At 41.9% G+C, this 144,179-nt stretch overlaps 1 protein-coding gene and 2 long non-coding RNA genes across 3 annotated transcripts; 2 read left to right on the plus strand and 1 right to left on the minus strand.

The window, feature by feature from the left end:
* Positions 1-3,040: 3,040 nt before the first annotated feature.
* On the plus strand, positions 3,041-6,857 carry LOC109022594. Its single transcript, XR_002001610.2, has 4 exons — positions 3,041-3,137; positions 3,295-3,340; positions 4,888-4,974; positions 6,049-6,857. It is a non-coding gene; the product is annotated as an uncharacterized LOC109022594 (long non-coding RNA).
* Positions 6,858-34,647: 27,790 nt separating this feature from the next.
* LOC117244260 lies at positions 34,648-36,085 on the plus strand. Its single transcript, XR_004497005.1, has 3 exons — positions 34,648-34,855; positions 34,944-35,053; positions 35,376-36,085. It is a non-coding gene; the product is annotated as an uncharacterized LOC117244260 (long non-coding RNA).
* A 3,407-nt stretch (positions 36,086-39,492) lies between these two features.
* Positions 39,493-91,533, minus strand: EMCN (endomucin). Its single transcript, XM_015625693.2, has 12 exons — positions 91,371-91,533; positions 75,525-75,584; positions 73,141-73,239; positions 72,638-72,745; positions 65,587-65,709; positions 59,667-59,699; positions 56,897-56,968; positions 55,264-55,359; positions 53,635-53,659; positions 52,573-52,634; positions 42,479-42,541; positions 39,493-41,227 (listed from the first exon to the last, which is right to left on the minus strand). The coding sequence occupies exons 1-11, from the start codon at positions 91,429-91,431 to the stop codon at positions 42,483-42,485; spliced, it is 798 nt and encodes a 265-aa protein (XP_015481179.1). The 5' UTR covers positions 91,432-91,533; the 3' UTR covers positions 39,493-41,227; positions 42,479-42,482.
* Positions 91,534-144,179: the final 52,646 nt, after the last annotated feature.

A 144,179-nucleotide genomic window follows, 5' to 3' on the forward strand; every position in this document is an offset into this window, starting at 1 on the left:
ATGGCACTGGTGCATGGTCACAGAGGTTTCCCCTGTGACCTTGCTTCTGACCATATCCTTTCCTCTTTCACCTACTGGGTCATTTGTTTGCTGTTACATGTATTGGATGTACCAGACTTGCAATAGAAACAGCTCCTCCAAAATGTTATATTTCCTACTCCTTTCCTGAGGCTTCAGGCAACTTATCATGGAGGACAAAGGAGAACACCACAGCTGTGAGCATCTTGCAGGTCACAGATCTGCACCTATAGAAGCACTGCCACTGCCTCTTGTGGTATGGTGCGCTCTGTCTCCTGCAGTCACATGAAACATTCCCTGACGTGTCCCAGCCACTGCAACAGTGACAAAATAACACAGTAACAGCCCACAGCCACTGTGTGAAACCAGATTCTTACTCATCAGCTTTTGCACTGCTTCAGAAACACTGTCCTACTCTTCACCATAGATCTGTACTCAGCTTTGCCTGAGCTGGACCTTTAACATCAGCCACATCTCCAGCAAGAAGCATTTTTTTTACCAGGCATATAATTTCCTCCTCTTAAATAAGACCAAAAGCATTCAACAATAATCAGTTTGATCTATGACTTGCATTTCTTCTTGGGCTTGCCATTGATTTACAGGGATTGACATACCCATCAGCACTTTCAAAACAGCACCACATAAGCTGAATGGGGTAATGTGTGTGTGTGTCCAAGTTTCCTACGTCCCTAAACAGTCAGAAAATCAAATGCTGAGGCATTTGCATGTCATTATTCCTCACCTATTTTATCTATTTAGCCTAATAAGATAACTAGGCTCATTTAATCCTCAGCATTCACTAATCCCAGTTAGAGATGGGCCCAAACCAGGACCTGGGTCTCAATTAGGAGCTAACAAGCTCTTGGCAGTCTGTGCCTCCAGCAATTCCTGCAGCTGATCGTGATGTGTGGGAATGCAGGAGCCCCCATGAAACAGTAAGGAATTGCAGACCCACATCACTTCTGTGCTCAAGCTCCAAAGGCAACTGAGCAGTAGATCAGGATCTAAATGCATAATTTTCTTTGCAGTGGTCAGCAGATATCTTGAGCACTACACCCCCTCCCTCTGCCCCCCTAAAAACGTGAAGGAGAGTTGGTTTTTGTATGGGTCTGTATCAGTTGCATCAAAGCATCCTGAGTGGCCAGAATAGCCCCTGACTATTAAAGCTCTTATATCTTGTTATCCTTTGCAGCTGCTTCTTGTCCCCTTGGCTCATTCTGAGCATGACATGGTGACGAATGTGCATATGTGCTGTAGCACTATGCACAAGTAGCTGAAGCAAGAAATTATGCCCTGATGAAAAAGTGAGCTTATTCTGCAACAGTTGTGGGCAGCTGGACAGACCTTGGGGCTTGCTTCTGTCTTGGCTGTTAAAAAGTCTGCTCTGCTTCCGTGTGCAGAAGGGAAGGAGGGTGGCATGCAGAGCACCCGCAGACACTTCAGCATGTCCCCATGAACATCAGCTCCAAGAGTCCATCACTGTTTCACCAAAGCTGCAGAGCTGAAGGATGAGGTATTAATGGTTTCCTGTAGATCATACACCATCTACATGGTTTCTTTCAGCACAGTCTGGCAGGGAGAGACTGATCAGCACTCACCTCCTTGATGTTTCCAAGAAGCCATGTGGTCCACTTAGGACCGTACCTGGTCAATCCTCCCCTGTAGCAGGGAAGGGTTTTACCTTCTGCAGGGCTGACACCACTAGTGAGACATGTTGCATTCCCCTTCAGGGAGGCAAAGGGCTTCTGGAAACCTGTGCAGGCAAGAGGCTCCACGTGGGCCTCCTACAGCCTTTTCCTAAGTATGTTCTTCTTCCCCCAGCCAGGAACATCTGACTCTGCCAAGATGTGGATGCATAAGTTGCCAGCTCCTCTCACTGGAAGCTAATAGCTAGCTCACTGAACAAAGAAAATCCAATTTGGCATCAAAAAAAGCAAACAGTCTAATTCTGGTCTCTCATTTTTTTTCTCTGCTGGTGCAGTTCATCAGACTTTTCACTGATTTATACCTTGGATGCAAGAAGAGTTTCAGACTCAAGGTTATTCTCCTGTCAGGTGTAGGCGTGTCCTCACTGTAACACAGAATGAAAGGGTTTATGAGCTGTGGATGTTCAAAGGGAGAGAGACATGGAGCTCCTGGAGCAGGTCCAGTGCAAGGCAGTGAGGTTAGGCTGAGGGAGCTGGGCCCATTCAGCCTCAAGAAGAGACAATTTATAAGTATCTGAAGGAAGGATGTCAAGAAGGAGCCAGGCACATCTCACTGGTGCCAAGCAATTGGCCAAAAGGCAATGGGCAGAAACTGACACACAGGAAGTTCCACCTGAATATGAGGAAGAACTTTACTGTGCAGGTGACCAAACACTGGAACAGATTGCTGTGGAGCCTCCCTCACTGGAAATATCCAAGAACTGTCTGGATGCAATCCTGTTCAATGTGCTCTAGGATGACCCTGCATGAACATGGAAGCTGGACAAGATGACACTCTGTGGTCCCTTCCAGTTTGGCCCATTTTGTGATTCTGTGAGTGTTCACTTGTGTATGGCAATTATGTGGGCAGTGGTGGGCCACAAGTCCCCAGGTACCTGGAGAATGACACTCCTTCTGGCAAGTGTCTTTAATTGTTTCTTAAAGCCTGATGGCATCTTAGGTTTTTTTTTTTCCCTTTTCTTCAAGAGGACCACTAGAAAATCAAATGATTGTAGTTTCCTTTGCCTATAGCAGAGGTTAGAGGGGAAAATAACTCAGGAGCTCATACACTGCTCTCTGAATTCAGCAGGGTCTTTTCTGCCAGATTCAGTGGAAGTTCTGGAGCCAGCTCTCTATCAAAGGTGACTTTGATTTTCTGCAGTTGTGTGGGCCTTTCCTCCCATTTCTCTGTGGGGAGTAGTTTTGGGAGACTTCAGAGTTCAGATGAAATATTTGCTGTAGCACTCAGCTTATTTTCTCCCTTGCATCGTGACTGTTCCTCTCTTTTACAGCTGGCAGCTGTAATCACTGCTGGCCTCCTCCTGCTCTACATCCCCCTGTGCTACGAGGATTTCCATTTCCATGTGGCTCGTGTGTATGCTTGCCTGGGGTACCCCAATGCCCAGCACATCCTGGGACAGAGGTATTTGCAAGGTAATGTTTCTCCAATATGTGGCTAACTTCTTGCCAGAGTGTGCATGCTTATAAGCCAGAACCACAAACGTGGCTTTGTGATACCAACACACTGCTGGATTTTCTGGACTGTATTTCATAACCTGTCTGTGACTTTGCTACCTTGTCTCACACCCAGGAGCTGGAGTGGAAAAAAATGAGGACATGGCCATGCACTGGTTCAGGTGAGGCACAGAAATCCCCCAAGCAATTCTTGCCATGGGAAATTAGCTCCTTCTGGGGAAAGGGTACTTGTGGTATGGGATGAGGAAAAAGCTGGCTGTGCTTTTTGGGGAAACCTGCACTGAGCTGTCCTGTGCTGTTGGGAATAGGTTCACAGGTGGCAGCAGGGACAGCAGGAGCTCCTGACTTCTCACTGTGGGTTGCATTATGCTTTGATCCACTTTCCCTACCTGCTATGCTTTTTTTTTTTTAATCAGTGGAAAGAAAGGAAATATCTTGAGAGCGAGAGTGCAGAGGGATGCTGGTGCTGCTGTATGGCTTTATGGGGAGGTTTGAGCTGCAGGAAGCATGCACAAGTACAGGAGGGGAGTGAGCCAGGAGCTGCTGAGGGAATGGGAAATCAATTTACAGCAGTGTATTGTTTTCCTGCTCTCAGCACACCCTCCCAAGAGGCTTCTACCACATGAGTGACACAGCCATGCCTATGTGTGCATTTGCTGTGGTACCCATAGTAGTCACACCAATGGTGGGAGCCTGGGCTGAATCCCCTGGAATCCTGCCATTCTTGGTAAGAAATGGGAAAAACTAAAGACAGGGAAATTTACTGTGCTACCCAAAAAGCAAGAGGATAGGAGTAGACATATTGGATGGTGTCTTTGCCTGCTCAAGGCATAGAACAGCATCAAGCTGCTGGACTTAGAGGGTTGAAAGAACTATGCCTGTGACAGCAGGAGATGTAATTCAAGGAGGAATCATAAAAGATATCCATACCTAGAGAAATGCTCAAGCCTTCATGCTTTTCTGAATAAGGATGTTTCCCAAACCAGGGCCTGAAATTTCAAAGGAGTCACATTTCAAAAAGTGAATTATACATAACTTTTCCCTTATTTGCTCTGTTCTAGTTTAATCTCAGCTACCAACTAAGCACCATGCAGCTGCTCACTGGTTTCTCCCCTTCTCTCCCCCTCCTGTTGGATGGGGAAGAGAACTGGGAAAAGGTAAAACTCATGGATTGAGATAAGAGCAGCGTGATAATTGAAATAAAGTAAAATATAACAATAACAGTAGTAATAAAAGAAAGGAATAAACCCCAAGAAACAGAAGTGAGCCCAGTACAATTGCTCACCACACTCTGACCAATGCCCAGCCTGTCCCTGACGAGCAGTCGGCAGCTCCTGACCAACCTCCCCAGTTTACACGCTGACCATGAGCTGCTCCATGGGATGAAATATCCCTTTGGCAAGTTTGGGTCTGCTGTCCTGGCCCTACTCCCTCCCAGCTTCTTGTGCACCTGCTTGCTGCCAGAGCATGGGAAACAGAAAAATCCTGGATTTAGGGTAAGCACTGCTCAGCAACAGCCAAAGTATCAGTGTGTTACCAACATTATTCTTGTACTGAATCCAAAGCACAGCACCGTACCAGCTGCTAGGAAGAAAAGTGACTCTCAGCCAAAACCAACTCTCACCTTGCTTGAGAACATTTAAACTCTTGGTTTTCTTCTCCTGTTCTTCTCTTACCATTTTCTGTGCTTGTCTCTTCCTGGCTGCAGGCAGGCTGCGGGGCAGGGCCATCCCCACTCCTCCTTCAACCTGGCAGTGGGGACACTCAGAAACATGACCATGGCACTTGAAGAAGGGTGAGATAATCCTCTTCCTTCCCATTACAGCTTCACTCCCAGCTCTTCTTGGGGACAGGGGGAAACCTGGTGCTGTGGGTACTCCATGCATGAAGCCACTCCAGCATTTCTAATGCCCTCTTTTTTGTATTGTCAGTAATGCAGCCCTGCCTGCAGCAGGGAAATGGGAAAACACAGTCCAATGACATTTTAAAAATAGTGTGTCACAGTACCTATAATGCCTGTGGTCTGCATATGTTTCTCCATGATGATTTCCCAATGAAAGCAAGGGACAAGACCTGTATTGGTATAGAAAGAGCTGTTGAAGTGACATGTGAATTTTTTTTCTATGAATACCTGTCTTTCTCTTATAAGGGAGAAACTCTCCCTTTTCACTCTCCTTCCATCCAGTCAATGAGAAGCTTCCTGTTGACTGCCTGAGAGTTGGGTTGAAACTGCCAGGCATGAGTTTTTCTCCCTGATGTGCACATGCACATTTCACACCAGTGTTCCCAGCAAGGCCCACAGATAAAGAAAACTTGCCTTGTGCTTTGTGCAGTCACTGTGGCAACTTGTCCTAGGGCTAAGTGAAGCTGAAGAAACTGATTCAATCACAGTGAAACCCAGCCCTTTTTTGATTTTGTGTATCATTTAATTTTAATTATTTTCATTTGCTTCAAGCCTGAAAACAAAAACTGAGGCTGGAGCAAGCAGTTATACTCTAAATGAAGCTTAAAAAGTGTTGTTTGGACAAACCTTGTGATTTGAAGCCAGTGCATTTTGTTTCAGTCTCCACTGCATATTGCATGATCAGACTCACATATTGGGTGGTATATCAAGAACTCCAAAACCATTTCTCCTTCAACTAAGATAAGAAAAAACACCAAACCCAGAACATATGTGCTCAAACCACAGGAAAAAGCAGAAGGAAAATCAGATTATTTTCTGAATAGGGGAGAGTTAATTTTACAGGTGTTTTCATATTCACATAGTAGCTGTGGTCCTCTTATAAAAGCCTGTGTAATTAAAATTTAGCTAGGAATGAATTTAGGATTTCCTCCTAGATTTTCTTGATGAAGGTTTCATGTCCTTCAGGGAAGTGGAGAAACTCCTCAGTGTGGCAGCAGCCCATGGGCTCTTAGAAGCTCAGCAACTTCTGGAAAACATCAAGAGCAGAAACCTTCCCTGAATGACTGCTGCAACACCGATGTTTGTACAACCTTGTCTTCTTCTGCACTCAGCAACCCTGCCTTCTCCTTGCTGACTGCCTGGTCTTCAGGAATTTGAATAATTCACTGGACATTACATTTGCTTTGTGATGCATCTTCATGGTCAGGTCTATAGCAGTCATGTGCTGCTGCTCCATCTCCATTTGTTTCCTGGCTTGCCACTTGTGAAGACCACTGGAAAGGTGAGATGGAGGAGATCAGTAGCCTTCAATGTTATACTGATGATAAGCATATGAATATTTTTGAAAAAAACTCCCATCACTGTTGTACCAACTCATCTGCTAATGCTAAGTTAGATCCAAATATTCATTTTGGCTTGGTGCAGTGTTGCTTGCATGTTTGTGCCACCTTTCATGCTCTGCTTAGGCATTGCGATAACTGATCACGACTAAGGCTGTAAATCAGCATGACATGCATGCATCATCCATTTGTACTGGAAATGACTGTGATTTAATAGAAAATACAAATTATGCTCTCACTTAGCAACTAGTGTTCCTTATCAGCATTACCATTGTCATGCCAGTTCTGGGGAAAAGAAATTCAATTTAATGGAAACTACCTTCATTTTCAGGGTGGTCTCAGTTTAAAACCACAGTGAGCAATTGCATTTCACAGGACGTGTGCTCAACTAAACAAAGACCTGCAGAGTTTTGCTAGCAATAAAATTGTTTCCCAGGGCTTTTGTTGGTGTGCAATGTTTTCCTTCTTCCTACCATGATTATTCAGCTCACTTGTTGCATGACACAAGGTCCTGCACTCCCCTGGATACCTGAGGCCACACTGGTGAGCTTGAGAACAAGGGGCTGCCACTGAGGGAACAAATGGGACGGCAAGCTCATGGTGGGGTTCAAGCTTTGGTTTCTGAGAATTGCTATTGTGCCATGATTCGTAGGCAAAGTTGTGAAGGATTTTATCCAGGCTCCCATTTTCCTGTCCCCTCTTGGATGTCAGCCTCAGTATCTTTCTAGGGTGATCCTGGCAACAACTGGGGGGTATCCCAGCTGGCACAACATGCCAGCCCCCTGCATAGTGGAGACTGGTGGAGGTTGTGTGATGGCCACACATTAAGGAAGGGATGGCTGAGCTTTGCTTCTTTTCCTCCTGACTGTGCCCAGGCTGGGCTCCTCAGGGCCAGCTCTATATCCTGCTCCCAACAGAGGAGGAACAGAGAGGAGACCTCTGGCCTGGTTCCCCCACTCATCTACTTTCTCTCTCCCTCCCACACAGCCCTTTGTTAAATCTGGTACCACAAACTGCACAGCAGAGCAGAGCTCCAGGTGAGTTTCTCTGTTTCCTACTTCTCATGCAGAAAAGCAAGACACTATTTGCCAACTCAAAAAAGAGCTTATTTCCATGGCCTCTTTCATGGCCCTGAGCCAGGACCCTTTGAAGGCAGGGGAATATTTCCCTTGACGTGAGGCTTGTACAGCATCACATCTCATACCCTGCCCTTTATTTCTCATATGCATGGGCATTAGCTCTTGATTTAGAAACCAGACCTATGCTTTACATCTCCTATATGGAAATATGCACCAATGAAGTGCACTAGGCATCCTTTCCAGGCCTGTGGTACCCTTCTTTCTGTGCCTGTGAGCAGGAAAACCTTGTCTTTGCCCCCACAAAACAGCATCCACCTGGCAAGTAACATGAGGAGCTGTCTCAAAACCCCACTGAAACCCAGAACCAGTGTGTGCCGCCACTCTTCTACCCCCAAAATCATCCTCCTTGTTTTCTCTATCCTCCCTAACTGCAATAGCCAGTGTCAGAGGCATATCCAAGCATGGTTGCAGAGAGACATATGCTGTTGCACACTTCTGCTAACCAGTGATGGCCAAACTCACGCACCTTTCACACCTTTCCTATTGCCACTGGGTGCAGGATGATGCTATTAGCGGCCCAGACATGACATAAGCTCACCTGGGTATGTGAGGAGCAAATATGTAACACCTACCTGAGTATGTGAGGAGCAAATACACAGAAGGCCTGGTGAGCAGGGTCATTGTATTTCACACTGTGCTGGATTGCCCCTGGCTGGATGGCAGATACCCATCAAGGCTATTCTCTCACTCCCCTCTACAACTGGGCTGGGGAGAGAATATGCAGCAAAAGGTTCATGAGTTAAAGACTGGAGGATGTCACTCATCAAATACCATCATGGGCAAAACAGAGTGAACTTGGGGATATTAATTAAATTTAGTACTGAAAAAATCAGAGCAGAATAATTAAAAAGAAAATAAATTTTAAAGCCAACCTTTTCCTCATCCCCCTCTCCTTCCGTTGCTCTACTTCCTCTTCTCCCAGCAGTGCAGAGAGATGGGGAATGGGGGTTATGGTCAGTCCACCACAGCTGTTTCTGCCTCTGCTGCCACCTCAGGGAGAAGAGTCCTTCTGCTCCAGTGTGAGGTCCCTCCCAGAGGAGACAGTTCTCCGCTAACTGCTCCAATGTCGGTCACTTTTCATGGGGTGTACCCCATGTGCTTTGGCCACAATTACATCTGTGCAGTAACTTTTTTTCCCTTCTTAAATATGTTATCACAAAGGCATTACTCTCACTCCTGACTAGGACAGCCTTAGCCAGCAGCATGTTTACCTTGGAACCAGCTGGCATTGGCTCTGTCACACATGGGGGAAGCTTCTGGCAGCTTCTCACAGAAATCATCCCATAGTCCACCTCACTATCAAAATATGGCCACACAAACCCAGTACACACAGGACTTAAGGAATCACCTTTTACAGTCCCCCAGCCAAAATGAGAGAGCAGGTTTTTGTATGCTGATCAATTTTCCCACCTGAACCCTTGCCCAACAACAAAATTGGCACTAGCAACCATAAGATCCTGCGGCCACCAGGCAACAAGTCAGCCTCAAGGTTCATGCTGCCTTCACTTCAGTAACAGGGTTTAGTAATTTTGTTTGCTTTCTCAAAAAAACCCAGCTGTTTTGGATTATAACATATCAGCTGTAATTTCCTTGCTGGTATACATACTTGTACAATGGGTGAGTGACCTATCATCCATTGCTATCCAAGCGTCCCTCTTTACTAAAAAATAGTAGTAAGAACTGGACAAAAAATCTTTGCAAACAACTTTGCACATGATTCAACAGAAAGAAAACAATTGTTGGTTTAATAAAGTCAGTTATCAAAGCAGCAGGAGGAAGCCATTGGAACTCAAGGTGATGATGAGATTTTACCAGAAAAAGATGTTCACTCTTTTCCTGCAATTTACAGGATTAGTGCTTGCATTTTTACCCTTGCACCACCTCCTCTTAAAACACAAGTGCCTCCTGCCCTAATTGCTGTCCATACAATTTTGCCCTGGATGTTCTTTCAGTTCAAGCTATTGCAGTTGATGTCTGAGAGTGCACACATTCACCTTCCTCCTGTTTTTTTTTCTTTTTCTCCCCAGACCTGCCTTGCCATGGCTGTTCTGGCCTCTGGTAGATGTGGGCACCCTATTCCCCCTTCAGGGAATGGAACAAGTGGGGGGCACTTGTCCCACACAGCAGTGTCTGGACCTCCCTGACAAGCTGCCAGCTTTCCCCTTCTTGGCACTGCCTGTACTCAGGCAATTAGAAGGATTTTCTTTCCCAAAACACAGCTCCAATTATAATCTAATTTATTTTATTTGAAGTACAGTTTGGTAGTATTTCCATTATGCAAATATCAATTTATTATCCTCACATTATGTTTTGACTACAGTTGTGCTGCTAATTAGAGGTAATTTAAGTGCTTTTAAAAACCTCATCCTTTCCTCTCCATGCACCCTTACTTCCTTGCAAACCACACAGTGCAGATATTTAGCACGGAGTCAGTGATGAAAACCTGCAGTTATCAGCTCTGTTTGCATCACTCTAATTGAATTTCATTATGTTAGAAAGCACTTAGAAAGCACGATTTTTTCTGATTTACTTGGGATTGGAGATGGAGACATGAAAGAGGAAGGTAACTTACTCTAGCTGCATTTCTAACATTTTTCTGCTCAGACTTTCAAGTACACTTGGTGTGTCTCTCCCAGTACTGACCACACTGCTGCCTTTGGCTGAGGGGGAAAATTAGAATTATATTAATGCTAATCTAGGAGAGACAGCACATTCCTGTCATAAGAGAGAGAGAAAAGCTGACCCCAGGAATTTGGCTGAAAAAATCCTAAACCTGGCTGTTGTGGAGGTATTTGTGTGTTCTGTTTAGCACCACCAGCAGAGGCCCTAGGTAACTAGGATAAACCCTGTAACAGCAATTCCCATCTACTCTGGCTGAAGGCAGTGGGAAGACTGTAGGTTTTGGTCATGGAGGCTGTCCAGCTTGGTATGGGCCTTAGAAGGTGGGCAGTGGAGATTTTTTGGGGGAAAAATGAGGCAGCCACTGGGAGATGTGTGGGAATGGGGACTAGGCAGTGGGAATTTATGGAGGGCTAAGAGTCTGTCCCTGCCATCCTTAAAATCCTCACAGGATTACTCCTCCCAGGTTAGGGTTAGGGTTAGGAAATTATGGAGGGCTAAGAGAGTCTGTCCCTGCCATCCTTAAAATCCTCACAGGATTACTCCTCCCAACTCCTTTTACATTAACCACATCTGCTATCCACTTTTCTTATGCAGACTTTTCTGTTGGGCATGTTAGGGGTGTCTGCTTCCACAGCTCAGGGCAGAGAGGGATCCTACCTGCTATGCAGGTGGAAAAAAGGTTTCTGCCTCCCAAAGCATCTTCAGGGCCATCCCAGTTTTATTTGGCTGGCATGTTTTTATGACCACTGAAATGTTGTTTTACCAAACGTTTTGAGGAACTCTCAGAGCTTCCCAAGAAGATGACTTTTAGCAGGGGAGGGGAGTGTTATTGCCTGTAATAAAAGCCCACAGAATGATCAAACCCACAGATGGCTAAAGAAGCTGTGCAGCTCTGGCTTTGAAGTGCTTGCTTCAGCAGTAGCTGAACATTAGGGGTCCCCAGTGGACTTTCAAAAGCTTTGTTAGGAAAAAAAAAAAAAAAAAAAAAAAAAAAAAAGGACTGAAGCTTTCCTGAATTTGTCTACAATATAAATCCCAATACCCCACCTACCTACCAGGCAAGCTCTGTTGATACCAGGGGCGAAAAAACAGCATTAATGGTCTGACGTAAAAAGAAGACAGCAGCCGCTGTGCTGTGCCTACAGAAACCCGGGGCTCTCAGAGAGGGCCTTTTCTTTCTGCCCAAAGTCAAGCTTCAAAGCTTCCTGCTCCGTTTTGTTCTTAATTGAAAGTGTTATTGCAGTGGGAAGGGTTGTTTTTGTTTTGCCAATCCCCTTCCCCGCTTTTAGTTTATTTTCCTCAGGAGACATTATCTTCCATTTGCAGAGTGAATTCAGCATCCTGTAATGGAGACTTAATGGTTGTGGGTGGGTTTAGGGGAAGCTCTGCTGTGGCACTGCCACACTGCACCAAACCTCCTCCAGCTGGGAAGGAGCTGGGCTCTTCCCGTAGGAGAGGAATTGGCAGTGTGGTTAAGCAGATCATTTGCACTTTTTGCATCCATCAGATGTTGACAAGGCAAGGGCCACGAGGCCTGGAAAAATTCTCTGTGTCTTGGGAAACCTGCTCAAAGCCCTTGGCTGTGGCATTGGTGTTGTTCCCATCTCTGGGAAGGGAGGAGATCTTACCTACAGTGCAGACAACTTCAAGAAAGCCATTTTTGTTAAACATTCCACCACTATATAGCAGTACTTTAAGGAGACCCCCAGAAAGGGAAGACACAATGGATTTGTCTTCCTGAGGCTAAAATAAGTATTATAATAAAAGTATCCAACAAGACCTGACAGCACTTTAAAGGGCTGTCATTTCAGTGTCCTGCAGCTGACAGCTCTGTCAATCAGCTCTCAGACATTATCACATATGATACTCCACATCGCTTTCACTTATGAATTAAAAAGGTACAAATACTGTAATACAAGTGTCCTTAGCACGCTAAGAATTTCTTAAGGTAAGACAGATGCAAGGTGAGCTTTGCATTTCTACTTGGTTCATGTTCTGCATGGGATGCTCCCTGGCAGCTGCTCAGAATGATTTAGGGCCTTTTGCAAAACCATCTCTGCCACACAGTGGGGAACTGCTGGGACAGCAGCTAGCAACATTCCCTGTCCGTTGGCAAATTCCTTTTTTGTTTATTTTGGTGAAAGTCACAACACCCTGAAACTACTCTAGGTTATTGAAAGCCTGGATGGAAAGGTGTTAATTAAAGGTGGGCCCTCAGGCCTCTCTGGGAACACACCTTGGCAGGACGCTGAGTGGTGCAGGGGATGCTGCAGCCCACAAGAGCTGGCAGTGCACTGTCAGCCCCAGCACAACTTTGCATCACAAACCCAGCCTTAGAAGCAAACACCGAGATGTGTCTGGCCTCATCCCCTGCCATGGACAGGGAAGAAGAGGAGTACAATGCAAAAATCCAGTTCATCTCTCTCTGCTCCACCAAATGCCCTGGTGCATGTCCTGTGGCTCTTTTAGACGAGCAGTATAAGATGGAGGGGCTACTGGATTGAAACCCAGAGGACACCCTGGACATGGGAGAAAAAAAAAAGACCTTCAAAGAACAAAAAAAAAAAGCAAACAAAAAAACAAAAAACCCAAAACAAAACCAAACTGTAGGTCTTTTTCTCACATTTTTACTATGCTTGCCTTCAATATGGAATTAATAAGAGGCATTGAAATATAGTCACATATATAACCCAAAACGAGTTCACAAAAGGAATTAAGTCATCCCTTAAGAAAAGACAAATGTCTGGACATTGTTTGGAAACTAAAAGCTGAAGTATCATCTATAGCTGAGGTACAGCAGCAGGTGGCTCTGACAGAAACAAGGGTATTCCCTCCCTCCCCACCTTTCATCTTGTCTGCCCAGGGAAGGATTAGTAGATTTTGGGAGAAGAGCCTCTCAGAAGTGGAAAATACTTTCTCAGAGTTCAGAGAAAATAGAAGAATCGGGATGACAACCTCTACCTGTTGCTACCACACATCCAGTACTTCTCCAATTCCCTGTAAAGCAACCATTTAATTAAGAAGTCAGTTTGACAAAATTAGAATAAACTCTGCTGGAGCTTAATGATGACCAGATCTTTTTTACTGACAGCTTTCCTCCAAAATGAATTGCAGGCTGTTGTGGACTCTGTTATAGCTGACTTTCACCTGGCTCTCCCATTTGCCACTCACATCAATATGGCCGACTGCCTTAAGAAGAGCAAAATTAGCCAAATTTCCCCCTTTCCCATATGACTCATGCAGCACAACAACGGTTGGTACTCATTTGTTTCCCAAAATGCCTGTGTGGTGGTGTCCAAGTTATCACCAACAGCATTTTTATGAAACACTTGAAGCAAAATATCAGCGGCTTTGCCCAAGCTCTAATAAATATCTGCTTAAGATGAACTGAATCCAGCAGGGACTTGACTCTTAAGTCCCAGTTCAGCAACACAATTAAGTCCACACTTAAATTATTTTATATTAAATTATTTTATAAAGTGGGATGAACAAATGAGTCAGGGCTTTGGGTCCCTGGCATGTTCAATAGTTCTCAGGCTGTTTGCCCAAAGCTTAGTCACAAAACAGCAGTAAGAACTGTAACAGAACTCAGCTTTTCAATGATGAGGGCCAAACCCAGTTGCACACATTTTCTTTCTTACATGAGGTAGGAACCAGACCAGTAAGTAGTTTCCTGTAGCCATTGAAAGATACGATTTAGGATAATTTTTCTCCTGATATATATATAATGGCTGAAAACTGTAGAATGAAAAGCCTTTTGTGGATGCTCCAACACTTAGAAAATTCTGACTAAAATGTATTCTCATCATCCAGAGGATGAGTGCTCAGCAGAGAGGTGGAGGAAAGGCTCCACTGCCACCGAGGACAGGCGCAGCATTGCCAGGACAGCTGCTGCTTTCCTGACCACCTTTACACCTGACTCTATGAGGGCAACAAGTTTTGTGAGCAAGTCTCCCTTCTTTCTGACACCCATGGGCAAGGACCATCTTCCTACCCTCTCCAGAGGATGAGGAAATTAATTCAGTGTGAGAAGGTAGTTGAAGAGCCACCCCATCCTGGTAGCCAGCTCAAACAGCAGGATTTGTTTCTCACTTCACGGCATGAGGGTGCATCATGCTGGTTTCTGCTCTCCAGTGCTGAGCAGGCTAATGTACTTCAAACTGAAGCAGGCTCCTCCAAGCTTAGCCTGGCTCTGATTGCAGAGCCTCTGCAATCTTGAGTAATTATCATTGCCAAGGGCTCCTCAGAGTTCAGCACAAGGACCTCCAAAATTGCAGTGCTGCAGACGAGTCCCCTCCCCCAAAATTCTTCCTGATGGTCTCTTCTGTTTCTGACCCTAAGTGCTGCTGGGAGAGTTGGGAAGGGAAAGTCTGTTCAAAATAAGAGGGCCAGGTAAAGAAAGGCCTCCTTTCTTCAGTTTCAAGGGTGCAGCACTAACACACCACTTTTCCTGCTGCTCACAGCACTTCTCAACACCACTGTTCATGGACCAGCTTGTAAAGGGAGGGGATGTTATTCCCACTGGCTGGGACTATGAAGCACATAGGTGACTATGAACCATAGGTGGTGAGCAGGATTTCATGCTGCAGACACCCTCTCTTGAAAACTAAAAGTGTAGTCTGGAGTGTCAACACAGACAAGTTCATTTCTTGAATTTAAGGGTAGGGCTATGCCAGCAAGCAACTGCCTTCATGAAACTAGAAAGATGAGGGTGGCAGAGGAGGCTAACAATTCATGGCAGTGCAAAGATCCAGCCCCTGCAAATGACATCCCACTTGAAGACACTGCTTGACATCAAACCCATCATGAGTGCAAAACCTGATTGCTCTGGGGGTGGGCATAGGATATTTTCCTGTAGCTTGAACCACAGCTCAGCTGTGACATTTTTGCAGCAGCACAGGAAAAAAATGGAGAATTACTGGATATTTCAAAAACTGAAGAGAGAAAAAAAAACCAAACCAGCCACCAGCCTAGGATTTGGGGGAAAAAACATTAGCTTGAGCTGCCAAGGAAGAACAGAGAAACCAGCAGGGAGGATCTGGAAAAAGCCAACAGAGGAAAGGTCAAAATACTGATGCTCTGCAGTAGAGCTAAGGGATGGATGCCCAGGGCAAAGTCACAGAAAAGCCTCAAGGCCAGAAGGTTCAGTTCCTCTGCCAAAGGAGCTGCCTTTCACTTAGTCCTGTCCCTGAGCAGTGACAGGGCAGAGTGCAGGGTCAGGAAAGCCCCTCTGCCTAAGGGCATTCCTCTGATGCTGCCCCTCCCATTCAGTGTCCCTGCACACCTGGGGAAGCAGCCCAGCAGGAGCCTGCAGAGCCCTCCCACTGCCAGCATCCTCTCCTGCCCCCTGCACGGCATGCCAGAGCCAGCTCACCTCTGAACTGTGCTTTGTTGGAATGTGCTGCAGCAGCTTAAGCTATTTATTAGTCCATGCATCATGAAGCCATGCACCACTCATGAGGTTTACCTGGAAAGCCCACAGTGTTATACTTGTAATGAGGAGTCTGTAGTCAGTGCTGAGAGCATCCCAGTGCAAGACCCAAAACTCAGGCTGTGCCGCTGCAGGAAGAGTTGCACTGTCCTGGGTACAATGCTCTGGCTCCACAAACATATTTGGGTTCTGGGTTTTTACAGGGTCCTTTTCCAAAACTCTTTAGGTAACTCGATGGTTTGTAAATCTTCTTCCACTGAGAGCCACTGGGGTGCGTGGATGGCCAGAACAGTTCCAAAAGAATAAAAAATATTAGTCCATGGCTCACTAAGTTAGCATCACTGCTCATCTGGAACACAAGAAGCTGCTTCTCCAGATCAGGAAGAGAAAGCTCATTTTAGGCACCAAAAAGTTTTCCATGGTTTCCTGCTGGAATAACTGCAGCCAGTTTACTCCATTCACTTCCAGGAGAAAACACTCAAGAGTCCACAGGGATTCACAACTGTATGGAGAAACAAGTGCCTCAAAAATGTAGAGTTTTTTTTAAAAAATAAATGTTTGTTTTACCTCCCTCTTGGAAAGAGAAAAATAAAAAAAAGGAACACTCAGGCAAACAATTCTATTGATATTTACATAGAACATAGGTGTATATTTGCCCAATAATGTGTTAGCTAGAGAACAAACCATCTGCAGTCCTCCCCCCACCAAAACAAACAAACAAACAAACAAACCTCCTAGGTGTGAGCACCAAAAAATCGTTCTAAAAATCTTCTGAGCTAGTATAGCCCCAGGCCAAAAAGAAGCAAATAAAACCACACTACTTCTACTCCCTTGGAAGTGGTTCATATTAGCACTGGCGGCTTTGCTCCTCCTTGAAGCCACATGTGGATAACTCTCATCACAGCCAGCTGGTGCAGCTCACCTAATCGTAAGGTGGGTTTGTTCCCCTTGATCTGGAGACCAGCTTTGCCATTGGCTTGATTTGGCCTAGGTGGAGCACTGTGCTCTTATTACTTATGTCATGGTTTTAAGGGCAGTCACAGTGACTGACCTGTGAATGATACTGTGAATGATAATGTTACTGTGTCCTGGTAGTCTGCCAAGGTTTATGCGCATGACCTTGGTCCTGAGAACAGAAGTCATAGGCAAAAGTGCCCAAGGAAGAGGAGCTGAGAGGTTTTCTTCTTTTTTTCAATCTCTTTTTTTGTTTGTTTTGAAATAAAGTTTCTGCTTAAGCCAAAGGAAAATCTGAGTTTGTGGCCTGCCCACTCCCTGTGTACAGCAGCAAACCTGGCCCTCTTGTGCACCACTGGGCTCAGGACATGTGGCTAGCTGCAATGAAACACAAGTTTCAGGAGACCTTGTTTATCTTCTGCCTTCCCCAAAAATTATTACTGATGTTTTGTGGAGTCTGTTGAAATATTTAAGAGGTTGAAGTCATTGACCATGATTTCTGACAGTAGATTCAAAGCAGATTATAGTCTCTCTCTGTGAGGTTCTGTACTCCTGAATTAGATGAAATGCTGATGCCTTTGGGGGCAATAAAAATAATTCCAGCTAGTGACAGAAAATGAATTATAATTCAGGATAATTCTTGGTAGAAATCATGTATTGTTTAATTACAGCCATAACAGCTATTTGATTTTGAGATAAGAAGCGGTTGCCATAGTGACCCAATTCTTAGAGATAATTTTTGCCTAACACTGTATAAAATGCTGTATGATACCTGCCTTCACAAAAAAGCAATTTATGAAGATGAGTTTTCCTAGTGTTAGGCCTGGGGTATGAACAAGCAACATAAGCTATATATGGAAAAACATTCCCTGTCTGGTTACTGCCTGAAAAGTCCTATATGCACATTTCCCTGCAAGCACACTCATAGATGTTGTCTCAGATCCAGAGCAAGCTATAAATCTTGCTCAGCTTTCAGGACCATGTAGGCTCTGTAGAGGAATTTCAAACCTCTGTGGAGTATTAGTAAAAAATGAGAGAAGGAAATCAGAGACATATTTGTTCCGCAGAACAAGCCACCCCCTGCTGCCTACCATCAGGGAGGGTAAAAAATGATTTTACTTTGAACAGTCTTTGAGGAAACATACTCTGAAATCACAACCATTTCTGGAGTCAAGCAAAAGCACATTTTGACGCATGAAGTGAAAGGCAATCCTCAGTGAGACTGATACAAATTATCATTTGTCAAGACTATCATCTTTTTGGGGCTTCTTTTGGTAATCCTTGCCTATTTCCCCACATCCCTGTGGTGGATTTAGAGGGACTGGTCTGCAGGATTGCTGTAGGGATTGCAGACCTGTCCCTGCGCCAGGCTGTGTGGGAAGCTGGGTGTCTGGCTGCCTCCCATCAATAACGTGTCCCAGGCAGCCCATGAGGATGATGCAGCCCTTTTTGGCTTGGGTTTCCCAGTAGGGAAACCAACTTGCCCATGGGCAGGATCCTGTGGGCAACCATGGCCATGGTCATGGGGCTGAAAGACAGGGCTGGTTACTGGATCTTTGCTGCCTCGTGCAATCCAGTTGTTTGTCTGCCCTCAGATCAAAATAATTTTGGTTGTTACAGAAAGTCAGAGAGAGAAAGAGGCAGCACTGACCCACCTGGGTGGAACATGGGTTTTTTCATGTCATTGTAGGTTTTCTTTTCATGAGTGATTGCAGTGCTTTGGTATACAACATCCTATACTACATTCACCCTTCTTTCACTACTTCATGGCCCTTGCTCTGATCCTCAGGGTATCCCTGATTTGGGAGAGTACAGAGCTGACAACCCCTATCCAGTGAACTCTGGGTTTCTTGCTCCTTGAGCTGTCTTCTCCTGCCAAAAATTCCTGACAAACCATAGCTAATCATATGAAAACACAAATGCTCTATCTCCAGGTGTTTAATATACCAAGCCAGCTCAATATGGGCTTAGTTTAGGCTGTTGGGTTTTATTTTTGGAAGTTAGTATATGCAAACTTCTTCCTTCCCAAAATGGAAAGGCAGTGGGTGTTTCAAAGGTCTTGCACCCTGCTACAAAGGTGATCCACACAGGAGGAGATGAAAGAGGAATGTGGCCTTTGCAGCTTCCCTGGGATGTGCAGTGACAGGCAAGAAGTTTCTCTCCCTGTCACTACTGAGTGACAAATATTTTCAAGAGCAGCTTTAATTAAAATGTGTTGGGCCTTAAAGTAAAGATCTCCCAGTCCCTGATGCCACTGTCCAGCAGGGATGAGGGAGATCAAGCCCTAGAGCCTTCAAATGTTTGACTGACTAAAATCTGCCCCTCTTCCTCAGTGCTCCCCTGTCCCTTACCCGTGATGACACATTTCTGCTAAAAGCCATCCAGTCCTGTCCCAAAATACACATAGCACTGAGTCCACTTAGACAACCTCAGCTGTACCTGGAGCATGAGTAGGCACATGCTTTAGCACATGGGATGTTTCAGACGCCTGTAAATCCACTTCATCTTAACCACTTTTGCTTTCCAAAGATGTGAGGTCCAAGGGGAAGAGGATTAGATAAGAAAAAACCTAAAAGAGATTTAACACTTCATATTAAAATGTTAAGAGGCTAAAACAATTCCAAATATGTATTTAATATATAAATAATTCAGTACCTCATACCAGCCTCAAAGCACTGAATATGAGAAATTAAGGATGTGGATGTGATGACCAGAGCCAAGACTTTGCATCATCTCCCAGAAACAGGACTCAAAATACTGCGAAAGTCATCCCCACCCACTCTTAAACACTCAGCATGTTGCCAAATATCTAAAAGCAAAAATTGTAATAACTGAAAAATTTTAAGAAATTATCTTTGTCATGTAAAGCATGAGATGAAAATATCCTTATTCAGCACTGGATCAATTGCCACCGTTCTCCCCACACCAGAGGGCACCCAAGCAAAGGGACCAGGGGCTGAGAAGCATTCCTGCATCTGGCAGGGCTGAGATGGGTTCCCTGGTGCTCTCAGGAGCCCCAGCCCATCCCTCTGAACACAGGTCCTGTGGCAGAGTGGCTAGAAGGAAAACTGATTATTAATTCTGCTTTTTTTGCTGTGTCACCTTGGAGAGCAGAGCAGGGCCTGAGGAGGAAGGTGCTGTCCCTGGGAGCAGAGCAAAGCTCCTCAGGCCTGTTGGGAAATGCTGTCAAAGGAATAGCTGAACACCTGAAAATGTCTAGTCATCCAAAACTTGAAATAATGGTTAGATAGTTTCAACAGTTTAAAAAAACCCAAAACCCAAATTCCAACAAACTTAGATTCTGTTTTAATTGCTATTTACTCGGGTTCAAGTTAGAGCAGTCCCATAAAAGTTCAAACAGCAAGAGACCAATAAAGCTGGAGGAGGAAGGTTAAGGAAGGGTTTAAATTTCTCTTTTCTTTGGGCAGGTGTGTTTTGCTGGGGGTTCTTTGGGCACAGGGAGGCTCCAGTGGTGCTCAGGTGCCTGAGGCTGAAGGTGGCGGGAGGCGCAGCTGTGCCCGTGAGGCCGCGCGTGCGGAGCTGTGTCCAGCTGGGCCCAGCAGGAGCGGGATGTGCCTGTGGAGCAGGGCTGGAGGCGGCCCTGGGGATGTGTGGAGGCCTGGGGCAGCTGTCCCGTACAGCCAGGCTGAGAGAGCCGGGGCTGTGCAGTCAGGAGAGGAGCAGGGCCGGGGAGGCCTGACTGGGGCCTTCCAGTGCCCAGAGGGGGCAGAGAGCCATTGGGGAAGGGGAAGGGTTTTAGAGGTGGAAGGGGAAGGTTGGGAGCAGATGTTTGCAAGAGCCAGGAGGGTGGTGAGCCAGTGGAACAGGCTGTGCAGAGAAGCTGTGGATGCCCTGTCCCTGGAAGGTTCCAGGCCAGGCAGGACGGGGCCCTGAGCACCCCGATGGAGCGGGTGGCAGCAGAACCAGGCCATGGCTGTGGTGCCTCCATGGCCTTCTGGAACTGCATGGGTGAGCAAAGCGGAGCCCTGTTAGCTGGGCATGAAATGTTGGCACCAGTTGCCAGGGGCACTCCTGCTCCCAAGGTTCTGTTGAAACAGAGACTGTTGAGCCAGTTGACAGATTCTCTGCTGCACAGCACACGCAGAGCATCCGTCTTCTCCATCGCGGCTGGGAATAGTCAGTCATCCGCTGACATTTGTGAGCCAAACTCTGGAGTGACTGTACAGGTGAGTGCAGACAACACTTGACAATTCTGATTGTCATGCTTGAGGGGCTGGTCTGGGCTGCAGCATGGGCTGCAGGTGGGTTCAAGTGCCAGAGTCACGGACTTCCCCTCTAGCTTTGAACAGGACCTGAAGACTTGGGAATGGGAGTCTTGGGGCATGGGGGTATTCGAGAAAATTGGCATTCCAAATAGATCATCTCCCCTGTACTTTTCTGATAGGTTTGGAACAACAGTTTTGTGTCGCTCCAAAAAATCTGCAGTGGGCTGCCCAAAGGAACAAAAAGGATTGATCAAATCCCTGACATTCCTTTTCTGGTCTTTGTCCCACCTACTTTGCCAGTGCATTTAGATCAGAAAACACCATGAGCTCAGTAAGTACATTTCTACTCAATGCTGTTCTGAATCTTGAAAGATTTTACTGGGTACTTCTAGGAAGTATTTCAAGAGTTTGTAGCAAATGAACAGGAATGGAAACCTTTGAAAACTTCACGTAATTTCATGTCCCAGGATATTGAAGGTTTTGGATCTCTGTGGGTATTAGCAGTAATTCAGAAATACTTAGAGTGTGAGCAGGAGCCTGCTAGAAATGGGAACTGGTCTCCTCATTTTCAAGGCATTGGGACAGGCTCTTTCTTGGTGAGGCAGCTTGTCAGAGATCAGGGGTGATGTCTTTTTTTCTGAGGAGATGCACTTAGGTGGGAATGGCCCATAGCACCATTGGATGCATATTGCAGCCTTTGCAAGAGTGTTTTGTGTATCCTTGTGTGCTGTCATTGGTGTGTCAAAAAGCAAGTGCCATGTTAATATGAGTGTGACAGAAAAGGATAAGGCTTTGTTCTCTCTCAGCATCAGCAAAAGCGCCCGGGAAAGGCGTGTGATTCCTGTCCACCTCGGAAACGGAGGAGGCTGCTGCCCTCCAGAGCAGGTGGAAGTTGGCAGACAGAGCCAACAGACCATGAGGAAAGTTGTTCACCTGCTCTAGAATCTGGTAAGAACAGAACCTGCTTCTGCAGGCTTGGAGTTGATTTGAACATGTGCTGTTGCCAGTTCCTAGGCCCTTTCCTGGGGAGGAAGGGAACCTTGGGGTGGAGGAAGCACCTGGTATGGCATCCCTAAACAACAAGCCCACTGGCAGCTGTTTTGGTTTGTTACTGAACTCTATACATTGGCCTCTAGTGGGAGATGAGCTGTGTAGCAAAGGCCCCAGGTGCTGCTCAAACACCTGAATGTGTGCTCTGATGAGCTGGCAGTGACTGCAGCAGCCACAGTGGAGGTGGCAGGCTGAGTTTGGGATCTGCCAAGCTGGACAAAGATGAAGAGAAGTTAGTCATTAGCTGTGGCCCATTCTTCAGGGCAGCATGGACAGCATGGTACTGTAAAATTAGCATCCCCTCTAGTTTTGGTTGTTTCTTTCTCCTGTGTGCTAAACATTCCCCTATGTGAAAGGAATGATCTGTTTGGGTGAACCTGCCGTAAGCTGTTGTCATCCAAGAGAACTTGTGAGGAGCTCAGGTGCTCTTCCTCTTGTTTTGCCCCTTCAGAGGACAGGGCTGGCAGTGCTCCCTGTGGACTGTTGAGTGCAAAGCTTGAGTGAAATGTTGAACACATTCCTGAAAAAAAGACACCTTGGGCACAGGGAATCCAAGCACAGTCTGTTCCAAAGTGGCAGCCCATTTCATTCCTCTGCAATCTCTGACCTCAGTTCTAACCTTCTCTTTTTCAACTGGTGAAGAAATCATAGATCTCACAGGTGAATCTTCTGAGCCTGAAGTCATCACCATCAATGACAAAGAATCTCCTGTGGTAAGTAGTGACTGGCACACTCCTCTTCATCTTGCATCCACATGAATTTTCTTGCCCTCTGGAATCTTGCTAAGTCCCCTGGCCTCCAAGGTTGAAAGATGGCTCTGATTTACCATATTAGACACAGTTCCCAGTCAACCCCAAACACACTCACAAACATCAGCATGCCTGAGAATCAGTTGCAGAGAGTGGATGAACAAGCTAAAAGAGGTTGTTGCTTCAGTGATTCAAAAGAGAGCACAGGAAGTCTTTGATTTGAAGAAGTGTTTTAGCTGCAGCATCAGTTTAAGGTCCCCCTGTCACTGGATGTAGAAAGCAAGTGCAGCTGACTGGGGCACACACTAATTCTGTTTCTTATTCCTCTAAGTCTTTAAAAGGGGCACATTTGGGATTTTTTCTTTTTCCCCTACTATTTTGAAAGAATATGCTTTGATCCAGCCCTGAGAGCAGTGTGTCTGCTCAAATTTGGGATGCCTCTGCTGCTGTGCAAAGCAGAAACATGCAGCAAACATTGCATGGGAGTTACATCCTGACAGGGTGGCTCCTGAACCCATGCAAAGAAAAGGCCTCCAATTTCACAACAGCCTTTGCATGACCCAGCTCCACTTACACCAAACACAAGAGCAGGTTTGGGTAGAGGGCTTTTTTTCTTTTCAGTAGCTATTCCTATAAAAAGTAGTGCTCAGGCTATCACAGGTGAACTTGCCAGTTGGAGGGAGAAAGAGGCAAAGAAACAGCTCTGGCCCAAATCCAACTGGGGAACTGAAACGGGGGAGCAGGAAGTGTAAAGTTCTGGTGGTTCCTAAGTGTGTCCATTTCTACCCCGTTCTACCCCTGCAGCAGAGCCAGCAGCAGCCACACCTTTCCAGGGCCCCAGAAAATTCAGCTGAGCCACTGGAAAGGAATGATGAAGAGGAAGCAAGAGAAGATGATGGGTATGTGAGAGAGAAAGTGTCTATTAAAACTCTGATTTCATAGATGTGGCAGAAAGAGGTTTTGGCCAAGCTGTAGCGTTCTGCAGAACTCTGTGCAGACTCTAATCAGACCTGGAATATAGTGGTCTGCCTAGAGGAGAATTAAAATAAACCCAGCAAAATCCAGTAGAAACCTTCTTTCTCTGTTTGTGAAGCCTTAGCTTCTTAGAAGCGGTCCATCTAAATTTGAATGTCAGAGAATGGCACACAAAAATGCTTGCAGTATATAAAAATTCTTGCAATGGTTGTGTTTCTGGGTGAGAATGTTTCTTATTCAGAATAGGGGATGTTTTAAGTACCAGCATTTTCTTTGTTGGTAACCCTTGGTGCCCAAGGAAATTATTGGCTCCATGTTGAAATGGCTGCATGTTCTTTCTGGTTCTGTTCCCTCTAGGGCACAGCCAGCAGATCCTGCTAGTCCTCTGAGTAGGGAGGATGACAACTCAGAGGAGCAGGACAGGGAGCAGAGTCAGCTGTATCCCCTGGATTCCAGCGAGACAGAGGATTCAGCTGAGCTTTGGCCTAGTGACAACGAAGAGGAGCCAAGAGACAACGATGAGTATGTAACAGATGATGTGTCTCCCCAAAGTGTCATTGCTGATATAGGGTAGACACAGGTTTTTGCCAAACTGTTGGAATCTGCTTGATTCTGTGAGAAGGAATCTGATTTGAACCATGCGAATGATGTGTCCTGTCAGGAAGGGAACTAATGGGAAAAAACCCCTAGAAGCCAGCAAAATCCAGGAGAAACCTTCCTTCTCCATTCAGGAAGTCATTATTGAATGTTTCTTTACATTATGGATTGTGATACACTGAAATGCTTGCAGTCCATTAAAGCTCTTGCACTGACTGTGTTTCTGGGATGGGATGCTGCTTAATCAGAATAAGGGGTTATTTCAATTTCTTCAATTTTATGTCTTGGTAGCCCTCTGTGCACTGTGAAATTAACAACTGCATGTTCTTTCAGTTCTATTAACTCTGACGAGTGGCCAGACCGTTTTGAGAGTCCTCCGACGTGGCGGGATGACATTACAGATGTGAGGATTACGTTCTTATCACATGTTCTTGTCCTTTCTGCTTTGTGGGAAGGGGAGGGGCGAGAGGGGGAGCTGCACAACTCAGTTGTCTAAGGCAGGATGCCACAGGCAGCTGGCTGGAAGCACAGCCCTTACTGGGAAGCTCCAAGTTGCCCATTCCTGCAAGTCCCTCCTTGCTGGTGTCCATAGAGAAGGGAGAAGCCCTTGCCAGGATGGCACTGGCAGATCCATGTGTTCCTTGTAGTTCTAGCATTGACTGACAGACTGCACATACTCCAAGTCCTGTTTGCCTGGTGCCAATAGAGCAGCAAACATTTTGCCCCAAATTCCTGTGGCTGTGGTTTCTGTTTCTCAGCAGCTGCTCATCCAACTCCAGGTTTAGGGCTAACGAGGGAAAGAAAAGCTTCTAGCCCAAATCCAGTTAGGGAACTGAAATGGGGAAACAGGATGGGGTGTCTTTGAGCTCTTCATAATCTGTCTCCTTTTTTACCCCATTGCAGGACTGGGAGGGGAGCCAGCAGTACCCATTGGATTCTGGATCAGCAGAGAATTCAAACCAAGTACTTTGTAGCAACCTCCAACAGGAACCAAGAGATATTGAATTGTATGTGAGAGATAAAGGGTCTCTCCAAAGTGTAATTTCTGATGTAATTTCTGCGTAGACACAGGTTTTTGCCAATCTTTTGGGAGCTACTTGATTCAGTTTGGAGAATTCTGACTTGAATCATAGAGGCCTGTCTGGAAGAGAAGTAATGGGAAAAACCCCTAAAACCAGCAAAATCCAGGAGAAATATTTCCTCTCTGTCAGGAAGTCATTATTGTAATGTTTCTTACCTTATGGACTGTGATACACTGAAATGCTTGCCGAACATAAAAGCTCTTGCACTTGATTGTGTTTCTTGGCTGGGATGTTGCTAAATTAGAATAAGGGGTTACTTCAATTTCTGCAATTATATGTTTTGGTAAGCCTGTGTGCTGTGTGAAATTGATGGCTACATGTTCTTCTGATTCTGCTCCCTCTAGTGAACCGCCAGGAGGTCTCGTTAGTCCTCCAAATTGGGAGGATGACAACGCAGAGGTGAGAACCCACATGTTGTTGTAATTTCTGATTTGTGGGAGAGGAAGGGAAAAAGAGGGGTGCTGCACAACTCAGTTGTCTTAGGCAGGATGCTACAGGCAGCTGGCTGGAAGCACAGCCCTTACTGGGCAGCTCCAAGTTGCCCATTCCTGCAAGTCCCTCCTTGCTGGTATCCATAGAGGGAGAAGCCTTTGCCAGGATGGCACTGGCAGAGCTGTGTGTTCCTTGTAATTCTAGCACTGATTGATAGAGTTCTTTATTGCCAATGCCTGTTGTGGTTTCCTTTCTTCAGCAGCTCTTTCATCTAACATGAAGTGTTTAGAGTTCAAATAGCAGAATTTTCCAGTTTTAGGGGGAGAACAAAGGAAAGAAACAGCTCCAGGCCAAATTGAATTAGGGCACAGGAACAGGGGAGGAGGGTTTTCAGGTGCTTCCTAAGCTGCCTCTCTTTGTACCCTGTTGCATCAATGTGAGCAGAATCAGCAGCAGCCACTTGGTTGTTTTCAGGGCAGCAGCTGTTTGTGCTCCTGCTTTGAATGTTCTTAAGCAAACTTGGAGGGTAATAGCCTAGCCTTCCTCATTCCTCTGCTAGAACTGCTTTCTGAGCTGAGGTTTGCATGCAGCACAGGGGGCTCACCCAATCTAATTGTATCTTCTTTTCTTTCCCTTCTCATGTGCATCAATGGAAGCTTCTTCAAGGTGAGTTGATGTTTTACAGTTGGTAATGGACTTTGATCTAGAATGTAATCATTATTTTTTTTCTTTTCCAAGCACCTCAAGCAGCAGGGGTTGAAATTGCTTTTAGTAAAAGGCAGAGGACAGGCTCAAGCTGCTAGCCAGTGTCTTAGAGAATGAATCCAATGTGTGTGTGGTGGCCTCTATCAGTCACAGTGGAAAACTGCTGCCATAAAAGTGGAGTCTGAATACTTAGGCAGGAGGAACTTGAATTTGGTGATGCTTGCTACACTTTTAATTGATTAGTGATTGATTAGTATCACATGGAGAATGGAATTGCAGAAGTCATTGATGCCTGCATTTTCTGAGAGTTAAAAAGCAAACAGCATTTCTTAACCCTCTGGCTGTTACAGACCAGGCCATTTAAAATTGATCTCTCTTGAACTTGGTCAAGATGTTGCCCGCAAAAACTGGATTGGTTACTGGGGTGCAACAGGTCAATAGTTCTACACTTGGGAGAGACATTGATTGGTTATTTCAGTGTTGCACTTTCAGTCTGGGTGCTCAGTGGTATTTCACCTATCAGACATGCTCACTATCAAAACTTCCATTATTTACAAATTTGAACAAACAAAGATATTAGTATTGATTGGTTACAAGTGACACGGTCATCTTCCTAATGAGTCTTCTGCCTTCTTTTGGTTACCGATTGTCTCACTTCTCCCTAGAATTAATCCAATCAGTCCATTGCTCAGTCTCTCTCTTCTTTTGGGCTGGTCGCAATTCCCTGCAGGAATTACTTTTTACCAGTGATTTCAGGAGAGTTGTGTATCTTAGTGGCTTCCTTATCTTGGGAGTTGTGTTGGATGTCCTTTTGGCCCCCCAATTCTGCATTCTTTGTGTCCACTCTCAGTGGGCATCCTTCTCCTGAAGCTTTATTAACCTTTCCCTGGGTCTGAGCTCCTTGAAGCCTGCAATGGCGTGAAGCTTAACAAGACAATTCTACCAACAAGGAATTTGTTTTTCTAACCCATGGGCATCACTTAGAGCTTGTTTGTTAGTTGCTGTCTATTTCATGGATTAAATCTCCCTTCCACTTGATTTGGCTTGAAAATATACAAGGATGAAATGTGTCAATACAAAGAGCATCCTTCCTTAAGGATGAAATATATCAATACAAAGAGCATCCTTTCTTAAGAAATCTTTTACATGTTCTACATTTTGCATCCCATAGAAGTCCATTTTCAAATTACCTTAAGTCAAGAGGGACATGATGACAATTTTTAAGGGGACACTGCTCCAAGTAATTTTGTAGTTTCCAGGGGCTGTCCTTGAGAATCACCTTTTTAGCTGTGTGTAGAGTGAACAATGCAAATGTTTTGTGTTGGTCCATAGCAGAGTAGTTGTCGTATTGTATTAGGAGCAATGAGAAGTACGATATGACTCTCTTAGTTGCTTTGTCCAAGAGAGCAAGATTTATTATTCCTTTCTTCTTTTATAGCTGTGTTTGAGAAGGTCTGAGGGGTAAAGCTCTCACTGGTCATGAAACTTACACATCACTATCATTGGTTAATTGGAACAGCACCCCTTGACTGTTTCTTGCAAGGAAACAACAAGGATTCTAAACAACACCTGCCAAGATTGCTGTCCTTTACCAAGGACTGTTTGGATTTTTCATTATGCTTTCTCAGGCCAGAGGGAGAAGAAGCTTGTGTGACTTAGTTTCACACAGACTGGGTGTTCCTGCTTGCTTTTTGCATTTAACATCCACAAGTAGTCACAATGTCTGGAAAGGTTCAGCCTTACTCTTTGGGAAAGTAGTTTGTTTCAGATTGTTTTTAACCCAGATGAACAGAGTCCATTTAAAATAGGAACCATTACTGACTATTTCTAGAACTCATTTGAAGGGTAGCTCCAGGGAGAGAGGGAATAATAGATCTAACTTCTGAAAATTCAATTACAGTGCATGGACAAGAAAGGAGAAGTGTGGCAGTGGACAGTCAAGAACAGGTGGATGGCTCTGCTACTGGAACAGGAGCAAATGATGCACCTGTGGCTGTTGCAGCCCCTGCAGAACAGGCATCAGCGGAGGATACTGAACGTTCAGCGTACGTATGGCTCAGGCCCTACCAAACATGGAATTTTGTGCTTTTTGTTCTTTTCTGTGTAGAACTAAGTTATACTGCTATGCCTGGTTTATCTTTGAAGCCTTCACTACTCTACTCATTTCCATACTTCTCCTGTGTTGCATGATGATCAAATGATACCATTTGCATTTAGGGAGAAAAAGGCAGCCCAAGGCAGACACCACAGAGCCTTAGAGATGAGAGTGGGGCTATGGCAAGGAAGGGTATTGGTCACAGGCCATAGCTCAGTATTACATTTGCTTTTTCTGACAAGTTCTAGTAGCCATGTTAGATATGGAAATACTTCCTCATTGTTGATACCAATGAGGCTTGGCATCATGGGGCCAGCAGGCAGCAGCTGGGCAAATTCCAGCAGAACTTGCCTGCTGGAATGGTGCCAGCTGGCTCCCTTTCTCCTGCAGCTGGAGCCATTCTTCCCAAGGTACACTTGCACACAGGCAGCTGTGCAGGTCCTGCTTTTATGGCCAGTGCTGGATGTCACAAGCCCTGACTTCTTTTCTTCTGGCATGGAGATCTTGCAGTTCAAGCTGGGTGCCTGGACAGTAAAATCCCCGTTCTGCAGAGAAACAGCAAAGTCCGGCTGTAGGGGCGCTCCAGCAGAATTAGGAAGATGCAATGCATTAGGCTGATTAAATGAAACCAGGTGTCTGTGTCACTAGGGTGGACAAAGAAGAGGAGAATGAAGATGGAAGGTTTTCTAGTGGTTTTTTGGGGTGAAAGGGAAAGGCACAGGTTTTAATAAAGCTGGTGTGCTTTGAGCCTTTTGGGAAGGGCAATGTAGGAGAGAAATCGAGTATGGAACTTTTAGGTGTCAGGTCTTAATATGCCACCTCAAGGGCTTTCACTATTCTTAACCATAATGTCATTGGCCAATGAATTTGTACATGTTTAAGTTTTGGTTGTTCTGTCTGTAGGTGAACAAATCCCACCACTTGGGATTCATATAGCAAAGGAATACTTTGTTCCTTCAGTTCTCTGTTCCAGAATGGAACTGCTTTGAAAGAACTCAGCGCTACAGCATTCAACATTGACCAAAGGCTCCTTCCTGGGGCTGGATCTTGCCAGAGCCGTGCTACTCTGTAGCGTTAGAAGTGGGTCCTGGAACGAATATTCCAGGCTGAAGAGTTCCCAGAGGACAGCAGGATGCTGTAGTTCCAAAGCTGTTCCTGATGAGCCGCTGGAAGTCCAAGTTTCCAAACAACAACTGGCCAGCGCTAAAGACTGCTCTCCTAGTGAAAGCCAGGATGCTCTTTTGCTCAAGGCAGGGAGACCCCAAATCCTCATTAAATGCAGCAAAGAGAGAGTTAAAGACAGCAGGCTTCTTCAAAGGAAATGGGCCAGGGCTAGTCAGTGCTGTTGCATGATTAGGTGAGATTTCATGTATCAATAACCATTCAAGTGTGGCGATATTAACAGCTGCACTTTCTTTCTGCTTCTGTTCCTTCTAGTGCAGAGCCGGGAGTGGTTATTAAGTGTCCAATTTGCATGGGCTTTTACTCAGAGGTAAGGATCCACCTCTTGTCATCCTTCGTGCTTTGTGGGAGGAGGAAGAAGCCAAAAGGGGAGTTGCACAAGTCAGCTGGCTGATGTGGGCAGCTGGCTGGAAGCACAGTCCTTGCTGGGAAGCTCCACAAGTCACTTCTTGTTGGTGAATGTAGAGGGAGAAGCCCTTGCCAGGACAGCACCACAGATCTGTGGGTCCCTCACTGTTCTAACTGATTCCAGATGCTCTCAAGTCTCATTTGCCTGGTGCCAATAGAGCAGCAAACTTGAATTCTTTACTCCCAATACATGTTGTTGTTTTATTTCTTCCAGATTGTGCAGAGTGGACGAGAGCTCGTGTCAACTCTATGTGGCCACTTGTTCTGCAGTGTGTGCCTCCCTAGAGCCTTGGAGACTGCTCAGATGTGCCCAATCTGCAGAGCAGAACTCGGTCCAGAACTATACCATCCAATTTATTTTTGAGTGCCTCTGCTTCTCAGGACAGACTCAGGAGGATCTTGGAGACTAGGCGGTGTACAGTCTTGTTTCTTTACATATATAGTTTTTCCTGTACATAGTTTCATGTTTTCTGAGTTCAGTTCTAAGTAAAGTTTTGATTGATTTAAGTCTAGTCTGTCTGCTCTTCTGTGTTGGACTGTACTGATTGACAGAGATGTTGTTTAACAGGTGGAAATAAGGCTCTTGGTTTGAGCAGTCAGAAGCTCGTTCTTTTCATCACACAGTGACATCACATCAGTCACTGATTTGGGGGAAATGTGCTTTGTAGTTGTGGCCAGTGTGTGTTGTAAAAAGAAACAGGCCCTTCTTGAGATGCAAGGCCTTGTACTTCTCAGGCCACAATCTGGTGGATGTTTAGGTGCAAATATCATGATTTCAGTGCTCTGGAGTCTGAAAGAACAGCAGGTTGTGCACAGATGCAAAGAAAACAGTTTTCTTTGAGAATAACTTTTAGGTATCCAAACATCTTTTTTATGGTCCAAGCTGCTCCATAGTGTTGTGGTTAAAGCATTCTATTGATGACTGCCAGCTTCTCTGAAGCTCTTTACCCTTGTAAAAAGCCTGCAAGCTTAAGGGCAGCCACAGGAATATAGATGTGTAGACTGCTGTGTTCAACACTTAGCCTACAAAACAGAAGACAGAAGCAAGTAGTCAGGTAAAGAAAGCAACTGCCACGAGCATCATCATGATCATCATCACCACCACCATTTACCTTTCCCACTGCAAAAGCTAGTTGTCTCCAGAGGGGACGAGGGTGCTGACGTGGGCTGGCAGCAAGTGGCCCCATCCGTCACAGGGACGTGGCCAGTGGGTGCCCATGGTATGTACCTGTCCGTTTGGGAGAAAGCATTGTGCTGAGGGCACAAGTCTTTAATCACCTGCAGGGCTAAGCAAGACCTACACTTCCCAAGCTCTAGTTTCTGTGCTGGTGAACATCTCCATCTGCCAGCTGGCCATGGTACTTCACAGCTCAAGGGCTGCTGAAATATCCTTCCCTGCATGGGAGCCCTGCACAAGGGCTCATCATACATTTCTCCTTGAAAAGCTCTTCTGTTTCATCAGTGGAATTTCCACTTCCTGGGGATGGAAACCCCAAGGGAAAATAAACCATCATGGACTTCACCACTGCATGTGGTGCAACCAGTGTTCATCTAAGGGCATTTGCAATCAGAACGCCAAATTTCTTGCTGCTTGAGGAGAAGGGAAAAAAAAAGAAAGGTGATTTTGTTATACTGATATTTCTAGTCCCTCTGGATTAAAATATAAGAGTTTGCTGCAAGTTGTCCAAGACAAAAAGCACTGCTTCCTTTTGCAAAGCCACATTTAACAGGTATCGTTAGAAGAGGTATTCTTTAGTTCTCTATTGCAGTTTATGTATTTCATAGGTTGCATATTTGGGAAGCTGTGCTTTTACTTCTTCCAACAGATCAAAACCACTGCTTTGATTTGTTTGCTTGTTTTACACCTGCTCCAGAAGTTTTCAGTATTTCTCTAGCAATCTGCTATGGTGTGCTGGAAATTGCAAGTCATCTTAGCTAAAACAAGACCAGTTTTGATTAATATGGGAGAAGAAAGCAAATAGCACAGGAGTAGTTGATGAGCCATTGATGCTCTGAGATGGCAAGAGGCAGTTTTGGAGGTTGATGTAACAAGTTTGCCTGCTAAATATTTCTGGTAAGGCACCTGCTGTCACATAGCTTCAGGTAAGCCACAAAACCATGGAGGGATGAACAATTAAAAATTTAAATTAAATTTAAATTAAAAAAAAAAAATAAAACAGGATGGGTTAACATTATCCCATTATTAGTCTCTAAAAAGATGGCTGGCCCTTGCAACTTTCCTTGGTTTCTATTTCATTCACAGGACTTCAGGCCTGAAATGTGTTTTCCTGGACATTAAACCTGCAGAACAAAACAGGAGTTGGATGGCTGCTGTCCCTGTCCCCACCACAGGCATGTGCCACGCCTTGGCAATGTGAAGCGCTTTTGCTCTTGTTTTTCCCCTGGGTAACATGGGAATAATGTCACTCATTTTCTCTTAGAAAACACAGACTCTAAGTATTCATGTGCTCTGCTGGAAGGAGTTCTCTGAAAGCTGTGAGATTATTTGATCCATAATAGTTACGGTTTCTTTTTCCCTGAACATGATCTCGAGTACCTGAAATTCTTTCTCCAGTACTTGTGGTCATTAACTTTTCCTTATTTTGCTCTACTAGGTATGTTATTTATACTCTACACTAATTCCTGCTGCTTCCAACACACAGGAGCAAAATAACTAATTTAATATGTCAGACACAGCTATGGAAAATAAAAACTGTATGTGTCTAATGACTGAAGCTCAGCTAAAGTTAGTGCATTGTCTTTGCACTGCCACTGAATCCTAATGATTCTGTTCCTCAAACTGGCGCAATAAACCAGCATGTTAGGTGTCCTCATTTAATGAGCAGGGAAATAAAAAAAATCTGGAATATTTTTAAACCAAACATTTCTGGATCTAGAAGTCACCTCCATTCTGCAGTCCGTGGCAAGGCTCAGAAAACTGCAGTTTTTTCAGACAAAGTTTTTTCCAAGTGCAAGAAGACAAGGCTCATTCTCTCCTCTTCAGACCCACACCTCTGCCTAGCAGTCCCTCTGAGACAGCTGTAATATTATCAGATCACCTGGTGCAGTTCAGGAAAATAGAGCAATGACATGCTTTAATTTTCTTCTCCCAGAGGATGCACAGGTACATAAATTCACACCTGCTTGCCCCAGGGATGCAGGAACCCCACTGACATTTTCAGTGTCAGGATTCTTCCTCATACTTTGGATTTAGTTTAACACCTGTATGGAGGTAGAAAACTGAGTGTGTGCACCACCACAGCTGACCCAGCCTGGCTGTGTTGAAAAGGGCAATTTTAACAAAGTCACGTGGAGAGAGGCAAGGATGTATTTTCCTGACCACAGATAGCACAGGTGCAAATTCCTTCAAGGAGTACCTGGTACACACCCTGCTAAGGGGACAATCCCCAAACAGCTGATTCCATCATTGATCTGTAGACACAGAAAAATTGTATCTTTAGAGCTTTGAAAGCCCAGAAAGCAGAAATGCAGCATATTTGCCTCCTTCATTTATCAAAAACCACCCCTTACCTTTGCTCCCAAGATACTGCGTGACTCAGCAGGCTGGCCCCTCCCCACCTGGCCAGCTCCCATTTGTGCTTCTCATTCAAACATTTCTACATTCAGGGATGAGAATTTCATCACCTTCGCTGTGTTGTGGTCCTGTGCATGCTACTGCTTCAGGCCAGCAAAGTTTCAAAGAACTGCTAAAATGCTGTTTAAAAGAAGCCTAAAAATCATGAGCTGTGAAGAACTGTTTGAAGGGGGAAGCATCACTCCAGATTGCATCTTGTAGAGGTTTTGAGGCTGGGCATTGGGAACAGGGAGTCGGGCACCAACCTTGAACACTGAGCTTAACATAGAGTTTTGAACTATATGTTTTTTAGGTACAGAGCTCGATGCTGGCTGCCTGGAGGGGGCCAGGTGCCCATCACAAAGGGCTCCTCTCAGCATGCAGACACCTTCATGGCTGTATGAGAACAGCAGGCACAGCCTGGAGAGAGAAGGATGTTTTCCCCTTTGTAACACCGTGGTTTTTTAGAGAAGGCAAAAGCAGACTGCCTGAGGGAGCAGATGAAAACAGCACATCTCAAAAGGGAAGGAGCATGGCTACAGGACAGTAACAATTTCCTCCCCTCAGTGAGACCCATCATCATCCCATGCCAAGGACCAGGAACTGAAATGTACTTAACTACTGCACAGATTCCCAGCAAACCCCTCCTTCCAGTGTTCAGCCTTCTGGCTCCTAAGCTGGCAGCCAAGCTTGACCAACTGAAGGCGACCCAAATATATCCAGGTTTCTGGAGGATGGAAGACTCCCCAAAGCTCCCATCCTTTGCTAAGAGAAGTATTTAGGAGGGTACAAAGCAGCCCCCACAATAAGAAACCTACCTGAGAAAGAGGGAGGGCGGTACATGAGGCAAAATTTCCCTGGTGATTACACAGTAGTGGCACCTGAAAGGAATTACTGGGGTGATGGGGAACACAAGTGCCTCAGGGGCAACCACTGTGTCTCCCAGCACCTCAGCTGTGCACAGTCTGGCACAGGTGCATGACAGCTTGCCATGGCTCCTAAATCATCTGGTTTGGGCAACATGAAAGCACAGTCTGATTCACATCCTGGCTCCATTTATCTCCATCTCCCAGAGGTGCAGGCCAGGCTTTTCATGAAGAGCATTTAGCAGAGCTTGAACTGTAGTGCAGGAGGATTAAGTATTTTCTGTTCCTGTCTGCAAAGAATACTCACAGATTTGTGGATGTGAGGGAGGGACCGAGGGAGAGTGTGGTAAGCAAGCCCAACATTGGGCAGATGAGGGGTTTGCACCCAGAAGGTGCTTCTCTCCCATCCTGCCTCTTGCTCCCCCTTCCATCAGCAGGGGCTCTGACTGCAAGGGGGGAGCATTCAGACATTTCCATAGCTCAACTTTGAAATTTGGCCTGAAAGTCCAATGCAAAGCCCTGATGGTCAGCAGAGCAGCTGCAGGTACCTGCAATCACTTCCTCTCTGCCCTTTCCATCAGGTGTGTGCTTCAATGAGGTCAGCTGCTAGAAATGTCAGGGGAAAAAAGTCTCCCTCCAATTGCTTTTTTTTTTCCTAGGAGCAGCTCTTTGTTGAGCTTCCTAGTACTGAGTCTTTGGAGTGTGCACATGGGATTTGTGAAGATGGGACTGGAAGAGTGAGTGTGAGCAGACTGACTGGCATGGGACATGTGTGGCCACAGCCTGACCTGCAGCACACAGCACTTACCTTACTCTGAAGGCTAAAGGTCTGATGTGGTTTTCTCCTTTATATGGTCCTTTCTTAGGTTAATGTGAGCAGCAAAGTTCATCTCTGCCTCTGAACTCCCTCAAGCTATATGGATTTTGTTTGGTATGCTCTTCTTCACCCTTCCTTCCTCACTTTGCCAGCTAAATTCAGGCAAGGTATGAGCTGTCAAAAGAATAACTTACAAGTACAGGAGCTAGAAAAGTCTTGAAGTGTAAAGCTGGCAGGCCCCAAAGACCTGCAGGGACTATCCAATCCATCTGGTGCTCCAGGGTGCAGAGCAAACAGGCTTTTGACTAGTTCATAACCGCAGCATATGCAAAAGGCTCAATTATTGCTTCTTAAAAAGCCCAAATTATCTCCTGGAGTTGGAGACTGACAGCCACACAGTCTCCACAGCGTTATGCACGACTGAATTTTTGCTGGCTTATTCTCTGCTGTTCTGTACTGCCTGTAATTGCATTGCATTTTAACTGTTTAGCATCGTCAGAACTTCAGCCCCAGGGGCAGCGGAGGTGGTGAGAGCTCAATACATCAAATTACTACCCAAAGAGCAAGCAGACAAAAAGCAGAGCAGGGAGGGAGGGAAACAGACAAATGAGCCACATTCATTAGAAAAACAGCAGCCCTGACCAGGGAAGCGTCCTACTGATGTAATGAGAAAGGTGAAAGTTGTTAATAATAATAAAGAACACAGTAACACAGTGGCTTTTCTATCAGAAAGCACCAAATCTGGAGAAAATAAATGCTCTGTGGAAAGCAGAGATGAAAACTGACAAAATGCTCCTTGCCCACATAGCACTTTCTTTCTTCCCAGTTTTATTTAGTGGGGCTTTTTGTGGTATTGAGTTCTGTAGCTGCAGGGTTTATTGCTGCTCCCTTGAGTGCTGTGATGTGGCCCCAAAAGCTGGCATTGCTGCCACAGAAGCCCTGCCATGCGAGGCACTGAGGCACCATCCCACAGGCAGGTTTGTGTTCCACCCTTGGCCAGGCAGCGGTCCTGAGTGCTGCTCCTCTCTTTGGAATTTTGCCACCTGTGAGGGCCCTGATGTGTAACAGAGCTCTTGATGGATCAGCCCTGCTGAGGCACATCAGAAGCTCTGACCTCAGTTAAATGACTCTGCAGCTTAGCACCCTGAAATTACAGGACACTGCTCCAGGGAACAGGCCCAGCACAACGCAGAGGCCACAGTGATACAGCCCAGGAATGAAGGGTTACCCATGGGTGCCTGAAGAACAGCCCCAGAGCTGCCCACCATGGCATGGGGTCCACAGGAACTAGCAGGACCTGCTGGGTGTACCCTGTAGGCCACCAGCAGGTTGCTTGTGGGTCTTCATCATGCCTACCTGCAAAGCCATGGGAGGAGAAGATCATAGAATAATTTGGGTTGGAAGTGACCTTTAAGGTGTAGTCCAACCCTCAAGATGAAGCAAAGACAGAGGGACACCAACAGGCACAGCCAGCACTGCCAGCAGTAAAGATGGCTGTGGCAGCAGAGAGGTTTCTGTCCCTGTCCCAGTGCAGCCTGATAGGGAAGTGCCTCTGCTGTGGCTCTCCACAGGGAATGTGCAAGCTGGATCTTCAGCTGTCTATGCTGAAAATGTTGAGGCTATTGATGTTTCATGTCAGCTGCATTCACCAGGGTTAATTAAAGTCTGTGTTTTATAGATTGCCCTTGGCCATAAACAGAAAAGCTGCCTCAACTGGAAATCAATAGAATAATCTTTAAGCTCTTTTATTTTATTAGATATAGGTCTCTAATTTGAAGAAATTGAAGAGCCATAATTAATGGTGCCAGAGAGGTCCTGAGATGTATGTTTAAAGCTTCCTGAGGAGAGTGCTTTGCTGTAGGCAGTGTGCTAGAGGTGCCCAGCATGCTGGGGCACACCACTGAGGCTGGGGAATGCTCTGGTGAGTGAGCTCCCAGGAGCGCTGCAGAAATCCAACAGCAAATCAATAGCCAGCACTCTGCCCAAAAATTGAAGGGAAGGCTGTGAAGGCAGTGCTGTCACCACAGAGCACAGCAGAAAAGCCAAATCCTGGGCTGCTGACAACCAAGGAGTCTCACAGATGCTGCCAATGGCCTCCCTGTCCCAAGCCAGAGAGACTGATGTGCTTTATGCCTTTCTCCAAGTCTTCTGTGCACTGATATGCAGTGAAATGATTTGCTCCTCTTCAGTGGGGCAGAGTCATTCCAAAACCACAGATGCCTTTGGGGGTTTTGGAAGGTGAAGTATCCCAACAGAGCTACTGCTTTCCCTTGCAACAGCCTTGCTGGCAGGATGCACAACTTTCCCACAACAAACAGACTGAGGAATATTTTTCATTTAAGCAGCTTTCTGAACAGTGCCTGTAAAATAGTTCTGTCCACAGACAATGAAGTGTCAAGGGCCAGAATGATTCCTGTGATCCAATAAGCAGAATAAACCCCAAAAGACTGGCCTATTCATGAGCAACCTCAGCCAAACATGCAATGATAAATATAGAAGTACTTAGAAGGCTAATAAGCTGCTTGTGCTTGAAAAGCATGTAATGCCTACCTTTTCAGCATCTACCTTTTAGAAATAATTATTGTCAACTTTTCTATGTTGTTTTTCTCATTTCTAGACCTTTTCCCTGTAAATAAAGATGAAAGCATTTTTCTTTCTGTGAGTCAAATAACTTATTTGATACAGCATCTTAGAGTAGAAAGCCAATTGTCAGTACACTGTGCCACACCTTTTTTTTTTTTGTGTTTGGTTGGCTCTTTTTCTTCAGTGCCCACTTGCCTTGTTTGGGTTTACGTCCAAAATCCCAGCATGCTGCAACTGGTTACTCCCAAAATATTGTAAATCTTTTGATTCTGGGAAGAGCTGAGGGAAATTTTCTGTGCTTGAAGACAGTGACTCGCCTTCCCAAGTTAAGCCTGAGATAAGAAATCTTGAAAACACCTTCTCCTGGCAAACCTGAGCTCTGCACACTTTCCAGGCAGTGATCAATGATACCCCAAAATCTTTGCCAGCCAAATATGTTCTATAGTCTTCGATTGTAACATATTAATCACAATCATATACTTGACCTACAAACTTGTTTAAGAAGTAACTCATGAGCTGAACTAATTTGTAAGCAGATCCAGTTTAATTACATTTCTGTGGGCATGTTCATTCCACAGTGAAGTGGATGTCATTCACTTCTTTAACAAATTAGGACACAGAAGCTGAAGAACATTAATTTTAGATGGGACTGTCCTCAGAGGATTTAGTCAAACTTTGTTGAGAAGACTTATACAAATATAGATAAATTTTCTTAGTATTTTCCTATAGACAAACTTTATATTGGAGGACCATCTTTAACTTTTGGGGTTTTTTTACATACTAGTGATTAGAAAAATTCAAGTGGCTCTTTTAGACACATATTACAGCGGAGCTGTTGAGCTAGACAACCTGAATTGATTTTTCATTTCTTTTTCATCTACCTAAGCCACTGTATGTAACTTCTTTAAATACAGAGTTCTCTCTGCAAATAGTTCATCACCTCCCATTAAAGGCAATTTCAGCACCTCCAACTCTACAGAAGAAAAGCACCCCAAATATTCTTTCAAATACTTCCTGGGCTTTACAGATATCCTTCAAGCAAATCTGTCTTCTTCATACCAACATCAGTTCCCCTGAGATTCTTAACAGGAATGGAAGTTCATGTGTCTCCTTTTACCGAAAGTTTTATCATTTCTGGGGTTAAGAGGATCTCAGGCTCTTATTTCTGCTGTCCACTAAACTCACCTTTTTACTTCATGCACACAGCACAAGTCAGTCTCTTTGAGAGATGTTTCCCAGCCTTCTGTTGAGTGCTTGGTTGTCTACCATGCCCCTCACCATGAAGAGCCCAAACACCTTCCCTGTTTTGCTGTTTTTCACTTTTCTGGTATCAGGATTTGCAGAGAGGCCTGTCCTCTCCCCATCACTGATTGTGAGGAGGAGGAGTTTCCACTTGCCACCTCTAGCATGGCTTCTTCAAGGTTTCACAGAGCCCCTGCCACCACCATGCTCAGAATATTTAATGTCTGCTCTGCAGGCTTGCCATAAAGGGTCTACTTCATTCTGTGAAACAGGCATGTGGAGCAATGGACAATAATTGTTGGCAATTGATTGCATTTCAGCAAACAGAAAAGGAGAGCTACTTAGTAAAGATAATAAATTTTAATAGGCAGTAAATTTATTTTTCTTGACACAATATGGTAGTTTCTGAACAGATTTTGCACAAAAACACAGATATTTCAAAATATTTCTCTGCTTCTCTCTACTCTCCTTTCACTATGATACAACACACTGCAAAATACCTCAGGTTCTTAATCATCATGAAAATCCAGAATGACTGCTTTTTTTTGAAGGAAACCTCATTATTCAGGAACCAGAACAGTTGCAGATGCCAACTGCAACTATTAGATGGCCTGACCTTTCCAAAGTAGGCATCCAAGACTTTTCTGCTCCTGAGGAACACAAGTGATCCAGGAATACCTGAATGAACCATGTAAGTTCAGCTGCAGCATGGACACTTGTTCCTCATCTTTTATCGAGCTTCACCAGAAGTCTCTCATGGCGCCACTAAGACAGAAGATTATCAGACCCGCCAAATTGGAAGTAAGAGCAACAGCCAAGCACAGGGAAATAAACACTTTTCAGATTTGTCTATAGACATGAATTAATAAATCTTCTCAATCTCTCACTATAATGCTAGGCGAGTTTTAATATTTCAGAGAAGGAAATTGGAGAGAAAAGTTCCTCAAATGCATTGTATCAATAGGTATCAAAACTCAGGTGACTGTCCTGGATCTTGGTCCTGGAGTCAGACCACAAGTTGTCTTCCTTCCATTTCCCAATTAAAAAAAAGGTAATTCTTTGAATGCTACAGTCAGTGGATTGAGACTGAGCAGATGCTTACAGTAATATAACTTTCAAACATTTATAGTTCTAGAAAGGTAGGGTACATACAGGTAGAAGCACTACTTGATATTTTGGAACTGTCAGCTCTGTACAAATTAAGAGTGTCTGTAATTAGCACTTGAAACACTCTTTGAACTTCCAGAGTTATTCAATAACCCTCAGGAATCCCATGCATTACTCAGAACACAGGGAAGAAAGTTCATCTGTGAAATTGCTTACCTAGCTGATTCCCACTGTGTGCCCCAGGCTATATGGAAGTCATATTTGTAGCACACATAGTGCAATTAGCCAAGGAACAGGTGAAAACCAGCTATTGCCTGCTACATTGAAAGGACTGTATTAAGTAATTTACAGAATTTCAAAGAGCCTCAGTGCAAGGTATATTCCTCCCTTCACAGAGAAGAAGCACACACTTCAGCATCTCAGCCAGGCATCCCACCCTGTAAACATTTATGACAAGAAAAGCATGTGCTACAGTGAGGAGTCTCATGCAAATCACTGAATTAATTTTCATAGTGGCTGTTTGCCCAGTCCTTTTTCAAGGCTCAGGCCCTGTTTCCATTCTGCAACATACAATTAAAATATCCCTAGCTACCATTAGTTCAACAAAATATGCTGACATATTCCTTCCTGTGTGTGCACAAAACATTTTTAGTAGCTACTATGGAAACATCACCAAATTTTTACATTATCTTCACCCTTCTTGTTTTTACATTGTCTTCAACCTTGTTTCCCTGCTTTTACTATATGTGAAAATAATAAATATACATGATATACCAGTTATGAAGCCATCAAAAAATTACATGTCATTCCAGAAGGGAAAGGAGATGCTTGAGATTTAGGAGTCAAAACCTGGTCATTAACACAAGTGTCCTGATGGTAAAAAAAGCTTCAGCTTCTCCACATTTCCCATTGAAACACAACTTTGGTGAGATGCTCCTGCATATTGTGATAAAACAGGCTGCTTCACATCTGAAATGACAGGAATATCTCAAGATTATTATTCCAGGTAAGGTTGTTGAGAAACATAAGAGTAAGCTAAAATGGAAGACACAGAACAAATTCAGTATGGGATAGACAATAAAGATTAAATTAATTGTCCAGGCCCTTGTCCTGGACCCATCCAAAATGAACCATCTCTGGGTTTTCAGTAATGTAGGCAAAACTGTGTTCTGCTGCTCTAATTCAAAGAACAAAGGAAGTAATTCTGTCCTTTTTATTAGCATCTGGAAAGCTTGATCTCTACCTAGGGGAAATGAGAATAGGTCAAAGCCATCAAAGATTGTTCTTCACATTTCTCGCCAACCAGGTATTTCTCAGTGAGGGTGATGGGACCCATTCTAGAGGGGCTTCATTTGACAGTGCTAGTGGGAGTCTGGGCTTTGCTAGAGCCTCTCTTGGGTCCATTCCACACATTCTGTGGCATCCAGTTCCTCAGGCCATCCTTGTCCCCTGCCTCCTGCTCCACCCTGGTCACACAGGTCCCTTCAACAGCTGCTTCCATCTCCCACCCTCAGCAAAGGACCACAGCTCTCCACAGTTCTCCACAAATGAGAGAAGCAGCTCCGTGGGAAGTGGATATTGTGGTGCCTGAGAAAGCTTCATACATGAAGGAAAGTGCAGCACCTAAAAAACTGGGTTTCAGAGGTGCTCTGATGTTCTCTGCCCTCTCACACATAGAAATACCATCCAGCATTTCCTATGTATGTTAAACACAGAGGATTTCAAGCCATAATAAACCACCTCAAAGGGCTGGCTTTTGCATGAAGTGAAAAAGATTCAGATTTTTTGTGGGAAAAAAAAGGAATAAAGTACTTCTGGACACCAAATTTCTTTTTTTTTGTTATAGGTATCTGCCCTTAAAAATCTATTATTTCTCACACAAACAGAAAGAAAATTCACCCAGGGGTTTACATCCAGGAAATACTGTGCAGTTAAAGTGCTCACATGCTCTTGCCTATAAAGGTCTGCTCTGTGAGCTGGCAGATTCTTCAGCCCCCCAGTTTGCCTGTGAATCTGGTCACGATGGCATGCTCCAGCTGAGCTTTGTTTAAGCCATTTTTCCTTGATGCTGCTGCCAACTAAAGTAATTCCTCTTTTTGGGATGCATTTTTAACCTTTTTTTTTTTTTTAGTTACATGGCACAATACTGAGACTAAAAGGTATTAAAGGGACTAGCAAACACTAATGTTATAGAACGGAAAACAAAGGCTATAAACTTACATATTTACTGCTGAGATGTGAAAAGTTGCCGAGTTTTATTCTTCCCATGAGATGAGTGCTCTCCTAAGAAACAGAAAATACGTTTGCATCAGATAAACATGGAAAGACAAAAGGATCAACGAGTCTAGGAGGAGCACATGACTGGCCACTGTACAAACTAGCCAGTCTCCTTGTCAGATTTAGTTAACAGCAAAAACTGCCCACACAATAGATTTTTACCAGTCATCCTATTTTATAGATTATTTCCCCTGTGCTTTGCTCATAAATGGTGGGTTACTACCATAAAGTACTTTCCAAGGCAGTTCTCAAGGGGGTTGAAGAAGAGTAAGACTTAATTAATTTATAGCTATGATAAGAACATTGAATTATAAAAATAAGAAGATGGAAATATAAAATTCATTTTTGCCAGTAACACTGACATCAGCTCACTTCCTCCAAAGCAGAAGGATGAACATTTAAGAACTTCACACAGTTCTTAATATCCCTTCCCTGGAGAAGCCAGAGCCACATGGAAACAGGCAGAAAGGTAGGAAAATCCAAATATCTCCTCCTGCCTCTTCTCACCTGCAGGAGACAATTTAATTCCTCATGCCCACATAAGAGGCAAGGAAGTGATATATTACTTTCCAGGAGAAGTGAATATGTATTAAAAAGCTACAAATGATCAATGGCCTAGGGCTGCAAATTGTAATACAAATTAGGATTATAAAAAATTCACTGATTAGGCATTTAAATAATTAGCAGCCAAATTAAACAGTTGCACTCCTGAAGAGAATGGAAAAGACTTATCAATAGTTTTCAGACAGCTTTTCTTCACAGCAAAAAAAGACACTTTAATTCAGTGCAGCTTTTTGGAGATGAGTAGAAGCCTTGGTATCTGCTGAAAACCATTCAACAATATTGTGCTGAAATTGTGTTCACTTCCCAAGTGTTCAATTAAAGAAAAAAAAAAATTTAAAATAATTTTGAAGTGTTGCTAAGATAGAGTTTCAGAAGCTCTTATCATGTCAAATTTCAGGTAGAGCAAAGGAAAGCACAAGTTTCTGCTATGGAAAAACTGGAACATCTTAACAAGACATATTTTTGGTAGGTGAAACATTTTTGTTAAATTTTTTTGTACTGAAAAGCTAAAATAAAGTGAACCAGTTGAAATATTACACAGCTTGATACTAGCAAAGGAATGAAATTTTCAAGAACTCTCACTTATTTTTTAGTTTATTTTTATTTTTTCCTTCTGCATGTTTCTTCTTTCCTTATTTATAGCAAGTCATGGCTACTCCACGCTTGCACATGTGCCTGAAGATATTTGCATCGTAAGGTCTATAATCATTAGCGCCAGCCAACAATTCAGTGATGAAGAGACAATGATTGTACACTGGAGAAGAAGTGGTCACAGGTGCTCTCTATTCAAGAGATAAAAAGGTAGTGGATGGGTCTGGATACAGGGCTGCAGTACACCTGGAGATTGCCCAGAGAGGTGTCCAGATTGATTTTAGAATTCAATGTTTCAGCACCTTGATATTCTGCTAAATACCCAGCTGCAACTCAAAGGGCAAACCAAGAATAATATTTGGGCTAGCTGCAAGTAAGAAGACATTTATACTGATCTCAAAAGAGCCTTAACTGACACAAATAGATTCCAAGATTGAAAAAACCCCGAAGTTGTCCCCAGACCATTACCTACCAAAACAAATGGACAAAGCCTTTCTTCCCATAAGGGAAATTAAAATAAATGATTGTGTTTAGTAGTTAGTTAGAACAGATGGCATTTTAATAGATTGAAGAAATTATTTCACACTGAATTTTTTGCTGAAAATACAGGTGCAGTGGAGATGCTCAACCAGTCCAGATACATTACCTGGATCCTTTGAAGGCTGTCACAGGATCATAGAATTGTTGAGTTTGGAAAAGACCTTTAAGATCATTAAGTCCAACTGAGCCCAGAAACATCTCCATGTTCACCACTGAACCATGTCCTCAACTGCCACATCCACACATTTTTTTTAACACTTCCAGAAATGATGACTCAACTGCTGCCCTAGAAAGGCTGTTCCAGTGCTTAAAAACTCTTTTTGTGAAGAAGTTTTCCCCTAATATCCAAACTCCCTTGGTGCAATCTGAGGCTATCACTGAAAGAGAAAGAGTGTATTTCCACAAAATACACCAAAAAGAGTGAAATTGCTGCACAACACCATCAGTGAAAAAAAGATTTTATTATCTCTGGATTATGCATTTAGAGAAGGATGACACACAAACTCTAGTGTTACACACCAGGAGATGGAAGATATCAGGAGAAACTTGAACCATCAGCTTCTCACTACATAGGTATTCAGTTTCTTGCCTAAGGTATTAGTTGATCTAATTTGATGTCTATTATGGCAATAACTTTCTGATAATGGGCTGAAAATTCATTGTACATTTGTCTACCTTGAAAAATAAGTGAGTGGCCTCAGAAAAATGGGAGATGAAGGGAACTGGAAGAAAGTATTTGGTGCAGTTAAAATGCTACCAACTGCACAGCTGCAGGTGTAACATGACCCCCTTTACCTGTGGTCCTGCCATGTGACACCTCACCTGATGGAGGAGGAGTTGTGGGCTCAGACAGATTGGCAGAGGGCAGAGAGAAGCCAACCTCATATGTATCACACAATTCTAAAAAAACTGAAAGAAATTATGCACAGTTTGAGAAAGAGGCCTTAGGCAGAATATTTGGGAAATGAAATCAGACACTGACATGGAAGTTTTAGCTGACGTGCAAAGCCTGCCTTTATTCTCCCTCTCATCCTCCACTGTTGCACCTGTTTGTTGATTGTTGTCTGAAATTGGATGGCAAAAACAAAGACAGAGGCATCATGAAGTCTCTATTACTGTCATATACTGATGTGTAGTTAAACTGACAGGTTTATTGCTGCAGGGGGCTGCAGATACCACAGCAAACAAATTTGTGGAATTAAAAGCCACTGAAAACTATGAAACACCAAGGATAAAAAGCCTGATTAAGGATGTCTCCAAGGCACAGGCTACTGGAAGACTATGGTGTAGGATATGTTATTGGACTCCTTTCCAGTTTGTGACACTTCCTTTCACCTCATGTAATCTACCCTCTAACAAATGCTCTGTGACTGGATTTGAGGCTGCAAAGATGCAGGTATAGCAGGCTCAGCTGACAGTTCCTTAGCCTCAATACTAAAGGAGATGTTGCTCTAGCAACTTGTACAATACAGCACTGGTCTTTCACACACACAGCCTCCACGTGGCACCCTTTGAACACTTCTGCCACAGCCTTGGTGGCTGATCCACCCAAAGAAATTGGCAGTGTAGGCACTGGGCCTGATCCAATATGCCCTGTACACTTCCTCCTCTATGACACGGTCATGGTTCAAAAGGATAAAGACAAAGAAGATGTACAAGAAAGAAAAATGTACTCATAAATCATCATCCTTCAACATATTTGTTTTAAATACATGGAAAGTAGACTTTGTACACAGCCACAGAGGGATCTTCCAAGCTGAAAGATAACCAGAAAATAAATAGTGCTGCAGTGAAAATGCAGCATTTTCTTCCTAATTAAAATTTCACTTGAGCAGTATTTGTTTTGATTTTTCACTCACAAATATACTCATTTCCAACCATTAATGTTGCATTCTGATGCCAATCTATGTGAATAAGTAATGGGTACAATCAGCTGAAATTACAGATTGTAGTAAGATCAGTTTTGAAGCTCTGGAGCAAACATTTCTTTGTCTCACCGTTGTGGAAGGATATTGTATTAATCTCACTGCAGTTCTCCCTCTCCTCCTGCCCCTCCACATTTGATTCAGAATCTGAATATATTATTCAGAATACACATACACTGCAGAACATCATGACATAAAAGAGAGTACAAACTGAGTACTATGAGTACAGAAAGTCTTTGACCTGGGTAAAACCCTCTGACATTATTGGGAAAGCTAAAAGAAAAAGAATGTAGAAACAGTTTTTCACTTAAAAAATAGGTTGTACTGCATCTCAGATTACATTGTCTGTAGGAAGAATTTCGATGTGCTGTTATTTCACTGTAATATCTGCTGCTGAGAAATTGATTGCAAGTGGCAATCAGATTTGGAGCAAAGAATTAAAGCAAGCTTTTCATAAAATCTGATTGCAGAAGCCTATCTTTTATAGAAGTATAAAACTAACTCTGCAGACACAGGAATCAAAATGTCTATTTTTACCACACTGAACTAAAAGAAAGATGCTGGAGAACAGCATTAAGTGGGAACCAGTGGCTGGGTTTGGTGCGGGCCAGTGGGTCCAGCACCTCCAACGTGCTGCAGCTCCCCTGCCACACAGTTCACATTTCCTTGCAAACTGCTCCTCACCACTGCCAGCACAACAGAAGGATCTGAACAATCCACCGAGGCAGAGAGAGGGTGTGTGGAAGCGTTCAGGTGAAGAACACAGAGGCAACTGCTGCTGAACGGGCAGCAAAGGGCACGAGGTGGCTCCCTCAGGAGGAGCATCTCAGAAAACTGCAGGCTGGAAAGTCAGCAAGTGCTTCCCAGAGGAAAACATCACCTGACCCTCTGCAGGCTGAATGTAAGAGACTGCTTAAAAAACCCTTATAGATATGCACAGCTCACAAACCAAATTAGAAACACAGAAGGAAACATATGCTATTTTGACTACAGTTTGACTATGTTTTTGACAACAGTTTTGTCAAAAAGTTTCAGCTGGAAGTGTGTGCAGTCAGAACTTTGTGGTGTGAGTAAACACAGAGTCCAGCCACAAGCTAAGAAAGTTTATTCTACAGTTCTTGTGAAGAAAGAAACACAACTTGAGGCTATTATACAATACAAGACCCAAAAAATAGAGTATCAGCAAATGAGAAAGAAAAGGAGAGGGAAGAAGGAACTTGATACCTTTCACTGTTGCAAGGAGACTCTTTCCTATAAAGCAGCTTCTAGGTGTTCTATGTGCAGGGGTATAAACATAAGACCCTGAAAGTACATCTCAGACTAGGAAACAGAAATAATCAATATCATATCCTACATTAGCAGGAGCACCTGCTGTTACCACTCCTAAGCACACAGCGTGCCAGCAGAGTGCTCTTCACTGACCTACACTGCTGATCTTGCAAATAAGTGGAAGAGGGAAGGGAATTTCCACTGACAGAGTGACTCATCTAGTGACTCAGATTCTTCACCTGCTCCTAGAGACATCCATAGAGATCCTAGACACAACGAGAAAGAGGTCAAAGTCCCAATGTATGTTAAGAAACCTCATGGCCCACTGTGGAGTCATGCCCCCTTGCACAGGTAAATTTCCCTGGGTTGGGTCCCTAGTGAGGTAAACCTCAAAGATTTCTTACCTTCTTAAATGCCACGGCCCATGCTCAGATGTACTCAGCATAACAGGAAACAAGGTCTGCACCAGCTCCTGATTAGTCACACTGTACCAAAACCACATCTATGGTTTGATGAGTGAGGCAGAACAAGTAGTCTCAGGATTTGGAGGGTTATGGAAAGCAGTGATGAAGACATCGTCATCTGACCACACTTTCAGAACACCGCAGGATTTTCCACGTCCAAGGCCTAGCACAGCAGTGGGTTGTCTTGGGGTACATTCAGCTGAAGCAGCAGGTAACAGCTCTAAGGCCATCATTACTGCTGAACAGCAGCAGCTTTGGGAAGAGATGTGGAGCATATGGAGAACACAAGTGTTCCTGCTTCCTCAGTTCATGCTGTCTCTGCACTGCACTGTCATCAGAGAGCACCTCTAGGTATTAACTGATCTTATTCTCCACTGTGATTGCAATAAGTTAAAGGGGTTTCAAGCAGAACAGGCTCCCAAATATCCATCTTTGACTGATACATTTTCCCATCTCTGTTCAGTAGCAACACCTAAGTTTTCTTTTTTTGTCCACAGTGGGTATCTCGGGAAGCCCTAATGCAGACATGGGCCACAAATCCTCCAGCCACCTTCCAGTTCAGGCGCCTCACCAAAATCTGAGCCACCTCAGCTCTGATACATTTAACATCCTTTCAGCAAATTCAGAGCAGAACAGAATATTTCTGCAAGCCAAGTAAGTCATATCCTACCCTTTCACCTCAAAACAGCTCAGTCTGGTTATAAACCATGCTTTATTGAATCAGCTTATGCTTAGGTGCCAGGATTATACCTAGAATGTCTGAAATATTATGTCACCTGCACATCCCTATGAGACTTTACATTGAATATTGAACTGGTGTGCTTCTACTAAAAAGGCCTTTCATACATTTTACCTGCTCCAGAATAGTTATTCCAGGCAATGGCCATAAAAGAAAATTCTGAAGTCAACGCTTCTATCACACATCATGCACCTGTATGGAGTAGCTTTACCCAAATTTTTATTCACCAACCTTTCTGTTACTAAGAAATTTTAATCCCTCAACATTTTTCATGAGTCCTAAAAAGGTGATCAATAACTTTGCTGGTTTTAAGCATAATGCACAAGAAACCTTACAGAAAAATTTAGGTCTGTTTTCAAGACAGGCAATACTTTAACCTCATGGTTGATGGTATTGATCTCTTAGTCATCAATTAAATACCTTCCTCTTATATTCTCAGGAAATATAACTATCATTGACAAGCTAAATGTGCAGTTCTGTGGGCTACGTTGAATGTCAAATATTTTTGGAGGTAGATTTTCTAGAATACTACATTGTAAAAGACCATTTATTCTCCCTAGGGACAGCTGCCCTAAATTTGCCTGTACCATCAATATGAAATGGCTGCTCTAAGTCCTGCATTTGTACATTAGTTTTGAGATGATTTTTATCCAAGCTGAGTTTTCAAGTAAGATGCAAGAACAGGTACTTATCTTGCATCAGGACTTGCAGTTCACTGACAAACATGCATGAAAAATTTACTGAGTCTAGTTTGGTTTTCTCTGGTTTTATACTTTACATCCATTCTACACCAGTTGTGCTGTAGAGCTCAAAGCCATTAGCAATTCCATCTTTCTAAGAAGAGTTATAAAAAATGACAATATTAAAGCTCCATTTTACCTAGTGTTCCTGATGATACTACCCCATTAAAAAACATTACTTTAATCCAGGCTTAATTGAAAACTGTTCTTTTCCTGTACTCTTTCACATTTCTTGTAAGTATTTGAAATAATACTCTTGATTAAATTTAATTCAGATGTGCCTCTGAAAAAGAAGTCTTTCCTTTTTCTTTCATTTCATATTCACAACCTAATTTTAGAAGTCCTAAAATAGGATGCTTCAGGAGTCAATGAACCGCCACAGGTCAGCCCATTCCAGCCCAAGATAGATGTCCAAGGCAGATGGGATAAACAGCCCTCTGGACACATACATCTCTTTCAACTCTGTGCAGCTGACAGAGTTTTTTTGGCAGACAAAATAAGGCAAGATCAAACTCACCATAAACTTTGATCAAGACCTATGCAATAATACTGACACAGGGTCTTCCTAGGATGCTTGCTTGAACAGTTTATAGGTCCTTATTTGTCTTGTATATATTTTGCAAACTTATACAATCTCAAAGTCTTCTGCTTGGAATAAAAAGCAAAAGTAAAACCAAAAAAAAAAACCAAAAAAACCAAAAAAACCCAAAAAAAAGAGAATGTGTGTTTCTAATAAGGCTTAACTTGAATACATATCAAAGCAGAACTTCTTTGTAGATATGCTTGACCTTAGGGAGGAGCTGCCATTTGATAGTGAGAGGATGATGTAGCCCTGCCTGTAAAGTTAAGATAGCTCTTTAGATCTTTCTAATTTTAGTCTTTCTACTCACAACGTTTTTTAGTTTTGTTGGTACGTACAAAGACAGCCAGAACACACACTTTCTAGACAGCTGGACCAAGGAAAAAGAAGAACACATGTAAAGAAGTTTTATGCAGGGCAATTGTTGTCAGTAGTTGTGAGAATGCCCACGAGTCAGACAGCTCTTTTGTCTATACCAAGAGAAACATTTGCCTTTTTGCCTGAATTTTAATGAAGCAAGCAAATCTGATTCAAATGGGGAGGCATACTAACATATCTGAAATACCTGTATGAGTGACAAAGACCTCTGGAAGAAACAGATCCCTCTGCCAGAGTGTTTTAATTTAAAAATTAAAGTGACTCTAAAAACCTAGGCAAAAGCAGGACTTCAATTTCTGTGAAAGCATGTTTAATTTTGAAACATATAACGATGTAAGAAGTCAAGAGAAAATGGCAGCTAGTTTAAATATGAATTGTATTAATGAGAAGAGGGCAAGAATCTTGTCCTCTAAGTGGTTGTGACTCAATCCTTCTAATTATAGCATGTACACATCATAGTTCAGTAAAAAAGAATATCAAACATCCTCTGGATGGAAGATGCTGAGAAATTTGGTGAACCAGTAGCTGATTAACAGGCAAGAAAGCTTATCTTGTGGGAAAAAAAAAAAAAAAAAGAAAAAAGTGAGCCAGTGCCTTTTCCCATTTACCCTGCTGTAAACCAAAACCAATTCTGTTACAGTCAGTGAAATCACTTTATCTTTGAAATGGCATGATGGGGGAAGAATCAATCAAAACCCATCCATTAATTAGTTTCTAATTTCATTCAGCTTTCAAAAGAAAGGTCCAATTTTAAGAAAGCCTATATACTACTCCATACTCAAAGCCAAAAGTCTGTTCCCAAAGACATAATCTTAAGAAAAAATAGAATAAAATATATATATATATACACATATATGCATACATATATATATATATATATCCCAAATCATGATGCTTTGAAGTGCAGCCTCTAAAGTGCCAAAGTGTAGTTAGCCTTTACCCAGCAGCTGTGGGACTGAATGATATGTCCTGTGATGGACCAGGCTCTTCCTGTCCTCCTCTAGCCCCTAACTCTTTGTCAAGAGGCCACAGGGACTGTGCATGACTCTGGTTTGCTGCAAGGACTGCCAGAGATGCCCTGTGGATCTTTAGGATTGCACAAAAGCTTCTGGGGGTTGCAGAGAAGGCTCAGGAGTCCAAACTGTGCCTCTCCAGCAAGCAGAGGATAGTTCAGATCAAGTGCTGCATTTCAGAGGACTTCCCAAGGATTTGGACAAAAGGAGAGAGCAGCTATTGGTCAGCCTCAAAAATGTCAGTAGGAGAAACAGATGGCCAAAAGGCTTAAAACCAAAAAAGAGTATTACACCTAAAAGGTAGAAAGCAAGAGACTGTCTTTCCGGGAGGACTTTTGCAGATAAGGTGGGACATGACTGAGAAAGCACTGGGTGAAGCTCTGCCATGAGAGATTTAGAGGTTTTGATTGATTAGTCAGAACTCTGTTCTGCCTCAGTCTTATTTTGTGCCACTCCATTTTTTTTTTGCAGAACCTATAACTGCATCCATCTCTTTGCTTTGTGAATTTTCTTTCTTTTGTGCTTGTTATCAGTAACCTTTGCTCCTTTACACTTTATTACCACAGATTTTGTGGTAATAGAAGAGTAAAAGAATAAAAGAAGAAAAAAGAATAAAAGAACCTGGAGCACAGGACAGAGGGATTTGCAATGAGTGTAGGATTTTGAATGCAAAGGGTGACTGAGTACGGGGCTGACTGAACACTGCTGACACCAGCTCCAACAGAATCCTGATTACAAACAGCACTGACTCCCAAACCTCTTGATCCCTGGGATATTAGCTCAGTTGGTTGGAGCACGGTAATAGTAACACCAAGGTTGTCAGTTTGATCTTTGACACTCAAGTTCACCTGAGGGTCCCTTCCAACCCAGAACATTCTGTGATTCTGATATTACCATCTTCAAACTTTGTACAGCCAGATCTAGATGATAAATACCATGATCACTGTTACTCCTGAACATTCCTAGCTATATCACTTACCATCAATGATTTAAATAAAATATTTTCCTAAACCAGTCACACTTCTCACTCCCAAATACTGGCAGCACACACAGTACAGCTGAACTGCAGCTCTACAGAATCCCAGTCTGGGGATTTGCTCTGTAGAGGAATTGTTTGCAGTGACTTTGACCTGACAGGAATTGATGATGGGTTTGCTATTGGAAATGGCATCCCAAAAACTGCTCTTCCCTGAGCTCAGACAGGGAAACAGACATACACAAAGGAAATACTCACCAGTCTCAGACGAAGTTGTCTTCACAGAAAGAAGTTTTACTCCTTCTTTATCTGACTGGGCCCTGTTGAAGTCAGAAAACATTTAAGCAGCCAGCACACATGTTGATCATCCAAACAAAACTAAGATTTGGTCCTGAGGAGGCAGCATCTACTTCAGTCTAAACTGGCAGGCTAAAAATGCGCTTTGCATGGGGTCGAGTGGTGGAAAATACCATATACCAACATTTCTGAAACTAGCTTTATCTTAAAATATGTAATAAATCAAGTTTCATGACTCTGGGTTTAGTCTAGGACTTCACAGAAGAGGTACATCTTAGGAAAAAGGAGCAATATTTTTTTGTCAATGCAAGCCTTTTAGCCATGTTGAGCTGTGAAGAAGGACCACTTCAGATGTCCAGGGAGTCAGGGCTACCAAGTAAATCAGCAACTTAAATGCTGCATTTGTTCATTCAAGCAGCCACTTCCAGTCTCAATGGTCTTTAGTTTGTATCTTCCAATGGATCTTTCTCAGTTTCCCTCTCCTTATACTTCTTATGTCACTAATATTTCAACTGAGCCTGTGCAAATGGTGCAGTGGAAACAAGATGGGAGAGAGGAATGTCATATAATGGGGAACAAGAGAAATATATAAAAAAATAATCCAGAATAAAAAGGAAACACATTAAAAAGAGAGGAAACATGAACAAAATAAGGGGAGTGGGAAAAGAGGCAGGGGTAGAGGAGAGGAATCAATGGGGCAAAAAAGTGGGGAAAAAAAAGAAAAAAAAAGGAAAAGAGACTGGGCCAATGAGTCCTGTGGCACAGCATAAGCTGTTCAAAAGGATCAACTGCAAAACAGTTGAGAGTCACCACATTTCTATCAATACTGAAACAGCTGCTTATCATGCATACATGTCTACAATAACTGCAAGTGAAGCACTTCCAACAGGGTAATTCTCTTTGGGGTGGCAACTGATTGCTATGTCTAAACAAAGAAAGAGCAGAGAAAACCCTATGCAAAATCTGCTACATTTACAAGTGCCCTGTGAAAGACTTCAAAGTCATGAGAAGGATTCAACCTACTGTTCAGCGCCATTCTCTTGTCTCTCTGGAAAAAGAAAAAAAGCTAATATCAATTTGATTGCTGGAATTCAAACCCCAAGCATTTAGACATGGCTATTGCAGTTGCTGGCAGAAAGCTCAGCTGTAATTTTGCAGTATTGCATTAAGTTCATAAACACAATCAAACAGCTTGAATAGTAATTGTTATTTTTTTGGTCATCTATGGAAGTGAACTGATGCTGCTTTTACTGACACTTCTGGAAACCAGGGAGAATGACATTTGACTTGTCCAACAGCATGACAGAAGCACATTTTTCCCTGCAGCTCCCAAATCCCTGGGTAGCTGGCACAGAGGATGCAAGCATGCGATGGTTCTTGAGTAAACAGCAAGTGAGCTAAAAGATACAGGGTAAGAGGACTGAGGGAACAAGGGCATTCCTGAGGCTGTACCCCCTGGGGATTTTGTCATCCCCATTGATGAGGAACAGGTTTGTCCCCAAAATGAATCACATGCTGAATGTGTTTCATGCTTATGTGCAAGTGTGGGCAGATGGAAGGGGCCAGGGGGTTACATCAGAGACATGGAGCTAACTCCATGGCACCAATCACAGGGGAAGTGCACTGGATAGATCTGGGCAAATCCTACAGGAAGCACTACAGATGCACTACTCTATCTTCCAAATGAATTTGCTAATACAGTTCTTGATGACATTTGTGCATAGGGGAGGCTGGTAAGGAAATGTTCTTCATCTCTTGACTCTGAATATTTGGTAATTTCCTAAGTAAGGATCACATCTTCCTCTGCTTATCTGAGTCTGTTTTTCCATGTCATTGGCTAAATTGGTTGTGACACACTGTTTGTCTTGGTTTAGAGCTTCAACACCCTGTTGTGATTTTGTATTTCCAAGGCCTGGCGATTTCACAGCTCTGCACAAGTCTCCTAACTCATGCCAGCTCACAGGGACAGAAAAACCACAGTCTGGATTCAGATCTGGGTTTTCACTTAATGGAAATTTACACTTACCTGGCCTACTTGGGAAAACCTGAAACATTTGGCAAATGAACTTCATTACAACCCTTTATCTTAAGTATTTAGTGGACAGCAGAGAAACAGATACTGACTTTAGCTGCTCTATCAAAATGACTGTTTCTGAAAATACTGTTTGTTCAGGGATTTTGCTCCATGTGCAATATATTGTAACTGGAAAATTTTACTTGTGCATCATGTGCATGTGTGTCTGCATGTATGTATCAGGTACATCCCAAAAGAAAGCACTGATATTATTTTGCCTGTATCTAGAAGAAAGATAAAATAAATAGCGATTTTGTTTAATATCTTCGAATTTAGTTTTCACTGTCTATTTCTATCTGATTGACTGTGTTAGCACAGGTGTTTGTTAGTTCTTTGTAGCTGCAAAAGCATGAACAAACAGTTTTACAGCATTATATATTCTCAAAAAATAATTTTTACTCACTCTGGTCTTCATACTGATTTTGAAAAAGAAGTGTTAGTTTCCCATTTTCGGCAAAACATGAAAAACTTTCCCATCAGACTACCAAAACAGTGATGGTTAAGGTAATCCAAAAAAGATCTTATAATAATAAAAAGCACATTGATTTCCCCCCCTGAAGAGAAAGCCAACCAAATACCTGGAGTTTTCTTCTGGCACATTTTGTACAAAGCCACCAGTGAGAAGACAGAGAGGGTAATGACTATCAGCGTGATGACAACTGGCAAGATAACATCTGCAAAACAGGGAGAACATAATTTTGGCTGCTGCCTCTGACTTATATTGCCTCTGTGTATAGGTACTTGCACACACTAAGGTGAGAGGCACTTGCAGTTCCACTTCACCAAACATTACCCATTTCTCTGGAGACAGTACCCTACTGCTCCTGTTATTCCTCCTGCAACTACTGAACCTCGAGCTTGGATGCTTTGTGGAGGGAAGACTTAGGCTTCTTCCTTCTCCCACCCTTACTCCTTCCCTGACACTCATGCTCCCCTGTGGAACTGGTTTCACCCATTTTTCAGTAAAAGAACAAGGTTTCAGCACCTGCTCCAGTGGGCCCACCATAATTTTGATGAAAGCACTTATCATTCAACCCCAGTGTTGACGGCCTCCAGAGGTTTTGTGAGAAAGTCGTGTTCTAGAAATAAATTCCTTAAACATGCAATTTATTTTTTCCTCTTTTTTTGGAAAAAAAAAAAAAAAAAGAAGAAAAAAAAAAGACCTGTCTGAAGCTCAGCAACTGAAGCAATTATTTTGCTTTTAACATTGTGCACCCAGAAAGACACCAAGGAATTACATAATTCAGTAACATTCCCCGCAGCACTTACAACCAGGGATAGAAAATGCAAGATCTCCTTTTAAAATGAGGACATTTCTTTCCTTTTATTATTTCCCACCATCTGCCGTTTCCTGACAGGTGTTTCCCAGCCAAGAAGCAAAAAAAGGAAAGAATTATGTAATGAAGAGAAGCTTTCCCTGGGAAATATATAAGCTCAGTTTCTCCCTTTTTATCGTTTCTCTGGCAGCAACCGGCCACATTCAAATTCAGCAGGCACTCTCCCACCTGCTGGCCTAAGCCCTGTGTCAGAGGGAGGCTGAATTCAATGGCTCTTGATGCAATTAATATTTAATATTCATATAGATGCGTCCTTGCATCTATGGAACTAGAGTGAGACTGTTTACAGTGGGAAAATATCAAACATATTTTGCTTAGTCAGTACTCTGGGTAGGAAACAGCAAAGCTGCAGCGACATTCTTGCCCCAGAGATGCATAATATTAAAATGAAAGATTAAGTAGCATGCATCACACAAATATCAAGTGCTTAAAGAGTCTGCAGGAGACAGCCTCCTAGACCTTCTCTCCCATGACAATATGAATAATATATTCATATCATACATTCAAAACAATGCATTCATATAAGATGTACAAGAGGGATATGAGCAACTTTTTCATATGTTCCCTTGTGTCTTCTCTCCCAGGGGATGACTCTCTTATTTTTGGTTTTCTTTTCAATTTTACCACTTTGAATCAGCCCTTGGGAATAATTGTGCTGCTCTACAGTGAGAGTGGTGTCAACTTATTGAGCTCTGTTTCTCTTTGAGATGAGTTTTATAACCAGCATTTAAATACAGTTTGTAACAGGGCCTAAGCCTGGTAAGGCACAAAATAAAAGTGCCGGCTTCATTTGTCTGCTACTCCAATCACTCATCAAAAACAAAACTGATCAACTGAAAACTCAAAAGCCAGACAATTAAGTAAAAATACTCACTAGAATAGTTGATATCATTCCCTGTCTGAGTCTGATTTCCAGAACTGCTTTTAGGACTTTCAGAAGTTGGCTCTGCAAAAGAAATAGCACCTTTCAGGTAAACAGGTATTGCCAGAATTCCCAAAACAACACCCTCTGAAAAATTACCCTCCCAAAACAGCTATTGTGTCCCCAGTTCTGGAGTTTCACTTGGTGCTTCACATTTATATTTCTCCTCAATAATACTTAGATAATTTGGTAAGAGGGGTGGAAAAATTTATCTAGCATGGCCTAAAGAAACACACAGTTTGTATGGGTGCAGATTTCCCTAGGATCATCTGCTTGTCCACTTACAGGTTATGAGCTACAAACTTTTTCACTTTTAAGATGTTATGGTACTGTTCAAAATGGCAAGAGAGCTTTTAACAAGTAAATGAGCAGGAAAGAGAGTGAAAATTAGACCTGTCTCCAAGAGAAGAAAGACCAAAATATTTCACTGCTAATTAAAAAAAAAAAAAAAGTGCTAATAGTAGATGAAGAAGTCTGAAGAGGTGCAATATTAGTAGACAGCAAGTCTCTTGAGTGTTGTTATAGAGGAATGTGCCTGCTCTCTGCCACATTTGGAGAGAGCAATGTTGTGAGCCTCTGGGACATTTTTTAGGGCTGGGTTTAGAAGAATGCGTTTCTACCTTTGGGTGCTAACCTGAATTTGAGTTGGGTATCAGCAATGCAAAATATTTATTACCTTGCTGCATACAGACTATAAAAAAAACAATCACTGAACTTCCAGAGAGAAAACAGAAAATGCAAATGTTGGCATATCCCTAGATACATTATATAGCACATGGGATTGCATTCCATATTGGATGGGGGCTTGAGTAGACAAGTGCTCACTGCCACTGAAGGAGCTGACTGGCTGGACAGATGTGATGCAAGGACAAGCATTTCTATTGCCTGGCTAAACATCAGAAGTGGCTCTCAAACAAAGGCATCTGGGGAGGGTGATCTGTTAAAAAAGAGTCCTAGCAGAGGTTATAGCTCCATATATAAATAGTGAGAACATGGTGGCAGCCACTGAGGTTTTGTTGGTCAGGTACCTACTCACAATCCACACTTGTAGGATTGCACGCTTCCTCTTTGAAAGAACAGAAGAGGACTCAAATTGTAGGGTGGAAGGTATGAAATTCATTAAAACAAATAGCCTATGGCCATTTTGAGGTCTAGAATACAGTTTTGTTCTACTAAGTCTCTGAAAGTCATTTTTACAGAAAAGTCCCTATTTTTACAGAAACTTTTATATAGGCAGTACTTGTAACTCTAATCCATGGAGTTACAGTAATAAATAAGGTTTGTTTGTCCCAACCACGTAGGAATTCCTCTTCCTTGCAAAACTGATTTTAAACTCATACCCACTATTAAAGAATATTTTGTGTTTGTTTTCTTTACCCCTTCCCCACTCTTCTACCTTTGTCTGGACACAGACAGAAGCCTTCTAGGGAAAAATCACTTACTAACTGCTTGTGTGGTGCCTAAACAATACAGTCATAGCTGAAACATTCTGATGCTATGGTGCAGGAAACAATGATTGTCCAAGACTTTATCTCTGAAAAATCACTGTTTCTTTAAAGCAGAAGTTCTCTTTCCCTTGGTGCCTGTCTGCTGAGGGGTGATAATGTAAGGCTGGAAACTGAGCCATCATCAAGTGACTAAAATAATTCCTATGCATTCTTAATTCCATGTGATTGCTTCAGATTTCCCAAGGGAATACTACTGCCTTTTTGTTACCTTATCTGGTATACTACATGATATACAGGGCAAGCAGGCAATTATCACGGCAATGAGTTACCCTGGATACTGACTGGAAATGTCAACAGAAACAAACTGCACTGAAAAACAGGAATGTGTATCCCTGCATTCGTGCAGGAGATGTGTGCCTCTCCTCAGGAGAAAAACTGAGGACTGAAATCCACTGTTCTGTTGTTTTTTTTTCCCCTAGTTACCTGTTAATTGACCTAGATGTGAGTAATGAAGAAAAGAAAAACCCATGGGTTAGCATTTCAATTACTTGTGACCATCAGTAAGAAATATGACAGCTGAAAAGAAACATGACTGAATAAAACAGGGTAAGGAAGTAAGCTCATTTCCCCACTTCTTTCATTAAAGTTTCTCACAAGTCGGCCCCTCCTGTCTAGTTTGTCTGGATCTGGAAGGTATTTTCCAGTTATGGAATAATCTGCGATCAGAATAAAATGAATTGGAGAAATACATCCATCATGGTAACAGGAGGGCCAAGATTTTGCAGGCAGCAGTAGCAAGAATTGCAGAGATCAGTACAGAAGAGACTGTTTCCTGATGAGCCCCAAGAAAGGAAAATAGGACAATACAGGTTCATTAGCACAGGAAACTTGCCCTACTCTGGGACTTGCTGCTTCTCACTACAGGACAAGGAATGAGAGCCACTGACAAGAGCAAGCTCCTTGGTAAACACTCTATTTATAACTGCTTCCCATTGCATCACATAATATGCCAGGCCAGATTTTTTCTGTGGTCCCACCCTGTTTTCCTTCCAGTATCTGCTATTCCAGCATGATATTCAGCTGAAATCACAGCAAAATTACTCAGTGCTACAAGCTGAACATGACTCTTCCTCTGCTCTGTACTGTGTTTCAGGTACATTATTCCCTTAGATCCTTCTTGCTCCCTGAATATTTCCTTCCTCAAGCTGTCCCTTCTTCCCCACATCAGCCCTTTTCATCAGTGTGCATAGAGCAACCTCTTCTATTGCTCTTACTTGTTGAGCTTGTTGAAGAGCTCATGGGAAGGCCTGCAATAAAACAGAAAAAATAGGTTTGTTAGTATCTGTTTTACATGTCCAGAGTCTACCCATCATGCAAACTGGCAACTCTAGGAACATGCTCAGTACCCCACAACAAATTCTGCCCCACAAGTGACATGCTAACACTGTTCCCAAGCCCAGAAAGTCTGAGCTGTAAGTCTCCAGCCATCCCTTATAGATGGGAGCAGAATCCAAAGCCCAACCTATGCTAGGTTGTTATTCTGCTCAAGAGAAGAAAATCCTGAGTTAATTGATACATTCCTTAAAAACTCCTCCTTCCAAAACCAAAAAAGTGCCTGGGAGTGAGTAGCTGACATTTAACTGACAAGTAAGTGTTTTAATAAAAGAAACTAATTGAGACACATCTTCAAGAGTCACAAAACCCTTTAAAAGAAATCTCTGTTTATTATCTAGGTGCTTTTGGCTAGCAGACTGCCAAGCAGCAGAAGCAAGAGACACTGGTAATGAGGAAGAAATTGACCTTACAGAGCACTGAGCACAATGCTTACTGGCTCTACTGTCAGCTTCCCCCAGCTACTTCACAAGTTTTTGGTGCACCACATTATTTTTCTTTTGTTAGCATGCTGCTGTTCCTGCCTGTCTAGACTGCAGCAGGCTTGGAAATTAGAGTGGCCGTGTCCTCTGTGGCCCAGCTGTGCCAGGGTGGGGGATCACAGAGGCAACATCATGAAGGCAGCTGTAACTCCAGGCAGGCATTAAGCCTGTCCTCTGACTGCCCAGGTTGCAGTGCTCCTCTAAACCAGTTTCCCCAGGGTGCACAAATCCACTCTTACACCCTCACTACACCTTCTGTGCTGTGGACTGCTGCTCTGCACAAAGACAGCCCCTACCAGCAGGGCTGTAACACACATTGTTTTATTGCTGTGAACATACTCTTTGAAAACCAGAATGCTGCTCTTGTTTTTCCTTCTCTCTATACACAATTAAAACCATGGATCACTTCAGCCGCTGGGGTGCAAACAACTGCTGCTGCTAATTGTACATGTGACAAAACTTAAACTGCATTTTAATCACAAACGTTCATGAGAAGTATGTTTAGGTTGAAAAGCTAAGTACTTAGAAGTCAACAGTAAGAGCTTTTCTTGAACATATTAAATATTTGCAATGCTAAGTATCCTGAATGTATACAGTTACCTCACCCTAGCTTCCTAGAATGCAGAGGAGACTGTTTTCCTAAGCTTTTTGTCGTCTCATCAATCCATCTGCAAACAGCAATATCACTGTGCTCTAAGAGGATCTCTGTGATGAATCATTAGGCAATATTTATAGCATGTTTGGGCAACATTACCAACAAAACCAAGCAAAAGCCTTCAGGAAGTTAATAAATCACTTGTGAAAGGAACACACAGTACAGGATGCAGGAGGACACATACCTGGCATTAAGGAAATATCCAAATATGATATGATTGCTTATTACCACAATACTGCCTTTCCTTCAGTCTATGAGGAGTAGGATGCCATGATAAAAATACCATGTGATCACACATCATGTGGGCAAACTAGCAACTGTAAGCCCCTGTGTGTTCATATTCTTGAAGAAAGGCAGAAGACTTTGTCCAGTCTTACAAACAAGTCACTTGGAACCTTGTTTCTCAAGTCTGCAGAACTTTCCTTTGAAAGAGCTCCAACGTTGTAACATAATTAAACATTTTCCTTTACATTCACTCTTACAAACAAGGCGAAGCATCTTGGCTCAAATTAAAACAAATAAATAAATAGAAAAAGCATATGAAGCCCAAAACTGATACCCAGGTTAATCTCAAAGACTTAACAGCATTTCAAACCTGAATGCAGGTGACATAAGTGCAGGTGACATAAGCCTCCTCATGTCTTCCTCTAGGAAAGGCTGGGGGACATGTGCTTCAGTACCCACTGGCACAACCAAAAGCCATGCAGCTGTCCTGGCCAGACCTTGCCTCTTCAATAAACCCAGGCAGGAGAAATTATCCCAGGGAGGAAACATGAGAGCATCCGACTGCCCTCTCTTTCTGGGCCTCTGTTATTTTTTAACAACTGCACACACCTACACTCAATAAAACTACCAGCATCTTTCCAGAAAGTATCTCACCCAGGTTTTGCTAGAGCACGAAAAATCGAATTGGAAAAATCTCATGCCTTCCTCTCTCTCCCTGTCTCCAGTATGCAAGCAAGGCACTGGTTCACCCTCTGTTCAGAGATCACTCAGTCCTGCCATGCAAACAAAGCTGTGCCGACTGGAGTGATTCAGCAGGTGTTTTCAGTCTGCACTTTCTAAATAACCATCCAGTGCTCTTTTTGGTGTGGGCTCACATGCTGCTGTTCTCCAGAAAGAGGAGGACAGAAGGAAAAGCAGCATTTCACTTGGAAACAGTTCCTGTAGCTGCTCTAGCTGCCTGTACAGAGCTTGCTACCTCCTTTCGGGCTGCAAGCAAGATGCTCTGCATAAATAATCTGGGAAGATTTCCAGATTCATCATGAGAAGTGAGGTGTGCAACCCTGGCTGTGCTGGGTTCCTCCTTGTGCAGTAAGGAGGACAAGGATAAAAAATTTGGCACATGACCATGGTTTGATTTGAAATTACCTGCCTGAGTCAGTTCAGCACTGGTGAGAAGCTCGACAGATGGAGAAAGAGACCAATAACTAAATTCTCCCCACTCTGTTCTCCAATAGCTGCTACCTAAGCAGCCTGGATACCCTGCAGTTTGCTACTTCTGTTTTTTGGAGTGCGGCCACATCCAACTGTGTTCACTGGCAAAACAAATGAATACATTTGGCTGATTACTCAGAGGGGATATACCACAATATAAATCAAGGCAAAATTAAAAACTTGAAAAAGCCTTTCTTGACTTGACCACACCATAGATCTGTAACAGTGTTAACTGAGGCTTTGCTATGTTTTCCATCTCCCAGAAACTTTTGTTTTTGTGTCTCTCTCTTTGTGAAGGAGCTGAAGATACAGTGGGTAATTTTTATCTAATATCACTATCCAGAGTTCCTGCAGTTTGTGTACAGAAAGAGTCAAACCCTACTAGTCTTACTCATAAAGTTTTTTCTTAGGGAGATGCCTCCTGTGAATCAAGTGAGTAGGATTTATAATTGGAGGAGTGCAATAAAGATATCAATAGATGAAGCAGGTTGATTCATCTGACAGTTTATTATAATAGATCATTTAATCTTACCACCCTGCTGGGTGAACTTAAGCTCATACTGCTTTATGGATTTTTTCGTTGTTTAGATCACAGAATAAAAAGCCACAATACTTGCAATTTCTCAGATGTATTTAGACTCTAATATCCAATTTTTCATTAATTAAACAAAAGGAGAAAATTAAATATTAGCAAGCAGTCCTCTGTGGAGGTGGAGAAGGAGTGGGAGGTACGTTCTACATGACAACCAAAGTTAAAGAAGTGCATGTGTCAATGGCACGCATGCAGGTTGCTCTCTTTGCTAATAACAGTCCTCACTGCCTCCTCGAGCCTGGGTGAGCACTACGCAGCACCTCCTCTGTGGCTGGTGCTTTCAATCGCCTTTAATACAGCAATACTGTTCTCTAATGTTCCTACACGTTCTTTCCCAGGCTCCCCCACTCATCCCAGTCGCTCTCCAGCTCTCTGTAGCACTCCTCCCACACCCTGATCTTTTGATATGGCTGATTGGAAATTTCTCTGCAAAATGTGCTTTCTTCTTTTTCTGCATCAAGAAAGGAAACTTTCACCAAAATGGCATTTTTTTTAAAAATGGAAAATGGTCTCAAAACTAAACATATTTAGCCAGCTGGATTATTTTGGTTGGGCATACCAAATAGAAATGTTCTGGTTTGGATCCATTGCACATTAATTTGTCTTCCTCTGAGCTCCCACGCAGAAGACGTGGCTCAGATACCTCCAGCTTGCAAGCTATTCTATCCCCCAAGGGCTGCAGCCTTGGCACACACCAGTCCCTGCTCCGGTGAACAAAAGGCATCCAGCCCCTGAATGTGAAATTCTGGAGACCTAGAAATAAATAATCTAATGGCAGTGAGAGAGGCGGCATTTCCTCTAGTCTCAGCACAAGATGAAACAACCAGCTTTTCACTTGCATTGCCTTAAAGTTATTAGAGTGTAGCATATGGCTTCCCCTGGGCCTGAGCAATTGCACAGAGGAGAATAAATCTATTTTGAAGGAACCAAGACATTTTTACTTTAAGCCTTTAACACATACAGAGAATAAGGGAGCAAGGGTGGTCTAAGGCTTAACCATTTGGGATAAGCTACCTACCACATCAGGGTGAGAAAGGGGATTTCTTGCATAAATAAGCTTCAAGAAAGAAGCAAGGAGCTGGTGCTGTGAGGAGACAGGAAAGGTGATAGTGTGGAAATCCTAGTGCAAGCAGAAGTGATTTTGAAATGGCTGTTTTATGGGAACTCGGAGCACTGGCTGTGCCAATGATACCTAGACTGCCTCTGGATAGATGGCTTCTTTCTGTCTCAGCCAGGCAATTATAGTTCTGGCATCTTGGGCAGTCTCTGAGCTCAAGGAGATTTATTGGTTTTACAGCAGAGTAAGGTGAGTAAGATGATGACTTTTGCAAACAGACCCCAGGAAGGTTTTAAAACTTTCTTGACAAATTTTAAGTGTAAAATGTAATTGCATACACAGCATAGTAGGTAATTCAATACACATGATGCATAGTCAGTTTAATATTAACCTGGAGAATTTACCTGAGTGAGGGACCTTTTAATTAAAAATGTTGTAATTTACTGTTTTATTGCAGTACAGCAATGGTGAGGTTTCTGTACTATGCCTATATTTGCCAAAAGACATGAAACCTAACAGGAAAGTCAAGCAACCACAGGTCACAGTATATACATTATGGGGAACGGACTCATTGAAAAAATTGCGAAGACTTCTCTCTGAATCAGTGGCCTTGAGTTGACTTTAACTTCATTAAAATGCTTATAATCTTTTTGCATGCTTCTAAGCATTCCAGTGCATAGTGAGCATATGATATTGCTCTGCTTTTATATCCAATCCTATCCTTTATGAGGAAAAAATCACAATACACACATGTGCTTATCTCCCACAAACACAATCCCGTGGTTGCAAAAAGAGTCTTGCATCCCTTGGGGGATGTTAAACATTACTATTAATAATAGGGATATGCAAACAAAGACAGTGTCCTTGTTGGATTTATACACATGTAGCTAAGAGTAAGTACCAAACGAAGTGAAGGCCCAAGAGACCTTAAGAAAACCTGAATAAGTGGTTCTTCAAAACCAAGGAAAGTTAAGCCAGCTAGAAGCATAACAAATGATCATTCATATGACCTGGCATCTGCATTCACCACAGTGTTTCTCAGTGAATGCATACACCAAAACACACCCAGAAAAACAATAAAACTGGACTGGAGTTGGGAAGAATCAATATGGTTTTGACCTTGCACATGACCATGTTGTACTTTGAACAACATTGTTTAATTGGTAATGTGCATTAAATTATCTACAGATTTTTTAATAACTGCAAAAATTATAGCTGTTTTCTCCTTTGTCTCCTCTGCCTTGCAGCCAGGGAATTTATCTTGGTGACCTCCTCTGACAGTCAATGCTACACAATGACCTCACACAGCATATATGAAGATTACTATTATCACTTGTAATTTATATCCTCCTGTAATGACACCATGTATCTCAACTGAATGTTTGGAAGTTCACCCATCACTCAACATAACTTCAGGGCTAGATGACATGGACATAGTGTACCCTGCATGAATAAGGAGACGTGGTCCTCATCCCAGAACAATGCACAACAAATGAAGAAAAGACTCAAAATCCTCAGAAGGCTTGCATCCTTTTAACTGCTCCTATAGAGAAAGACAGTGTATGTTTTCAAGGCTTACCTGAGGTTCCAGAAGCAGAAGTGTTTCTTTCTGGAGAGACTGTAGAAGAAAAAGACTGTCCTGTAGTAGATGCAGCATCCGAACTTTTATTTTCTGCTGACTGTGTTCCACTTGCTTGTGTAGCTGGAAATTAGAGAGATGTTCAGGTAAGAGGCACCTGCAGAAGCACTGTCTTAGATCCTGGACCATCCCTCAGACAAACACTCTGACCATCACATAAAAGACCTAAGGTAAGAAAGTACTACATATTCTGGTAACTGCCTCTCAAGGAACAAACCAACCCTATGGAATTGTTACTACTGGTATAGCTGAGGCACCTTCAAAACATGGTAGCAAGAGAAACAGCCTCATATCTGTGTCAGAAGACAACAAAGAGCTCTGAATTGGGACCCTAGAATAGTTAGACAGTGTTGCACCAAGAGCAACATTAGCAGAAGAGAGAAGCTCAACTTACTTCCCTCTATATTTTCAATCAATCAATCAATCAATCAAGCTTTAGTTACAGCTGTCACATAATGTGATACTGTATAAAGTTTAAGGATTGCAATTAAACAAAGAGTTAATTATTTCATTCTGTGCTGTTAAGGCCTAGGAAATAGCATATCCCTGAATATTAATTTATGAGAAATAAATTGTCTTATTTCTCCTCTCAGTCAACAGGAGGTCAAGGCCATTGTGTCACAAGATTTGCAGCCTAAGGTGAGGCCAAGACAATGATGCAGGGCACGGCCTGAGCCCGTGGAACTGAAGGTCACTGAATGACCAGAAATAATTTAAGATATTCCAGCACTGCCCATAATTCCTACGTCAAACCTCAGAAGAACAACAGACAAGAGAGTGCCTACTGAATAAAACATAGAGGTGGCCCAAGAGTAACCTCAAACTTCCTCTCTGATATAAATCAGAGCAGCAATCGAGCTGTAAACTGTTTTCAGTGCCTCTTCATATGAATTTTGAACACTGGAACTAAAACAACTTGAAAACATGTTTCAATCAGCGAGCAACATCACACATATGCAATATGTAAATCTTGAGGAATGCTTCAACACACACTTTTATCTAGAAATTGATTACCAGTTTGGTCCCCCAAAGAATCCAAAGCTCCCTATTCTACAACTACACACCTTTAACTTGGCCTTTCCTTTCCCCTCTTGTTCATTAAGTGCAGTAGCTCAGAAAGGCAAGCTTCAAAAATCAGTAAGCTAAGAAAGAGTGAGCTGAAGCCACTGGAGTCAGGGGGTTCATATAATTTTGGAAACTGCGAGAAGTTGGGCAGCCAGGGATAGTGTCTTTTAAGTTTGAGGCATGAAAATTATGCAAATCAACTTAAATGCCTAAAACTTTCACTGGGATTCTAGTGATGAGAAGCAGAATTTCATGTCAGCTTCCTTCAGAAACTTCAGCATTGTACCCCTTCAATATACAAGACTAACCTGCAGTAGGGAGGAGTATAAAAAGCCCTTCTACCTCATTTTACTATGGTATAGTGCAAGGATCTGAGAATGTTAGCAATTCCCACATTTTCTTCTTGGAAGCTTTGAATCAACCTTTAGAAGCAAACTTTTTCCACATTTAATTCTTATTGTTGTGGCTTCAGACTCAAATTTTATATGTTGAATTTTAATCTGAGATCACCTTTTAAAAATGGAAAAGAACCTCAAACCTCCCTCTCCCTATAAGATGCACAGGCTTGTAGCAGTAACAGCAACCATCTTGTGGCTCCCTTGTCATAGGTTACTAAAGGATTGCATGGGAAAATGAAAAGTAAGTCAGAATAACAGTGCAGAGACACTCAAACACAAACATCCTTTGTGAACACTGCGAAACAATCAGGTGTGTGGGAGAGAGGAGGAGGGAGGCAGCCAGTTACCCTGTAACCCCACAGAGGGCTGTTTTCCCATGGGGATCACTCCTTCCACGTATCCTATCAGTCCTGGCAGCAACCCAGCCTTGGGTGCTTGTGTTTGGGAGCTGTGAGAACAGATTGTTCTCAGGAACACGGGCTGTGCGCTGGGTATACCTTGGCAGGGGATCGGGAGGGGAGGGATGATGGCATTTCCATTTTATTTTTTTTTTTTTAGATTCAGCCTGGGTGAGACTCTCCCAGTGACCCAGCTAGCACCAGGCATGATTTACACCTTTACCTGGGGCTTGGCATAAAGCTTGTTGCATTTATTTTGCCAGACTGCAGCACAGGCTCAGTGCTCCCAGTGTCAAGGGGTAAAGTTGATGTGCTACAGGGCAAAAATCCGTGTGCCAGTTTTCACCACCTCCAAGGCGGAAAACGCGACCTGGCGGGTAAGGCTCCCTTAATTCCATTGCAAGATTAAATCCTAGCAACCCAATTCTCTGCTGACTCGTGGCTTTGAAGCAGCTTTCAAGCAGCATCCAAGCCTCACGCCTAATGCACAGCACAGGCTTTACCACCAACACATTTAGCAGATGAGACAGCTTCTGCACCAAACGCCAGTGGGAACAGAAGCATCCATACCCAGCCACTGCTCATGTACTCTGCAGCACAGAACGCCTGTTAGAGACGCGCCTTTTCGGTAAATCCCGTAACTCGTATCTATGCGAGCTTTAATTGCGCCTCGGCGGCGGGAGGCAGCGCAAGCCCTCGCCGCGGTGCGGTGCGGGCCGGGCGGGCGGCTGTGCGCGGGCGCGGTGACTCAGTGCCGCCGTCCCCGCTGACACATCGCTGCAGTCATTCATCACGCCTCGCCTCGGCCAGCTGCAGCGCGCATCCCTGCCTGCTGCCAGCGGGAACAGGGAGCCCCGGCCTTGCAGAAAAGCAGCACAACGCAGAAAGGCGGCTGCTGCTGCTCTTGCTGCTGCAAAAGCGCTCGCATCGTCGGCTCATGGGTGTGTTGTCAACAGCTGATTAGGAATAAAAATGGGTAAAGCAGTACGGAGTGTAAAATAGCTGTCCAAATGGGGATGATTGCCGCAGCAGCAGAACTCTCCGGTGGTGATGCAGCTCTCCCTGCTGATATTTTGATAAGATAAATGGCAGTGTGTTAACGCGCATTTGGCAAAGGGATAATCAACAACAGGGAACTCGAAGCTGCCCTGCAAAGCTGCTGTCTGAGCTTCAGGAATTTCCTTACTCTCTATGCTTTGAAAACCCTTCATTTTCTCTAACCAGCTGAAATTCAACATACATCCTCACTCGATCTTAGCATGATTTTCTACTTAACCTGCATATAATCCACATACATTTTGGCATTTCCTGACAGTACTTTAAACTTTCTTTACAGTAAGCTTCTACCTAATTAGTTTTGACATTGTAAGATGCTTCAAGTAACCCAAAATACCCTGCATATACTCTCTGCTTTGCAAAGAATATAGACATCTCTATGTGTGTTGAAACCTTTCTTGACCAATAAATCAACCGAGGAAACACTTTTAAGGGGCAAAATGAACTTCACCCAAACCACGTTAAAATACCAGCACAAAAGCTTTTTAAAATGGAAGACAAAAGCTTTTCTCTTGATCTTGTATTTTTAGCATTAACACATATACAGTCCTTGGCCCCATAATCACTAGCCTGAAAAGCCATTTGCATTAATGAGTGCACAAAGGGTTTGAAAAATCCAATTGTAGCGATCCCAATGACATTTGTGTCCATTCAAAAGAATGAAAATTGGCCAGGGAAGTAACCAAACAGGTCTCAGTTTTAATGTTTACATCCATAGTTGATTGCACGTGCTCTCTGCAGCTTTTATGTTTTCTGGTAAGCAAAATCCCAAAGTATTTTAAAAGACTTATTTTAAAACTTCTCTCTGCATAAAATGTCTCAGCAGCCAACTATATCCAGTGTTTACCTATAGCACGTGCTAACAAACTGAGGAAAATTGAGCAATACCTGTTACAATAATGCTTTTCTGGTAGCATTCCTGAAGAAAAACTTTTGAATTAACAGTAGTTTGATTAAAAAAAAATAAAAAAAATCCTCCACTGTTTCCCTTTGTCACTTTTTAATATATAGTACAAGACTGCACCATAATGTATCATCATCCAGGAGAGCTGCATGAGATAACTCAAACACAACAGTCAAAAATCCAGTCCTATTTGTCACATAACACCTTGAATACTGATCTTTCATAAGATGCTTGCTCCATATCCAAGGGAGGAAAAACAGAATTTTTTGTTGCATTTAATTTCTTATTCTCTTTGATAACTTCAGCTGTCCCAGGACACGAAATCCTGATTGCAACTGCAATTTTCTGTGGTGTGACACCATAGAAATTCTTGTTTTAAGGGCCTGAACTGCACAAGTGAGGTCACTGATTAATGTGAGCTCTTGGATTTGACACCTTATAATGATAAACAAGAAGACTAAGGAGACCAGTCTAATGTTGGCTTCTAATACAATAAAGAGGGCAGGAAGGCAAGCAGGAGAGATTGTACTTGTGGCCTGCAGAGGAAAAGAACACAGAAGTCTTGGAAAAAACCAAAGGACAAAGATGTTTGCATGATTTCAGTGTATGGAGCACTGGGGGCTTTTCCTGGATCTATAATAAAAGGTGACAGCAGCCACAGAAACTGCAGCAGAGACAGGAAGCCCTGTCAAATCACAACTGGGTGAATGCAGTCATTTGCTGAAGCTTTTAGCAGGGATTGAAGCAGAGAAAGGGATGACTTCCATTACAAAACGACAGAGGTGCCTGCTTTTTATTAAAAATCAGGCGTAGCAAAAGCAAATTTTGAAGTGTCACAAAGGCACCACCAATTTCTGCCTCAGTTTCACACAGCCAGTGCAGTAATGGGGAGAAACGAGTGCTAATGAAAAAGACAAAGAGACAGCAGCCAGCTTTCCTCCCCTGTCCATTCTGAGAGCAGGAGTGCTGCTGTGCCTGTGCTGGCTCCAGGGAGCGCAGATCTCTCTCGCAGCCCTGCGCTGCTGCCGGGGGTGCCGGCAGGCGCTGGGAGGATGCAGTGAATAAAGCTGGGGACACCCTGCTGAGGGGGAAACGCAGGGATGGATGGCTGTAGCCAGCAGCCGGATGGTGGCCAAGGGGGCTGAGGGTTTTCTGCAAGGCTGGTCACACACACAGAGCCACGCCCTGTCCCAACACCACCACCTTGTGCCCCATCCCACCGCTTTCTAGCCAAGGCTATGATTTTCTTGAAATGTAGACCAGAATTTTGTTCTAAAAAACCCCTCTAAAATTGGTTTTCACATGCAGATTTTTCCAAGTACCACTTTTGCAAAAAAAGATACATTTTTTTTCTGTAATTCAGGGCATTCCCAATGTCCTGGACACGCTGTCCCATTTTTCCTTCTTACGAAGGGGATTGAAAGGCAGGAAAGCCCTGTTTTTAGGTTAATTTACCAAATATTTTTTTACCACAAGTTTGGGGGTGAGGGGAGGAAAGCTCAGCTTAAATGAGGAATTTTTAAAAGAAAATCACAACACAAGCATCTAGGGACTGAACTCTAGCAGGTGGGAAGAGAATGCAAGAGGAATGGAAAGGAAGCACGTTGCTGGAAGCTTCTTGCCCAGGCCCATTGCACCTCCAGCACCAGTGTTTGAGCTCAGAGCAGCGGCTGGAGCTAAGCTGCACTGGCAGGCACGCCTCTCCTCATTAGCTTTCCTTCCCCTGCCGGGAGCTCTACCTGTCACCAAGGTTTAGTTCCAGGTGGCTGTGCTGCTCCAGTAGCCACAAGCCAGGAACTTCTGCCAAAATGAAAGCAGCAGGAATTACATCCGCAATTCAACATGCCATGCTGCGGGCTTCTGACAGGCCTGCAGTGCCACAATTACAAGTTTAAAGGGATTTTTTTGGGCCTTTGGTATCACTTTGAGCAGCTCGTGCATTGACCAGGCTGTGTGTGTTCTATGACTCATTGACAGTGGCATTTAAAAGCCAAGCCAAAACCCCAGAGATTTTGGGCTGACAATCAGGCCACTCCTTACACAACACACAGCGGGAAAGCTGCATCAGTGGAAAATGAAACCATGAAGTGAAAGGGGAATAGTTCTCCAGGAAGCTTCACAGGCTTGGGTCCACAAGGAGTGGCTTTAAAGGAAAATTTGCACAAAAAAAAGCATGCAGACTACTTCACAAGAGTACCTTTGCAGAGAAATAAGACAAGGGAAGAGAAGTCACATTCTAATAATTTTTAACAGTTCATTATGCTGTAAATATAATTTCTGATTGCATTGGTGTACCACTGACTGCTGAGCTAAATATCTGGAGTATTTATTTTAATTTTTTAGTCAATTAAAAATAAAACAAATGAGTGTTCCAAAGCTCTGGTTCATCAGAAGACTGAAACAAATATTTACAGTGCATATCGTAGACAAAGGAGACTGAATTTCATCTTAAGTTTACTGACTTCCTTTGGGATGTTATTATACTTTTTAAAATTAGCCTAACTACTTGCTGGGTATGTGGGTTTGATTTTTTGTTTGGTTGGATTTTTGTTAGGGGGTTTTGTGGGTTTTATTTCTTTGTTTGGGTTTTTTGGTTGTTTTTGTGGGGTTTTAAATTTTTTTTTCTAAAATCCAATCTGATATTCCAGGCCAACACACATTTTATTCTGAAGATTTATAGGAAATAAAAATATCTCCTTAGACTGATGCAGAGTAATTAGTACCACCTCTCTTTCAGTACTATGACTCGCAATAATATGAAACATAATACAAATAGTGTAAGACACATAAAAATAAGAAACAAAGGGGTGTTGTTCTGACACCATTCTGATCACATAAAATAATATATTTTTTATTTCATACTTATTGAAAAAAAAAAACAACAAAGAAGAAAGGAAGAAATTAAAACCCTTCCAAATGCATCTTTCCCAGTTACAGGGAGATGAACATCCTGTGTAATGGCTTCAGATCACCTCCATTATAAATTAAAGGTATAATATTCCTTGTGGAGGATCCCAGGGTAAGCTTCAATAAAGATATATATTATGGTAGGATGAATAACTGTGCTTTCCCAAACTACCCTTTTTGACCTCCTTTTACTGTTTTGCGGAGTTTTACTGAAATGTAGCATAGAAATGACTCAGAAATGGCTCAATGAAATTGTCACTTACTGTTTGTTGTGCTGAGACTTGTACTTGCTACTGAAGTCACTGCTGGAGGTTGTTTTGTTGTACCTTGTGTTGTTTGTGACGTAGCATTAGGTGAAGGAGACACGGGGCCTAACACAGGAAAGACATTCTATTTATTTCCTTGGTTTTGCAAACACACATAAAATACACCTACTGCCCTGCTTTCAGACTAATTTTAAATTACCAAGAGGATATTTAATTGAAATTCAAGATCAACAGGGGCAAAGGCCCCATTGACTGCAGGGAAAGCCACTCCCTGTCCCATAGGTGGGTTATCCCACTGCAGACAAGCCCATGAAGTGCAGTTGGAAGGTGTACCTTGGAGCTTCTTTTTAGCCTGACCAGAAGGAAGCTCCTGCACAAACCTGTAAAGTTTCACCAAATACATTCTCTGTAAAACAAATTCCCAAAGCAAGAGGCACTGGTGACTAATTTCCTCAATGACCACTAGAACATCATGGATTGACTCTGTGATTTTCACTTACTGCTTGTGATGTTTTCATCTGCAGTTTTGGCTGCCATTGTCGGCACGGACACTGACAGTGTTATTGTTTCCGAAGTTGTTGTAGTCACAGATTCCACTGCTGCAAGAAAGGCATTCACATAATTATGGATTTATTTTATTATGCCTAAATAAACATCACATTTCTCTAGCTGTGCTCTCTTTCCAAGGCAGTGAATTTCTGTTTAAAGGCTGGCCCTCACAGAGCTTTATTATTCACACATTTTGAAAGAGGATTTGAAGTACATATGGCTGGTTTCAGAGGGGAAGTCTGGCCTGTGAACAATCTGCAATTTCCTACTGAAAGGTACAATTGTCAGCAATTGTACCTCCCAGCCAGCCCCTAAAGGAGAGGCACATGATCTTTGAGGGTTATACAGAGGTGCTTGGTTTGACTTCCAAGGGAATAAGTGAAGGGAATAGAGCCTGGTGTGGATGGATGGGTTGACTGTGCTGCTGGATCACCCCTCTGAGCAGCACTTTGCTACATACCTGTTTAGCAGGAGGAGAGATGTAAAATCTCCATAAAGAATTGTGATACATGGGAACACAACTTAATAGATCACAGGCAAAGAGCTGAAGGGGAACAGACTCCACTAGTCTTTGGGCAATTTTTCCCTGTGCTTGACTACCTTGAGACACATTTGAGTCTCTTTCATTGACTGACTTTCCTGGACCTTCTTTCTCTGCACCCAGATTTCTGGAGAAAAAGGAGCATCCAGCAGGCCCTCCTCTTTGGAGTACAGTAAAGCTTAGGACATTGTGGGTGATATGAATAGTATTCTCTAGTAAATTATATTCCTTGGGGTGAACTCAGTGCCCTTTGTAAGGTGACTCCTAGTTCTGTCCTCAAGAGGAGTGAGACTTGAAGGCTAAGGGGAGGGAGGGGAAAGGGGTCCTGCAGGCAGCAGGGATCCCTTCCCAGTCATTGCCAATACAGAGAGATGGGAGCAGAGGTGTCCAAACATCACTAAGGCAATAGCAAGGTTTAAATAACCTTGTCTTGCTGTGCATAGATGGAGTGCTGCATGTACCCCTGGCACTTGCTCCAAGGAATGGACTTACCAAAGTACAGCCAGGGAATCTGGACTAAAAACCCCCATAACTGATCAATTTAAGAGTCCAGCTTTCAACTCCATGATCTAATGCAAACAGGAAGTGCTACTGTCAGCAACAGAGGCTCAACTAAATACCTGACAACTACTACCTCTACCTACATACTACCTCTTCTAGCATTTTTAATGGATGGCATATGTGAAAGAATAGGAACAAATCATTATACCCCATGTAATTTTCTCTCATGTGACTTAAGTACTTCTAAATGCAATATTCACACTGGAACTTTTGAAATATAATTTGTACTTTCTTTCTCTGCTCTCAGTTTTCTAGCTGTTCACCTAGAATAGCAACGCCTCAAGGAATGGGCCTCCTTGTTCTACACTCACAAATTTCTTGAATCTCATACTGGGTTTCTAATGCTTTTCTCACAGTGGCATAAATACCAACACTGCTTTCCCTTCTGTGACAAAAAGTTGCAAGAAAAATTTCAGTGGAACATTCAAAGAGTGAATTCACTGTGAGGCGTTGGGTGTTTATCAAGTGTCTTTTAAACAGACATAAACATCAGGGTTTTTGAGAACTGCACAGAAGAACTGCAACACCATTTAAATAGGTCAAAATCTTCTGCTGTAACAAACATAATATATGCATATTTCACCTGGTTGCATCTCATCTACCTCCATTACTAGCACTTCAAGTGTATACTTCATAATGTCAGTGCTTTCAGCTCCACAGCAGACTCATTAGTATCCCCAGTTATCAAAAAATAGAATACTGTGTCCATGCTTTCTTCTCTCACATGTATAACTTATTATATGCAGCAGTCTTCAATATTAAGACTATTGAAGTAGTTCACATGATTTAAATATGGTCAATATTGATTTTTCACACATTTTCATAACAAAGCTGCACAATAAAGAGAACTGAATGTGACAGCCGAAGATGTAGACCAGAATCGCTGACTTTTAACATCTTTTCTCTGCTAAATCCTCTTGAACTGGGAGTCTTTGGCAATTTATTAATCTCTGATCTCACTTGAACTACTCCTTGAGAGCATAGGAACTTGGAGAACCTTTTTCACCCCCCCAAAAAAAATGTGTAGCCTGCTCAAATTAACTGTCTCCATACTAAGATACTTCAATCCTTTCTTTGCAACAGAGTTTCATAAAAGATTGGGGTAAATACAATGCTCTGTGATCACCCTGTATGAAATAATTCACCTGATTTCTCCCTGAAGTTGGAAAAGCTGAAAGCTAGAAAGACAACAGGATCTTCAGAACACCAGGTACAGCAAATTGGAAGACTTACCATCTTTTAATGTTGCTGTAGAAGTGGCTGGCTTGGCAGTAGTGGTTTCATTGCCATCTTCTGAAAGAAAACACAGAAAGAATCACATCACTTCTGCACCATCCAGATCTATTTAGCACTGTATAGTCATAATAGCAGAGAGCAGCATGGACCCTCCTGGAAAATCAAGTTCAGAAGCTAATTAGCAGAAACAACCAAATCATATAACTCTGCTACCAACATTTTCAAGCTATAGCATAAATACCTTCATTTTGCCCTGACAGCTGTAATGGGGAGCATCTGCTGCTGCCTCCCATCTTGGACTGCATGCTCTTTTCTCACTGGTGTCTCCCAGACTAGTTGGGAAGGGGGAAAAGGAGACAATTAAAGTGGTTTCTGCTAGATCTTCCTCTCCTTGAATATAACCATAGCTGCACTGAGTCTCCAGGGTAGAGGATTAACTAAAGTAACTGGCCACTGGAGTAAGCAGCCCTTCTTCTGCCTTGAAGTAACAAAGTTGTACTAGATCCTTAGCTAGTACAAGCACTTCAGGAGGGCTTTTCAGCATCACCTTGATCCCCAAATGTGAAAGGAAGAGTGAAACATGGCTCAAGAAGCACCACATTGAAAGACTGACTTTCCCCACTGCTGTCAATGCAGTGCTCCAGCTATTGGGGTTTTACTGCTGCAAATGATGCCAATCTCAAAAGGTCATTAGTAGGTGGCTCTTCAGTATTACAAAACAAATAAATCATCCAAAAAGGAAACTTCAACAAACAAAAAGCAAAATCATTCCTGTCTCTTCTTACTGTTCTTCAAGGTTATAACATCATAACTCAAGAAGTGTTTTGGCTTCAAAAAAGATTGCTGTGGTGTTAATATTTTTCTCCTAAAAGAAGTTAGGGGGTGTTGAAGGGGGAGAAAAAGCTGCACTGAGTCAGAAACAGGCATTTCTCAAGCATTTTAGGCTGCTGTGAGACAAATATGGGTACATTTGTGGAGGAATAGATCAACTCTGTAACTGAATGGGAGAGCAAAATGGCACAGGCTAATCCCCATGTGCCGTCAGGTTTGAAGCGTGACATCCTGTCAGGCTGCATTAGCATGCTGTAATACAGACATGCTAAACTGAGTCAGGACAGCATGTCAGTATTCTTGTGTGACTCCATTCATGGTAATATCAGCTGGCATTCTCTCTTTTTTTGGCTACAGGGAAGAACAGTCAGTTTTGTTCCCTTTGCTCAGTGTACTGCACTCCGATTAACATTTCATAAGCATCACCCGAAGCCTGCAAGAGCCACAGATCTAACCTGGAAAAAAAATAATACATAATACAATTGCAAGGGCTCTGCAGAAATGTATTCAGGTCTAGCCAGGTGAGCCCTTACTACTCCCCTCCAAGCAGTCTATCAGCCCTCTTGGCACCTGAATGTCTCAGTCTCTTCCCAGTGAGCCCCACTTTGTTGGGCATCTTTTCTAGGTATGCTGTTGCCTCCGTAATTGTTGCTTTGTCATAGCACATGCCGGCCCAGTTTGACATGGGAATATTCTGTATAAAATTAAATGAGTTGCCCATGGGCCTGCTGCTGCCCCAGCTCTACTCCCCAGAACACATGGACACAGTCACACCACACACAGACTCATGTACACTGCATTTAAAACACAGGTTTTCTTGCCATTTGGTTACCCATTACAGTCAGAGTAATGCTTCATAGCCCACTCTTGAAATACTTGGAAAACAAATTTTATCCAGAGAGATCTAAAGGCAATCTTGTTTCCCTAAACAGCGAGCATTTTCCCATCTCTTCATTCTCATTATGTGCTGCTGACAAAGCTCCTGTAATCCCCCACACCACAAGGCCACAGCACTAGAACAGAATGTTTTTTCAACAGTGCCTACATTTCATATGGTTTTGTTTTAACATATCTCGGTAGCTGCCGTGTCTGTAACGCCAGCTAAGCGCACTAGCTGGCCAATCACCTCATTCCCAAACTCACTCCTCCCAAAACTCTTCCTCTAACTCAGCATGACTTTGTAGGAAACTCACTGCAATACTTATTCATCCTTTAAAGGTGTTCCATTTAATAACCATGTTGATAGGCCAAGGTTTCCTCAAAACAAAATAAAAAGTGTGAATATTTTTCTTATGATTCACTATTTGTTGATTTTATCACAGGTTAGAGATAAAGTAAGCTAAATTCAATTAACAGAGTGCAGTAGAGTTTTATGAATTAATTGTTTTCTTAAAATGGTGAATAATTAAGTATACTTCAAAAATAAGTGGAAAATATAATGCAAAAATGTTTAAAACTTGACAGCATTGTGGGGGGAAAACTGTTTGATTAAAAGATATAATAGTGGTGGCTTATTATGCTCTTATTTGCAATGTTAAATTGTAACTAGGGAGAATCCTATGGGGGATAAAAGCAAGAGATCAAAAAATGATAGAGAAAAAAATAATTTTCACCATTAGAGACTGTTGATAGACAAAGAGGGGCAGAAACCTTTATTTATCTGCTCATGTCAGGTTGGCTGCAGCCCCAGATGATGGACAAGTGAGTTACAATTGCCTGTTTTTTAGCAAATTTGAATGCAGTGATCTCTGATATGAGAGCACATGGATGTACTCTGATGTAGGAGTAGCCAAAATCCACTCAGCAATTGTTCTCACACAGAAACCACTGCCATTTCCTGTGTTTGCTGGCAATAAACCCATCTAAAAGAGCATAGGAGACCCAGGATGCAGCACCCTTGTGTCTGGAGAACACATGTGGAGCCAGAAGCCTCTCAACACAACACTGCACTGAGTAAAGGGGGAATGCTGGTGGTGGTAAGATCCAAAACAAAAAAACCCCAAAAAACACCAACAAAAAACCAAAACATGTTTTAAAGCAGATAGTAAGGCAAGAGGAAATCCAGACTGGGAGAAATATAACAAGAGAGGAGGAAGAGAAGGGCAGAAAGATCTAGAGACAGTAAGGCAGGGTCACAGGGAAAAATATGAAGGAACTAAGAGATCCAAGAACATGGCCACATAGCCACAAGACCAAACTGAAAAGAGAGTTGCTGTTGTGGTTTTTTTTTACCTCAGGTTCACAGAATTTCCATTTATTGTCTTTTCTAGGTTGGATTTAAATGGTATATTTGTTCTAAAATGAAAGCACATTAGTCTTCAGATTTCAAAATGGATGAACTGAAACAATGAACTTTCTTTTAAATTCAGAAGGAGTCCTTGAATTTAGACAGGACTGACCAATGGCCACAGCTGTTCTCAAACTGCAGCTTTTGATGTAGGCTTCAGTCTCTAAGATCTGAGCTTGGAGTTCTCATAAACTTTTCTCTCTCTCTCTCTCTCTATTTTTACCTTTACACTGGAAAGATAAACAGATTCTGACCTCATGTTAATTAGGTGCCTGTTATTGTTATAATCAGGACAGCAAAAAAAAAAGGAACAATTGCATGTTATTATAGCAGTACTTCTGTTTATACCTTACAGGATACCACAGGTTACAAACCACAAAGTTTCAAACACCACATGAAACAGATAATACAAAACTGAATGCTGAAGCAAAACATTTAAAAAAATAGATTGTTCAAAGTATATATTGATTATATTCATTAGATGAATTACTGAATTTAAGCACTATATGGTTTGGCATCAGTATCTAACTTTGAAAATAAATTATTTTTATGGAAAAGTCACTATTGCTACAGATAACATGTGGAATGGCCTCTTTGGCATTTCACTTGACAATGCACTACACAGACAAAATCATATGGCTAAAATCCTTTAATTCAGATAAAGTACTTGGTTCAGCTTCAGAAGTATGCTAAGAAGGATGTGGATTCCTGGAGGTGGGCAGTTAGCAGAGAACCATAAAAATCATCAAGAGTCTAGAGAAAAATGACCTCTCAGGAAGGACTGCAAAAATTGCATTTGTTCAGCCTAGAGAGGGAAGTATTAATGGGAGGCACAACAGCAGCAGTCAGTAGGTGAGGAGCTACAGCCAGGACAAAGGAATAAACTTCTGTCCACTGAAGTTTGAATGAGAGGAATGGACAAGAGAAATTTGGACTATAAACTCTGCAGGTATTTCAGTGCCTGTGTCAAATTGTTGGCAGAACAGCCAGAAGCTGGTGGTTTACCCATTTTGCTGATGAGGATGTAATATATTCCCACTCAAAACCTGACCAGTGCTCTATAGGCTGTACCTGGGAACAATTACCCAAGAGGTGTCCTGAGGAAACCTGCACATGAAAATTTCCTTATTTCAAGGTTATAAAGCAGAATCTACAGGTGTTTATGTTTGTCTATTCTATATTATCATTAAATCACAGAATGTTTTGTGTTGAAAGGGATCCTAAAGATAATCTAGGTCCAGCCTCCCTGCTGTTAGCAGGGACATCTTCCACTAAACCAGTGGATGAGCTCAGAGCTCATCCAATCTGGTCTTGAACACTTCCAGGGCAAAAGCAGCCACAGCTTTCCTGGGCAACCTGTTCCAGTACCTCACCACCCTAACCAATTCTATTCAAATTCTAGTAAAAAATTTCTTCCTAATATCTAATCTAAACCTACTCTCTTTCAGGATGCTAAATTACAGGTTTTTGTGCGACCCTAGACCTTTGCGACTACAGACAAGTGATGGACAAGTCAAAGTTGTTTTTTTGATTTCTGTTTCTCCACAGCATCAGGAATAAATAGTTATCTCTTTCTAGCCCATGATAATTCTGCCAACCCTCATGACCATGAAAGAGCCTCCTGTAACCACTGTTCCAGCAGTACCCATATAAAGACTGTATAGTTTGTAAAAAAAAAAATAAATTGATAGCTGTCCTTGTAAGCAAATCTGGTACTGATCTGGGAACTCAGAGTTCCCAAGAAATAGCTGCTGCCTGACAACATACACAACTTGTTTACTCTTACCTGGAGCTCTGCTGTCTGTTACATTTTTCTCTTTCATTTAATGCTGCTTCATCTCTACATTCTCTTATATGATCTTTCCCCGGGCCCAGTACAGTCCTTGCACTTCTCCTATTTCTGTTTTCACTGCTCATTTGTCTTTCTTTCCAGTGCATGACCATTTACCCTAAACCTTGAGATAAATTTATTTTTTCTTCTGTAGTGCATTTTGTGTAAAGGCTCATATATTATCCAAACAACAAAAATACAGATGTACTTTTAGAAGAGGTTTAAGTGCAATTTTAACAGTGTTGTTTGAAATCATCCTTTCTTGCTATTTGAAGATCAAAAATAAAAAAATCTATTAATGAAACACTCCAGAAATAAATTTTTAGGAAAAAAGGAATAAACCCTCCCCAGATATTTTTTTTTGTGAAAGAATTAATTTTATAGAAGTAATACTGTTTCTAGTACTTAATAGTTTCTAGCATTTAATCCTTCAGGACTCATACTTAAGATTTTCTTTCTATAGTCACATAAACTAGATTTTAAATGGGAACCAAGGTTCTGATGTAATCCTGTGACTGGCCAAAGCTGATAACAGCTGACACAGCTGATAAGCATTTACTGAACAATATTAAATTAAACAAAGCCATTTGCAAACTTCATGAATTTGAAGCAAACTCAAAAAATCTCCACAACCTTCGTGTTTTTATACTTCTTTAGTATGCAAAGCAATAGTCAAAGCGTGATATGCCTTTCACACGCATTCAGATGTGCCTGTAACAGGACCTGCAAGCAACACTCACGCTGTCACAGCCCCTGGTGAAAGGAAAGCTGTGTCCTCGGTAACAGCCCCATGCTGGGTCACAGCCACTTCACTGTCATCAGAAGTCAGAATTGCAAAGCGTTTTTCCAGCCTGGTCTCACAATAGTTTTGCACTGCTGCAAAAGCTCTTAATGCAGCCTCCTGCAACATAAGCCATTTTCCACCTCAGGATTTTCTCCGCTGTGAAATTCTTACATTGGCAGGTGGAAGGACAACGTGGACCCTGGACAAAATTACACTAGCCATGCTTAAGGTGAACCCCTGTGAGGTGTATTTAGATACTACAAGCAATATTAAACCCATAAGGCAGGGAGAAAGGCCACATCCTTTGCTGCCTGATGCCAACCAGCTGGAAGCCTGTGATTCCCGCTGCCTAGGGAGGTGGGAAACCACCTCCGGTTTGCCAAGCTGTTACCTTCCTTTCAGTCACGTCTCTTCAGCAACAAACCAAAAACATACTGTACAAATCCTACACGTGCAGGTCTTACATTTCTTTGTAGCTGCTGGTCCTGGTTTGCAGGCTGGTGTCCCACGACAGAGCCAGCCTGCTGCAGAAGAGTGGGGAAAACTTACAGGCATGAGAATAGGGGAAGACACAAAGGCAGGGAGAAGCTCCTGGGCCAGAGACACATAACACTCTCCCTGCAAAAGGAAAAAGCACCTGAAAACACGTGAAAGAGATGGACATTAGGGAAGGGGGAGCATAAATGTAAAGCCCTGTAGCTGGAAAAGGAGACAGGGCTCCTTCTGCACAGCATGGGAACGAGCAGCAGCAACTGGGGCAATGCGGGATTTGGTTTCTGCAGAGGAAACGTAAACTGGGTGGGCTGGAGGCAGCCAGCAGCAAGAGCTGAGGGGAGGAAGGAAAGGGAGGTAGCTGCCACAATTTTTCCAGCAGGGAACAGAGAGAAAGCAGGAAACGCAGCTTTGGTGCCAGCACTGCCCCAGAGCTCCTCCTGCTCACCCAGGCATGGGGCTAACATTAAACGCAATGGGACAACACTTAACACTAGCAGAGAGCTGCTGGGAATTACCAGTCCCCAGGCAAAAGGCTCCCACAAAACCTTCCCACAGCACCCAGCAAACTGCTCCTGCTTAGGGACATGCTGCACAGAGAAATATCAACAAGGCAGCTCCCAAGGAACAGCCTCATGGTTATTAGCCAACATGGCTATAGGTTGTCAGGGGCTCCCCTCCTCAAAACATTAATGAGAAATGTTGGATGAGTGCCCCGTGTTACTGAGCATTTGAAGCAACCCAAGCGCAGCATGATTTGCCTCTCTGCATGTGTGGATGTAGAAATCTGGGAACTTAAATAGCCAGTTTTAAGGGTTTTTTTATTGCCTTAGAAGAAATGCAAACTCCCTATCAAAGGCTTTTAACCACAAGCTTTCTCAGTGCGCCTTCTGGTCATGTGAAGCTTGGTGGATATCTCTATTACTCTGTACTACAGAGGGATGAGCACATTGTTTGCACTCCACAGAACAATAAATGTGCTCAGCATGCTCATCGGCACTCCAGCTTGCCTTGAATGAAGGCTCCAAGCTTCGCACTCCTCTTCATTTAAACCTGTTAAAACTATTTAATAGGTTTTAATTAAACCCTTTAAAGCTATTTAAACCACCAGATTGCCACCCTTTGATTGTGATATATTTGTTTGTCCATGTGTAAGATAAAAGGTAGGAGTTTCTGAGGACTATATTATAGTACAGAAAATGAACTGCCACCCTCCTCACCCTTGTGTTAGTCAAGCTAAATAAATTTGAAAAATGTCCTTAGTGAGTGCAATTTCACATAGAAAGCTTTACACATATTGTGCATTGCTGAGCAGCAGAAGAAAAAGAAATAAAGGAGAGCCTGGTTCCTTGCAACAGGAAGGAGTAAGAGTGTTGGTGCAAGCCACCCCCACCCAGAAGGCAGAGAGAAAACTGTAATGCTTACAATGCTTTTTCCTTAACATGCTACTTGCAGGCCTATTTTTGTTTCCCATGAAAGAGCACGTTTGGGTAGGGCAGATAGAAAACAGCCAGAGCGGAAGCTGAGCCAGGGTCAGTCAGTAGTTCTCCTTTTCAATGTGCTGCAGAAGTTAGGAAAGTCATATAGCTCTCTGCTATGTTTGTGACCCAAGTGCATCTCCAGCAGCATGACTAATTTTATATTCAGGAAAGGGTCACTGCAGTGTCTGCTATGATGTTTTTATTTTTAGAACATCCGGGATCAGCCTAGCCACCCATTTTAGCCACACCCGCCCATGCCACTCTGTTCCTGACAAAGCTCTGAAAGCCTCTGGAACATCAAAAAGCAGTTCCTGTCAGAAAATGCTGTGGAAACACTGTAAACCACTTCTATAATTAATGTAATTCCATGCTCAAGGGTCCATTGAGACTCTCTTCATCTTTTCCACACTGTCTAGAACAAAGGTTAAATGGTACAGAATATCCCAAAGGGAAGGGCCCAAATGGGCTTTGCAAGCCCTGAGTGCACTACAGTCTCACTGGAATTACTTTATATGCAATGATGAAGGGTAGACTTTGAAAATACCTCATTTCTCCAACTGGCACATAACGCTGATGAAGACCTTGTTGTTTCTATCTTGCCAAACTGATTGAATACTAATGTTAGCCTGAATTCCTACCAATCCAATACAACTGCTAGGATTTGATGCAAAAGTGAAAGTCTTTTCTCACAAGCTTTATGTAATAAAGCATTCCTATTTAAAAACCAAAGTTGTTACTACAAGTAGCATTTGAAACAGAGTGTCAAGAGTGAGGACTTATCCTATCAAAGAGCAGTGGGAACTGCTGCATTAGCCATGCTGGCTCCCACCCTGAAAAACAGCTTCCTAGTGGAACAGAGTGACCCACATTCAGGATGCTCAGGCTTGTCAAAGTCCCAGCTCCCAGTCAGAGCACTGGGAAGCCATGGTGAACTGGGAGCTGATCCCATCATGCTGGTGAATAGCTATAGACATCCCTTGTACTTTTATTGGCAATAAGAGCAATTGTATTCCCCATGACAATTACAACTGTAACAATTATAATTGTGAATAAGTTGTTCCATTCCTACACAAACCTCTCTGCTCTTCTTCAACCTTTCCTCCCATGAATGATCAATCCCCACTTTCCATTTTGCATCTGGAAACAGCAGTTTCTGCCAGCTCTTGGAAATACAAGGTGAAAACAATTAGGGAAGAAGCAGACAGTGCACTACAAAAAAGCATCTCTAAGACAGTAAGATAAATTGTTCACTACTTCACCTAAATTCAAGAGCATTAAGACATGCCAGCCACATGACTCCATCAGCATAGGGAATGGCTTCCAGAAGTAGTGGAATCCTCTAGAGCCACTTGAACTAGACAGGATAAAATGTGCACAGAACCAAAAAACTGCTGTGCACTGGGAGGGTTTTTTTGCTTCAAGTATGTGTGCTGTATCCTTTCCTTGCACATCTCAGGGACTGGGTTATTTGGCATAGATCTCGAGTAAGTTCTTTTTTTTTGTTGTTGTTGCATGTTGGAAACTAGTGAGTTGTTGCAAGCCCAAGAGTTTCTTAAATGTATTTGCTGTCTTCAGAATAACAGCAAATATATTTATAAACTACTTTTATAAGAAAAAACCTTCCTAAAGAGAACCTAAAATTGCTTTGCTGGAAGAGCCTTTCTGGGCAGCCAGCCTTTGGTGTAGCTACAAATTCCAAGGGTTATGTGATCTGAGTCAAAACAGAGGATGTCCAAACTCCATCTGGACTCTGCAGGATGTCCAGAAAGCTCCATAATTCAAAGAATTCAGTAGTTTTCAGAAAGAGATTTTAAAAGTCCCATGCAAGAATGAATAACAACAATGGAATTGCACACTGGTCCCAAACACTTCAGATTTCTGACTTTATGAACATCTGTGGGAGTTTGGGGTAGAAGAGGTTTGACAACTTGGCAGGAGTTTCAGTGTGTCTAGAATTTCTGGGTAAAGAAAACCCCCAAATTTTTGCTTTTGTGGACTTTGAATGGCCATGGAAGTATTAGCCATGTATCATGTCAAAAGCTGCACCTCTCTACTGGACATGATACCAGGAATTTGGGTGGAAAAGATTTAAATTTCACATTTCTTTGCAGAGTAATCATCACTTGTTTTTGCCATTTTGTCTAGAAATATTTGGTGATATTTCTGCTTCTATAACCTTTGAATGAGTTTGCAAACACCTATATTTACATCATCTATATTGTTGTGATCTATAACCCATGCTGAGATGGAGTAATTCATCTGTCTAGGAAAAATGATTTCTGGCTAGCCTCACAGTGGGATAGATAGCACCCTTATAATGATGTTTAGAAGGTTATCAACACTGTATTTCAAGTAAAACCTTAGACCCAATGTTGAGCATGAGAAAAAGTAGGAAAAGTAGTAAAAACTTAAGGAATATATGGGGTTCTGATCACTAAAAGTAATTAATATGCAATCTCAACAAGTTAGTATTTTACAGAGGAAAAGAATGCAAACTGGCCAGCAAGGTTAGTAGATCTCCTGGCACTGTTTTTCTCAGACCAACTAAAATCCAAAGCTTTTGCCATTCTTATCAGTTGTTGCTTCAATAGCAGAATTTCTCAAGCCCAAAACCAACATAAATCTCCTGCTAAAGATTATGAAAGAAGAAATCTGCAGGAAGTATAAACATCTCAATAATATCATGTTAATTGATTTAACCCTAAAGTTACACTGACACTCCTCAAACCAAGTACCACACTGAGAAATAACACCATTAAGACAAACTGAATGTGCATTTTAGAATGATTACTTATCTTGTAGAAATCTTCAGACAGCAAGGCTGGTGTAGTACTCCCATGCCAGCAAAACACATAATTTTGTCAGTCATAGGACAAGGCAGAATGGTTACAGCAGATAAATGTGATGCAAAATTAAGTGCCACTTGCCCTGTGATTTCAGAAACCTGAGATGCGTTGCTATCTACAACATGCAGCTAAAACTGAGAAGCATGTTCCTGTCACTGAAAAAAACCCAGGGATTCAAAATTGTTGTTAAACTACTCTACTGATCTACTGATGAAGAGGATAGAATTTGCACTTGTACCAAAGGCAAGTGTCCACTTTCCACATAAAAGTCAGAAAATCCTTGCCCTGTTCCTAGTTTGAAGCATCACCTTTGGAGCATCAGCTAGTTAGTATGGCCTGAAAGGTGGTGTTGGCTACTCTGACTGCTGATAAAAATGTATTTTGAAATTAATTTGGACCCTTCCAGACCAGCCTCTAGTACATGTGTGGGTGACAGCAGAAGGCTTCCTACACCTTTGTGCAAGACCCCAGCAGACCATACTTGCTGAATTTTATTCCAAGCCATCATATCAGCAAATGAGCATCAGCTCAGTCTTCATGCATGGGGAGGTAGGGCCAGAAGGCACAGTGTGGAGATAACATCATATTCAATTGTGTGAAACCTCTTCTCCTAGCACAGGTAGGTCTGGCTGATACCACATGCCACTGTTAGGGTGTCCAGGGATCCATCTTCATGAGAGGAATGACAAGGTATCATGCCTGATATGTCAACAGCTGGAACAATGACAGCAACTTGCAGGGCAGGACATGGTGCAAATCAGGATTTTGACCCCTCTGTTTTAAAGGGAAACTTATTTTAATAGAGAAACCCACTTTTAGAGTGCAAGTTGAAACCAAAAGTAGACGTTTGTCTTCTAAAGAAGCCGGGTCTTTAATTCTTGACTTGTATTTGGAAATAACACTTGCTACACACAAATCCAACTTTGTCTCTCTGTTTACAGAATTGCAAAATAATCCCATTAAGGAGACATTCTTGAGCAGCTGCAGCAAAAATTACAAACACCACCCTTTCTCCTCCTTCATAAGGGCCACAAATAAAAATGATAATTTTCCGTGAGATTTTACATGTTGAACTTAGTCTGGCTATCAAATAGTACCAGTTAAAAGTACTCCCATCCCAAGGTTAGAAGTCTCTTAAAGATTATTTTTAATTTGTACTTTTTCAGTATAAACAATGTATAAACAATCTGAGTCCAAATTCGAGGTACTTTCCTATTTAGGAAAAAACCCCACAAAACCAAACCAAACCTCAGCAGATCTTTTTTACTAATTTATAAACTAGTAAAGATTGATAAGAACTCTAGGATTGAATACAAAGAGTCAGCTAAAGAAAGGAGAAAACATTCTTGTAAATTCTCAGAAGAGACAACCAATTTTTGGGCATGTTACACAGCATTATGTATTCCCAGTTTTGGAGCTGAATGCTGTAGGCAACTTGCCCTTCATATTCAGTTTCCATTTATTTTGGCTGTAAATCATAACCAAGCAGGTATCAAGCCATCTGCTTCTATCCTCAGCAAATGCAGTAAACTGCCCCAATATGCACAGGATTTAATGAATGAAAGGAATGTGGCAGCAGGGAAAAAGAAAAAGAAAAAAAAAAAAAAAAAAAAAAAAAAAGAAAAGGAAAAAAAATCAACAAAGGAATAAAAATTCAATATTCCATTAAACGCTATCATAAGCTCCAGCACAATAATTTGATTTTTGACAAAGCTATTCTTGGCAAACCTCTAGAAACAGTGAAAGTGGCAAATACAATTATTTTTTTCCACAACAGGCAAATTCTCAAGACATGCAGAGTTTTGGCTCAAGCAAGTTAAAGGTATAAGAAAGTCATATCTAAAGCCTATTCACATTTCTCAAATTTTCAGAAATGAGACAATGATTCAACTTTGACAGTCTGCACCTTGCTGGTTGTCCAGAGAATAAACTTGAATAATAACCCAGAGTTAGGGGAGACCATTCTCAAAAGCTTTCACTGTTCAAAACAGTTTAGTTAGTATTTAATTTTAAAACTTAATTTTTAAAGTACTTGAAGGCTTTGAGCAGAGAGCACAGATGATGGAAAAGGAAAGGGCTATCCATCTCCTCTAATTTACATCAACAAGAGCAGCATTCAGACAGCTGCAAATGTGTGCAATCACTACAGGAGCCCCTGCTTAGTGGAACTTTTCTTGAGCTATCAGCCTGGGAGTTGGGATTAATCAGCTGTGCTGTAGGCTTGGGAAGCTACACAGCATCCCTTAATGAGGAAGGGGGCTGGGAATTTTTAGGGCCATATTTTAGGGCCGATGCACAGTGAAATGGAAAGCTCCAAATTACTTCAGGGGCATCAGGACCAAAGTCTCAATGCAAAGATTTGCTCCTACCTTTCAAAAAAGAAAAACACCCTTGTTTCTTTGGAGTGCCATCAACCTTGACAGAGCACTTGGATAAAGCTACTTCTGGCTGTCAACAGGGGTCAGCAATCGGGCGTTAATATCCCACGCCTGGACGTGTCCAATGCAAAGTGATTCATTCCAGCTCAGATGCTCAGGACCAGAGCCCACTGTCCTCTGCCATCATTTCTGCAAGAAAGCAGCCTGGAGCCTGTGTGAGAAGGATGTGGTGCTGTGCTACCAGCACTTTGTGGAGGATGTTTGCTGTGCAGCCACAGCCACGCTGTATTCCTAGACCAAGGCATGAGAAGATGCAACATCTAAGCACTTAACATTATAAGCACATGCCAAGGCTTCTCCTCTCATCTTTTAGGAGAAAAAAGTTCACCTTTACACATTTTTAAAGTAATTACATCCTGAGGCAGACTCAAGAGCATTCATATTTGATTACTATAATTTGACATTGTATTTTTTGACACATTCCAGTGCCGCCTGTTTAAAGCTGAAAATACTATGAACCAACCTAGAAAGCATTTTTATTTGAGCTACATTTTGGAACAGGTAAGAATAAAGGGCAATATGCCAGGGGAACTGAACACCTTGAGATGAGCATGAAGGAACTCCTGTTCTAAGCACGTCATTTCATTATCCCCAGAGGGATGAGAAAAGTCTAGGCAGGAGGAACAAGTCATCAGGGGGCTATCAGGCTCCACATCTGTACATAGGTGAGCCTCTAGTGATGTGCTGACAGAGGGAAGACACCACCAAAACGCTCAGGGCTTTTGAGGATGAAAGATCCCAAGGTAAGTTAGAAAATCGCATAGAAAAGCAGTATGAGCATACAGCTGAAGACAAAGCATGAAATTTGGAAGCCCCACAGGAGATGAGGTGTGTTCTTTACTAACCACAGTGGAAATGTTCTAGTCCACTTCTGTATGATATACAAAAGATACACAGACAAGCACTTGGTGCATAGCACATGAAAAAGTTGGAAGCCCACACATTTGTCTTTGTGAGCTTTGAAGGCAAACTTCTCCAAAACCTGGGGGAGTCTTAAAACACCAGGGTGTGATTTGACCTTCTCTAAAAATTACTGATCATAATTTTAAAGTACTAAAAACAGGGGGAGAAAAGTCTTGTTCTGTCTCCAATGCTCAAAAAAGGGAGACTGAGCACAAGAGAGACTGGTGTGAGTCTCCCCACCATCACTTCCCAGCTTCAAATTACAAGATCCTGCTGTTGCAGCCCAGATGACCAGAGCACTCTAGAAATCACAAAAAATGGAAATCAAAATACTTGGTCCATCTTTGCATAACAGACAATAAAACTACTTCTGTCTTAACAGGTTGATGCATGGGGCTGCCTGAAGCAAGCTTGACCAGAGCATGTAACTTAAACATACACAAAATTTTCCCATAAATGTTCTTAATTTTCTAATGTGAATTTACCAACAGAATTTCACTACCACATCTACCTTGCAATTAGGTGTTAAAAAATACTTTTTTTTTTCTGCTTTTACAGAACTAAAATTGTTCAAAACAAATGTACCATATATAAAATCTGCTTATTCACTGTCATCAGTTCTGCCACGTTCATATCATGCAGAGGAGGGAAAAACCTTTTTAAAGAAAGGATTGTACAAAATTAGCAGGATTCCTCCCACCTTTGCATGTTGCTTTCTGGTAAGCTTTATGGACTGTTGTGTTAAATATGCTCTTTTTGATGCAACTTCACTTTGCTTTTTAGAAATTGTGAAATTAAAGCTTTGACAATGACAGGAAGACTATTTTTACTAGGAGTAGCAGACAGAGAATAAATAGTATTTCAACACAGACTTTTGGGGATTGTACTTACTTAACATAATTTTAAAAGCAGTTCTTTCTGTGGCACAGACTTATTTTTAATCTCCTTTATTGATCTGTTTTCCTAACAATGAGCCCAAGCAATAGCAAAAGATACACCACAAAAGACAACATTTCAACAAATAACCTGAGAAAAAGTTGATTAACTTCATTTAGATCAGTTAATCTAGTATTATCAAGTTTTTAAGTTCTGGCTAACAGATCCTTTTCTGGCAATCTATAGGCATTTGTGGAAGTTTTATCCCAGAGAGACAGGAAATGAAGGTACAGATAAAAGGCAGATTTTACTGCAAACGTATCTTTTGACAAAGATGATGATAGACTCTGGCCCTTGTTGCAGTTCCTTTCACCCTTTCAAATTTTAGTAATTAACTCCATTTTTAAAAGCATGATCCTTCAAGATGAAGAATAACAAAAACATCAGTTCAGTGACCACCTGAACACCAAAAGTTGTATTAAACATGTGCATTTAAAAACCATACCTAGAAGATATTGCACCCAGTAACCAATATGACCCCTAGGCTTGCACCCCTCATTAACTGACACTTGATAAAAATCCTGTAAGCCCCTACATCTTTGGGGCCAAAATTAAGATAATTTTTGAGAGACATTCTTGGCCAAACTTATTGCTGGCATAGTGCCAGGGAAATCTGTCAGGATGGATCTAATATGCAAGAGAAAAAAATTGCAAAATCTTTCAGACATTTCAATTCCCCCCTTAAAGCCACCTTTGCAAAAAATGCTTTAACATGTAGAAGAAAAACAGAATTGATAACTTTTGTAAATACACCTCTGCTTTTGACTCCTCTCAGATTTAGGAGCTTCACGACACCTAGAAAGAAAGCTGTCACAAAAATACAATGGCAGGAAAGTTTTTCACAGAACATATATAACTCAACTGCCAGTTAGTACCTTCTCCTCCAACACAGAGTCTTTCAATCACTGTAGTAGAAATGAAAAAAAAAAGCACCCAGTGACTGACAGCTAAGCTTTTGTTCACAAACCACTCGAGAGATGTGACAAGTCTATCCAAAAAAGCCAAAGAACTTACCTCCTACAGTGCAAACACAGAGTACAGCAAGGAAAAAGAAGGCAGTCCCCAGGAGCTTCATGCTTGGTGGTAGTTCTGTCAGCTCTCCCTTAGGCAGCTGGGCAGGGAGTGCTCTTTCACTCTGAGGCAGGCCTTAATTACTCCATGGAAAAAGGTGTGTGGTGACTGCGCTTGGTCACTGCCCATTCCTGCTTATTTTGGGGACTTTGATAAAGAACAGGAGGAAACACAACATACTCCCACTGGGAGTTCAGTACAGAGGAGATTTATTGTTTCAGTCCTTACAGGAACTCCTTTTCTTTGGCAGTGAACCATGTTTTTGTTAACACATTATTTTGTTCTTCTTCAGTCAGGAGGTCAGGAAGGTTTTTGAACAGAGGCAAATCTTTCCTTAGGAGATGCTATACATCACCAGCTTTCATACTGGAGCTTGGGACACTTTTAAAGCACGTGTTTGTCAGCAGTGAGTGAGCCCAAGTAGGTGGGGATAACACACCCAGGAACAGAAGAGCAAAACAAGCAGCAAGAGCTCATGTCTGGCTTTTTTCTGGGCTGTGTAAGGTGGTCTTGGTGAAAACCACAGCTGTTTCATGTTAAAGGTAGAGAGTCTCCCTGAGAGAGCTGCCACCCTCAACCAACAGGATGCAAGAGCCACCAGAATAGGGAGGGGAAGTGGCTTCATCAAGTCTCCAGCAGTGAGAGGCTCTGGGCTGTGCAAAGTTAGAGCTGGGGGTTTTTCCTTTACATGAAAATGGGTCCCCCCTTTTTTTTTTAAATTTTTTTAATTTGAAAAGTTGCAAGTAGCCTTGATTGTATCTGCTCCATTAGTAATAGAAAGGTTTTTTTAATTCTTTTTAGGAACTTGCTGTGCCATGGGAGTACAGACCCCAAAGCAAGCCTCTCACCTGAGCTATCTAACCAGCCAGCAGAGATTGTCTCTCTTCTCCTCCTCAGGACACACTGTGAAATTTTGTATCCCTCCTTCTCACAACAATTTTTCCAGCTTCTGTGGAAGAAACCTAAGCAGAGCTCTAGAGTTAAAGGCTATCAAAACATGATCTTGTAATAATTCTGTGCTCTGCACCTTAATGATACAAGGCAGCTGATGGCAATTAATCAGAAGCCTTCAACCACAATGAGAATGAAGCACAGTATGTTTGCTCTTCTCCCTCTTTGTCAGCTCTCAGGAAAAACTGTGGAAAAACTGACCTCATAAACAGCCTGACTAATTAAATAGCCAGCTCTGCTTATTTCAGTAATGAACATTTTTTTTTCTTCATTACAGGTTCTAGCTATAAGGGGAAATTTTGGAATGGCTTCACATGCAGGAACTCCTTAGAGCTAACCCACTGTGCTTCCGGCCACAGTGCTGTTTTATCCATGGGATGAGGAAAACGGTAGCATGGCATTGTGTGTGGAATCACAGAATTGTGCGGAATCATAGAATTGTTTAGGTTGGAAAAGACCTTTAAGATAATTGCACCCAACTGCTAACCCAACACTGCCAAGTCTACCACAAACTCTGTCCCAAAGTGCCACATCTACATATCTTTTAAATATCTCCAGAGATGATGAATCAAGTGCTTCCCTGGGCAGCCTGTTCCAATGCTTGACAAGCCTCTCTGTAGAAAGAGGTTGTAGAAAGACAAAATCTTATATCCAGCTTGAACCTCCCCTGATACAACTTGAGACAACTTCCTCTCGTCCTGCTGCTTGTTAATTGGAAGAAGAGGGACACAATTTTTGTTTTAAGAAATTACATTGCTACATCTTAAGACTGTGACAGGTCCTCTGCAGGTGACAGCAGAAATCAACAGAAATCTGATGGCAAAGAATGAATTTCTCGCACTTCATTTGGACAAATGTAGGTATTTGCATCCATGAGATACACAAACATGTAAGTCCTCCGTAGCTGGACTGTGTTTCCAGCATTATTGAAAAGGATCCCACAGAAATAAAAACCTGACTCAGAAAGAGGTGGGCCACACAACAACACTTTTGCCAAGTTCATCGGAGCATATGGCAGGGAGTTGCTCCAGTGCTCTGTTTTTATGCTCATTTTCTGCTGACGTAGGACCTAAAGTTAGAATGGGCTAGGAAAGCAATAACTACTGGAGCAGAAAGCCTTCAATAAAGATGACAAATCTTTATTGTGACAGTGAGTTCATCCCAGGTTAGTACTGTTCCTAATGCAATAAGAGGGACTCTAACCTTTTATTGCCAGCACCTGAAATGTTAATGCTGAAGAAAGATATGGAGAGGGATATTATTTTATTGAGTGAAATGAAATTTCTGCAAGACCTAAGAGGCATGAAGGTATGAGGAAAGAATTCTTTCCTTGGATTTTGAGACCCAGAGAAACTATCTGAATGCCCAAATGAGTAATGGTTTGCTGCTCATCTGAACAGCAGCACTCCAAGTAGTTGCTGCAGCTGAAGATGATAAGTGTGGGGTTCCCCGCAACTCACTGAAGGCAGGAAGGGCACAAAGTGTTGCAGTCCTGCAATAGTCACCCATATTGTAGCTACAAGTGTGGAAAAGCCTCCCCAGCCTCTCACAAGGGGTTGGGAGGGAAATAAAGAACCAAGTGTCTTTGCCTTACACTCTGTCATCCAACTCAGGTTCTATGTCACAGAGCCCTAATGCAACTTTCTGCTCCCTGAAACATAAAGAGAACATCCTTCTCAGATACTCATGTCAATTTTAAAAGCAGGTAACTGCTGCTAGATCAAACTTGGGCAGCACCAGCAGCATGTATGTAAGAAACAATAGGAACAGAAGAGGAACAGCTCAAATATCTCACTGAAAGAAAAATTCTGGCTAAAGCTGAGTTGTAGCTTCTGGCTTGGATTATCTGAGCTGCAGAAGAGATTCTCACAACTCTTGTCAATGGAAACAGTTTTTTTTCTTTAACAAGAAATAATTTAAGGTTTCAAAAGCTTTTAGAGATCTTTGCAGCAAATGATTATTCTTTTATGTGTTCACTGAAAAGAATTCTTGTTTTTTCCTTCCTACCAGCAAATAAGTTTTGCTTTATTGAATAAATGTTTTTCTTTCTTTCCTCAAACTGAGAAACTTAGCTTCAGTGCCAATGTGTGCTTTGTTTTACTGAGAAATTTGGTCATCAGTACTCCTGCCAACTGTGGTGTTATTCCCAGTGTTGGGATATCTGGAGTTTCACTTCAAGCCCCAGAACAAGTGACTGCGTGACTCAGTTTTCACATCTTTTCAAGTAAGATTTTAGCCCTCCTAGTTGCAGAAGAAGACTTGAAACATGACCAAAGAGCACTCTAGAGAATGAAAGGACTCTCTGTTTTAAAATACCATTATTTTGTAGTCCAATAAGGGTTGGGGTAGCATGACTTATATATTCATTTTTGCCTGTGTGGTATTTCATTATTAAAGGGAAACCACTTACAGCCACAGTGGATTTGCAGTTACAGCTTTATTGGTCTCTGGCTGTATTTATATATTCTTTCTTAGTTCACATTGCTTGGAGCATAACATTGCCTTTTCATGCACAGTTTTCCTATGAGGTTCAAACAGTCCCCTTCAGATTTAAAGAATGTAAAAATTTTACATATTGTTCAATATCCTTGAAGCACCACATAAAACAGGTAATAACATGGACAGCAAAGGGCTACCTTGCTGTGGGCTGCTGACAATTTCCAGTGTGGGTGTGAAGAGTCAATTTGTCAAAGTCTTTACAAAAGCAAAAATAAAAGGGTACAAAAAATATAGTCTTTGGTACTTTACTAAAGTGAAGAAACAAACACACTAACTAAATTTTTCAGCCTTTCCCACTGATGCTTGCTATTCTTTCCATTGATGTTTATTTTAATTCTTATAGCAGAATGATAAAAAAGAGCAAACTAACCTGAAACTCTATTGTGTTGCTCCATCTGTATTTTAGCAAACACAACTAAAGCAATATTGCACCAGAAATTATCTATGTCTTATCTGTATATTTCATTATACTTATGTCCATAAAAAGGGTAAATTTGCATTGAAAAATACAGTTGTAACAGTGCAGGAATATTTTGTTTTTAGTTATGCTTTCTGCCCTTTAAAAAATTGTTTTTAAAAGTATTTGGGTTTTAGCCTATTACATATATTAAAATTTTTATATAAATTAGAGCTTCAAAGAACTTGAATCTAGCAGTAGAAAACCAAGATATTTTAATGGCTATGTGTAGAAGTTTCTCTAAAAATTCATGCTGTGGGACATATTAAAATGTAGATATTTTGTTCTGAATTTTTTTATTGAAACATTGGAATATTTCATGGACTAGAAATGTCAGTATCCAAATTCTTCTGCACAAAACAATATTAAAAATATGAAAGACCAGTCTCATGAATGTAATTAAGTGCTCAAAAACCCAAGAGAGCCACCTTTTCTTCATAGGATGGAACTACTTCAATCTCATTGACTTGATTTAGAGACAGCTGCTAATGTGAAAAATTCCACTAAATCTCTAAAATTACCTTTATGAAGGCAACTAAAGACCAGAACACATTAGTCCATGGGGTTTTTTTTACAAAATATTTTTCCAAGGCAAATAGAATTACTGCATCTCTGGCTATCAGAGGATTGTTTATTTGCTCTACCAACAGACTCTGTAATGATATCTGTTACCACAGAGCATGTTCTTCCTGCTCTTTCCTACTACATGTCTTTCTCACTCTTACATACCTGGAACCCTCTGATACACCACAGGGACTCAAAACCTGTTTGAAGGATCTAGATCAGTGGTTATTCACTTGCAATAGGTATAAATCGGGCCTATGTTTGTAGAAATGGAGTTGCAATGCTCAGCTTAACAGCCAAGGTGCTTCCAAGGGCAGCATCCTAGGTCCATTCTTTCACTATTAGTGAGCTACTGATGGGCAGATACTTTGATTTTGTTAGTCAGAGAGAAGCTTAAGCAGAACTACAGTAGCTGAAAGAAGAAAGTTATGAAGGGAAAAATACTGCAGTCCTAAGTCATATTTCATGCTTAGATATGGGCAGTCAGAAGAGCTGGAAGAGAGAGACCATAAACAGTTCTAGGGATATAAAAAACAGTGGGTTTGCAAACTTAGAGCAAGGAACTTCATGTCATGTAAAGACTCACACGGAATGTGTTTATAGGATCTGCATCCTGTCCTGAGCTAATGAAATGGGAAACTGTGAGTCAGTCTCAGTTTCTCATGTTATTCAAAGCGCACGGAATGATTATACGGTTGGCTGTCTTGGAAGAAACGAAACACAAATATGTGTTTGAACAATGCCTTAATTTTCCAAAAGGATGGATAAATCCAACTGCTATCTATCCAGAGATATAGCTCATCTTTATTGTGGTAAACTGAAGTGAACTCATTCTTATTGAGCAGTGGTATGAGACTGCAGTGGATCCCAGAACTGAAAAGCAGGATGTGTTTTCTGTTCCAATTGTACTTCTCATTTTTACTGTGCAAAATGTTGTTAGACATTAAGCTGCTGAGCTGAGTTTCCCTGGTTTCTCTTTTCCATTTGGTTTCCTCTGCACAAGCAATGAAAAAATGTATCAGATTTCTCATCAGTCTTATGAGGGGATACTCTGTGCCTTGGTCTGTCTAAGCTATAGTTTCTAACAATGTCAGCTTTGTTTTAAGCCCACTAACATCAGAAACATCTTAGAATGTTACAAAATATCTGATTTTAAAGAGCCTATTTTACTTAAAGACAAGCATTAATAGCTTTCCTAGCAGCCAACACTATTACTGTGCTAGTATCCCAGCGTGTATTATAAACCTAAATTTTCATCCGCTCATTAAAGGAGTCACTGATAAAAACATCTCCAGATTCCTCATTGCTCAGTTTTGTTTCTGTTCATAAATGCTGTGAGATTTGGAGGACTTGGGCTATTTTGAAGACCCTGGGAGCTTCTGAGCTGCGGGTCATGGGGCTGGAAAAAGGAGAGTTACAGGAGATTTGGCAGCTGCACAGAATTTAATGTTGGGCAGATAGAGAGTACGCAGGAACAGCCGGGCCAGCAGGCTCATTTCCTGCATCTCTTATTCCGTCAAAAAAGTGAGGTAAAGAGATGTTTCATAATGAGCAACTTCTTCTGGAACTTACAGCAAAAAGCCAGAAGTCATATATGAATCTGAGACTAAGTTAAGCTCCAAGACAATATCTATCAGATCCTGTTTTTTGAACAGAGCCTCTCAAATTTAAGACAGCTCTTCTCTGCTTGGCATTTTGACTTGTGCATTTTTTTTTTTTATTAGTTTGCAGCTACCTACAGTCTCCTGCAATCCAACTTTCAGCATTGATAGGCTTGAACTCTTTGTGGCTTAACCTCCTTATCCAGAACAGCTATTACTGCTGCTCCTCTGTGTCTGGCTTCCCAAGCCTTCATTCCTTTGGTGTATTTCAGACTTCCTGTTGTCGCTATCAGAATGAGTCCTGCTGGCAAGCACTTTTTGACACATGCAAAATACAATGCATGTCTGGTCTGATAAGGAAACAACGTTGCCAAGAAAAGTAGGTAAAATCCCGGTGCCAAAATATACCCCCAGCATTCCCGCTTCCTAGAAGACTGTGTATCTGCCCCTTCACAGATATCAAACACTTTCCTGTTCTCTGCATTTCTAGTTTCCAATTTATTCAGCAATCCAGATGGGAATAAATGCTTTCCACAGCATATAAGAGTTAGGCAGTAAGTAGCCAACTGAAAATAAAAGCATCTTGGGCACCTGCTAGAAGCAGGTATTTTAGATCATCCCCAAAGAGCTGGAAAACACACAAAAAATATTTCACACATCTATGCTTTTGTCAATCTCTTATACTGCTTTGTCATCACGAGTGCACCACTGACATTTATCTGTGCTTACATGCATCTAAACTTTTGCTCCAGACAGCTGGGATAAGACTATAACTTTTTTAAGGGAAAGAAACCCACATCAAACAACAGAATAAAATGAACTACCAGCATTCTGTTTCCACATACTGCACTTCAGCCTGTCCAGTAGAAATGAAAACTGCCTGTAGTAACAAAAAGCTGTTAATAAACCACTGCATATTAGGCCAATTGCCTTTTAAAATGAACTTTATGGTACAAAATGTCAAATATTTGGAGTTATAAAACTATGCTCACGGACATTAACACCATGAGTCTTTGCAGCAACAACACCCTATCTCAACTTAACATTAAAAAGTGCTGATTTATAGTCAAGACCTATACAAATTTGTTTGGGTTACCATGAGAAGATGGTTAGGCAAAGAACAGCTTTTAGAAATTGCTTCTCTCCTTTATCTCTCCATGAAGAACAGGACCACATACAACCTATGTGTTATGCTCCAGCAGGTTAAGATCATCTATTTTCCTTTACAGCTGGATTAGATTATCCCATGGCTCATCTAGAATGCAAAGCCCCAGTAAATTCTGGTAAATCAACAGGAGTTACACTCAGAAGTTCAGCACTTTAGACACTGAAGTTAATACTTAGCTTTCATCTTTGTTCAGTGCTGGGAGTAGCAGGTGGACAACAATTACTTCTGCAGACCAGTTATTTTTGTTCCTTGTGGGATGGACAAAGAAAGGAGGAACAATGTCAAGGCTGTGAGAGTGCTATTCACACAGCCATCATTTCAGGCTGAGTACCCTCATCACGTTAATGAAGGAAGTAAGCACTCAACAAAAGGACAGCATATTGTTCTCATCTGACTTTCTACTGTCTGAATGGTTTGGCTGAAGATGGAGAATTGCCATCACTGGGAACACGTAAAAACAGGTAAAGTGTCTATCGGAGATAAAGTACCACGGCTTGAAGCAGAAATCTGACTTGTATTTCTGTAGAGCCCTTGCTATTCTGAGAGTCCTGAAGTAGAATTTCAGTTTGGAAAATGTATAATTTATCCATTTATTAATCCACTATTTATCTAACTTCCGTCATCACCCACAGATATGCAGAGCCATTTTCAGCCTGCATGTGCAGACCGTAGCTGGGGATCCCAGGGGTTTGTCCATCAAAGCAACAAGATGAAGTGCAAAGTCTACCTTTGGCTGCCCTAGGTGTCAATTCCTCAATGTGGCCTGTCAAACCCATGTGTTAGCAAAAGATGGGTAGAAACAGCCCAGACCTGTGACATGACATCCTGTATTGTCACATTTACTGAAGTGGATATAATGACTGCACAAAACTCCTCTTCTACAGGAGTATTACGGTGCTGACAGAAAGATCATTTTTGCAGGGTACCTTCAGCTGCAGTAGGAGAACTGTAAAGTATTTGCACTTGTTCAGTACTCCTTGAGGAAATCTAAGATTTTTATTTCATTTAATTGGTATAACAATTTTCTGTCATCCTCACTGCATGACAGAACTTTATGAGAAGAGACTGTTTCAACCTAGCTTATAGCTGCTGGAAATCACTACCTAACCTGATACTTGGATCAGCTTGCAACTAGGACTGGATCAGCTCAGTACTTGAAAGCAAAAAGAGCATTGGAAAGTACACGTCTTATGGAAGTAATATCTAGACATTAGAGTTCCTCCAGCAGAACACCAATGAGCAAGGGACAAGAGGAGCAACAGCACTGCAGCCACAGCCAGGCCCCCTCTGTGGTTTCCCTACTTTGATTAAGTACATCTTTATAGCAATCATACCTTTCTTTTGATTGGTGGGGTTTTTTGGAGGGGGAAGAGGAAAGGAGAGCTCCTGCACTTCAGTCTCTTGGTAGCAATTGGTGTTAGAAGTACTTTCATTTCCCTGGGATCCTGGCTGGGAGGCCCTGGGGTGAGTCACTGAGCCACTCACTGCAAAACAACAGGAAGAGCCACAAAATTCTTCAAAATCAACAATATCTGGGAGGTGTCTTCATCCCGACTAGATTAATGGTCGCTGACAACTCTGGGAACTGAATTAGAAATATGCTTCTTTCAGGCCATATTTTTACTTTAATCCCTCTTCTAAAATGGGTTTTCTCACTGTTTTCAAACAGTAAAGCTGATGGAATACTATTTATCAAGCTTAAAATTTAGTGAGTTTTTATAAATTTTGTTAAAAGATCTGTTTGATAAAGAATTGTTTAAATATTTGATCATCTTCACAGCTGGTGATATATATGCTTTCAATGCATGTTTTGGGGAGTAAATAATAAATAGTATTTGCTGAGGAACTGAACTCAAAATAATGTTTCCTGGTGTCCAGCAAGACTAGGTCTGTGCTCAAGCCAGGCCAGATCTGCTCCCTACATAAAGTTAATGGGAAGATTCATCAGATCCTTCCAGACGAGTCTAATTGTACCCCCAGTGGAGTCAATGAAAAAAATCTAGAACCAACCTTTCAACAATTTCGGTGAGTAGCAATAGGTCTGATTACTTTGGAAAATTCTGCTCATACCTATTCAATATTCACTTTAGTGACAGGTTAACAAATCCATATTTTGAGTGTGTAATCATTATTCCTACTAAATTCAGCTGGACATCTTAATACTGGAAGTTGTACATTCAAGTGTTCATAGAAACAGACACTGGAGAAGGAACAGTGGCATGCAAATAGCAGTCCTATATTTCTATTTTCTGCAAATCTCCAGAATCCTACTCTGGTCTCACACTGCTTTCCCATATACATTACTATGTTGGCCTCACTCAGGGTGGGGACTATATGGAATAGGGATAATCTTTATTTCCATTGGGCATTAGCCCAGTTTATGTGACAGAAAGGAACCTGCTAGTTAGAAACAATACCAACAACAACAGGACTTTTCTATAACAACGAGAATTTTCTATCACATCAGATCTAGAGCTGAGTTAGCTGTGAACTTGATGAACCATTAGCCTGTGACATTCACTGGGCATGAAAACAAGCAAGCACATGCAATTCTAAGTATCAGGGCATGGAACAAGAAGCAAACATCCCATTCACTTTGAAAGGTGAGGCAGATATGATCTATACATCAATAAAGCACCTGATATTGCCCTTTGCAGCTCAGCTGCTCCTTGTGCAGGAATCAGCTCCATCTCATAACAACACGTGACCTGCAGATACCTGAGTGTCCAGCTGTTACCAAATAGACCCCCTTGCATACAGACATGTTATGGTAATAAAGAAAGCACTCTAAGGTGGCCAGTTCTCCTGGTTTCTATGCCTCCCATAACAATATAGAGCTAAAAGCTTGGCCAAACACTTCTTTCTTCTTGCTTTGACTTTTGCAAGACTTCTAACATTTTGTTTCACGGTTTTCAACGGTTTTGACATGCTTTCCATTTCCCTGAAACAAATATTACTTCTGTTGTGTTTTTTCCCCTCTGTTGCACCTCCATACATTCTTCTCCCCTTTTTACCTACATTGAAAAGAAGCAATATTTTTCCATGTTTATACAACAGTATATACAGTTCATACTCAGCTGGAGTGGGTTCTGACCATATGACTGCAGACCAACACAACTAAGGTCTTGCTAGCCAAATTATCCTCTTGGAGATCATGAAAATATGATATATAATTGGCCAGGAGAGAAAAATTAAGATAGAACTCACACTTCTGCAGCTGGCTGATGTTCCTACCTAAGTTACTATGGGGAATTATATCAGATGTGGAAGAGCTGGGGCTACTTTACTGCTAACATCTTCCTTCTGTTTAATGCAGTTTTCACTTTTTGCCAAATACATTTCCTTGGCCTGTAAAACAGGGAGAACTGCTGGCAGACTTTAGTCAGTAAATCTGAACTCCTGTAATATTCAGCAATGGTCTTTGGGATAGGTTTGGGCAAAGGTATTGCCAACACTATCTATTAATACAAGACATTAAGAGAAGTTTCTTGTATTTGGAAAAAAAAAAAACTTCACAGAAATAAAAATACATAAATCAGGAATGAGCTAAAACTCAGTGTCAGCATGCTCCAAAAATGAGTGTCTAATGTTAGGCTCCTAAATCCTTCTTAGCCACCAGGATTAGTAGCTTGATCTTTGCTAGTGGTAATTGCTGAGCAGGTTCTGGGAAAGTAGCTCATTTAGGCACCTAAATGCCAGGTTTAGGAACCTAATTTCAGCTTCTAAAATAAGAGCACCAGGATTTTCAGTTACTATTAGAGTTTTACTTTCAGGTCAGATACAAAATCAGAAGGGCTCTAATTTTCTACTTCCACTTTAGATACAACCCCGAATGTCACCATTGCCATAATACTCTGTAGGTGGATGAGAGGAATGATGGCAGGAACAATGAGCACCAGAACAACTTTGGCACCGCAGCCTCACTTCCTTTCCTCCTTCTGGCTTCTTGTGAAGTGGTCTCAGGTCTTGCTGCATTTGCCCCAGTTGCCTCCTTCCTTTCCTCTCATTATCTGTGCAAAAGGCACTCATGGCTTATCTGTCTGCCAGGGCTCCAGCAGGGCTACACAGGCTCTCACGTAGCTTTCAGCCTCTGCAGTGGCACCATTCCCACCTTCTGCAAGACAAGGGACCCCTGAGGTCCCAGGGACCTCCTACACTCCATCAGCTGAAATGACTTGCCTTTTTCTGCTGGAGAAGTGGATTTGCCTCTGCTATGCAACTGGTAACAGGATGCTGTACAAGGAATTGGAAGAAAAACCCAAAAATAAGCTATTTTGATTGGCTACTTTTAAAGAGGTTCTGTATTCCTTGTCAAGACCCTCCAGAACACAAAAAACAAAGTATGCTTGAAATCAAAACCAAAGTTAAACTTAAGAAGAAACCAAAGCCAAAGCAGAAGCACAAATCAAAACCAAATGTGTTGTTCTATTCCTAGAAAGTCCTCTTTACAAATAAAAATGTAATTATGCTCTTATTTTGTCATGCCTCGCCTATACACAAAACTGTAACCATTTTACTAACCCCTTTTAGAAACTGATTTTTATTTTAATTAGTACAGCCCTTTTATATTCTTTTGGTTATCCTCAGAACACCTTGCACTGATTTGTCTTAATTTATTCCTTACAGACCAGGGCAGCTTTTGTCTCTGACATCCTCAGAGTGCACATACTACACGTTTTCTGTCTGGAATTTTTTTAGTGAGTACATTTGAATAATTTTACACAGAGTAAAAATCTTTCTGAATTCCTTAATTGAATTTAGTGTAAGATGAATTCACAAAAGTCATGCTCTGCAAGACTGCAACGCAGACTGTAAGATTATAGTATTGCCTGGTCATATACAAGTAGGGAATTAATCCTTAGAAGCACTAAAAATAGCATGAAGAAGAAGCTTTCTTAAAATTGTAGCCACCCTAACTAGTGAGTAGAGCAAGGTGGAAAATATTTTTACTGGCAGGTCTGAGAAAGCAAAGATCTAAAAGGCAAGTTGTGAATTTGCTGAGTTTAAACCTTTAAATATTCCCTGGATAAAAGGAGAAAACATTTTTGCAGGAGATCTTTTTACAGGATCTCCAACTTTGTAGAATGATTTTAGGTTTATCTTCTAGAACTGCTTACCCTCTGAAAAAGGGCTGAAAACAGGATTAAAAACTAAATATGGCTGGATAGGAGAAGGTGGGATGGCTTTACAGTGAAGAGGGTAGGTTTAGATTTTATACTGGGAAGACCTTCTTTACTGTGAGGGTAGTGAGACATAGATTGCCCAAAAAAGTTGTGGATGACCCATCCCTGGAAGGAGTTTAAGGCCACACTGGATGGAGTTTTGAACAACCTGGTCTATTGGAAGGTGTCCCTGTCCATGGGGATGGGGTGTTGGAACTGGATGATCTTTGAGATCACTTCTAACCCAAACCATTCTATGACTCTCTGGCAGTGGGAGATAACAGTAAGAGAACAGTTGCAGTGCCCTGTTGAAGCTGTACTTTCAAGAGAACCCAGGCACCGTTGCTTCAAGGATTTTAGTGCACACTTGTGCTCAAGTACAATGTTAAGAAACTTTGCAGACCAATTTTCAAGGGCTTCCACATGCAGCATTGCCATGGGTGCAAGACTCAGATCATTAATTCAGGAATGGCCAAATCCTAGCTTTATTTTCACCATTCTTGCTGCTAAAATGAAGTTACTAAACTGGTAAGAACTATTTAGCAGTAGATATCTGCAGTACCCAAAATGCAGAATAGGATTTGTTCTTTCCTAATCTGTCTGATTTGGTTGTGATTGAAGAGTGGTTCAATATTGCAGCAAAGGAAGCTATAAGGGCAAACATTATTACAATTACAAAAATATCCCACCTATGAATTGCTTAAAGCGTAGCCCCACTGTAATTAACGGGCCTTATGCATTTTCAGCTCTATCATTAGTCAAAAGCTTACCAAAATCTCTCAAAAGAAAGCAGGAAGGGCTGTGCACAGATTCCTGGTGATTCACTGACTTCCTTCCTTCCATCCTCAGCTACTGTTTTACTGGACAAGTCTGCACAGTAATGAGTGTGATGTTGCAGTAAGTAATAACCAGTGCAAGAGAGACTCACCAGCTCCTCACTCGCCTTCCATGGGAGAGCTGTGGCAGCACCAGCACTGTCTCATGAACACCCCCAGTGCCTCCAGGTGACCCACTGGGGTCTCAGAAACAATTCTGACTTCCAGGGGTACTCTGCAGTCCCCTTCAGTGAACTCTGCAGCAGGCAAGCATGCCTGTTGCCAACAGCCTTGTCTTGCTTTTGAGGCCTGACAGACCTCTCCATTCTGTGTGCCTGAGAAGCATGGGAATTGATTACCAGCTCAGACTATCTCCCACAAAACCAAGTTATAGAATAAGGAAACACAAATTTTAAATAAATGTGAAGGTGTTTTCTTCCCTCAGCTGTCATACAGGATTTCTCCAAGGCATCTTCTTGCTGCACTAATTCACGTAAACACAGAAAAACCCTCCCACAGAGACCTGGCTATTTCAGTGAGATCAGAGATACCTGGTCGGGTGTTACTATGTACAAGTATTAGCTCTCAAGTCTTGATTTTTTCCTTCATGCTGAAAATAAAAAATATAAATAGTTTACTCCAGGGGATCTCAAATGCATGCATGGTTTAAATGAGCTTATGTCTGCAGGGTTATAAAGTAAAAGGTGTTGCAAAGTGTCCTGGAAAGGTTCTGCAATAAAATGATTTCTCCAACTGTACCCCAATGCTTCTTAAAAAACACCCCAAAAAAACAGACAAGGTTATGTTTGCCTATTTCATGACCATGAAACACACCAGGATCCTCATGTCCCATCTGAATGGCTGCTGGGTAGTCCAGCTGTGTGCAGGGAATTAAACTGTGTTTTGACCTGCATTTTTGGAATTCCTTGATTACTTAGAGGATAACTTCAACAAAGAATAACAAGTGCCTTTCAATGTGGCTGGAATAACTTTTATCAAGCTTCTTGTTCACTAAGCTTTAACTAGCAGTGTGTTTTTATTACTGGTCAGACTAATGGCAGTAATTAGATGAATCACTGCAGTCAACCATAGAAAATTTATAAAAATAGTGACTTTATTTTTTTTTTTCATTAGGAATTGACATTGGACAAGGACTTAACTGGACTAGGGGTTGTAAGTGGGCTTTGATTTAGGTTATGTTCTCTCTATAAAGCATTTCCCTGACCTGCCAGTGTGAAAATCCAATTGACTTGAGAAGGAAATCCCTGTTGAAAAGGCCACCCTTAGTCTTCTTTTTATCTTCAAACAAACCATGTAATAGCAGTGGGACTATTTCAAAAGGAAGTTTTAACATAAAAATGCCAAAAGCAGCTCCACAGTTTCAGTGAATTGATGTTTCAACTTGTCATTCCTCATATATCTTGACTCTTTTCTTGTAGCAACTTTTGCACAAAACAAATAGAGTAAGCATAATTTACATGCTACAAACTGAGAGGCTTAATTCCCCACTCTAGAAAGCCAACTGGAGTTTTCTCAGTAATGTGGGAAAGGGCAAAACCCGATCTCTAATGGCTGTAACACCTGCTCTATTATGAGCCATGGCAAAACAGCTACAGATTTTAATGGAAGCTAAAGCTGCCACTAGGTTCCTACATCCTCAATCTGCATTGCAAGAATGATTCAACTGCTTTATTTTCCCTCTCTTCAACAAGATTTTATCACCTGGTCTTGTCCAGTCTCTTCCCTATATCAAAATTCTGTATATTCAGTTTCAGAGTCCTATTGCCCAGTTTGCAGTGGCAGAATGCCACCCTATCTTGTAAAAGAACTTGGCTCAGCTCCCAGCAAAATCATTAAAATCATTTCCATTGAGATTCCTGCAAGCTGAATCAGACACAGGTTCATAACTCTGAGGTTTCCTCCACAGCTCCTCTGCTCTTTAGCCTTGAATTCCTGCAGGCTCTCAGGAATTCGCTCTGCTTTTCCTTCCAAAGCTTTCAAAACAAAACTGATAAAATGATTTTTCTCTCTGTGCCTGTTCAAGGTTCTTTAGACAGAGCAACCAAAGTGTGAATGAGAAAAAAAATATTTGGCATAATGTTCTGCAAACAGAGGTCTCAGGAATGATGCTGTAAGATGGGAACTGCTAAGCCAGGATACATGAGTGGTGTCTCTGGTATTCTGTAATTCTCTGGATTTCAGATCACACAAATTTGCCAAGCATTATTTCCTTACATTTTCCTCCAAATGAATATCCTGGATACTGAATTAGCTATACATGAGAGGGTGTTTTAATGGCTGTGAAAGTTAAAGAGCTGCTATAGCCCTAGCCTGAACAGGAGGGTAGGACAGAAGGAAGAACCATTTACCCTTGAATTTTACACAACAGCCAGAGGATGTTGGAGCCACTGCTAAGATTCACAACTGAGTTGCTGCCCATCAAAGATCCAGCAGAGCAGCAGGGTTTCAGACAGCACTATTGGAGCTGTTGGAGGGGGCACATGGAGTAAACTGCACTGCATAACTTCATGTCTTGCAGCTCCTCACCTCTGGGAAGGAATGCCTTGCTCTGCCCTTATTTCAGACTGACACAACCAGCCTCTGAAAACTTGTTCAATGAAGCAGTAGCAACACTGCCTATCCCTACAGGTGCAAGTCATGAGGCACACTTCAGTTCTCACTCGTGTTCAAATCTAGCTGTCTTCTCCCACTGCAAGTGGTTCAGGATGTTCTAACCCATGTAGAGAGTATGGTAATTTCTTTTTAATCAAACTAATGTTTAAATACAAAATATTGTAATTTATTTTCAGTTTCAAATGCATTTTTTTTTAGTTAAAATGCTAGTTAAACTTCATTCTTTTTCATTCACTTTTCTTGTTGCAACCCTTCCAATTCCAAAGTCAGCGGTGCCAAGCTGTCCTGAAGGAATTTTCTTAACAGAATTGTGTTCCAAATACTACTAGTATTAGTATTGTCTAAACCAGACAATTGGCAATCCCCAAAGAACAGATAGGATCTGTTGCCTACATATTACTAGCTCAGGGCTATGTAATGGCCAGCATAAATTGATTTTCTTTCTTTCCAGTCATACAAATATAAATCACAGTTAATAATTATCTCAAGTCATTTCTAAGACAGTGTCTATAGTAAGCATACTGCCACCACGAGTAATACTTTGATATGCTTTCCTCCTAGGAGAGACAGAAAAACACCATTCTTCATCCTGTCATTAAGCACAGACCGGAGATTTAACATGTTTAGCCAAAGCCCAGACTACAGTGGCACATGATGTATAGTAGAAGGGACTGCATATATCTGAGTTCCACCAAGGAAAAAAAAAAAAAAAAGCAGACAGTATTAAATGTAGTGATCAAAATGCAGCCTCCCTGGCTCCCACCACACTCAACTACACTTAACAAGTCACACAAAGCAGCAATAGCTACCCTCACAAACCTTTGCACAGAAAGTGTGGCAAAACTGCATTGTGGAGTTCCAGGACTGCTAAAGCTGGTTAATTGGACCATTAAAATGTATTATGTGTCTACTGAAAAGCAGACTGTAACTGCCCCCAAAGGAGAAAAGCCTTAATAGAGTTACATATTTATGTATATATGTGTTTAGGTGCAATAAATATACAATAGAAACACTGCTATTTAAACATGTTAAAATAGGCACAGAATGAAAACCACTTTTTACAGAAACATATGAGTACACGGATACAAGAGCAGCATTGGTAATGCAAGGTTTGAACATACAATAGACTAATTTGCCCAAAGAATTTAAAAACAAAGCGTCAACACTTTTTATTTAAAGACATTCTGCAACATCCCTGAATAGGATATAAACAACTTAGCAGCCACAATGCTCTATCTCCTCAAACAAACAAATGACGTTAGCTAGCAATTGTGAGAGACTGATAGAAACTGAAATAACGTCCCAGACCTTTTAGAGCAGTTGAGCTGTTCTGGGTGAATATCACAGTGGGAAACACAAGCAAATCTGGCAGTAACACAGTTTCCTTCTTTCAGAGTTGGCTGGTAGTAGCAGGAGTGAGTCTGACATTACCCTGCACCATGCCTAATTCCCACTGCCCTCATGGGCCAGAACAGCAAGGAGAAATCATCTGGATATAAAAAAGCCTCTTTCTTTTCACCAGATTTTAACACAGGACTCCTTGGCAGATACAGCCTCCTGGTTCATCCTAACAGGTCCATCTGAATTGAAAAAGCAAATGAATCTCACAGCACCCACATTGTAATCATTACTCTGCATATAATAAATAGGCTTCTTTATCCTAAACTCCTTCCATATTTAAATGGAAGTGTTTATGGCAATAGAGGCAGGTGGATGACTGCCTGAATAAATCCATAATAGGTAGACTCAGGTTGGACATAGGGTCAGTGAAGCTGTTGTTTGTTTAACTTGAGGTGTGTTGTTCAACAGTGTGTTACCTTCCCCAGCCTTTTTCTTTTTTTTCTTTCCCATTCTTTACTGAAGCAAAGCTAGTGGGAGTTTCTCCCAGGGTGAAAACTGAGATGAGTACTAAGTCAGTTAAGCACTCCTTTGTTTCAGGTTATATCAAATTAATATTCTTACATTAATGATGTTTTTACACTGCATACACACACAGATGTGTGTAAAAGTCGCAGATCACTTTCATAAAAATTCAGACCAAAAAACTACGGCAGTGAGAATTTTCAGGTGACCAGCCTTGGCCTGCCTCAAATTGGTGGAATTAGTTAGGATAAAGGGAAAATTGCCTCTCATTCAGGTCAGTCACCCTGAGACTGGTGCTAAACTGCATCCCACTTCCACATAAGGAGTGAAGTTTCTGGAAAGGGTTCCTGCCACGGAAGGGTAGCATCTTCACTCACTGATTTCTGACAAGAAATCTGGTGAGGGCCTAAGTCAAATGAGGAGAAAAGTGATCTTGTGTACTTTTGAAACTCCCTTTTGCTTTCGGACATCAGGGTACAGAGGTGGACCACAAACAATGATTTGTGCTTCCATATTTATTTAGGAATGCTGTACTTGGCAGTGCATGTTTCCAGTGGCGGAAATCTCACTTCCTGATGTAAATATAATATTTGGCAGCAGTTAACATATCCTCCCTGAAGAAAACCCTGCCACAGTTTGAACCCAATGTGCAAGGGACTTCAGTGCTCAGACAAACTTGCTAAGCTCTCATTTTTTAACAAATCTTACACCACAATGTTCAATACAGAAGAGAGACGGCTTAGGCACACAACCTAAACAGACATCAGACTATTGTTCCAAAAAACACTGAACAGCAACTATTGGACTATTTTCTTTGCATAAGAATGAACTGTAATAATCCCTGAATAACAGGCTCTTTGGTTATTATGTGAAATAAATATTTTCCTTGTTTAACACTGCCCAGTGGATTGAAAATAAAATTATGTATAAGCCCATGCCTACATTATCTAAAGCTCCAAGATTCCAGGAACCACTGTCTTGCACAGCATCACATGTGCAGAGCATCATTAAGAAATGTCAAGGTCATATTTTACTCTGCTTCCTTCATACATACAAGAGAAGGATTTTGGTCACCAAACAAAACAAAACAAAACAAAAACCAAACAAAAAACAAAAAAAACCCCACCACCCTCCCTATTATACCCCAAAAGTATGACATTTCCTTGGGAAAAGTCATGAATTCTGATTTGGATTTGAAGGAAGTAATCCTTTTTCTTGGCGGATCTGATAAAAGCAGTAGCCCATGATTACCTAATCTGAAGGTCATGTCACATTCAAATAACTAACCTGTCCACACAGTGGATGGAAACTCTGCTGTCACTACCCATCATGACAGCTGTCAGCAAAATAAAAGCAATGCCGCTCCCTGCCTTCCTGGTACATCCCAATTTGCCTAGATGATAAAGATAATTCCTAAGAACAAACAAACAAAAATCTGTAATGTGTGGCTATACAAGTAAACTTTCAGAGAAGAGATAAACAGAGGTCAAGAGGAAAAGGAGCTTAAGTAATAACCACATGTTTGCAACTGCAGGAATTTAGCCACGCTTGATTTAGGCAAGAGGGGAGGACAATGTAGGTCTGTGAAGCCAACACACCACACCTGTTAGTGTTAGTGAAGCCTGGTCTTCCAGGAGCTTGAGCAGCTCCTCTCTCTTATTTAAGAGTTCTCCCTACTCCTAAAATTCCCTCGTTTTCCCTATTCCCACGTGCTCCCAGCACATATCCCTGTACCAGTGCCTTCTGCCTGGGCACCTCCCCTCAGCCCAAACACGCTCCCTGGCCAGGCAATGGGCAAGGCAAAGCACACAGAGCAGCAGTGTCAATTTCCTTTACCAGAGCCGCGACTTGGGGATCTCCCCCCTCTCTCCAGAATTTCATTTAATTCTTCAGGGCTTCACGTCTCTGAGGCCTCTGCTCTCGCTGCCGGGTGACTTCACCCCAGGCACTGCCGGTGAAGAGGGCTCAGGGGCAGCCCCGATTCCATCGGCCAGTGCCTTCAGCCTCTCCTCGGGAAACAAAGCCACCAAATGCCCACACTGTCGAGCATGGCGCTTGTTAACAAACACCGAGAGTGCTGAAGCTCTCCTTGACGGCGGTGGGAGCTGTGAACAGCCACAAGTGGCCAGGCCTCGCCGCCTGTCCAGCCGTGCCGGGAGCCGGGTCTGGGGCCGCTCCCGCTGTGGCTGCCGGGGCAGGGGGGAAGGGGCAGGGCCCGCCCGGGGGTGACACACGATGGCTGCGGCTGAGGGCTGCCAGGGCCCTGCCGCTTCCCCGGCCCTCACCAGGTGGCACCAGCATTCATTCGGCCAGAATTCCAGCCAGGATTCCAGCCAGGATTCCAACCAGGCTGCTTCTGCTCGCCCCGGTGGGCAGCCGGCGCTGGGCACTGAGCCCCACGATGAAGCCTTCTGAAGTGAATGTAACATTAAAAAAAACAACAAACTAAAATAAACCCGCCAAGCGTTCCTTGCCTATACCTGAAAATCCTCTTTTTTTTTTTTTTTAAATTAGACGTTGCCTTCTGCCTTGCAATGCGAAGGGAGCCAAAGCCAGCAGCTCCGGTGACCAAATTCTGATTCCAGGCTTCGTTTTCTGTGAACCTACTGCTCTTAGTTCCCTGTTGCTTAACCATTCTTGTATTGTTAGTTTGATGCAAAAGGAAGGGCAAGGCTTGACTCAGTCCAACCTTTCCAGAGAAAACCCAAGCAGCGTAGTTGCTAATTAAATCATCTGAACTAATTAAACTATTTGGAAAAATTAAAGAAATTGAAAAGCAAGTGAGAAAGAAAAACCTTTGCCCTTAATGTTGCTCTACTGAAGTGTGCACCTGGAATTGTGGATATGTTTTCCTCCTCTGAATTTTTGCAGGTTTAAAAACAGTGTTGTCCCCAGATCTTTTGTCTTTGCACTTGAAATCCTGGCAAGGAAATAGCAAATGAGAAATAAAACTTCTTATGGCTAATACTTAAGTAAACAGCAAGTGTTTGCCACAGAGCTGCAGCAGCTGGGGCTTTGTGCATCCTCAAACATGTCACTAAGTGACATGTCTGAGAATGGACTGGGAATTGTGCTAGAAAGCCAGTTTTCTTTCTATTACAGCAAATCTGCATGCAAAGTAAAGAGAGGAACAGAGGTAGAAAATTAATTTTAAAAAATCACTTGATTGTCCCTTAGGTACTTCTGCCAGACTGCTCACAGATCTGAGGATCCTGAGCTCAGCGCCCTGAGCAAAATCCTGGGGAGGAAAGGAGAGGAGATGCTTCTCCCTCACTGAGGATCCAAGTGGCTCCATCTCCACTGAGAGCTGCTGGTGCTCCCCAGCCCCCTTTGCTGATCAAACCTCGTGCACTTGGTAGCAAAGCACAGTGGTTTACATTTAAGCAGTGTCTTTACACACAAAGGCCTCCACAGTCTACAGTCTTTGTATCTAAATTACATCACCTCCTGCTGAAATTCAAACAGGTACATTTGATATGCAAAATAGCTGTAGTCTAATTAAAGGCACTATGGCTAGATTGCTCTGCATGCCACACTTGGATCCAAACAAGACTTTATCCTGTATATTTTATGATTTAAACAGCAGTTGTACAGAAGGACAACCACATCAATAGGACACAAATGCAAGGCAAAAAGGAAGTTCATAATCTCATAATAATAATAAAAATATAGTCTAATAATAGTAAATGTTACAACCTTCATTACTTTGTAATTAGTTATAATGCTCCATTTGGAATGAGACCACAACAGTGCTATCACAGTTATGTCCCAATAAGAATTAAAGATTTGCTAAGGTTTTGAATATCTTTCCTCAGTTGTCAAAGAACTTCCAGAATTACATTTGACATCCCATTCCATCTACTTGGAATATATATTCTCACAATCTGGTTAACTTTGTATTCTTCTCTTGGAAGATCTTAATTAAGGTTCTACTATTAGAAATTAATTTTTACATTAAATGAAGACTGTACAATGGCAGTTTCTAGAAAATTAAGACCGTAGAAGAAGAAACAATAAACGTTTTTAGTGAATGAACACAAACAGTATTTCTTTCAAAAGGAACTTTTAGACTTTTGTCTTTAGACTTTGTGCTTTGAAAAACAGGGCAGGTTTCACTCGATAAAGTTCATGCTAATAGATTGACTGAGGTAACTGCAGTGAAGAATTAAAAACTAGTTACGGCCCCCATAAAAAAATTTTTCTTCAAAAAGAACCCATATCTCAGCATTATGACCTGCCCCTGAAGGCGAGGGTAAACTTAGGTTCTCCTTAACAGATCCCTTGAGGTGGATTAGACTGAAACAACACTGAATGATCATAAATATATCTAGGTAGGGCTTATTTTAGAACAATTTGGTTGCAACGGAAAGGAGATGTGTAGCTCTTCTGGTCATTATCTGTAGGATTACAGCTATATAAAAGCATAAAAACAGTAAGAAAATGTGTAAAAAAAGGACAGAAAGAGAAAGAAAGGATAAGAGTAGAAAGATGTCACCACACATGGAGCTGCTGGTTAAGGTGATGCTTGCAGTCCTGATTCATCAGGGGTGAGGATGAAAGGCCCCAGAAAGGAGTCATTGGGCTCTTCAGGGGTTTTTGATAGTTTATGACCCCTTCTAAGACACGACAGCTTCCTCTCAGGTCAGCATACATGAGCTGATTACTCACCTCCACAAATGACTGATTGTTTTGAGTCATTAACCATTATTAATGTTATTAACCATTATTAACCATTAATCATTATTAACATTTCAATCTCTCATGCAGAGTGAAACAGGAACACTAGAAAATAGTTTCCTTTAATGCAATTAACTCATACTGGCTGTTAGTGAAAACAAAGTTACCTTAATAGAGATGTTTTTTTTTCTTTTTCTCAAAAAAATCTTTGTGGGACACTGCAATGTTTTTTTAAGAGTTCCATATCTATCATAAAACTATCATACAATGTGTATATGCTCATACTTGAATCAGGAAATAATCTGGTATTTCACAGTTTACAGATAGCTATAAACTATTATGTTTCCAGAATTTTCCTCTCTAATACCTTATATATTCTTTATATAGTCCATAAAATTTATGGACTCTTTTTCTATGTCTACACACCTGAACAGACCACAGCAAACTTAATACCAGCTCTCTGAGAGCAGAGTGCAAAACTGAAGCCAACTGCAGCTATTTCTGTAAAGAGACACATAGTACATATATATGGTTTCTGTGAACAGAGGTATTTGAAATGTATTTGAATTAATAACACTCTTCACAGATGAGCAGAGGAGAGAGGGAAATAGAGGAGAAGGAGACAAGACTCCAGCCCAAGGCACATTTAATGAACTAAGATGTCGGAGAGTAGTGTTAGGAATGTAGGAGAAGCTAAAGCAGTTACTGTCACTCTGGTGAGCTTTGAGACACTCAGTGCTGCAATCACAGGCCATCTGCTCTTCACAAAGTCAGGAGCCACTCAAGGCAGATGAATGTTATGTTCAAGTACTGAAAAATATCTAATTTGGATGGATAGGAAAAGAGTTGTGGCTGCGCTTTGTAAGAGCAGCACCATAGCAGAAATATCATTTTCCATACAGCAAAGATTTTCTTCTGTTTGCAGCTTCTGTGAAAAGGCTTTTTCCATTTTAATTTACCACTGCATGAACTAAATATGTGGATAATGGCAGTCCCTATAATACTGGGGATTGCCAGAAAATACATTTTTTCAAAAAACACTCAGTGGAGCAAAAACACACGTAACTCACAATTAAGAGGCCGCAGAGTTCAGTCACATTTGACCAACTTACTGAATGGTGACTCAAGCCTGCTGAGGACAATATGTTGAAGTCTAGTAAATACCTGGCAAATGACTGTGATGCAGAGTCATCAAGCCATATAAGAGCATTTTTCAGACAATTTCTTTGGTAGTCAAAAATTTTCCGTTGTGAGTGAAGCCTGGTCACCAACATTTTCACAAAACTTCGTGGCCATCACACCTGATGGTCTAAGCTCCATTTAAACTGAGAGGGACTCAAGTGCTTTGAAAGTCAGTGTTCAGCTTTTGTCTGGCACCCAAGAGTTGCAAAGAGTGCTGCCTTTCAACACTGGGAGCTCTCTGAAGCTGAGCAATGATATGAGTATGGCTTTCAGGAGCAGCTGCAAGTTGCTGTTCTACTACAGGCAGTAGAAAATGGGAGCTTAACAACCTATTGATCTTTCAAAAAAAAAGTCACCAGTGCCACAAAGATTGCAGAAGCCAGTGTGTCTAGCAAAGAGAGTGGCTCCTGTGCTCAGCCTAAAGCTGGAAAGGGCTAAAGAAAACTATTCTGATTTTTAACCATCCCCATGAATGACCCTTGGATATGAATTACACTAAGCTGGATAAAGAAAATAAATGTATAAGAAGCTATTGGAATAAACGTAAAGAAAGAAGGAAAAGCTCTCTCTTCTCTGGTTTTCCTTTCCTGTTCTGTTAATTTCTTGATGTTGTTACTTCACTGTGTCTCAGTAGTCATTGTCCCAGTGTCATGGCCCTATTTTAATATGCTACTTGTTGGCTCTCCTCAGAGCTCCTGATTGTCACAATCTGCCTTCAGAGTTTATCCAGCAAATTTCCCTTCCTCACAAAATCTCTTCTGTCATCTTTGCTATGTTTTCTCTGTCTCTTCCCATCAAACAGATTTTTTTCCCAAACTTCCAGGTTGCCTGGTCCATTGTAGTGGTGCTGTGCTTTGTTTGCAGCCTGTCATCCCACTGTGGTCAGCCCCAGCTGAGAAGGCATGGCTACCTACAGAGGGCAGATATATTTCAGCTCTGGTGGAGGTTGCCCAAGCTCCCAGTTCTTCTCTATTTTCCTCTCTAGCTGTACCTCTGAACATAACCAAGAAGTGCCTCCTACACTGTGACCAGCAGACAAGTTTGTGGGGAGAGGATCCCCACCCTGCAGGGCTGTAAATTGGGGGAAACCCCCAGGACACATCAATCAGGAGCAAATCCTTAAGCAATGCCGTCTTGAGAATCAAGCTTCTGCTGAATGCAAGTGTGCTCTGCTTATACTTTAAGGGCTTATTGTTACTATTTTTTAATTTTGGCTAAATGTGCTTGGTTTGCCATATGTTCAGCAAACAGCCTTTTCACCTAAAGGCTACCACCATGCCAAATCTCAAAGCAAAGAAATTGCAGTGATCTTTTAATATAGAATAAAATATTGCCCCCTGCCCCCTCACTTGGCTTTGATCTGGAAAAAATTACATCACTCTTTTTTTTAAACTTATATTTCACAGGTGCAGGCCTGCGCCATCCCAGCATGGTCAGTCTCATCCTAAATGGTTAAAGCTTGGCTAAAATGCAAGCATCTAAAAACAGGATATTACAGCAGAAAACCGGATAAGTGCAGTAACAGTAGGAGCTGCAAGGCCCTTCCCAGCTGTCCCCTCTCTCCTGCCCATCAAAACAAATAGAGATAACATCTCAGTGCATTCATGTCCAGTTAAAACCCTGTGTGAGAGAATCGAGAAATTCAGTGCAGATTTCTGACTTGTGGCAACTTTTGTTTGTGATTACCAGTGCTACAAAAGTTGACACAGACGTTCAGAACTGTGGTGGAAAGAGTGCTTCTTGAAGGCTTTCTCATCAATACCACAGAAACAGCATTTCCCTTCCTTCCCCCAAAACAGGGAATGGCCATGATGGTACCAAGTGACTCCAGGCATGATGTGTCACCTCCTTTCCCACTTGCATTTTTCTGGTCAGCTGGTGGGTTCACCTTTCACTGGGTGAGATGATAGGAAGTGACAATTTCTGCCTTCGTTCCCTTCCACACCATGCATTTGTGAATGGAGGAGGAGAAGGGGACCACATCTGCTACTGGTGTGCACAGATGGCCCTGCCTTTGTGAGCAGATTCACACCCAAGGTGAAACCAGCCCAGTATTTGCACAGTTGTGGAGTCAGGGACACAGCAGCTTTAAGTCAAAAAAGTTCAGATTCTCTGCTCCCTCTGTGCAATGATGCATATAGGAAAATGAAGGGAGCTGTGTTTCTCCCTGACTCCTTTCCTACCCTGAAAGAGGCAATCTCATTTTCAGCCTTGACATTTTCCTGGACAGCAGGTTGTTTACTTGCATGTGTTTAGAGCCGAAGACTCCTATGGTGGCATAGGGATTGCTGGGATTGCAGTGGATGGGAAAATATAAATGCCACACCAGAACTAAGCCTTTTCTCCAGCAAAATTATTTTTTTTTACGTGGTTCAAGTCACGTTGGCTTTTGCTGTTCAAATCTGTTTGTGTGTTCATTATGTCACCAGAAGAAAAGGAGAAAATTTGTCATTCTCTAGAAATTTTATCTTTCTATGAGAATTCCTGAAGTTCCTCTCTTTATTAGATTTCCATTTAACTTTGTGTTTTGTTTTAACGTAGATGTGCCTGGAGCTGTAAAGCAAGAGGCTGACCTGCTTTTCCATTGCATTTAGCTGCTTCTTTGCCAAATCTCAACATGTCCTGAGTTGTGCACACTTCTTCCCTTCTTTAAAAGAAGGAATCCATGTTTCCCAGAAGAGTCGTGAAAAAAAGGGAGCCGCTGTGATAAACCACATTTCTTCCTGAAAGGGAGAAGTAGCAGAGAAGGGAAGAAGGGAAATCGCTGATGTAGGATGTGTTCATCCTATTAGCCTAGCAACAAAACACACTGGAAGGCAACAGCGCTTTCGGCATTAAACACACTGAAAATACTTATGTCAACAAAACAAAACAAAACTGCATTTGTGATGGGGAAATTTCACCTTCACTTGATGTATGCAATTTTGCCAGTGCCACCACTAGGGAAATAAATCCAGCAATATCCATTTTATGTGAGTCTCTATTTACCATAACAAGATAGATTTGTTCTGGAAAATTTTTTGTCAATATATCCTTTGTTAGGCATTACCATCATCTCCTAGCAACAGTGTGGGGAAATCCATCAGAGACATGGAATTTAACTGCAAAATAGGATGGCTCACTGTAGCTTGTATGCTTTTGGAAACCTGCACTGGCATGCAGATACTCCTGTACACTTATGCTGTTTATGTCCATTGATGGATGATAAATCAAACTAGAGCATGTAAACTGGGAAAAAAAGAGAAGAAAACAACAACAAGAAACAAACCAAAAACAAAGCAAAAAACTCAATCTTTCTCTCATTAAAAATAAATTTACCATGGCACATGAAATACTGAAATAGCTGCTCCAGCTCTTGCTCTTGGGAGAATTCTTTCACACCCATACACATTGCCCACACTTTGTGGGACACTGGATACATACACATACACCATAAATTTAAAGTTTTTTTATGACACTTAAAACATTTAAATGTCATCAAAACGGAGTTTTTCCAGCCTCAGAGATTTGTGGGGTAATTTTCCTAAAGGTACAACAGGAATAATAAGCATCTTGAAAATAACACAGTCACTGAGCAAACAGGTACAGAAAATGGCAATACTCCTCAGGTGCCTGTGCATTTCAGGGCATGTATCAAACTCTACTTTTCTTTTTCTTCCAGAGAGAGCCTTTGCTCCATTTCAAGGAAGTTAAGGGTGAGCTAAAATGCTTTAAGAAGTCTCTAAGGGATCTCTTCTAGCTGAGCTCTGCAATACCCCTTTGATCTGCATGTCATCCTGCTGGCTGTTTTTCAAGGTTGGATTGGTCCCTCAGGCTGGTCCCAGGAGGTGGCTCCTCGCCTGGGGTGGAACTGACATTGTTACAGCTCAGCCTCTGCAAGCACAGGAAAGAAAGGGATGGTACTGCAGCCTTGTGGCTTGTCTGTTGCATAAGAAAATGGGAATTCCCTGTCTGTCCCAGCCTGGCCACATCTGGAGCCTCGCAGCTGACGAAGCTCAGCCATGTCTTGGGACACTCCTTGAGGGTGTGAACATCTTGGCTTCACTGGCTACTGGGCTCCAGAAACACAGAGGCTGCCAGAGCAGGTCTAGGGTGTGGAAATACTTTGCAGAAGGGACATTGCCAGACACTTTGGAGGAATGACAGAGGATTTCCTTTGCTCCCCAGTTCCCAGAGCACATTGTGCCACATACAGAAGCCTCCACAAAAGTAAGGGTGACTCATCCTAGTGATCCCCATGAGACAGCACTGTCTGAACCAGTCCGTCACCTACAAGCTCTTGTGGACACCATTCAAAGCCCAGTAAAGATTCCTGAGTTGTGGGTTTGCACCCATTCTCCATGAGAAACCTGATTTTATATGTAAATTACAGTTTAATCTCCTACACTAGCACAAAAGCAATTTATTTGCCGACCAGATAAGAGGATTATTTCTGTGCCCTCTACCACATCTTCATAAAGAGGACACTACAGTAAATCACCTTTATATGTTTAATGTCCTGCAGATTGGAAATTTTCCAACATATATTGTAGAGGGTTTTTTTTAATAAAAGAAGATGTGGCCCAAAGGTACAGTCAAGCATTCTGAGGGACTGAGGTAATGTGCCTTTCTCAGAGATCCTTATTAGTTTAGCTGGGGAGAGAGGAGGCAGCTGAGGGAATACCTCCATGTGACTCAGCCAGCCTGAGACTGAGGCTGTTCCTAGGAGGACATGAACAACTTCACCAGATCAAGAAGACTTTAACTCTGCCTTATAGATGTGCAAGGGCTGTAGGGGAGGGTTAATTTGCAGTAAGGCAAGTAAGCACCTCCCAATACAACACCAGTTATTCAGATATCTGCTGAACTCTGAAAAGGCAGCTGGGGAGACAGGTGGGAGAGAAAAACAGTTTTGGCAAAAGTCTGTGTTTTCAAAGGAAAAATAGCACCCAATTATTGGGTATTGTTGCTGCATGGGGGAAATGAGCAGTGACCCCAACTCCCAAACTCCCTTCTGCCCATCTCTGGAATGAAGAGGCTTTTGCTGAAAGGAAATGCCAAGATCTATTTTCACACTGCCTGACCCTCAAACACTGGTAGAAGACACAAGAACCATATCAAGTAAAACTTCTCCTTTAAAAAGACATTTATATTGTTGTTTCTGACTTGGGCATCATGATTTCAGTCAATGTGAATTTATTTCCATCTAAGCTGTGGTTCTCGAACTTTTTTGCTATTGACTCGCACACATGTTCTGTATACAGAGCAAACACTTTGGTGTGAAACAACATCATACACAATGAGTCATCTGTGCTCTGGTCCACAGCCATCCCACAGAGAGCTGGGGCTGTCAGTAACTCTGTCAATTGCAAACATAGCTACAAACACCCAGAACCAGACAGTTTCTTGTATAACACCTTATGGAGACTCTGCCTTAAGCAAACAGGAGCCACGTTAATGTATTTTTGGAAGAGCTAGAATAGAAAGATAGATTATTTGGTAAGAAAGAACGTTTTGGACAAGTTCTGTCTACACTGATGCATCTGAGCAAGATGATTTTAAAAATAATTATAAATTAACCTTTGACTTACAGAAGAACCTGTCCTGGTTTCTATGGTGATGTGCAGCTATCATCAAGCATTAGCTTCAAGTGTACAGAAAAAAATACTTTTACTCATCCTGGGGAACAGCACTAAATAAATTAACAGTGTTAACTCCAGATATCCTGGTGACACAAGCAGGTGAAAAGGGGAAGAAAGGGGTGGAGAGGGGCACAGGAAGGCAGGGAACAGCAGAGAAGATGGTAGAAAAGAAGGAAAAGGGAGTTGGGGTATGGCCTATAGTTATGGTTTTATAACACGGGGGAGAGCAGAGTAGAGGAGGTGAAGGACAGAGAAGGGGAAAAAAGGGATGAGAGCAGTGTGTAGAGATGGACAGGCAGTGACCAAGGGACCAGAAAGTGTGCAAAGGGGAGAAAGAAGGGCAATAAAATCAAAGAATGACAAAAAAGGGCAGACACAACAGGGCAGAGCTGGGGTGAATGCTGCAGAGAAGAGCAAAGAAGAGCAAAAGATTGGCAAAGAAGGGTGAAAAAGGAAGAGAAGAATGGTAGAAAAGCAGAGAAGAGTGGAGATGGGCAGAGGTTAAAGAAGGGCAGAGAAAACAACAGAAGTGAAGAAAAGGTCAGAGAAGTTCAAAGAGTGTCACAGGAGGTCAGAGAGAGATGGACAGATGGAACAGAACAGCAGAGAACAAGGGCGGAGATGAAGGAGGAAGCAGGACAAAGGATCAGAAAAAAAGAGAAGGTCAGAGAAGGCTGAAGAAGGGCAGAGAGAAGAGGCAGGCAGAGAAAGGAGGGAGAAGAAAAAGAAGGAAGGCAGAGAAGGGCAGAACAGAATGAAGGGCAAAAGATATGGACAGACAGGCAGAGAAGGGTGGAATGGTGACTGAGAAAGGCTGAGAAGGGCAAAGGAGAAAGGTGAAGAATGACTTAAGTGAAGAACTCTCAAAGATTGTAAATTCAGTATATCAATATTGGCACTAAAGGTGTACTAAGGAAATTCATCCTATGATTGAATAGAGTTGCTTAAGGATCCATGATAAACCAAGTGAACTTCATTTTCCTCAATAATATACACACAAATACCTCTATCTAAATCTATATCTATATGCATTTTTCAATCTGAATGGGAAACGTGGGAGTTTTGCTCTCCACTTTTCCTAGCCCATTCCTTCTGATCTGGGAACAGAGAATTCAGATTCTTCTCAGCCCTGTCACTGCAAACAATTTCCAAACCATCTGCTATCTAATAAAACAACTCGTCTAGACAAACCCCAAGCCAGGCAACAAATCTGATATTGTACTTGAAGTCATCATAAGTATTAACAACCTGCTATTGCTAACCTGTCAAACTTCTTCACTGGGAAAACGACTCACAGTCTCAGGCAGAAGGACTGGAAATGGGAAAGATTTTTTCCATTGTTAGATAGAGGAAAGCTGCTTAGAGGATGGGACAGGATCCAGTCAGCCCTGAGCACCCACGCCAGTCCACGCCTGTGAAAGCAGTGAGCAGTGGGGATGTGGGTGCTTTTGAAGGGACCCATCTGCTCACACTGGAGCTCCTGAGGCAGGTTTGGAGATAGTCTCATAGCTAGGGGCTCATCAGCCTTGCCTACTCCAATAAGATGGAGAGCCCAGTGTATTCATTTGCCAAGAAACTGCTTTTGATTTGCTGTGTCTGAGAAAGTGGAAACAGATCCCAGGTTCACTGAACTCAGACTCACTTGTGAGAATTAGAAATTAAAAATGTTGTCCCTCTCCAATGGCATCAAAAATAAGCTTTGTGTTGTGTGAGCTGAGAGGTTATCTTTCCTGTTCCTCTTACGTATTTCTTTCTCTGAGTTGATTTGAAAAGAAAGTTCTTGCCTTGATGACAGAGCTCTTAAATACTCAGAAGCACTGACCAAGCTTGGCTCCAGTTTCTAAGCATTTCACTGTGCAATTCAGAGCCAAAGTCAGAGGGCGGCAGTCTTTCCAGGAAGGGCCAAAAGGGCAAGAGATAAGTTGAGTTCCAGCTGCTTCAGAGAAGAGGTTTTGAAGCTCCATTTTATTTTTGTCAGGAAACCAGGGAAATCAAGTTATGGAAGTTTGTAAGCTGTTAAAAGGCTTTTCTGAATCTTATTTTGTTCTGTACAGAAAGTGTCAGTCAGGAGATAGAAAAGGCAAGAAATAAAAAGCACAGTGCTATAACACTTAGACGTGGGTTACTTGCCTGGAAGCTCTTATTTCCTAGTCTTTATATCAGTTTGGTCCAATACAGCTACATCCAGAAAGAAAATATCTTTGGCAGGGTTTGACCCAACACCTTCTTTAAGGCTTCCATCACTCAAGCTGAGCAGCAAGAGAAATTAAACTGATAGGAATTAGGCATATATTTTCAGTGTGAGCTTTTGCCTAGCCTACAGTGCTGGTCTCCCTCAGGATGCCATTTTACCTCTGATCAATGAAACAGTGTTTATCTACCCAAGAAAGGGTTTGCTCAAACATGCAAGTCCAAAACTCTCTCTCACATGATGGCTGTGAAGGCAACAAGGGAGGGAGAGAAGTTGGTCAGATCTCTCTTGGGCACATTTGGGCTGAGCAGTGGCCAAGTCCCATGGTATGCCCAGAAAGTGCCTGGCAATTTCAATGAGCCACCTATTCAAAAAATGTCCTAGTACCAGGTGGGTGAGTTTTTCTTCCCACATGAGAGCAAGGATGGATATACTGAGTAGGGATTGGTGCTCTCTAATATGGGAACAGTGTGTGCTTGAGGCACACTCAGAAACACACTTGGGTCCTCCCATGAAACACAGTCAAACACTGACAAAGAATGATTTTTCAAGGTGAAGACCATCAACTTCACTACTCTGAGAAATCTGTGATCTTCATTCTAAGTACTGAGCTGAATTTGAGCTGCAACTCTTCCCGGTGAAACTGAGCTTGGTTTTGTGAACAATTGTGGTGAACTGGTAGACACAAATGAGGAATAGAGAAGCGTATTTGGATAAGTGTAGTGAAGTGAGGAGTTGTTATCACTCTGATGGGATGATGAGAGAAAGTTTATGATCCTTAGGGGTTAAGGAAGGAATCAGACAGCTGTACCCACCAGCAGCATCTCCTCTGCAGTAGGCATGGATGTGTTATAATGATGATGGATTGAGTCGTTAGATGTTTTGAGATTCTTTCATGATAAAACATTGCTGCTCATTAAACCAAGCCTAGGTGCAGAAGCTAGTAATTAAATCTTGCTGGGTTTGGTAACTGGAATTAGAATGAAACAATCGACTGGAAATGGATCTTGCAGTAGCTGGATGATAAATCGCAGGACATCCATGTCACCTTTAGCAGCACTAGCAACACTTAAAAACCTATTTAAATTCCAAGAATTATGCCTACATTGATTAGGAATTACAGTCAATTTAGCAGTTTCCTTGTAGTAAAGTGGAAGTAAGCTGTTAATCTAAACTGTGGTGTTATAAACACATTCAATTTTGATTGAACTCTTACCAATGTAAACATATCATTATAATGAAATTTAAGTAATAGCAAGAACTGTGGTACAAAGTTCGCCAGATCTCAGTGATACCAAGATAATAGAAGTGCAAGAAGTATTGATCTTCCATGACTAATAGGCTGCTTAATACAGGGAGAAGGACTTAGACAGCAAAGAAGTGAAGATTAAAAAAAAATTAATAGCAAACCTGAAGTGTTGCTTCAGTGCATGCTTGAAATATCACAAGATGTTGGCACAGCTCATTTACAAATTAATATTCCTTTCATATTTATGAAATACGAGAATCTAGGGTACTATATCTGGTATTGCTACATAGAACATTGTAATGATATAAATTAGACATAACTGTACTGTGAGGGTTATACTCATATCTGAATATAAAGTAAGAATGCAATTCTGTTTAGAGACAGCAAAAAATATGGTTTTTCTTTCCTTTTTCACTTAACACCATAAATCATGTGTTTATGTCCTTCTATTTTTCCATTTGTAAGTTGGAGCTAATATTGCTGTGACATTTAAAAGGACTTCTGAGAAAAGAGTCATAAAAATAACAGAGAATTCAACTATTGGAGCACTGATTACCATCTTAATTATGTATTTTTTTCATTACATCTGATAGGATGGAAACACTTGCTGTTTATTTTCCATCTGTGAAAGCTATGCCCAGTTCAAATTCAGATTTCTGCCCTGAGGATAACTCTGGGTGAAATGCTTCCAGCCTCTGCACCCAGCAAGTGAGAGAGGAGGGGACCCTTACCCACTTGTAAATACTGAGAAATGCTCTCCCAGGTTTCACAGTGCCGGGTATGACCCAGCTGCAAGTCACTCAGCCACAGCAAGACAATAACTGTGCTCAGAGGAAGCCATCAAAGGCTTCCAAAAGAAACCTGCTCTGAGATGAAAGAGAAAATTATTACGGTAATCAACTCTGCTAAGAGAAAAGGAAAGCTGTTTCTCTTTGGGAAAATTTCCAGTGTTGAAGAAAGGTGGGGGAGAAGGCGAGAAGGGAAGATGATAAGGTCTCACATGTTCAATTGATTGTTCACATCTAACAAAAATAGCCCTAGCCTGTTCCCATTGTCCTGCAGCTGCTGGCTTCATCACACTCATTGTGCATTTCCTCATGGCTGAGCAGTGCAGTTGCCCAGTTTCCTCTCCTTCATTTCCTAACAAGATCTGTGATGAACTGTAGGAAAAGGCAGCAGCCCTTCAAAACAATGCCTTTCAAGTTTCCCTGGGTCCATCCAGAAACCCAGGCTACTGTCTTAGAGCAAAGCAAAGCAATTTCAGACAAGTCCCAGTGCAGGTACCCGGATGCTGTTCTGAATCAGGATCCTGTCACTTGCATATTTTTATTTTTTATTTCATTCCTGGGGCATATTTGCATTTATGTGGACTTCAAGCTTGCCCATGAAGTGACACAAGACGCTTCCTGCACTCAAGGCCAAAACATTTTGAGGAAAAATTTGCACAGAGATGTGAACATTGTGTTTAAGAAGTCTCTCTTCCCTCTATGTATTTGACAGTGTTAATTCTCTCCAAGGAGACATTCCTGTCTATGAAAATGGGTTTCAGATATAGAGCAAGATGTGAGAGATGCTCCTCCTCATTAATTCAGTGCTCTTGGAGCCATTTAAACTGAAATATCAGATTCACCTGGTATGGCTAGATTGGTCACAAACTTGCTCAGCCCTTGTGGAAATAAGCTATAGAAATCAAATTATCATTTCCAGGAAAGGTATTTTTTGTGTACAGAAATTAAACATCAAAGCATCATAACCTAATACCATAAGACTGAATGGTTGAAATAATTCTTACAAATATTTTTGAGTCTATTAAACCCTCTTTAGCTGAATTTCTCTCTGCCTTTCATTCTATCCCCAGGAAATTAAGGAACACTTTTCTATAAAGAACTTGCAGAGACAAGAACTTTGCATCTATACCCTCCTTTCAGCATGGATACCAAACACAAGCTCCTTTTCACACCATGTGACACTTCTTTTTCTTTAAGAAATGTTTTCTTCATTGGGGGGTTCCACTTAGGCAGAAATAACATCAGATGTTTCAGATAAAACCAGCTGAGAGAAATGTTTCCTCTTTCACAGAACCATAGGATGGTTTGGGTTGGAAAGGACCTTAAAGACCATCCAGTTTCCACCCCCCTGCCTGGGCAGGGACACCTTCCACTGGAACTGGTTGCTCAAATCCCCATCCAGCCTGGCTGTGAACGCTCCCAGGGATGGGGCACCTACAACTGCTCTGGGCAACCTGTGCCAGTGCCTCACCAGCCTTGCAGCAAAGAATTTCTTCCTAATGTGTAAACTAAACCTTCTCTCTCAGTTTGATTCCATTCCCCCTTGTTGTATCACTACATGGCCTTGTAAGAAATCCCTCTCAAGCTTTCCTGTAGGCCCCCTGGAAGGACATCATAAGGTCACCCTAGACTCTTTTTCTCAGGCTTTCAGTCAGTACTTTGTTGTTATTCTTCACTGTTTGTCAATATCTTAAACGTTCTGGATTAAATCAACTTGAACAAAATCCTGTGGGTGAAACAGAATTAACTTCAGGTTAGAGAAATGCTGGATCAAAGGTCCAGACAGCTACAGACCAATCTCAAGGCTATTGTGAAGCTCCCCACCCTGATATTTCATCAAGAAATGGCCCTTCAAGTGCAAATTTCTGACACCCAGGTGCAGGTGAGCCTTGCACACAGCTGAAGGAAAGAAGCTGCTTGGCAATAATTGTCAAAAGGGAAGAGCACCTGTAAAAGTACCCTGAGTGAAAAAAAATATTTTTCCATCCCCACTCCTCCCCCGGGAATTAGTACACTTCCTGGATGAGGGACTTTGTTAGTCCTGGAAATCCAGCCAAACAGATAAGCTACACTTCGGTTCACCTTATTTGCTGCCAGATCTTCAGCCTCAAAAACACTCAGTGCTCAACAATTCTTAATCCAAATGTCAGCCTTCCCCTCTTTCCTCTGCTCAAATATTTTGCATAGCTTGGAGCAAGGAAAACCTTTGTAGGCAATTTCAGAGCTGCTCACAGGCCTTGCTGCAGACCTTTCCTGCTCACACACAACCCTTGAAACATTTATTTGGACTCTTAAACAGGGACTTAATGATACCTCAAGCCTTTAAAAAAACCTGAGAGAGTGAATAAATGCTTCTCTGTGTTTCAAATATAAAAAGAAGAAGGGATAATATAATGACCAGTCTGTGAATTATCCATGACTGCAGGCAACATCTCACACAAAGCTCATTCAAGTACCTGAAACCCACAAACTAATCAGGGTCTTAAAATTGCTCATGGGCTCTATTCAGAGCCTCTTTTTTACTGTAGTTTGACCTAAATTCTCTAATAGTCACCAAAAAAACTCCATTTGACTGGAGAGAACATAAAATAAGCTCCCTTCAAATGCTGCTACTAATGCTCTGGCATGGATTTTAGCAGCTTTTCCAATACTTTAATTCAACATTGGAGCAATGGAATCATTCTCCCTGAATTAAGTCCCTTGAATTTGTATTCCAAAGGAAAGAGGAAATTAGGGAAAAGAAGAAAAAGCATTAATTAGATAACAACAGGAAAAAAAATACCCAACAAAGCAGTTACCGTATCTACCTCATTAGCTCTATGGTTGTTTCAAACATGCAATACTTCATTAAGTTGAACTAAGACCACTAGAGATCAATTAATATTGATTAAATGTGAGAAAAAAGAGAGATGACATTAAATAAATGTCACAATGATTCCTGCAGCATAAAAAGTGAACTGTGCTGCTTAGGCAAGGCATATTCTTCTGAGTTTGTCTAAGCCTAGTTAAAGAAGGAGCAAATTTGTTCAATAAACAATCCCTATTGATCTTGGGAGATGTAGATGTAAGAGCAAAGAACAGGTGTGCAAATGGATAGGAACTGTGGCTATGTCCTGATGTGCCAGAGAAATAACATGCAGAGAAGTAATCCAGGATGATCTCCTAATCATTTCTTTCTTGGATATTTCCTGGACTAAATTATGCATTTGTTGTCCCTAAAAACCTCTGAATCCTTACAGATATTTTCATTACTGTGGTAACTGTTTAGAGAGGAGCTGGTGATACAGTCGGAGGCAAACATCACTAGACCAACTAAATCAATCATTGTTTTATTAGTTTTATTGGCTCCTTCATACTCACACACAGAGCTAAAATTGGAAAACAGTTCTGCTTGCTTCCTGGCCTGAGGAAATTTGCAGCTCTGGTTGGATAGGCTGTCTAATGAGAGGAACTGGGCTTTATATCCCACCAAAACCAGTTATATCAACTGTCTAAAAATACTGAGTCCTCCAACAGAGCACAATTTATTTCATTTTCCTGCTACATGTTACTCCTCAGGCATTCCAGGGTAAGCCTTCAGAGGGCTGTGCTTGAGATGCCCAGCTAACTCTGCCTGAGCTGAGCCAAGAACTGGAAGCAAGCCTTGTGCAGGCAGAAGTTCACATCTGGGCATGTGCACAGCTGCTGTAATTTAGCACCTCGTGCTTATGCCTCCATCAGGCTTAGGAAACTAAATAGGGAAGCTCCAGAATGAGTTTTGAGGAAGACATCCTTTCTTCATGCTTACAGCTGTGCAGTTACAAAACTCTTTGGAGATCACAAATGTGGCTTTAAAATTTCTTAGGCTGTCAGGAGATTTGAATGACATACTTCTAGCATATCCGAAATGCCTTCAAGGAAGAATTACTACAAGCCCCCTTCATATTTTCCAAGACAAGAAGAACTCTCTCTGCTTTCTGACAGACCCAGTGGGGAAAAGCTGCATCCTCAGGAGAGGCAGGAAGCTGCTGTTGTTCCTCCCAGTCCTGAGAAGACACCATGGAAGCAAGAATGATAATATATATTAAAAACAAACATTTGTTTGGACTACTATGCACAGCGTAACTGTAATATTTTCAATCAGAAGCTTAACTCAGGCATGATTGTTCACTTCTTACTTTAATTGTCCAATGTGTTCCTTTCCTAACTCACATATATGAGAGTTCTAAAATAATTTTGTAATTTTTTAACAGGATGCCTCTTGATATCTTACAGAATACCACCATCCATGGATCAAATGAGGTGAGAAACACCTTGAGTATGATTCTCTGATATCTGTTTATTCATACCAAGATGAAAAGCACTTACCCTGTCCCAGATACCTAGGAGTCATGTACTGCAGTGCCTGAAGGTATTTAGGCTGGTTTTCACTCGAGTTGTACAACCATCATGGAAGAGTTTTCAGCCCAAAAACCGTGACAGTATTACTTCTGCTGCCCCCAGGAGCAGCAGAACATTCTCAGGCATATTTTGTAAGGAATAAGTATGTCTGACTGGGTAAGAGTTTGATGATGTTTTGAGATACTATAAATGCATTAGGGAACCCCACTACTGATACTCTCCTTGCCAGCAGCTACTCATTTTTGCACATCCTATAGCAACTCATAAAACTCCTCCACTGCCATTTTGAGACTGAATTGAGAATTTTGGCTAGAGACAGGCTGTCTCCCATTCTTCTGCAGGCAGCTAAATAAAGCTAAAACACACATGTACGTCCTTTTTGAAGATTTACATGACGGCAGTCATACTTTGTATCAACAGAGAGGTTTTACCCGCCAGTTTTCGTTTTGGGTCTGCTGCAGATCCCTGCAATTATCAGTGCCACCTCCTGGTACAGAAACATACTGAGATCCAGCCACTCATGAATGGTAGGATGAAGAAACAAAAAATATCACAACCCTCTCTTCCTGTTTTATATTTTTTTTTGTTCTCTACAGCCTTTTATAAACAGCCGTGTATCCTACAGGCAATCAAAAAGTTAGATACTTTTGTAGCTGCATGTATTGAAAGAAAGGGCAGGGGAGCTGTCAAAGACAAGAGGTTACCATGGATTTTCCTTTCCAGGATATCCATAACAAAGCTAAACCAAAAAAAGATATGTATATATGTGCTCATCAAGCCAGCTGAAGCTGAACAAGAGAAAGCTTGTGAGTTTAAAATTTTATTCAGAAGTGTCTGCATTCATTTCAAGGCTGAGGAAATAATCCTTACAGCATTTCTGGACCCTGGATAAAAAATCTGAGGTTTGGAACCTGGGGGGATTCCATGTCCCCACATCTTAAGTATTGAATTTCCACTGATTTATCCATGCAAATGAAAGTGAGAGAGGCAAGACTACAGGTTAGGACACAGGTGCTGGCAGGAAGCAGCAGAACAGGACTCAGGGCTTTGCCAATTTACTTTCTAAAAATGACCAAGATGTTACTTTTCTTACTACAGCAAGTCAGTTATTTTCCTTTGCTCCTATTTACTTCATTAACCTAATCCTCAAGTAAAACATCAAAAAAAATAATCCTCATTATTCCTCAGTGCTCACATGGGATGGGTCACACTTTTACCAGCCCATTTACAAGAAACCAACTCTCGGAAATGCCAGTGAAGGGGAAACATACATTCAATGAAAGCAAACATTCTCAAAAGTTGAAGGACAGGATCTATTTTTTTCAGTGATACTTCCCATCCCTTTCCCACCTGTCTCACTCAGAGCCTGAGAGCGAGAGAAATCGCAAAATTGCAGCCTCAGGTCTGAAAAGGCAGCAGTCCTCTCCCTGTGCCCCCAGAACTAAATACGTTTTTGCTGGCACTAGGGTACCAAAAAGGCCTAGAAGGCAGCAGAGCAGGCAGCCTCTCATTCCAGGAGAGGGCAGTGAAATACGGTTTAACTTGTCCTGGGAAGGGCAAATGCCCCATGAACTGCTCAGCAGCGCCTGCTTAGTCAACCCAAACGCTGACCTTGGTGGCATAAACACGGGTCAATTCAACAGCAGGAGTCGTGAGTGGGGTTTCACGTGCTGCAAGCTCCGTAAATTGAATTGGGTCGCTACTTCCTAGGAAAAATTTATGCAGCCACTTGTTCGCTCCCTGTCCATGGAGAGGAAAAAATGTCATTAGGAGGCAGTGTTTTCTTGTGCTTAGGTTAACAGGTCTCATTTGCTCTGCCAGTGTGGAGGGAGGCAGAACCAATGGAAGAACTTGTAATTCTCTTTTCTAATTAAGATAATGTGCCACACCGACCTTCAATCATATTTTTGGATGCTGCAGTGTCCATGACACATCTTGGAGAGACCGCAGCTGTGATTAAACATTTTTGATAACCCATAAATATAACATTAGTTGCCTCAGGTTTCTGATAACATCATTCATTTCAGATCATTCAATTAGTGTAGACAAAAGGGCTCTTTCCAGGAGACATAATGTCATTGTCTCTGGAAAGGAACGTACTTCCCAATCACTGTTTATCACTCTGTAATTACAGTGCTGGAGCAGCCATGCTCTATATTACAAGGAGTCCTTTTTGTGCCCAAGGATCCAACAGTTCTTTGTTTTAATTTATTTTCCTCTTAAATACCTCCTGCTATTTAAGCAGTAATTCCCTGTAAATCAATTGTTAGCAGCAGTTAATGACTGGTTGGTTAATTAATAGCTGAAAGCAAATCTGAGGGTGTTTGCCACTCTAACAAACCAGCAGACATCAACTGTGGGGTTATTGCTCATGTACCCTATAATCAAGGACTTCTCATAGCCTCGTATCATTTAAAGAAGGGACTGTCTGGGTTGCAGTAGGTGGTGGCATTAGGGGTGTCTGTTCTGCAGGAGAGCTGCATTAAGGTGTTTTTAATGCAACAGCCTGCTCTGCTGCTGCCTCCAAGGGACAGATTCTCAGATAATCTTTTTCACAACACTGTCAATTAATATTTATATAAGCCTGTTTTGTCTCTTATTTCCACTAAATAAGGTTTGGAGTGATGCTGCCATGGAGAAGGAAGGGGAGTCTAAAGCAGCCAGTAATTGATGTTCTCAAAGAGGGTATGTGTAATGGACCAGCTGGCTTATTATGAACTATAATACTGCAGTATCTTCAATACAGAGGATGGTAATGGGGGATAAATGTTGACATTTTCATGGTGAGCAATGCAAGACCATCAAATCAAACAATTTCTGGCATATAATCAAAGCAACATTTAAATAGAAACTTGAGAGATAAGAACATTTTTACATATATTTTATGAGTAGAAATGTGCAGCTGTAGGAGAAGCTGTGTGGCATGAATTCCCCACACTGACACAAAGCCAGGAGTTCCCAACAGGGACTGTGTAACTCGTCCTAAGGAAAACAAAAAAGCCAGCAGCAAAGAGCATCCTTGCATGACTGCACCAGCCCTTCTCACCCTGACATTAACTGGTAAATCTAGACAATTTTTACTTTCTGTCCTCTCCACAACCAAAGAGAATAATTTATTGCTGTTTTGTTCACAGCCCCCGCCTCTACACTGGACATCTTCTGCCATGTTACTGTCAGCCTTCCCTTCTCTAAAGTGAAGAAACCCAATTCCCTTGGCATCTCTTCACAGTTTGTGCTTCTCAGTGCCCTGTGTTCTGTCTGATTTACCTGGATGTTTTTGTCATTCTCTTCATCTGCAGGGAAAGGGAGCACCTGGTTGCACTACCCCAGGTGCAATGAAGAGAGGAAAATAAATATTGGTTGTATCTCGAGGATGATGATCCTGAACCATAACCCAGAACACAAAAAATTCTTGAGTCCCTTCAATACTCAAGTCTTCTACAAATATGCCACTGCCTTTCATATTTTCAATATTTCACAAATATTTCCCTGCCTTTCATCCACCCCTTGTATCCACATACATCTCTCTTTCCCAACCACAGAGCTTTGGACTGTTCCTGAAGGAATTTAATTTAAAAATTTGGGAGCAGTTTCTCCCCCTGGGAAAGATAGGGAAGCTGGGAAGATAATTTAAAATTCAGATCGTGACCTCCTAGGACTTCTATTATCTCCTAATTTTGACATCCACAGATTGACTTCATTTGCCTGTTGTTCAGTTGTCAATAAAAAAACTCTTTAAAAGAACTGAGTATAAGGAAACTGCTGAATGACCTTCTTGAAATATCTCCCCTGACAGTGATCCAGTGATAGCTGTTGCTGAGGAGCTATTCTTCAACAGGCTCTGCACCTACCCCATTGTAATTATATCTATACCATATTCTTTAGTCTGTCATATATGTCAGAAAGCGTTACTAAAAATCAAGCACCGGTGCATTTGCTGCTTCCTTTTTATTCATAGACTTGCTACTGTGACAAAGGAGGAAATTAGATTGATTTGACATCAAACGTTCTTGACAAGGCTGTGTTTTCCTGTATCAGCTGGCTACTTCAAAATTGATTGTTTAATGATTTGTTCCTGAATCTTTCAAGGACTTAAGTTAGATTGACAGGTCTGTAATTCCCTGGGTCCTCCTTTTCCCTTCCTTTAAAATATGTAATACACTGTGTTTGCCCTTCTCCTGTCTTCAGGGACCTCCTCTCTCCTCTGTGAGTTCTTAAAGATAATCACTAATGGCTCAGCGATTGCTTCAGACAGCACCTTTAAGTACTCTGGGGTGAATTTCATTAGGCCCTACTGACTGGAGCACATTCATCTTATCTGAATATTCTTCAATCTATTCTCTTCCTTTTCCAGTCTGTATTTCTGCCCCCTTGTAAAAAGTAAGTTTAAACAACTGGTTGTATACCCTGCTGACTGATACACTTCATAATTCAAAGCAATTGAACATTCGTCAGTGCGCTTTAATTTTTTAGTATTTACCAAGCTTTATATTTCCGTTCTCCACATTACAAATGCTAAAAACCCAAACTCATCAACCCCCATTCACTGGATGCTGAACAGACACACCACTCTTAAGGACAGATTCATTGCTGAGGATGGAGCAGAAAGAGGATACGTGACTAAAATGTTGTGTTTTGTCACACAGAACTTCAGCATTCACTGACAGACCCATGCTGATTGCAACAACAGGTTCCCATTTCTGTCCAAGCTGTTCCTAAAATGTAACTGGCACCTTCATACCTGAGAGTGCACCTGCAGCAGTGTCCATGAGCTGGGCACTGTCCTTTGAACTGGTGAAACTGCTAGGGCTGTTGTTGTCTAGATTTGCTCTAAATTATAAATTTTAAGGCCATGTGTTGTTTGGGGAATTTTTATATTAAACATGAAAATCTGCCAAAAGTCATGGTGGATTTTCCATGTAAGATCTCCACTACATGGAGATCTGCTTCCAGTGCTCTATCAGACACCTGATGCTGTAGTACTTGGTGGGAAAATAATTCAGATTTCCACCTGTGATAGTCACACAGAACAATCTTTATTGCTGTCTTCAATAAAATCTTCTTTTGCCCACTTTTCCCCTCAATAGTTCACCTATCATTACAGACCTGAGTGAGAGTGTTTGCATACCAAGGCTCTCTCCAAAGCAGAGCTTTTGTACAGGCAACACTCTCAGGTTTGTTTTCATTAGCAATTAAAGGCTTTCTGCCAGAATAAAAGATATTTTGTAAGAGAAATTAACTTCTTAGAGGTCTATAGGCTTAAGTCCCATCCCATTCGTTACAAGTCAAAATCATTGCAAAAAGTCAGCTTTGAAATGAAAAGCACTCGACTCAAGTGAGTTTGTTGACAAGCCAGCCTTCAAAGGAGGAGAAGAAAACTGGATAACAACTGAAGACATTCACCTGTCCTCTCCACATGGCTGAGTCTTGCAATGAACATTTTCTACTTGACCCAACAAATCCTGGGTGACCAGGCAGCTTTTTTTTTGGTGTCTTGAAACCCTGATCAAACTCTCATTTGAGAGTTTGCCCACAGTGGCCCTGATGCATGTGACTCATCTGCAAACATCCTCTACCTGGTGCTGCATGTGAAGAGTATATGAGGGTACCAGCTGGAAGAGGGTACAGGATTGCTCACTTCATTGCCTTCTCTGTGTCTAGAGAAATACAAGAGATTTGTCCTGAAGCACTTCTATTTCTTAGTTTTACCTTAGTGTGGCTCAGACTTTAAACTCAGCTGTGCCAAAGTCTGACTTTTATTGTATCACTACCAGCAACTGACATGTGTTTCCAAAACAAGGCAGCCATAAAAATCTAGGATAAAGTTTGTGATGGCTCAGAATAAACATTTTCATTTGAAGGGATCTGTCTCTGGGAATGTGTATTTGGAGGAAATATGCTGTGCTTCCACAAAGTTTTTCCTTTACAGAAAGAATGACACTGACATTTGAGATAAGAGCTGGTTTGAGTATTTTCTATTAAAAAATTTTAATTAAAAAGAAAAAGCATTACAAGTCAAAATTGACCTTTTTTGCAGTAACATATTGGTTTTGATGAAACTCACTGGCAACTCTGCTCAAGTCTAGAGAAGAAATTACATGACATTCAAGAAGGGGAGAGGCAGACCGCAGAGGTGGCAATTGCCAGTTGGAAGGGCATTCACCCAAGACACAGCATACTCTCCAATTTGCACCTCTAATTATCCACATCCTATACAAATACTATCCTGGTGTTCTGTCATCAGACTTACCTTCTGACAGACAGAAGATTTTACAAACACCCACAAACAGACCAGTTCTCTGCCTCTTAAATAAAAATAGATTTGAAATTCTCATGTCTGGGATGTTGTCCTATGGAAAACAACTTTTGAGCCATATTTGAAAGAATTAACTGCCAGATACAACTTTCCCACAATGCCTCAGACTTCCTTTCTCATTTCCTCTTTGGAAACAGTACTGTTGGATTCCTCAGCTGGGACAGCTGGCTGCAGCCTCTTCTCTGCTACTTGTGCGGAACGAGCATCATGTTCAACTTAACATTTTTTGAGTTTGGAGAAATCATATAAAGAGAGTAATTTTCTTCTCATGAATCTTCTATACCTTATCTGTTATAAAAACATAAATGCTGCTTAAATGGTCCTTTTCTCTGAGCTTTGCTGCCATCCTCCTTTCTTAGCGCATCCTTATTCTTTCCCCTGTTTTTTCAGATATTTGATTTTGAAGGACCCTTAGCAGTCTAAAAATGTTCTGTTTCTTTAGATTGAAGAATCTGTCCAACCTACACTCAGGTTATTATCTCGAATCTTGCATTTTTATAATATATTTGCATTTTCATGCCTAATTTTAAACTCCTACTTGTAATTTTGACTTTTGTTATAAAATCCCCTTCATAACTCCTCGAGTGAGAAGACAATAAAGCAATACAGTCTCCACTGCCATCTTCCTCAAAGTTCAGTAACTCAGCAAGCCAGATTCAGCAGCAAGCTTCAAATTCTGAGTTTTCCAGTTCTCTAAACACTGGAGGAACTTAGATAAATCAGTTTAAGGATCACTTGATAATGACCTATCAAAGATTGTCAGGTTGTTGGTTGACAGGTTGGCTTAACCAAATGATGAGTCAGTTTAGAAGCATTCACAAAATCTTTCCCTTATCTAGAATGGCACTAAACCTTTGAATCGAGGTTTTCATAGTAAGTATCAGTAACAAAATAAAATAAACCTCACCAGAATGAGGACCTTCTCCCTGATTATTAGTATCTTCAGAGAGCAACATAATTTTTAGGACATTAGCTGTCCATTGGGCTTTGCTTCCCTCTGAAGACTCCCTAGACAGACCCCTAATCGTCTCTGCATGAATTTGCTCATGAGCAGGAGAAGGTAAAACTTGACTACACTCATTGTCTGGAGTAAACAGCACTGCTTTAGTGATTTTTAATGCTATGCTTCTGGTCCTTAGGAATGGTAAATTTTCCACTAGAATAAATTCCCTAATACTGCGTGAAGGATTCAGAACTTCCCACTGAGCAGCTCAATAAAAGATTTTTTTTAAAAAGGAGGGAATTCACTGTTATCTTTATTGGGAGGAAAAGAATAAAGCTCTTGGATCAAACTGCTGTCCATGGCATCCAATTATTTATTTCCACTGCACAAAAGGAAAAAAAACTGTAAAAAGAAAATTAGCTACATTGATTTCTGGATGGGATTTCATTTTGGGTTTCCCCTGGGACTGCAGCATCAGCAGGAATGGTTACTTAGTCATGAATGTGCTGCACAACAAGAAATCAGATTGCTCCATGAGAGAAGCATGGCTTTTTTTCTGGTCAGTTGTGTGAGGAGGAAGTCCCCCTCCCCTTAATCACAGCCTACCACCACAGAGGACACATAACTCACTGCTACAGCCTTTATTATATGGTTCCCCAAAATGAAAAGAGCCTGTTGATCTTGGCTGTGGGGTATTGGAAATTAGTATTATCCAAAATAAAATTCTAGCTGATCACCTTAATACTGTTTTTTAAGCTTTTTTGAAACCAGGACATTTTAAACTGTATCTTGATAAAACTCCACCTCTATCTATAATGGGTTCCTGATTATAAAACCCTTATTATAATATGATCACGTATTTAAGCTGCAATTATGTTTAGTTTCCCTTTGTGCCAGAAGCCCTACAATAGAGGGGTAGGGCCCTTTCTCAAGTAGTAATTACACAAAAACATAATTAAAAAATACAATATAATAAGTCATTGAGAGGAAAAGAACAATTCTGGGTCAAGTCAGAAGAAAACATTAGAGCAAGTCAGAAAGCCAAAGTAACTTGTACCCTGGTCCCCATTTTCAGCTAGAAAATGGCACTTAAAAAAAAATCTCTACTCATTTAAAGGTTATCTCCCCAAAAGTGAGTTTGCTACTATTTGTAGCAGACATATTTTGGAGCCACTGATACAGAAAAACAGTGATTTTCAGAACCTAGTGTCCCAAACTAATCATCAGTGGTAACAGTGCATGTGGGCAAAACTCTGAAATGAGATTTTGTTGAAATTTCAGTCAGTGCTAACCTTACAGCAAATGAAAAATTTAATTTGCATTTTCCTTTCTACAAAACCAAAATTCTTCCTTTGTAAAATTTTGATGGAAGAGCTACATTTCAATGTGAAATTGCTAATGAGGGGTGTTTACAAGTAAATTACAGGACTGCAATGAGCCTAACAGGGGCTAGTCAGCGATTAAAATATCCAGTAACAGATTATGAAGAATTGTTAATCAGAGCAGTAGTATCAAGTGCAAGAGGGTTAAATGGATGGCAAACTGCAGAGTGAGGTGGCACTGGCTCCTAGTCCCTTGCAAATAAAGATTTTTTTTGGCCATTCCCTTGAAATACCTGTGCTCCTTAAACCTTCCCTGATATCCTCAGTGACATCCCATTCCCTGGCTCCTCTTACCAAAGACCTCAGAGCCAGCATGCTGAGGCTATAATAACACCATCATCTTTCCTAAGGTAGCCTCCACCCTGCAGTGTGAAGCAGTAATTTTCCACTTTACGAGCTGCACACAGTGCATTGCCCACAGTGGCTTTTTTAAAACACCCTGTCCCTCGGAAGAGAGATGCTCAGAGGGTAACTCCTTGTGCCACACCACCAGTTCCTCCTCCTCCTCCTCCTCCTCCTCCTCCTCTGGGCTGAGAGGAGCCAAGGGACCCCCAGAGTAAAACGGGAAGGCTGCAGCACAGGCACCGCAGCACTGTGCCTCAGCACCACATTATCCTCCAAACTGAAAGGAAAATCAACACAAGTAGCTCAGCACATCTTAATTTTCACTGCTGGTAGTGACAGTTTTACTCAATTTTAGTCAGCTATCAAGTAATCAGAATGAATTAAGCTGCAGAAGGAAGGGCTGTGCCAGGATCCAATAAAGCAGTGGGCACTGGAGTGCTACAGGGAGTCACTGCACATCTCCCTCTTATCATCATCCCCCCAGGTTCCCCATCATTGCCATCAGACAGCATCTCTGAGCAGCTCCAGAACACCAGGAAACCAGCACCTCCTGCCACTCCTATCACCAGGTTTCAGAAACAGCTGTCAGTCCAGCTTGTCTCCGTGGGATGGCTCCACACACATGCCTGCCTCTCTTTATCTGCTTTGAAGAGCCTAATAAGGCAGCTTGAAATTGCTATTAACTCCCAGGAAGCTCCACTCACACCTTTAACTGAGGACAGTGCTTGCACTTGGTCAGCCCTGATGATCCCTCCTGTGTTCCACCAGCTGAGATGGACATGGTGGGTTGAAAGGTTTCATTGGAAAGCCAAAGGCTATTTTTCCTTTAGAGAAGGAGTCCCAAGAGAGGAATGTCCCAAGGAAAGGAGTAGCCTTGGAGACACTTCAGACCATGTTTGCACTTCTCTAAATATTACTACCTGCTTTCAAAGGCCTTTGGTCATCTCAGTTGTGACCTTCACATTGTAGGGGTTGGATATAGTTTGCCATAGTAAGGAGGGTATTTTTATTATCTCCCTGTGGTCAGAGATCGACTTTCAATCCCCAGTTCTGTGTTTTGCACATTGTGCAAGCCACGAGGGTGTTTATAAATGCCAACTTCCAAGGATGTCTTTAGGGCGCAAATTAGAAGGACTCTGGTGAAGTCTCTGACTTGAGCTGTGTTTTACTGCTGCCATTAAGCTGTCACACAGGGGCTGTAACCTGCAGTTATTCCATATATAACTGCACACACAAGGCAAACAGTTAATGGCTCCTTCCTAAATCCTAATGGTCGAGCAGTAAGGAGGCTATGGACACAGCCTCTGCGAATTTAGTCAAGCACAAACCTTCTCTTTACAACACTAATAAATAACTATTACCCTTTGGGACAGGACTGAAGGCACACAATGGAAAAATGTCCTGGCAGGCTAGAAAAGGACACATAAAGAAAAGTGAGCTTCGGCTCAGGGTGGTCGTTCCTCATGGCTGTGGTACCTTCCCTGGTGCGGGGCAGTCCTCGCCCACAGTAACTCCAGTTAGAAAATAGATTTAGCCAGATAATGGTCAAATTTATACTGAAAGGGATAGAAAACACTTCTTCTGTTTCATGAAGAACATGCAAACAGCCTTTAATTATGGAACATTACAAAACTACACTGATCCAAGACCCTAATTATTTTTTTTTCTCCAACAGTTATTTGCCTCCTCCTACGTGAAACACCCCCACCTCTCGGCAGCTCCTACTTCAAGCTCTTTGCAACATCTCAAGAAATTCAAATGCCTGCTCTTAGAGGAAAATAGTTTCTAATTAAACATAGAGTGTGGGTGTGAATGAAGCTGGGCCCACTCCTTGCCTCGCTGAAGTCAACAGAAAAATGTTTTTCTTTTTCACCGTCAGCGTCAGCAAAGACAGGGGTGATGGGTCATTGCTCCCAGACAGCCTTGAGGGAACACAGGGTCACTGCTTCCCACAACTAATGTGGCCTTTCTTTAGGTTTGGTAAAAGAGCCTGAAGTTTCCTAAATTTCAGACTTAGGGTGCAGTCTTGGCTGGAAACATGTACACTGGAGATTGGAACATGCCCAATGGGCAACTGCAAGCCAACAAGATGGAGTGTTCGTGTGAACATTAGCTACTTATGGGTCTACTCCAGGTGTGAACATCAGAGAAGATCATCTTACAAACCTTCCTCTGCACCACATCAGAGCATGATTTTGTGAGTTTTGAACCAAAATTAAATATTTGGGAAATGTTACTTATCTTTTTCATAGCAAAATAAGGTATTTTTTCAGACTCAAAATCTACTTACATATTTTTCAAATATATTCTTTCATCTCTCTGAGATCTAAGTTTATAACAAAATACTCTAGTTCATAATTTATCTCTTTCTACTCTAATTAATCCACAGAAACATCCAAAAAGTAAAAGAAAACGTTGGAAGTGCAGACAAACACAAATCTTGCTAGCATCACAACACAATAGAGAAAGGCAAAGACAGACCATGGTTTCTACCCATCTACATGGCAATCCTATCAGGCCAGAGTAGCTGTAGATGGTGTCCAAGCTCCTGAGGATTTGGTCTCCACTTCCTCAGTTCCTTCCTAATCTTCCTCCACACCACTTGCGCAGCTCTCTGCTGCTCGAGCAGCACAACAGCATTTTGACTACTCTGGTACTGTGGTTACGTTTGGTAGTGACTCCAAAGAAAATAACCACTTGGAAAACTGGAGGTTGAAAAGGTAAGAAGGTGAAAGTTTTTCCTGACACCAGTAAGATGCCCTGTAGTTTGTTTGAGATAATTTAGCTTACAACAGCACAATGGTGGTGTTAGAAGAGAGGTTCTGCCTCTACTCCGGATAACGCTCCTGCACTGTGTGCAAGGAAAGCTGAGTGTGCTGATGGATTATAGCACCTCATATTCCATTTAAATTCTCAGTTATGAACACTCCAGTTATTTTTGCAACAGTAGCTGGTAAAGTTAGGGCCTCTGTGAAGTAGGAAGAAATGAGAAATTGATTTTATTTCAGTAACACAAAATTACATTTTCCTTGTAGAGCTACTCAGAGTCAGGAAAAAGAATAAAAAAAAAAAAACAGTAGCTGATCTCCAGAGGTCCATCCAGTCCTAGATGCTCATCCAAGTTCATATTCCTGCAGCTAACGATATATTTTCCTTCAGAGCTTAGCTTGTCTGGAGATGGGAAGGAGAGATCTGTTTTTTTCATTTTGATGAGGCTAGCACTTTTCAAAGTTCACCTATGCATAATCTTGGCAGGGAGACGTGCATCTAGCTGATTTAGAAGACACATTTGTGTCAAAATCCATCTCTCCTGATTTTCACTGAAGTGCTTCAATATGCTATGGTACTTCACAAGATTGAAATAAATGCATTTCATAGCTCTCATCTCCCCCTACTCCCACCTTCCCTATAACTACATTTCCATTCTTTTTTAGCAGAAATACCTGAGGCTGCTTTTGTTTTTCTTAACACCAGATTCAAACTCAGGGTGATTTGAAGACTTCTCTCTTGGACTTGTTTCCCCACAAGTCATAGCTCATCAGCATGGCAACATCTCTTCTCCTGCATAAGAGTGGCTCCAGGGCTTTTCAGGTGCTGAGTTTCCTGGCAGAAGAGAGCAGTGCCAAGACAATCTTCTCCTGCATTAATTATGCTTCTTCTAACACCCCCTCCCCCCCCAGATGTAAACATGTCACAGTGCTTGCTCTGATTTAAGGCTCAGATGGGCTTTTTGGGGGAAAAAAAGTGTTCTCCCTTGTCTGTAACAGACACCACGGCAAGGTTTTTGAATTTTCATAGGATATATTTATACCCTTTAAAAAATCCTGCAAAAGACTATTCACCTTCAAGAATACCCTGAAATTGTGGCTCCAGCTGTTTTAACTTCCTACTCAGCCTCTGGAAGGAGTGATTAAAACCAAAGTCTGAAAGATTTAGATGCGAGGCTTAAAGGTATTCCCACCCTCAGCTGCATCCCAGCAAGCGTTATTTTCCTTGCAGGGAAGGCAGGAGACCAAGCTGTGTGACCACCCTTTAGCCACCCTGGTTCAGTCTTTCTGTGATGCAGAGCAGTGATCAGTGGGTTCACACTGTGTTTTCACTATCTGAAACATCAGAACATTTTCTTCCCCAGCCCCTGGGAGAGAAGCACGGTAGGGGCAGAGAAACAGAAGGTGCTGAAGGGAAATCTGCTACAGGCTCTGGTAAACCTTTGGGCAGAAAGCACAAGCCCTGAACTGCAGGTTCTTATTCTACTAAATATGGAAAGGTTTCTCCTTTCTGTCCCCTGTGCAGCACGAGGGCATCTCCAGAAGGACTGAGTGTTGGGTGCAAAGCAACCTCCAAGCTCAGGCTGTCAGCAGCCACCACTGTGGTTGTCAGTGAGCTGGGCCCCACTCTCTATGCTCAGGTGGCATTTCACACTGCTTAAACACCACAGTGTGCAATATTAATGACTTTCCTACTCGTTAGAGCAAGCCAAAGGACACAAGTGGAATAAAATAAATTTTTCTAGAATGTAGAAGAATGTTTTTTCTGTGTTTAAGGGTGAGCCTTTACATACAGCACAGAAATGATATAATGATATATATACAAAGGGACAAAGATATTGATAGCAAAGTACAAAAGTTTTTCTGTGTTAACTGAGCAGCATTATTCTCAGACTTATTTAAAACTGAACCAGTTCCATCTGGCTTAGGGAATTCTTCAATACTATGTTGCTGTATCATGACAGGAAAGATTTGCTGTGCCCCTGGGTTAGTAGCTGGACTCCTACAGATGTCATGCAGGAAAGCAGAATAATGAGTGTAATGGGACAAGCAAGAGAGAGAAAAAGAACAGAGGATTCTCCAACCCTTGATATTTTTTAAAACCTAAATTTGAATTTTACTTATGTTAAAGCCTGGAACAGATCTTGTTTCATCTTGGGTTGCTGTGACCTTGTCACAGCAGAATGCCTGGCTTTGTCGATTTGCTGTGTTCCATTAGTGAAGGACATAACGAGTATCAGAAATCCTAGGGGACTGAGCTTGGGGTTCTGGAGGTTGAAATATCAGAATAATCTTGCCAGTTCAAGAATTTCAAATAATGACTAGAGCTGCTGAATTCTTATTCAGCTTAAACTTCAAGGGGATGACTACTGGCTTGCCATGCTAACACCAGCCTTGTAGGGTTACAGGCTCACTGCATGGAAAACAGCTCCCCATCCCGTTCCCCATATGTCTGAGCTGCTCCCAACCCAAGATACAATCTGTCATGCTGATCTGAGAGGAGAAATTTGCCCTGAGCAGAGAAGATACTACTTTGTCCTTCAGTAGAAGAAAATTCTTTCCTTTCTGAAGACAGCTGCATTTCCTCAAAGAATATGGAGATCTGAGGCTGGGATGTTTCGTAGCCTGAGTAATACAGATCTCCCATGCAATAGCATCTAGGCCCCTAGGGAGGTTTTGAAGAGCACAGGCTTTCTGTCAATGCTGGACCAGAAAAAACACATAGTATATTTCTGAAGAACATGAGGTTTCTTTGGCCCTGAAGTGAATTTAATGTGGAAGGGCCTAGGGAAAAGAAAAAAAAAAATGTGCTAAATGTGAGGAGCTTGTCAGCTGTGAGAGTTCTACCTGCAGATGCTTGAGTGACCCTCAGATAAGCTGGATTTCCTGAAAGAAGAGAAGGGCATGGAGGCAGAGAGGCCGTAAGGAAACATCAGAGGAACAGGGGCTAGTCCCTGTTTGTGCTCCAGTTTCCCAGGAAAACACAAGGACATCTTTCACCAGGATGCAGTACTATGTCTCATTATTTCTCACCCTAGGAAAAGTTTTGGCATGTGAGTAAAATGATTAATGACACACAGTGCTCAAAATTTTGGCCTGATAAAAAAGCCAAAATGATATAGTGGTGATTTGATCTAAAGTATCATAAAACAGAGATGACCCATGCTGATTGTGCTTTACACAAAACACCATATTT

The sequence above is a fragment of the Parus major genome, chromosome 4 (genome assembly GCF_001522545.3).
Source record: "Parus major isolate Abel chromosome 4, Parus_major1.1, whole genome shotgun sequence".
Taxonomy (NCBI): Eukaryota; Metazoa; Chordata; class Aves; order Passeriformes; family Paridae; genus Parus; species Parus major.

What these genes read in the sequence shown, in the direction of transcription:
- EMCN (XM_015625693.2), bottom strand. Translation starts at nt 91,431, where the DNA reads ATGAAGCTCCTGGGGACTGCCTTCTTTTTCCTTGCTGTACTCTGTGTT. An exon ending in AAGTCTCAGCACAACAAACA is followed by an intron (nt 65,710 to 72,637) that starts GTAAGTGACAAT and finishes TCTAATTTCCAG; the next exon opens with CTACACAAGCAAGTGGAACA. An exon ending in TTCTGCTTCTGGAACCTCAG is followed by an intron (nt 59,700 to 65,586) that starts GTAAGCCTTGAA and finishes GTTTTATTGCAG; the next exon opens with GCCTTCCCATGAGCTCTTCA.